Here is a 121,896-nt window from a genome sequence, read left to right as displayed (position 1 = left end):
ACCGAGGCCTTCAGTTTCTGCATCTGCTGGAACAGTGAGCTGCAGGAGAGGAGGCAACACAGGTTAACGTGGCAGCTGAACCAAGCTCTGCACCCTCACCTCCCCCCACCACCTTCACAGCCAGGGAAAGACCACAATCCCAAGAGGAGGAACAACCTTCCCCACCACATCTCCTCTCATGTCCAACAATGAGAAACTCACGTGTTCCGCTTCCGCAACACCCGCACCTTCTTCTTCAACCTGCGGTTCTGAGACACGGAGGCTGACAACCTTCCCAGGAAAAATGACCAGCACAGGGAAAGAACAAAAAAAAAGAGAAGGAGAGAGGGAGGATTTTCTTAGTCAGCTAAGGAGACTTCACTGGAGTGTATCCTCAGGTAATCATCTACCACCTCTGGGTGCCAGGGACAGTTAATACTACTCCTGGGGTCTACATAGCACCAGCTGGAGCAAAGCCCAGAGAATGACATCTTGCGTCAGGCTTGGGAAGGGGTGAGCTTCCAGCAGCACACCGGCCCTGCAGATCCACAATGTCAGGCTGCATTGCAAAGTAGCCTGACTTGGAGAACATGCTGGACCTAGCAGGCCATCTCCAAGCGTAAGAGAGCAGGGCAGGCTATGCCCTAGGCTTCTGAGCCCTGAGGAGAGCTGCTGTCCCACAGGATCACCCTCACTTTCTGCCCAGGGTGGAAAGATACCAGCAGCATTACAGCACAGCTGCTTGTGACCGTTCCCCCCACCATTCTCTGTGACCAAGCAGGTCATGTATTTGTTGCCTTCCCCTTGTTATCAGGCCCTGAAGGTCTTGTGCTCCAAGCAGACAAGCCAAACAGATTTCTTGTTTCCCCCTGTACCAGACTCAAGGTTTATGGGGCAACTGGCTGGTTAATCTCTTCCTCACTAGCCTTGAAGTTCCCAGGCACTCAGCCAGCCCAATACTGTTGATGACCCTGCCACAGAATAGGGCAGCATAACATCACAAACAGTACTGTCCATGGAATCAAGCAGCTAGAAGTCCTAAGGGGGAACCCAGACCGCAGCTGACACTGGACAGCGAGTGGCAGAGTCCTCACCAGGGACACCTCCACCATCATGTTTCTTCCCATGAACAAGCAGTGCCTCGTATTCCTTTGTATAATTTTTTACTCTAGAATATTATCATTATATTGAAACGGTAAACTATGTATCAAAATCTCACCCACTCCACAGGGGGTCCAGGTGATTAGAAATTTTAAGTTAAATTGTATTAGGATCAAGGTGATTAGAAGTTTAAAGTTAACTTGTAGTACAAATTCTGCATTATGGTGCTTATAGATTGTACTACATTGATTCTGTCTGCAGACATCATATGCAATGCTAATTATAAATTCTGTGTTGTATTAGTCATAAGGAAATAAAGCTTTAATTGAAACTACAACTCAGTGGCATCATCATTCTGCCAAGGCTCCTTAGAAGAACGTGTCCCCTCAGCACTGTGTGCCTGTACCTGTGTTCCAGGTCTTCCATGTAGCTCTTCTTCCTGCGACGTCTCTTCTGGGCTGACTGCTCGTTTTGGATCTTCTGGCACGCTGTCTTCACACGCTGGTGTTCAGCCTGCAAGGGTCACTTCCCATTAGCAGCAACCTTGGGGCACTGGCAAGCTCATGAATCTCTGTGCCCAGCCCATGTGCTGCTGTCCCCTGTCCCTCCCGCATGAGCCGCAGGAACTGGAAGGCAAACTCTGGCCGGCTGATGCAGCCAGCTACTTCCCTACTGAGAGATACCGAGGGGAGACAACAAACACACAGCTCACAAGGCACAAGGCAAGTGAGAAAGGATAGTTTGCAGTCAGAAGTGCATCGACTTGCAGCAGCCAGGTCTTACGGCTTTTCAGAGCTTGGTAAAACAGCGGCTGCTGCACCCGTGGGCACTCCACAAGCCTTGAAAGGAGAGAGACACCAATAGCCCTGCTGCATGCTGCTCTGAAGACAGCACCCAGGCAATAATGCTCTCACCAAGGCACCATCCTGGATTTTTGAACACCTGCTCTGGCTGAAGCATTCCAGTGGTCCAGGTACACTTGGGAGTGACAGGCCGCAGTGAGGATTCATATTCATCAGTGGCTGACAGGCTGGTAGCAAAGTACCAACTTTCCCCAGGAGCTGCCTCTCCTCTGATAGCCCTGGGAAGCCAGGCTAGAAAACAACAACAAAATACATGGGAAGAGTGGAAACTAAAGGGGAGAGCAGATATTGCTATTCAGAAAGCATGTAGAACTGCGTAGCGCTCCCAAAGCAGCATCTTGCTTCTTGAGAGATATCCCTAACTGGAGCCAAGCCAGGAGAGAAGGGGAGATAGAACCAGAAGCATAATGGTCAGTACCTGCACAGTGGCTCCAGGCAAAAGCAGAGGGTTGGCACCCACAGCAACAGGAAAAACAGGGTTCAGTTCAAGTGCCTTGCTTCTGTCTTCCAAAACCATCCCTGTACCTGGGGAGGGAAAAGGGAGTCAAGCTCTTGGCAACAGTGAGGCAGCACCTGAACAGCCAACTTCAAGCACGAAACCACAACTTTTGGGCAGCAGAAAGCCAGTAAATTTGGCTCTCTCCAGCCAGTTGCTGCCTGGCACCCACACAAAACACCTCAATGTGAGACTGCTTTTCTGCCTATACCCAGGACAGAAAGAGCCCACACGCATCACTCACCAAGGTCAGTGAAAACATGTCCCATTGCCATTTCAGACCTCATGTTTTCCATCTCAAAACAATTCTGATGGAGGGAATAGTTGTGATCAATCTGCACGATGTTAGAGCTCTGCTGGCTGCTGACCAAGGCGCTGACAGGGCTAGGGTACAGATGCTGATATTCAGAAATGCTGCTGTCACTGGTAGGAAGCGAATAATCCTGCAGCATGCCTGGTTTGTCTTCAAAGGGTTCCAACAGGGAGTTGATGAAGTCATCTACGTCCTTGTCCAGGAGCTGCAGGGAAAAAGCTTTTACTCAGCAGGGAGCCAAATCTGAACCACATCCCAGCAGTGATTCCTCCCGAAGAACTCACTTCAAACTCCGGTAGGTCCACGCTTTCCAGCACGGTGTTCTCCTCCCTTAGGATTGCAGGGCAAGGAACATCATCCCTCAGAAGGAAGTCAATCAGGTCCTGATCTGTCAGAAAAGCCTGTTCCCCTGGGGACCACATCGGAGCAGGACAGGTACCAGGGTGGGAACTAGTGGTCCTGCGAGATGTCCCTCTGCTGCTACACACAAAGTCTCCCTGTGCAACAGCTGCCAGGACCCTGCAGCAACAATCCATCCATGAGCACTCACCAGCACAGGCAAGCCCACCATACCAATCCCCTCTCCTGACCACCAACACCCAGCCACAGGAACCATACACCACCCATAACATGAAAGCTGCAGGAAGGAGAAGGAAAGTGGGAAGACTGCAGACTTTCTGCCATGGAGAGCATGCAAAATCCAGCCTTTCCACTGGAGCCAAAAGGTGCTTGTACCCAGGACAGTACCGTACACTCCTGGAGTGCATCCAGCAGGGCTGGTCTCCTGTCCTCCTGCCTGAATTACTAAAAGCAATCATTGTTGTGGGGCTAACTAAAAAGGTTTTATTAATCACCAACGATCAAGTGAAAATTGACAGCTGAATGAAAATGAAATGGTAACGAAATGACAAGTGGTAATTGAGTGGCAAACAATGATTTGAAAGTTATTTAAGCAATTAATTTAGGCAGTGGTTGTTCTCTCACCACACTTCCAACAGTTAAGCTATAGCTGGACATACATAAATATACACACACATACACATGATCACAAACACACAATATACTTCTAGGCTGAATGTAAAGTGTTACTTTACCTTGCCATAGATGTCAGATACCAGCCAAAGGGTGCCTTCAGCCTTAAGCAGCAGCTTTGAGAGGAGCCTTTCTTCCAGGTGGAATCACAGCTGAGTGGGAAGCTCAGGAGGGAGGCTACAGGCATTTATACCCTGAGCTGGTGCAGTTGTAGTCCAGCCCTGCTTCGATGTTTGTGTGATTGTGGTCGTTATGGTTTTGTCTATGCTTAGGCCTGGCTGGAGCTATTATCTACTGATATGGTGTGACCTAGACAGCTTCAGGCCTGAGAAGATGCAGCCTCGTTGTATGTTTTTCATGGCCACGTGCAGTCTGGGCTGCTTTTCAGTGGTGCCCAAGATAAAGCACTGCTCACTTGGATAGGGGGCATCCTTCATACCTCCCCATTAGGACTGTTAACCTTTTGCATCTTGTTGGCAGGTGCCATGGTCCAAAAAAACCACCAAAACCAAACCAAGCCAAACCAAACCAAAACCAACCCCAAACATCCCCAAACCAAAAACCAACACGCCCACCCACCCAAAACCAGAAGGGCAGGGCAGGGCAGACCCCAGCCACCTGGCTGCTGTGCCAGCTGCCCGGGAGGAGGAAGCTGGTGCGCAGGGCAGCCCTGCCAGATGGCACAGCCATCAGTGGCACTGGCAGGTATCAGTGCAGGGAGAGGCAGGGAAGCCGGGCAGAGGCTGGGCTGTTGCTTCCGGGAGTGCTCAGGTATTCCTATCAAAGACGAGCGCGCCGGGCAGGCACATGGGAAGGCCGAGCACGCGGGAGGTGGAAGAAAGGGTGATGGGAGAACGCAGGGCAGGTACCGCTGCCCTGCCTGGACACCCACCCACTCACCCACCTGAGAGGCCTCTCACAACATCAGCCGTGTGGCTGGCCCACTGGCAAGCACAGTGTGCCGCTGCCTAGGGCACAGCAGCAGCAGCCTGTGGGCAGCCAGTCCTGGCTGGGCATCACAGCCCAAGCCGGGCATCACAGCCCAAGGCCATGCAGTGTAGCCCAAGCCGGGCATCACAGGCCAAGGCTGGGCGTTACAGCCCGAGACCATGCAGTGCAGCCCAAGCCGGGCATCGCAGCCCAAGGCAGGGCGTTACAGCCCGAGGCCATGCAGTGCAGCCCAAGCCGGCTTGCAGCCCCGAGCTGAGCGGGAGAAGAGACACGGCCTCAGCCCACCGGCGTGGCTGCCAGCGCCGGGCAGCCCCGGGGCTGCTACCTTCCCTGGCAGGTCAGTGCCCGGCCCGGCCGCCCCGCACCCCGGAGGGGAGTGTGGCGGTCCCGAAGCCCCTGTCCCGCATCCTCCTCCTCCCCCCCCCCCCTCACCTCAGCACCACACACACCACCCAGCCCTGCGGGCGTCCCCCACACCAGCGATGTCAACCCGCCCCCCGGCTAGCCCCAAGCGCTCGGCGGCCCCGGCCCGCGGAGGGAGTTGGCCGGCGAGAGCGCTGCCCGAGGCGGGGGGGACGGGGCTAGAGTGGGCAGGGGGCAGAGTGGGCGCCCGTGCTCGCTGCAGGACGGGTGCTGGGCCGGGGCGGGACGCGCCGGGCAGAGACCGGATCGTACGAGAGGTGCCGGGCAGAGCCCCGAGCGTACGAGAGGTGCCCGGAGTCGGGGCGCGGGGCTGGGTTGGGCGGCGCGGGGTGCGGGGTCCGGGGGCGCGGGGGGTCGCGGGGTCGCGGGGGTGGGGGGGGCGCGGGGTGGGGGGTGGGGGAAACACATGCTGGGCAGCGGGAAGCGGCTGCTGCCGAACGGGGGCGCATCGCGGCGCATGCGCGGCGGGGGGCGACGGGGCGGAAAGCGGGCGGTGCTGCCCCGCTCCGAACAGCCTCGGCGGGGCCGACGCGCTGCTGCTGCTCGCGGGCAGGTACGGGCGAGACGCGGGGTCTCGGTAAGCGGGGGGAGCCGGGCCGGGGCGCGGGGTTTTTGGGGGGCCGGCAGCGCCCTGGCTCCCGGGGGGCTGCCGGAAACGGATGTCCCGGGGGGGAGGTGTCCCTTCCACACCAACCCCCCCCCCCCCCGCTACCGGGGAGGGGGGGGGGGGGGGCGCGGAGTCCCTCACCGGGGCCTCCCTGCGCCCCCCGAGGCGTCTCCCCCGGGCTGCGTTGGCGCGGGGGCTTCCGGGGGTCGGGCGCGCCCTGGTGTGGGTCTGGGGCGCGCCCTATCGGCCCCGGGACTGGCGGCTCCCGAGCACCGCCGGGGCAGCGGGCAGGGGCGGGCGCGGCTCGGACGGGCCCGGCTCCGTTAATCCCGGCCCTGCTCTCTCTGCCCTTCTCTAAAGTAGCCGCTAGCGCCGCGGGCCTGGGCCCGGAGTCTCTGCTCTCTGGGCCCGGGCCGGCATCGCCGCCTCGGGGTTCCCCGGGGATCGGGCGGGAGAGGCCTGCCCGCGGCCTCGGGGCGAGGAGCGGGGCGGGGGGGGGGGACGACACACACGAGCTTCGGTGCCGGCGGCAAAGCTTCCCCTCCCGCCCTTCCTGCCCACCCTGGCTGTACGTGTGGGGAAGCGGCTGGGAAGGGTGTCTCCAGCCTGCGGCGCGGTTTTGGGTGGGGATGCTGGAGGGACGTGTTCCCCATGGCCACGCCGCGGGCGCCGGGGATCAGCCCTGAGTTCCCGTCGGGACGGGGTGCTGGGGAGCCATCCGTGGGTTGGGGGGGTGCCGTGGGGTAGGGCTGGCTCCCGCCGGGGAGAGGCACGGATTCCCCAGCGTGACCCGGCTAGGGCAGCTAACCAAGCAAGGGAAACTCTGTGCCGCCCTCTGCCAGCTCCCTGCCCAGCCCCACTCCCTGCTGGATCCTGCCTGCGCCCCTGCGAGCTCCCGTTCCTTTGAATCTGCCGGCAGTATGTCTACATGCTTCTGCCGTGGCTTCATCGCTAGCTGTTAGACCCATATTTGGTAGCAATAATTGTTTACTCCCTTCTCCTCTCTCCCTGTGCCTCACTGCTGCGGAGGGGACATATTTTTGGGATCTTTATCTTTGCCAGAAACTATGGATTGCCCAATAAAGGTTTCAACCCACCCCCTAGTCGTGTCGTTCTCCCCCCTCCCCCAGACAATGGGGTGAACCCCCCAAAAGTGCGAAATGCTGGTGGTGTGTGATGAGTACCAGCCAAGCATCCGGCTTGCTCAGCAGACAGCAGTAGCAGCACTGGGTGCATCCCAAAGTGGCACGTCCTGGCAGCTTTGGGGATGGGCAGTGGTCAGGAAAGAGGGCACAGGGACATGTAGGGCACCCTCCTTTCTGGAGCTGAGCTTTGCTGACTGCTGGGATGGAGAAGTTCCCCCCCCCCAAAACCCAGCCATGTTCTTCTCTTGCTTTCCCCTTTCTGCCTGGCAAGCAGCATAGTGGTGAGTGAGTTGCTTACCCTTGCAAGCATGGGTTCCCCATTTGGGCACCTGGTGGTCTCTAGAGACTGTGAGGGCACCCACTGCACCCTGAGTGCTGCTTTTGGGGTGAGTGTTGGAGGGCTGGCTTGCTAAGGATGCAGGAGAGGCTGTGGATGGAGACCTGCCCTTGCTCACCCCCATGTCTGCCTTGGCAGTGGACAGCCCAGGGGTTTTACCCTTTGTGCCCCCTTCCTTTGGAGGACAGGTGATGCGGGCAGGCCTGGGGATATGGAGGAGATGCTGGCAGTTAATAGCCAGAGCTGCTTTGGCTCAGCACAGGTGAGCAGGCAGTCTGCAGCTGTGATCCTCCAGCCCTGCAGCCTGTCTTCTGCCCGCTTCCCATGCCAGGCAGGGCTGCCCTCCCTGCGGGGGGGAGTGGGTATCCCTGCCCCAGGCGTAGTAAAAGCTCTCTGGTCACAGGTGTGCCATGGGGCTGAGCTTCCTGGCCACTTGTGCTTCCTGGGAGCAAGCTCAGCCTCAAGCTGGGAGAAACCATCTTCCCATCTGACGTGGACGTGCAGCTGGGAAAGAGGAAGCAGACTGAATGGGCTCAGTCAGGGCTGCTGGCTCAGCCTTGCCATGGGCATGAGGCTGAGCCACCCATGCCCCTGGTGCCTGCCGTGGCTGTGTACGCAGGTCACATGTTGGAGAGCCCCATCACCCTGGTTCAGCTTCTCACCACGCTGATTTTTGCCCTGGTTCACTGTGCCATCGTGCAAATGCTGGCATGCTGACAAAGCCAGCTCTGGCAGGCATGGTGGTGACCTGGTACCTGCCTGGCTGTGCTGCTGGCCATGCTGGCAGCCCCATCCTCCTGGAAAACCCTGACAGTGGGGCAGTCTGCAGCTGATAAAGCTTCCTGCAGACAGCTCCCATACCAGGGGTGGTCCAGAGCGGGCTCTTTCCCAAGTGAAATTTGGCATTGTCATTAAAAAACCCCCTCCACCAAACAACAAACCTAAACCTCATCCGGAGCCTCTCTGAAAAAAAAAAAAAGGCTGTTAGAAGTGGCAGAACTGGTGTATGGGAAGATTTGCAGCTTCTTCTGCAACTGCCCCCCCCCAGGCTGCTGTGGAGCTTTGTTGGGGGTGCTGGGGGGGGGGAGTGGGAAGAAAGAAGAGGGGGCACAGGGCGGGGGGGGTGAAGGTGTTTATTCGGATTTCTTTTTTATTTTTAAGGTATAAAACCCTCCTGTGTGACTGTCCTGGCAGCACCAAACTGTGGCGATACAAATATAGCGGTTACGTCACGTGACGGAAAACTGGCTCTCGGTGGTCCCGGCAGTGACGCCGTGGCTCCCCGGGGCCAGCGGTGGCTCCCCGGGGCCAGCAGTGGCTCCCCGGGGCTGGCAGTGTCTCCCCGCGGCTGGCGGTGGCTCCCGGGGTCCGGCGGTGGCTCCCCGGGCGGGCGGTGGCTCCCCGGGGCTGCCGATGGCTCCCCAGGTCTGGCGATGGCTCCCGGGGATGGCAATGGCTCCCTGGGCGGGTGGTGGCTCCCCGGGGCTGGCAATGGCTCCCCGGGCCTGGTGGTGGCTCCTGGGGTCCGGCGATGGATCCCGGGGTCCGGTGGTGGCTCCCCGGGGCCGGCAATGGAGCCCCGGGGCCGGCGGTGGCTCCCCGGGGCCGGCAATGGAGCCCCGGGGCCGGCGGTGGCTCCCCGGGGCCGGCAATGGAGCCCTGGGCCCGGCGGTGGCTCCCGGGCCCGGCGGTGGCTCCCCGGGGCTGCTGATGGCTCCCCAGGTCCGGCGATGGCTCCCGGGGATGGCAATGGCTCCCAGGGTGGGTGGTGGCTCCCGGGGGCCGGCGATGGCTCCCCGGGGGCCTGCGATGGCTCCCAGGGTCTGGCGGTGGCTCCCCGGGTCCGACAATGGAGCCCTGGGCTCGGCGGTGGCTCCTGGGGGCCGGCAATGGCTCCCCAGGCCCGGCGGTGGCTCCCGGGGTCCGGCGGTGGCTCCCCAGGTCCGGCGGTGGCTCCCCGGGGCCAGCAATGGAGCCCTGGGCTCGGCGGTGGCTCCCGGGGGCCGGGAATGGCTGCCAGGGGCTGGCGGTGGCTCCCTGGGGCTGTCACGGCCCTGCTGCCATCCCGGCACACACCACCCCCTCCCTTAAAACACAGCCTGGCCACGACCGCTGCCCCGACCACCCTGCTGCGGGGGTCCTGCTCACCTAGTGTAAGGTGAGATGGAGGCAGCTGGGATGGCTGCAGGGAGGGGTGGGAGCCCCTTTAAGAGACATACACACCACCACCACCACCACCCCCCCCGTCCCCTCAATTTTAGGATCTGGTGAGGAGCGTGCTGACGGCCCCGGGGGCTGCACGCAGCTCGCTATAAAATGCAGAAGTGTGTTAATCTGGCTGCTGGCTGGTTCTCTGCTCTGGTGCCCTGTCAGCCTGTGCATACTGACAGCCGATTGAGAAGGGGCTTGCTTGCTCTGGAGGCAGGCCAGTGCAGAAATTTGGTGTGTGTTCGTTGAGACTTGGTTTGTTTGGGTTGTTGTTTTGGGTTTTTTTTTTCTCCTTCCCAGAGGTACAGCTTGAGTTTTGCTGTCCTCTGCTTTTTATTTTTCTGGTTTGCAGCTCCTGGCAGTGTTTCAATCTGCTACCTCTGGTCCTTCCCCACATGGCACCCAGAGGTCTGCTGGTGCCCGTGCACGAGGCAGCAGATTGGCACAACCCGTGTGATTAGCTGTTGTATTTGCTGACAAATGTTTCTGGGGTTTGAGGAGGTGTATGTACTTCTTGTACATAGAGAAAGCGTTTCTGCCTCAGATGTCGATGTCAGCAAAGTCTGGCTGCTGGAGCCTGAGCCGTTTCTGTAGAATATGGGAATTAAAATGAACTGTCACCCTTCCCTCTGAGGGCTTCCTTGCTGTCATGAGTGCCTGACCTGCGGAGCTCTGTCATTTTCACAGGGGCTGGTGGGGAGTGGGGAGGCTTGAGCAGTCGTCCTGGGGGGTCTTGGAAAGCGTGATTGCCTCCATAAAGGCTGTGCTAAGGGATGGGCTCCAGCACAGCGCCTGCTTTTAGGGTGGCTTTGTGAGGGCAAGAGGAGGCTGTAGAAATGTCTGGCCATGATCTGACTCCTCTCGGTTCCGCTCTGCCGTCCGGCATCCTCCCCTCCCCTTCCTCCATGGTCTCTGACCTTGTCCTGGTAGTGGCATGTTCTCTTTTTCCTGTGGGGAGACGGAAAGCAGCTTTGCAGTCAACTCAAGAATATTTTTAGATAGAAGACAGCCTGGCGAGCACAGCAGCATCCCCCTCCTTCCCCTCCCCTTCCCTCCTCCCCCCCCCACCCCCCGCCCCCGGCCCCCCTCCTAAAATACTTTCTGTAGCAGGGTGTTTCTTGTCCCCTTGGCTCCGTGGCTTTGCTGGTGCTTCCGCATGGGCAGCAATGGCACAGGCAGGGCACTGCCTCTGCCACTGCCTTCCCGCTGCCGCCGGGCTCCCTCGCTCTGGACCTGAAATGCATTTTATTCCTTGTCAGTGGAGCCAGTGGGGGCTGTGGGCCTCCACAGAAACATTGCCGAACGGCTCAGGAATGCAGAGCTGGAGTTGCTCCATGTGCTGGCGGAGGCGGCACGCTCCTCCATCCCTGCCTCTCTCCCCGCACCCTCAGTATGGCTTTATGGCTCTGTGGGAGCAGGACCCCCGCCCTCTGGCTTGCTCCTGGCCAAAAATGGATGTAGGAGCTTTCTATCCTACACAGATCCTGCTCCTTGCCGACTCAGGTCCATGGCTGGGAGCAGCCCACACTGATGGGCCCCCTTCCGTGGGGAACCCGAGCTGGCAGTGCCAGGCAGGGATGCACAGGCCTGCTGTGTGCCACTGCGGTGCAGGGCAGACCGCCAGCAAGCCTTGCCCAGGAACCTTCCCAGGCCAGGCTGAGGATGCACATGGCCAGTAACCTTTCCTTGGCAGCCATAACAGGAGGCCTGGTAGGAGAAAATCAATCTAAAAGAGAATAAGCAGATGTGGTGCATCCCACTTGTGCTCTTGCATCCTCCTACCAGCTGGGGTTTAAGGACAAGGGAGCCTGGGTCATGCAAAGGGCTCTTTCCCCATGAGCAAGCTCTTGGGGAGAGCAAAAAGGGTGTCTGTCACTGCTGGGGACTGCTGGGTTAGGGCTGTCTGGGGGCTAGGGAAGCTGACCCTTCAAACTGGACCCGGCTCGGGACCTGTTTCAGGTGATGTTTCAGGCTCTTGCATACCCCTGCAGCAAGAGCTGCAGTGGCTGGGTGCCTGTCCCTCCAGCACATCACCTCCCACATGGGTTCCCCTGCTCTCTGCTGTAGGTGCAGTACTTTGCACGGGTGGTGCATTCCCCAGGTAATTAACAGGCAGGTTTTGGACGTGGTGCCTTTACTTTGCCTGCCTGAGTGGCTCTGGGCTTCTTCATACCTTTGGGTCCCTCTGTACTCAAGCTGCCAGCTCAGCACTGCCCACTGGTGACGGGGTGGGGGGGAGTGTGGAGGAGGGTGCTGATAGCTGGTGACCAGCACTGGGCTGGAGTTTGGTTTTCCTCTTGTGGCTTCTGTGTCACAGCAGGTTTAATTATAACCCCTTCTGTTGTGCTGTCCCAGCTTATCTCTCGTGCTCCTATGTGTTCACTTCCTCCTTGCTGGCAGCATCGCTGCCGGGTACCAGCTGCTGTCACTCCTGCAGGCAAGCTGAGTCGGTTTCGGGACAAGGAGACAGCGATCCCAAAGCTGGAAAGAGAGCCTGGGGCTGGAAAGGGAGACCTCCCCCCCTTGCAGGCTAGCCAGCGCTGGGTGCAACCCTTGTTTGCTGCTTGAAGCTGTGTCCCTTTTTCTGGGGAGCAGGGGTGCCGCTGGGCGGGAGGAGGAAGGACCCCGTGCTGGCAGCTAGCGCTAACCCCTCTGTCCCCTCCGGCAGGTGACGCGGGAGTGGGGACAGCCCAGCCGCCGCCATGGTTGCCCTCTCGCTGAAGATCAGCATCGGGAGCGTGGTGAAGACGATGCAGTTCGAGCCTTCCACCATGGTGTACGACGCTTGCCGGATGATCCGGGAGCGGGTACCCGAGGCCCAGACGGGACAGCGTAAGTCCGCGGTGGGGCTGGCTGCGAGGTGGGGCCGCCCTGGCTTATCTCCTGGCATTCCACTGGCCTTCCTTTCCTTTCTAGTCTCTGTGCCTATCTGGGGGGGCATGAGGGGAGCAAGGTCCAAGTCCTGCCCATTTGAGGTGGAGGGATGGGCTCCTTGGGCTCCCTTTTCAACACCCCAGAAAAAATCTGAGGGTTTGGGAGCAAGGCAAACACATTTGGAAGTAAAATAACTCATTGAGCTCTTTGAGCCTACTGCCCTTTCTGTCTGCTCCTCTCTACTTGCACCTATCACCAGTGGCCCGGACTAGGTGGGTCTAAACAGTTGCAGGGGTTGTAGCAAGTGTTAATAGATGATCTAAGTTGACTTTTAATTTCTTGGGGGTTGTATAATCCTCTTTCACATCTTTCCCTGCCCCAGCAGCGCTCTTCTGGGTCCCTGCTGGTGCTCTGTTACCTTGCTAAACTTTCTCAGCTCTTACATCTCTGTGCTGCTGCCAGACTCAAAGTTAAACTTACAGCTCAAGAGTTCATGATGTGACTCACACCCACACGGATGTGGCTTGTCCCCGGCGTGGGTGAGGGGGCTGGAGCACTAGAACATCGTCTGGTGGGCTCTCCTGGGTCCCTGCCGCCTCCAAAAGCAGCTGTGCCACAGGGGAGAGGCAGCAAGCAGGAGGTCAGGAGTCGTGGGAAGAGGAGGGGGAGCACAGAGGAGGGGGAGTACAGCGACATCTGGGAGCTGCAGATTCCTGGGGGATGAGAGGAAATGCCTTCTCATGTTGTGCCCCGCTGGCCAGCGGTCCGGCAGGCCGGCTTTCGGTTTCGGAGAGGGACTGGCTGTTTTAGTGGACTCAGGGCTGTAGCCTTGCTGGAGGGAGCGTTGTTTCCTGCTGCTGGGCGTGAGCCAGCCTGCTCATAAAAAAAAAAGGGAAGGGGAAAGCCTTGAAGGGAACTGCTTATTCCCAAGTTCCTTTTCAGTTACTCATAGCTCTTCTTTTCCTATCAGTTCCCTGCAGCTTTTGTTTCTATTTGCTCTTCTTACCCAGTGGCACTCAGAGATCCCTTTTTGAGCTGCCCTGCATTTTGTCACCTTCAGGCTAGGAGCTTTGGTGTAGTTTCCAGCTCTGCTCTCTTGCTGTGTCTCGGGAAGCACCTCTCCCTGCCCAAGTTAATGGATCTAGGGCAAGCTGCTCAGTTTTCAGCGCTTCAGAGTTATCCTCTTGGAATCTGCACTGAAAATAGTTGGGGTTTTTTGTTGTTGTTGAGGTTGTTGTTTTTTTTTTTTAAATAAAATGGCGAGTCCCTGCGATTTTTCTTCTCCCTGTTTAGTAGGATCCTAATAGCAGTGTTAGCCAGGCAGGAGCGGGTGACTCAGGAATTTGTCCCTCCCCGCGGAGAGCTGCCAACGAGATGACTCCTTATAAACTCAGCAGCCAGCCAAGACAGCCTGCGGCGCAGAGTTGTTGGAACAGTGGAGAAGGATCTTTCCCAGGGCAAGCCAGGTGTGGTCCTGGCCTCTTGCATCAGGAAAACAGGGCTAGCCCTGTGGGTCCAAACTGGGGTGCCGCTGCCTGGTGTTCAGCAGTGCCACTGGGTGCCCCAGGGGTGCAGGATTTGGTGAACAGCCCTTAATACCTTTGAGACCTCCTAAGCCTTTCTGCCATTCTTCAGCCTTCTGCTCCCTGAACACAAGGAGTCCCAGCTCCTTTAGTCCCTCATACACAGGTTCCATCATTGAAGTTTCTCCTCTCTTTATCTTTTCAAACTCTGCCACGTCCTCTGGGGAGGTGTAGACTGTGCCAGCACAGGGTACTCAAAGTGTGGATGTGCTTAGGTTTTACAGACCAGCTCCCATTGCCCTTCCTGGTGATGCCCAGTGTTTTACTACCTTGTTTTGGCAGCTGCTGTGTGTTACACCAAAGATTCTGGAGAGCTGTCAACCACAACTCCAACCTCTTCCTTCTGTTGTGACTGTCAGTTCCAAGTTCAGCGTTGCGTAGGCATGTCTAAGATGATTTTTTCCGTAGATAACTGTGGTAAAACATGTACCTCAAAGCTTGCTTGCCAGCTTTTTGCCCACTCACTAGGTTTAGACTGCAGTGCTCACAGTGCTACTGTGCTTCACAAGTTGGGCTCCACTGATGAACGTCCCTGGGTGTAGGCTGATGTCTTTGTGGCGCTGTCCTGCTTAGGATTACTTTACCTGTTTTTCAGCCAATGATTTTGGGCTGTTCCTCTCGGATGAAGACCCAAAGAAGGGGATCTGGCTGGAAGCTGGGAAGGCTCTGGACTACTACATGCTTCGCAATGGGGTGAGCATCCATCCCACGTCCCTTCAGCCTTGGCTCTGAGGTCGGATGTGCCCGCAGCGTGGAGGTGGAGTGGGTGTCAGCCCTGCTGCTTTGCATTGGGCCCCAGAGCACCCCATGTCCCCCACACAAGTGTACTGGGGAGAGGCAGCCGTTGGCGGGTTGTGGGCACTCTGCGCCAGTGCCGCTGTGGGTAGCTGTGCCCTGCTGTGCCCACAGGATACCATGGAGTACAAGAAGAAGCAGCGGCCCCTGAAGATCCGCATGTTGGATGGGACAGTAAAAACAGTGATGGTGGATGACTCCAAAACTGTCACAGACATGCTCATGACAATCTGCGCCCGGATCGGTGAGAGGAGGGGGCAGCAACCATGGGGAGGAAGGGTCATGGGGAGAGGTGGCAGTGTCTGGTGGGGGTACTGGGGGGGACAGCAGCAGCTCTGCACTGGATGGCCTAGCAGCAGGGATGTCTCAAGGATTGCATGATGCTGGGGAGGGGGGACTCTGCTCTGCACCCCTGGCTCTGTATTTGGCAGCAGTGCCCTACTGAGCTTGGTCCTTGGCTCTGCTGCAGGCATCACCAACTATGATGAGTACTCGCTGGTTCGGGAGATTATGGAAGAGAAGAAGGAGGAGGTTACTGGCACCCTCAAGAAAGACAAGACCCTGCTGAGAGATGAGAAGAAGATGGAGAAGCTCAAGCAGAAGTTGCACACAGATGATGAGTGTACGTGCCTGCATGTGCTGGGGATGGGGTCACCCTATGCCGAGGGCCACAGGGAGGGGAAGAGCTGACACAGGGGAGCATAGGTGACAGTGGAGAGCACTGCTACAAGGGGATATGTGTCCACGCTGGAGTCTCTCCTGCCTGGGCGCCCAGAGCAGAGGGATGAGAGCTGGGGTGCACCAGGTGGACATCTGCTTCTCACTTTGCGTGGGCAGGCCTGGGGCTGGGATCAGCCCTGGGTCCTGGGTGCCCATCCCTGCTCATGCCCTGGCATTGTCTGCAGTGAACTGGCTGGACCACGGCCGGACCCTGCGCGAACAAGGCATCGACGACAATGAAACGCTGCTGCTGCGGCGCAAGTTCTTCTACTCTGACCAGAACGTGGACTCCAGAGATCCTGTGCAGCTCAACCTGCTCTACGTGCAGGTACAGCTCCCCAGAGCTCCTGGCTCTGCTGCATCATACCAGCCCCCTACCAGGGCTGGTGGCTGAGGTTTTGGCCAGGAGCCACCACGGGGGGCATTTCAGGATGCCCAGTTACATCCTGGGTAAGAGCCAACACTGGCAATCCCAGCCCTCTGCCCTGTCTACTCCAGAACTCCCCCAGGAGATCCTGTGTCTCCTCTGCCCAGTAGGAGCCATCCTGAAGTCCTGCTGCTGTTCCCCTCCCAGGCATGGTGATGGTCCCTGTAGGGAACAGCCTGCCACATGATCCTCCTCTTTTTCATGGCCACTTCTTTTCTGTCTGGAAAGCAGGTCCTGCTGGGTGTGGAGAGGAGCAGTGGCAGATCTGCATGGCTGCCCAGCCCACCGCAGTGTCTTCTCTTCCCATGCAGGCTCGTGATGACATTCTGAACGGTTCCCACCCTGTCTCCTTTGACAAAGCTTGCGAGTTTGCTGGCTACCAGTGCCAGATCCAGTTTGGGCCACACAATGAGCAGAAGCACAAGCCAGGCTTTCTGGAGTGAGTGTCCTGGGGAGCCCCAGGTGGCTGGAGCGGCTCTAGTCCCCAGCACTGCGCTGGCATGTGGGGCTTTGGGGCAGAGGTGTCTCTGCTGTGACCCCTCTCCTTACTGCAGCACAGTACCCATATTGGGGTGTTCGTGCAGGCTACAAGGGGTGCTGGCCCTCCGTCCTGCTCCCTCTGGCACACCTTATAACATGCAGCTAACTCTGTTGGGGGAACCCGAGCCCACCATATGGTGTCTGCTGATGATGTGCACAGGGGTTGCATCCTCAGCACCTCCACCCCACTCTCAGCTGGGGCCACTTTCATTACTGCAACAACCTCTCTCATATCCTTCCTGCTCCCAAAGTTTCCTAGCCTGTGCCCTGGCAGGGGTTTGTCCAAGACTCTGGGTTGGGCCTCTCTGTGACTGAAGACAAATGCTGGCTTCAGGTTCTGCTGCTAACGGCTGGCTTGTCTGTCTCTTGGCAGACTCAAGGATTTCCTGCCCAAGGAATACATCAAGCAGAAAGGGGAGCGCAAGATCTTCATGGTATGTGCAGGGCGGGTGTTGAGACCTGGGCTGCTTCCTCCTCCTTGCCAAATATTGAGGCTGCTCTTGTCTCTGCTGGTGGGTGAGAAACAGTAGCAGGAAGATGTATTTGGGTAGGCAAGGAGCTCCTGAGGTCCCAGAGGTCAGAGGTGTGCCGTGGTGGGGACTGGATGCCAGTGTGGCAGGAGATAAGGAAGAGCTGTGGCAGGGCACAGCCAAGGGACCATGGTGCTAGTGGGATGTTCTGTCTTTGCTCAGGCCCACAAGAACTGCGGGAACATGAGTGAGATCGAAGCCAAAGTTCGCTACGTGAAACTTGCCCGTTCCCTCAAGACCTATGGAGTGTCCTTCTTCCTGGTCAAGGTAAAGCAGCAGTACTCCACTGGCCAAAATTCCCCTTTTCCAGCATCTCTCTGTGTTGTCTATCCAGCTACCCCTCAACCCACATAGCTCTGGTGTCCCCTGTCCTTGCCTTTCCCTGTGTGCTGCCTTCCCATTTCTGGCTTCTCTGTGGTTGTTTTGAAGCCCCATGCCATAGCTGTCACCACCTGAAAGTGTGAGGGGATGTTTGGTACCCAAGGGAGGGTTTGGAGGTCTGTGCCTGGATGGGTCCATCCTGGGGGCAGCCCACAACTCTTCCATTGGGGCCTGCAGGAGAAGATGAAGGGGAAGAACAAGCTGGTGCCGCGGCTGCTGGGGATCACGAAGGAGTGCGTCATGAGGGTGGACGAGAAGACCAAAGAAGTGATTCAGGAGTGGAGCCTGACCAACATCAAGCGATGGGCAGCCTCACCCAAGAGCTTCACCCTGGTAGGGACCACCCCCTCTCTGCAGCGGCGCCCCCTCAGGGGTGCTGCTCACACGCCAAACACCCTCTTGGGTTTTGGCTCATGGTGGGACAGCCTTGCCCGTCTCTGGTGCCTTTTCTGGCTGCTGGTTTGGAGGCTGGCACTGGGTGCTTAGTGCATACCAGACAGGCTCAGGATGGCCGCCAGTGCCTTGCTCCAGTGCTACCCTGTGCCCTGCTGTTGCAGGATTTTGGGGATTACCAGGATGGTTACTACTCAGTGCAGACGACAGAGGGGGAGCAGATCGCCCAGCTGATTGCTGGCTACATTGACATCATCCTCAAAAAGGTGAGGCTGTGCTGGGAAGTGCAGTGGTAAATATCTCCTCTCCAGACAGTTGTTGGCACGCAGTGCTGCTGGGGAACATGGGCCAGGGGACTCTGGTGGCCCTGTGCAGTGGCTGGGCTGGAGGAGGAGGGGAAGCCTGGGAGGTATGTGATGACTGACATGTTTTCTCTTCTCGTCTGCAGAAAAAGAGCAAAGACCACTTTGGACTGGAAGGGGATGAGGAGTCCACGATGCTGGAAGACTCTGTGTCTCCAAAGAAGTAAGTCCTCCAGAAGCCAGGTACCTGCTAAGCCAAAGTTGGAGAGCAGGCTTCAGCAAAGGGTGCAGCACAGCATGTCTGGAGGAAGAGCTGCCAGTCCTTCAGCAGCAGCACTCCTGCAGAGCCTGGTGCCAGGGCTGTGGCCATCCCCTGACCTGGTCTTTCTCCCCGTTTCAGGTCAACCGTCCTGCAGCAGCAGTTTAACCGTGTAGGCAAGGCAGAACTTGGCTCAGTGGCCTTGCCAGCCATCATGAGGACAGGGGCTGGAGGGCCAGAAAACTTCCAGGTGGGCACGATGCCGCAGCCTCAACTGCAAATCACCAGTGGCCAGATGCACCGCGGGCACATGCCTCCCCTGGTAAGCTCTCCCTGCACTCACCACAGGGAACAGACTCGAGAAGGTGCGCCTTGGGCTTGTGTAGACGCATCCATTTGGGTCTGTGGCCAGGCATTGGCTTGCTCTGAAGAGCAGTGGCTCTGTGCTGCTGTCCTCATGTGCTTGCTGGCGTAGTTCAGCTGATGTCCTCCCACACCCAGTCTGCAAATTCGAGCTACACCCTGGCATTTTCTCCTGGTCGGTGGTTACAGCTTCTCCTTAAGGTTGAGCTGCTCTGAGCTGCTGTGCCTGGCCAGGCCCACTGGTACCATGGTTTGCAGCTCATGCTTGTGCCTGCCTTTGGTGCCCCCCATGCCCTCTGCAGCTGGAGAGGCGCTTAGAAAAGGCCACAAGGAGATTGTTTTCTTTGGCCCTCCTCAGCCTGCTGTGGGGCTCGCTATTAAAAGCCTTGCGGGATCCCACTGCACCTGCTCCCCATTCCCCCAGAGCGGGTTAACTAAGAAACTCACTTGTACCCATGGTGGGACAGGGCATTTGCCAAGTGGGAGGTGCAGAGGGGAGACTCCTTTTTTTTGCTAAGCGCACCCTGCTTCGTGGAGCTGCCTACCTGCACCACTGTCATCCATAGCACATTGCACCCTGATGCGGGGTGGGGAAGTGTGAGCCAAATATTGAAGCCTAAACCTCAAGTTTCCAGCATACCTCCATCTGTCCATGTGTTGCAGACTTCAGCCCAGCAAGCCCTGACTGGCACCATCAACTCCAGCATGCAGGCTGTGCACGCAGCCCAGGCCACGCTAGATGACTTTGAGACCTTGCCACCCCTTGGACAGGATGCTGTGAGTGCTGGGTGAAGACAGGGTCCTGGGGGGAGGAAAACCTGGCTGGAGGTTGTTGTCTGGGCTGGGTAAGGCTGGCTGCATTCCCAGGTACCAGCAGCTCCTGGGAAGATGTGCTGCTTGCAGAGAGGTGGGGTTGTATCACACCACAAGGGCAGGAACGGAGGGGATGCTTGGTCGTGTTGCTTGATCAGGATGGTCTGGGGAGTTTTGGGTGGTCATGGCACTTCCTTCCTTCTTTCTTGTCCCCTCTTTCCTGTGTCTCTCTGTGTTGAGCATGGGTACAGCTCCCCACCACCTCCATCACTGCCTGCTGACCCTGTTCTTTCTGTTCCAGGCATCCAAAGCTTGGCGCAAAAATAAGATGGATGAGTCCAAGCATGAGATCCACTCCCAGGTGGATGCTATCACTGCAGGCACAGCCTCAGTGGTAAATCTCACTGCAGGTACGTGGAAGATCGAGAGGGGTATGCTCCATCTCTGGAGAAGGCCTTTTCTCTTGTCTGGCTGAAAGTTGCTGTTCCTTCCCTCCATCAGAGACTGGAGGAGCCATCCTGCCCCAGCTAGAGCTAACTCAGCCCTGACTGCACATGACCTGCCTATAGAGCTGGCTGTGCCCCTGCAACTTGCCCTGCCTTTAAATCCCTGCCTGTGTCCAGCCCAGTCCTTGGCTGTCCTACCATCCTCTGGAGCAGGACCATGTTGTCTGGTCTCTGCCACAGCTCCAGGCACAGCCATGGCAGAGTGCAGTTCTCTTTAACCAGGCTCTCCTGCCCAAACTCAACTGATGTCTTCAGCTTTCAGGCTTAGGAGACAGAAGGTCTCTGTCCCTACACCCAGGAAGGAGAACCACACTGGATACAGGCACAGGGGATACTCTTGGAGCGTCAGTTGAAGTGTGTCCCATCTTGACTTGTCTCGTCCTTGTGCAGGGGATCCAGCAGACACAGACTACACTGCAGTGGGCTGTGCTGTCACCACCATCTCCTCCAACCTGACGGAGATGTCCAAGGGGGTGAAGCTGCTGGCTGCACTGATGGAGGACGAAGGAGGGAACGGGCGGCAGCTTCTGCAGGCAGCCAAGAACCTGGCGAGCGCTGTGTCAGACCTGCTGAAGACGGCACAGCCTGCCAGTGCTGAGGTGGGCCGTGGGGTTGAGAGGAGGGTGGAAGCCAGAGACAGCCACCAGGTGAGGTTTTGGGGCTTTGCTCACAAGTCTGGTGTTGCTTTTGCTTCATCCCTTGCAGCCTCGCCAGAATCTTCTGCAGGCTGCTGGCCTGGTGGGCCAGACCAGTGGGGAGCTGCTGCAGCAGATTGGGGAGAGCGACACCGACCCTCGGTTCCAGGTGAGTGCACTCGGCAGCACCCAGAGACACCTGCCCTGTAACACTACTGTTCTTTGCACAGGACTGGCAGGAGGGCTCTGGGCCAAAGCTTGGCCAGTCCCTGGTGGTGACTTTGCTGAGGGAGGGGACAGGCCTTTGTCCATCTCTGTCCCTAGAGTCGCAGTGATATAACGCCTCTTATCTTGTGGATTCCCATGTAGATCCCAGAAAGCCGGTGTGCTTGGAGCCTACCTGCCTCTGACCTAAAGACGGTAAAAGGGGGCTGTAGGCATTGCTTGGTGGTCCCTGCCCTCTCCAGCTTGAGGGCTGCTCCTCCGGGGACTATCACCTGAACTCTTTGGAGAAGGGCTCTCATTCAACATCTGCTTTTTCTGGTGGTTGGCTCTCAGAAGTCCATGCACTCGGGTCGCTGCTGGGGTGAGTGCTGCCCTGGGAGTCCTCCCTTGCAGCTGCCTCAGCTCCTGCCTGCTGCTCCCTGCCTGTGAGAGCTGCCTGCCTGCCCCCATCAGAGACGCAGGGTTGCTGGAGCCTTGTGGGGTGCTTTGTGTTGGCTGAGCTGACTTCCAGACAGCTTGGTTTCCTGTGGCTGCCCCTTCCATCACAAGGGAGGCAGCATGCTGTGCTGGGGAGAAGAATCTAGCTGTAGTATAGACCAAAACAGACTCCAGGAAGAAGGGGTTTCTGTTCATGGTGGCCACACAGCCTCAACACAAACAAAAAGGCCTGGACAGGTAACAAAGGGGAGCAGACAAGCTAGCACTGCGGCAGGGAACTGTGCATGGCCAGGCAGCAGTCCCAAGGGGCAGATTTCAGACCCAGGAGACAAATTTGCACATGTGCATTGGGAGGCTCTGCCCCACGGCTGGCAGACTCGAGTGTATTTACTTCCTTTCTTGGGCTCAGGTGCTGCGGTCTGGGGGCTCTGGAGCTGGGTGCATGCGCTCTCCAGTCTGTCCTCCTGCCTGGAAAGGTGGTGGATTGTGGTGGCAGTAGTCTTGGCTTGCAGGAGGCGAGGGGAGCTGGGACACTTCTGGCTTGGTGTCAGAAGGTGTGGGGCTGCTTGCTGTGAGCACACACGTGGTAGGAGCATTTGCAGGCGCAGCAGAAGGGAGTGTTGCCCTGCGTGCCACGGTCCTTGTCCCGAGCATTTGCTGCCTATTGCTGGTGCTGCTGGTTTTCACTGTCAGCATGCCATGAGAGCTAATTCCTGAAGGCTGTGGCATGCTGATGCACCACAGCGATGCCCCACTGAGACTGTGCCCTGGTCACTTCCTATTGTGTGCTGGCAGGGTAGCCCCATGCCTTCCCTGGAAGGGAAGAAGGTGGGAGAAGAGGCTGGTTGCTGTCTCGTGCCTCTCCTTTAGCTCTAGGAGAGTCAGCAGGGATGTAGCCCATCGTTAAGCTGGAAAGCAGCTGGCATGCCTGCAGTATGGGTGACCAGTGTGGGCAGCCCTGCTCAGCCTCTTGCCAGTGGGGAGAACTTGTGGGCAGGCCGCTGCCTGTGGTGTGACTGTGTCTGCTGTTTCTGGAGGGGTTTGTCCTGGGTTTTGCTGTTTGGTGATGGTGGTGCCTTGCATCAGGGTGTTGCTGTGTTACAATCAGGGACTTGATGAGGTTGTTGCCTGGGGAGTGGGCAGTGAGGTCGTGGGTGCTGGGGTGTGATGCTAAGCATTGTCTGAGTTCTGAGCTGTGTTGGTGGCAGTGCCACAATGCAGGTTGTGGCTCTGGGCCGGGCTACACCCTCACCGATGACTGTAGCGCGCCGTAGAGATGGGTCAGGGTGTTGCTAGCCACTCCAGGTGTAGCGTGCCGCCGCTGCTGGGCCAGAGTGGATGAGGGGCCCCTGAGATCTCATGTTTCCCTGCTGAATATTTCACGAGAGCCCCGCGGGCGGCTGCGGGCGCTCCCGGTGCGGGTGCTGTGGTGCTGACCCTCTCAGTCCCTCCCCAGGACATGCTGATGCAACTGGCCAAGGCGGTGGCGAGCGCTGCTGCGGCGCTGGTGCTTAAGGCCAAGAACGTGGCCCAGAAAACAGAAGACACAGCACTGCAGAACCAGGTGATTGCTGCTGCCACCCAGTGTGCCCTCTCCACCTCCCAGCTGGTGGCCTGCACCAAGGTAAGCAGCTAGGTTAACCTTTGCCTCAGTGTGGCTGTTGGCAGCTCCGTGATGGGGTTGTGGATGTGCCAGAACAGCATGTCCTTGGGCAGGACATTAAGGGTCTGGCGCCAGGACCTGCCGCAGGCTGGGGTCCCTGGCACTGTGCCCAAATGTTGAATATCCTCTTTGGAGAACCAGAAGTTGGGGACAGCTGTCCCTGTGTGACTTCTGTGAGGAGCCCACCACACTTGCTACCCAGCCTCCCTCTTCCCTTCCAGGTAGTGGCTCCCACAATCAGCTCCCCAGTGTGCCAGGAGCAGCTGATCGAGGCTGGCAAGTTGGTGGCCAAATCAGCAGAGGGCTGTGTGGAGGCCTCCAAGGCGGCCACCAATGATGACCAGCTCCTGAAGCAGGTGGGGGTGGCAGCCACAGCTGTCACCCAGGCCCTGAACGACCTGCTGCAGCACATCAAGCAGCACGCTTTGGGTGGGCAGCCCATCGGGCGCTACGACCAGGCCACTGACACCATCCTCAACGTCACCGAGAACATATTCAGCTCTATGGGCGATGCTGGTGAGAGCAGCTGACGTCACCCTGGGTAGAGCCCGGTGTATGGGGAGGTATTAGGGAGCCTATGGAACTTGTTAACAGGCCCCTCTTCCTTTCTGTCCCAGGGGAAATGGTGCGGCAGGCTCGTATTCTGGCTCAGGCCACCTCTGACCTCGTCAATGCCATCAAAGCTGATGCAGAGGGAGAAACGGACCTGGAGAACTCACGCAAGCTGCTGAGTGCAGCCAAGATCCTGGCTGATGCTACTGCCAAGATGGTGGAGGCTGCAAAGGTCAGTGGTGTGGGGGAGGGTGGATGGGTGCTGGCTTTGGTTCCCAGTCCCATCAGCTCAGTCGTGCAGAGGGAATGATCAGCCCTTGGGTGGGGGAGCTGTGGACCTGTGTGGGTGGGGGAGCTGTGGACCTGTGTGGTGGAGTGGGACTCCTCCTGGAGCTGTGGGTGGCAGCTGTTAAATCTGCCACTGAGCTCTCCCAGGTAGGCTTTGGGCATCTCCCCAGCATCCCAGGCAGACAAGCAGCATGCTTTGGGTGGGCAGCCTGTCGGGCACTAGGACCAGGCCGCTGACACCATCCTCAAGGTCACCAAGAACTGCTCAGCTCAGGCTGCCTGGTGGTGCTCCCCAGTGTCAGGCCAAAGCACAGCTGCTGTATTGGGAGCACAAGGCAGCTAGTGGACCCTGCATGGTGTGATTGGTTTCCTCTCTCTCCAGGGAGCTGCAGCCCACCCAGACAGTGAGGAGCAGCAGCAGCGGCTGCGCGAGGCGGCGGAAGGGCTCCGCATGGCGACCAATGCTGCTGCCCAGAATGCCATCAAGAAGAAGCTTGTGCACAAGCTGGAGGTGAGGCAGGGGGACACAGAGGACAAGCAGGCGTGGTCAGCGAGTGAGACCTGGCCAGGAGCTTCCACATCCCTGCAGAGGGATAAAGTCCATGTGGTGTCTGTGCTGCATCCTGCAGGGACTTCCCCTTTCCCCTTCCCTCTGTTGCCTGGGGAAGCTGGACACCAGAGGGTGCTGGGGATGTTCCCGTGTCACAGATGGAGGCATGGGAGGAGAATTTATGGGGAGCTGGGTCCTGGTGTGTGGCAGGGGGTGGGGGCTCTGTATAGGATTCCCTGCCACTGATGCTAACCCATGCCTTTCCCCACCAGCACGCAGCCAAACAAGCTGCTGCCTCTGCCACCCAGACCATCGCTGCCGCGCAGCATGCTGCCTCCTCCAACAAGAATCCTGCTGCACAGCAGCAGCTGGCGCAGAGCTGCAAGGTAAGGGTCCTGGGCCTGACCTTGGCACCTCTGGTGCTGCCTCTCCCCATCCCTTCTCCCGTAGTTCATGCTGGGGTTCCATGTTCAGCTGCGGCAGGCAGGTGGGACTTGGGGGCACAGCTCCCCTGGGGCTTGATTTTTTTGGTCACTGGTCCTGGATTAGACCCATCTCCTGAGTGATCCTCTCCAGTGACGCTCTTCTCTGGCAGGTGGTGGCAGACCAGATCCCGATGCTGGTGCAGGGTGTCCGAGGAAGCCAGTCCCAGCCAGACAGCCCCAGTGCGCAGTTGGCTCTCATTGCTGCCAGCCAGAACTTCCTGCAGGTACCTGTGCTGCCTGGAGCCTTCCTAATGCCAAAGCTCTGGCATTACATCTTTCCCACTGTGCTTGACCCTCTTAAGATTACTGGGAAACTGGTTGCAATCTCTGTGTGCCACAGAGAGACGCTGTGTGTTTGTCCCCTTCACTAAGCTTTTCCTTTTGTCTGGCAGCCTGGTGGGAAGATGGTAGCTGCAGCCAAGGCCACTGTCCCCACCATCACAGACCAAGCCTCTGCGATGCAACTCAGCCAGTGTGCCAAGAACCTGGCTGCAGCTCTGGCTGAGCTCCGCACAGCTGCCCAGAAGGTGAGAGGATCAGCTCTGACCCAGGGTGGGACCCTGGCTGTGCAGAGCAGGGAGGAGGAGGGGGGTGGCAGGAACAGGCTGGTGACAGGTCATGGTCTCTGCTGCAGCAGGGTGGGCTCAGTGGTCACCATGCTTACCCTCCCTTCTCCCCCATCACAGGCTCAGGAGGCGTGTGGACCCCTGGAGATAGACTCTGCACTGGGTCTGGTGCAGAGCCTGGAGAGGGACTTGCAAGAAGCCAAGGCAGCTGCCCGCGATGGCAAGCTCAAGCCTCTACCAGGAGAGACGGTGAGGGCATGGGGAAGGGCAGTGTGGGGTGATGTGGTGCAGACACAGGGGTGGGGGAACTACAGGGGTGGAATACTGGAGGTGCAGGCCAGCAGAACCTTCCCACTTCTTCCCCTGCAGATGGAGAAGTGTGCCCAGGACCTGGGGAACAGCACGAAAGCCGTCAGCTCCGCTATTGCTCACCTCCTGGGAGAGGTGGCCCAGGGCAACGAGAACTACACAGGTACCAGCCTCCGTGCTGGGTCTGGGCACGGGGAGGGGACGGTGCCAGCTGTGGCTGACTCTCAGTTTCCCCAGGGATCGCTGCTCGGGAGGTGGCCCAGGCCCTGCGCTCGCTCAGCCAGGCCGCCCGCGGCGTGGCAGCCAGCACCCCGGACCCGCAGGCACAGAGCGCCATGCTGGAGTGCGCCAGCGACGTCATGGACAAAGCCAACAATCTCATTGAGGAGGCGCGGAAAGCGGTTGCCAAGCCCGGTGACCCGGAAAGCCAGCAGCGCCTGGCCCAGGTAGGGGCAGTGTGACCCCCCCCTTGTCGTCCCCCCCCAGCCCACAGGAAAGACAAGGGGCTGGCTGGGGGACAGTGACCACTCTTTGCTTCTCTGCAGGTGGCCAAGGCAGTGTCGCAGGCCCTGAGCCGCTGTGTCAACTGCCTGCCAGGGCAGCGGGACGTGGATGCTGCCATTCGCATGGTTGGAGAGGCCAGCAAGAGGCTGCTTGCAGATTCGGTGAGCTGAGCAGGGGCAGGAGGGGAGAAGCCTTATAGGGGTGGGACCCGGTTCATCCACCTGAGGCTTCTCTGCAATGTATTCCCATGCATGTGCCAGGCCCTCATTTGCAATCTCTATCCTCCTCCCTGCTTCTCCTGATCCCTCTCTCTGCCTCCAGTTCCCTCCCAGCACCAAGAGCTTCCAGGAGGCCCAGAGCCAGCTGAACCGAGCAGCTGCTGGGCTCAACCAGTCCGCCAACGAGCTGGTGCAGGCATCGCGTGGCACCCCTCAAGACCTGGCCAAGTCCTCTGGCAAATTTGGGCAGGACTTCAATGAGTTCCTGCAGGCAGGAGTGGAGATGGCAAGCCAGTCTCCGGTGAGAATGAACACCCATTGGGGGGGATTGTGGGTACGGTAAGAGGTTTGGGGTGCATGGGAAGGTGGTTCAGCATAGACAGGGTGGCTGGGCAGTGGTGGTTAGAGTGGTGTTGGCCAGCACAACTGCTTGGGATGAGGTCTGGGGCTGTGCAAACCTGCAGCAATGGTGGCAAAGTGTTCTGCGAAGGTTTGTTCAGTGAGCGTTGCCATTGTATCCTTGGTTTTGGAGGATGAGTTAGATAAAGGGAACTAGCTCAGCTTGAAAACTGCCAGAGAAGACCCAGGGTGGGCTTGGAGCTTGGGAATGTGCTGCAGGTAACTTCATGGCTTCTTACAGAATAAGGAAGATCAGGCACAAGTGGTGTCGAACTTGAAGAGCATCTCCATGTCCTCCAGCAAGTTGCTTCTGGCTGCAAAGGCACTCTCTGCTGATCCTACAGCCCCCAACCTCAAGAATCAACTGGCAGCAGCAGCACGGTAGGAGAACTGCTCCCTGTGAGCTGTTTGCTGTAGCACCAGGTCCAGATGGCAGAGCTGGTGTTGATCTGTGGGTCTTTCTCCCCTGTCCCTGTCAGGGCTGTGACTGACAGCATTAACCAGCTGATCACCATGTGCACCCAGCAGGCACCAGGCCAGAAGGAATGTGACAACGCCCTGAGGGAGCTGGAGGTTAGGAGCCACATCTTGCCCAGGCAGCAAAGGGGTTGGGACAGATGGGTGCTGAGATGGTGGGGAACTGGGAGCTTGCACCTTGCTGGGAGGGAGCAAAGAGGAGGTGCAAGTGGAGGGCGTGGACCCTTCCCTCAGATGTGACACACATGTCCCTACAGACCGTGAAGGAGTTGCTGGAGAACCCTACCCAGACTGTCAACGACATGTCTTACTTCAATTGCCTTGACAGTGTCATGGAGAACTCCAAGGTGAGCCCTGGGCTGGAGGTGGAGGTTTGGGGAAGGAAGTGGAGGTTTCAGAAGGATGTGGGGACAAAGGGAAAGGTGGTTCCTCTGCTGCTGATGGAGCACAGTGAGCTCTGAGCCTGGGAGCGTGGTGCAGGTGTGGGAGGTGGACTCTAACCAGTGTGTGGTGTGCTTCAGGTGCTGGGTGAGTCCATGGCTGGTATCTCCCAGAACGCCAAGAACAGCAAACTGCCCGAGTTCGGCGACTCCATCAGTGCCGCCTCCAAGGCTCTCTGTGGGCTGACAGAGGCAGCTGCTCAGGTGAGACAAGCTCTGTCCCAGCCCTGAGAGTTACCCCTGGTGCATCGCTGCTGCAGGGGTACCTCTCCCCTGCCCCTCTGAATCTGGCCCTGTGGTGTGTGGCTGGCAGCCTCCTCCACAGCCCCTGCTTGCTCTGAGCCTCTGCCCTGTATACGAGTTCTCTCTCTCATGCTCCTAGGCTGCCTACCTCGTGGGGGTCTCGGACCCCAACAGCCAGGCTGGACAGCAGGGCTTGGTAGACCCCACTCAGTTTGCCAGAGCTAACCAGGCCATCCAGATGGCCTGCCAGAACCTGGTGGACCCTGCCTGCACCCAGTCCCAGGTGAGTATGAGCTGGGGCACCACAGCAGGCATTTTCTTGCACCCTGCTTAATGGACAAGGGGAAGGCTGTGGATGTGGTCTGCCTGGACTTCAGTAAAGCCTTTGACACGGTTTCTCACAGCATTCTGAGTGAGAAACTGGCTGCCACTGGCCTGGACAGGTGGACCCTCAGCTGGGTGAAAAACTGGCTGGATGGCCAGGCCCAAAGGGTGGTCGTGAATGGAACAAAATCCAGCTGGAGGCCGGTCACGAGTGGCGACCCCCAGGGCTCAGTCCTGGGTCCAGTTTTGTTCAACATCTTTATCAATGACCTGGATGAAGGGATGGAATGCTCCCTCAGTAAGTTTGCAGATGACACTAAACTAGGAGGAAGTGTTGATCTGCCTGAGGGTAGGGAAGCTCTTCAGAGGGATCTGAACAGACTGGACCAATGGGCTGAGACCAGTGGGATGAAGTTTAACAAGGCCAACTGTAGAGTGCTGCACATGGGACATAACAACCCCATGCAGAACTGTAGACTTGGGGGAAACCGGCTGGAGAGCTGTCGGGCAGAGAAGGACCTGGGAGTGTTGGTTGACTGCAGGCTGAATATGATCCAGCAGTGTGCCCAGGCAGCCAAGAAGGCCAATGGCATCTTGGCTTGTATCAAAAATAGTGTGGCCAGTAGATCTAGGGAAGTAATTGTGCCCCTGTACTGGGCATTGGTGAGGCTGCACCTCGAGTACTGTGTCCAGTTCTGGGCTCCTCACCATGAGGAGGACATTGAGGTCCTGGAGCGAGTCTGGAGAAGGGCAACCAGGCTGGTGAAGGGGCTGGAGGGCAGATCCTATGAGGAGCGTCTGAGGGAGCTGGGACTGTTTATCTTGGAGAAGAGGAGGCTGAGGGGAGACCTTATCACCACCTGCAAGTACCTGAAGGGAGGTTGTAGAGAGGTGGGTGATGGTCTTTTTTCAACCAGGTGACAGGAGAGAGGACAAGGGGAAACGGCACAGAACTGCCCCAGGGAAGGGTCAGATCAGGTGTTAGGAAAAAGCTCTTCACTGAAAGAATTGTCAGGGCCTGGAACAGGCTGCCCAGGGAGGGGGTTGAGTCACCACCTGGATGAGTTTAAGAAAGGGTAGATGAGATACTCAGGGACATGGTTTAGCATAGGACAGGAACCGTTGGACTTGATGATCTTAAAGGTCTTTTCCAAGCTTGTGATTCTGTGAAAGGGAGTGTGAAGCTAGTTGCAAGAGATGCATCCCAAGAGCTGGGAGCCAGATGGCAGCTTTGGTGCAATGGTGACAGTCCAGACGGGGACTGTATAGTTATGCTGGATCTTGTCAATAGTTCTGGAGTCCCAGGAGGGATGTCTGTGCTCACTGGTGCCCCGTGTGGGTCTGTCGGGAAGGCAGAGCTGTGAGGATGGGGAGTCATCGTGGGTCCTGCCTCACTCTGCTCCTCTCTGCAGGTGCTGTCAGCAGCCACCATTGTAGCCAAGCACACCTCAGCCCTGTGCAACACGTGTCGCCTGGCCTCCTCCCGCACTGCCAACCCTGTGGCTAAGCGCCAGTTCGTCCAGTCGGCCAAAGAGGTGGCCAACAGCACAGCCAACCTGGTGAAGACCATCAAGGTGCACCCCCTCTGCCAGGGCATCGTGGTGGGGGTGGGATTTGGGGGATGGTAGGGGTTGGATAACTGCTCTGGTGTCTCCACGCCAGGCCCTGGATGGTGAGTTCAACGAAGAGAATCGGGAGCGGTGCCGCGCTGCCACCGCGCCTCTCATTGAGGCTGTGGATAACCTGACAGCCTTTGCCTCCAACCCGGAGTTTGCCACCGTTCCGGCCCAGATCAGCCCAGAGGTGAGTTGCTGCAGGGTTAAGGAGGATGTGGCCTGGCTGTAATATGGGGACTGCCAAAGGATGGGCAGGAACTGTTCCTCTTCCTGAGCTTGGGATGGAGCCCCAGTGTGGGGCTGGTGCCTTGGGAGGGCATGATGGGAAGGTAGTGGCAAGCGTTGGGCTTCAAGGGATGACTCCAAGGGGACTGTAATGGGAGTTGGAGTAACTTCCCAGGCACTGACCTATTGTCTCCTCATGCAGGGGCGCAGAGCCATGGAGCCCATCGTCTCTTCTGCCAAGACCATGCTGGAGAGCTCTGCTGGTCTCATCCAGACTGCTCGTTCTCTGGCTGTCAACCCCAAGGACCCCCCGCAGTGGTCGGTGCTGGCTGGACACTCTCGCACTGTCTCAGACTCCATCAAGAAGCTGATCACCAACATGAGGTGAGGCAAGTCATGCCTGCTCGGCCAAGTCTGGCAGGTACTGCTGCTCTGAGCAAGCATTCCTGAGGATGTTTTGGCACACTTTCTGGGCTGCTGCTGGTGCAGGGAGGCAAGGGATGGGATGGGATGGGATGGGATGGGATGGGATGGGATGGGATGGGATGGGATGGGATGGGATGGGATGGGATGGAGGATGCAGTGTCTCTTGTCTTGTGCGGGAGCTGCTCCTCCAGCCCTGACGTGGGTTGGTGGTAACACATGCCAGCATGCTTGGGCTCTATGAGAGTTGCCCCAAAGCCTATGAGGGTCCTGCCCCTCGCTGGCACTAGCCAAGGCTGGGGGCGAAGGGGTGGCATAGCACCTGGCAGCGCTGGGCTGAGCCATCTGTTATGCAGGGACAAAGCTCCAGGACAGCGGGAGTGTGACGAGGCCATCGAGGTCCTGAACAGATGCATGCGGGAGGTGGACCAGGCCTCCCTCGCTGCCATCAGCCAGCAGCTGGCTCCCCGAGAAGATATCTCCCAAGAGGTGGGTCAGGGACATACTGCTGCAAGCTTAAAAGGGGGAGACATCCTTCCCCCCACCCCCAGCACGGTGTCACGTGGTGACCCCAGCCCTGCTGCTGCCTCACACAACACCCTCTCTTTGCAACAGGCTTTGCACAACCAGATGATCACAGCTGTCCAGGAGATCAGCAACCTGATCGAGCCCGTAGCCAGTGCGGCACGGGCTGAAGCCTCGCAGCTGGGGCACAAGGTAATGTGGGGATGGGGAGCTGCTGGTGAGATGCTTGGTGCTCATGGAGGAGCTCACAGCAAGAGGAGGCACGCAGGGCAGCTGGGACTGGAAGCTGCTGGTGCTGATGCTGCTTTTCCCTAGGTGTCCCAGATGGCTCAGTACTTTGAGCCGCTCATTATGGCGGCTATCGGTGCTGCCTCCAAAACACCCAACCACCAGCAGCAGATGAACCTTCTGGACCAGACCAAAACACTGGCTGAGTCAGCACTGCAGATGCTGTACACAGCCAAGGAGGCTGGTGGGAACCCCAAGGTGAGCAGGAGGGGCACGTGTCAGCAACGTGCTTCCCATTGCGTGTGGGAGCACATGTGTGTACTGGACACAGGAACCTGGGGTTCCCTGTCCCCTCACTCTGGCTTGTTCTTGCAGCAAGCTGCCCACACCCAGGAAGCTCTGGAGGAGGCTGTGCAGATGATGAAGGAAGCAGTGGAGGACCTGACCACCACCTTGAACGAGGCAGCCAGTGCTGCAGGTGTTGTAGGGGGCATGGTGGATTCCATCACCCAGGCCATCAACCAGGTGAGGTGACCATGGAGTGGACCTGGCCAGGGAAGGGGATGGGAAAAAGGAGGAGTTAGCATCAAACTCTACAAGATTTTTGGGCTGGACTTGGAGCCAAAATCTCTTGGTGATCTCTTGCAGCTGGATGAGGGACCAATGGGCGAGCCAGAGGGGAGCTTTGTGGACTACCAGACAACGATGGTGAAGACCGCCAAGGCCATAGCAGTGACTGTACAGGAGATGGTGGGTGGAAGCAAGTCTGTCACTGCAGAAAGCACTGCCTGCCACCAAGGCAGGGTGACTGGCTCCTTGCTTGCCCAGCTCAGGGCCCCTCCAACTCCTGCTCCTCTTCCTTTGGCAGGTCACCAAATCCACCACCAACCCAGATGAGCTGGGCACACTGGCCAACCAGCTCACCAACGAGTACGGGCAGCTGGCGCAAGAGGCTAAGCCCGCTGCGCTCACCGCTGAGAATGAGGAGGTGGGGGAGCATGCCGTGGGGCAGAGCAGGGTCTGGTGAAGAGTGAGAAGAGAGGATGGGGGCATGAACCTCCTGTTGGAGCTGGGGGCAGGCAGCATTCACACCTTCCCTGTGAAGCAAAGCCTTTTTCCCCCTCCTGAGTGGCAGGAGGGAGGAGTTGGGTGGGGTTGGCTGCTGTTTCCTAGCTGGTGTGGGGCTTAGCTCCTTGCTGGCTTTCTCATGTGCATTTTCCCCTCTAGATTGGCTCCCACATCAAGCGCCGGGTGCAGGAGCTGGGTCATGGCTGCGCTGCCCTAGTCACCAAGGCTGGAGCCCTGCAGTGCAGCCCCAGCGATGCCTACACCAAGAAGGAGCTGATAGAGAGTGCACGCAAGGTTTCTGAAAAGGTGAGTAGCCCAGAGGAGGTGGGGAATGGTGTGGTGAGGTGAGAGGGGTGCTGGATTGAGCCCTGTGCCCTTGGAGCTGCCACTCTAGGTGCTCCCAGGGTCCCTTTGGGCTCTCCTGGCTCACTCAGCCATGCTCGCCCTGCCCAGCTGACAGGGTGCAGGTTGGATCCTGCTCTCCAGCCATGATAACAGCAGCTGGTGCTGTGATGGGTGAGTGTGATGTCCAGGTGCTGCCTGCTGATGTTCTGCCAGGGAAAACTGATCCACACACTGGTGGCAGCCCAGTGCTCTCCGGGCAGCTCTTGCAGTTGTGGGCAGCGTTGTGTCTCTGGGCCAAGCTTGCAGCTTGTGCTGAGCGATTTATCTCTCCCTCACCTGTTACTGGCTTGGTGGAAAGTGTCCTGTTCAGCAATCTAAAGAGCACACTTGTGAATAACAGATGAGAAACAAGGCTAAAAGGCTACTTGGTAACAGCAGAATGGTGGTGCTTGTAAGCAAACAGGCACTTGTTCATCGTGCCTGGTACATGCCTGCATGCTCAGCACCTCCTGCAGGTCTTTCCAAGATTGCATTCCTTCAGGAAGCTTGTTCTATGAGTCCTTTCCCAAGTACAGATAATGGTTTAGCAGCTAAAGGAGGAATGAGTTGTGATGTTCTGATGCCTGTCATTCAAACCTTATTCATTTGGAAACTACCAGTGTCCAGTTATGTCCTGGACCCCAAGTGTTACCGGTACAAGGTAAAAATAAGTAACTGGAAGCTCAGAAAGGGTGTCTGGACCACATGATTTGCAGTTACTCTCCTTGGCCTGCAGCAGCTTTGTCCGTGGAGGTGTTGGAGAAGGTGTATGTGGTGGGGGTTGCCTGAACTGTCTCTGCTCCTCCAGTCACCCTACAGGTGTCTCATGTGCTACTTACACCCCACAGGTGTCTCATGTGCTGGCAGCTCTTCAGGCTGGGAATCGTGGGACACAAGCCTGCATCACCGCAGCCAGCGCTGTCTCTGGCATCATCGCTGACCTGGACACCACCATCATGTTTGCCACGGCTGGAACCCTCAACCGCGAGAACTCGGAGACCTTCGCTGACCACAGGTACCCCGGCGCCTTGTCCAGCCTCTGCTCGGCCACAGGGGTCAGGCTCTGCCCTGTGGGCTCCTGTCTGTCTGAGCTGTGGACCAGCCCCAAGGAGAGCTGCGAGTTCAGGTCACGCTGACTCTGTTTCTCCTTGAAGGCAAGGTCCACAGTCTCGCTACGCTCCAAGGACCACGTGAGCATGCAGAAGGCTGTGTCCTTTCTGACTCCCTTCTTATCTCCAGGGAGGGCATCTTGAAAACCGCCAAGGCACTGGTGGAGGACACCAAAGTATTGGTGCAGAACGCCACGGCCAGCCAGGAGAAGCTAGCCCAGGCTGCTCAGTCCTCCGTTACCACCATCACCCGCCTGGCAGAGGTGGTGAAGCTGGGTGCTGCCAGCCTGGGATCTGAAGACCCGGAGACTCAGGTGGGAGGGGGTGTATAGGGTGAACAGAGGCTGCTCATACCTTGCTTGAAGGGGTTGAGGGTTGGGGGTGTCATGCAGTGCTGTGGGCTGGATCACGCATGTTGTGGAGGTGGTTGTCTGGGCTTTGATTGGTGCTGGCTGAGCTGAACTCTTGAGTGCTCTGGGGGTGCCCAGATTTCTTGCTGCTGGGACACAACACATGAGTGTGACCCTAGCCAAGCCATTGCCCTGGTCTGTTCTTCCTCAGGTGGTCCTGATCAATGCTGTGAAGGATGTGGCCAAGGCACTTGGAGACCTGATTGGTGCCACCAAGGCAGCTGCTGGCAAAGCTGGGGATGACCCTGCTGTGTACCAGCTGAAGAACTCTGCCAAGGTCTGAGCTGGACACAGTGGGAAGGAGGGAATGGGGCAGGGGAGGCTGGAGAAAGAGCACAGGGGATGCTTCTCCACTTGTCAAGGGACGGGAGGACAACAGAGGTGCAGTTAGGACAAGAAGGGAGGAAGGGACACACAAACGGTGAGGCACAGCGTGCAGAGGAGTGAGAGAGCAGTGAGAGAGAGTGGTCTGAGTGAGCTAGGGGGGCAGGGCTGTTTTGGGCCATACTGTGAAGGGAGGGAGAGGTGCTGGCAGCAGCCCAGAGCATGCGAGGGGCTTCACCTGTCTGTCTCTGCCCTTCCACAGGTGATGGTGACAAATGTCACTTCCTTGCTGAAGACGGTGAAGGCTGTTGAGGATGAGGCCACGAAGGGGACACGGGCTCTGGAGGCCACGATAGAGCACATACGCCAGGAGCTGGCAGTGAGTACAGCCATGATGCTGAGCTCTCTGCCCCACTGGCCCACTCCCCACCGCCCCCCCCCCCCCCCTCACTGCCGCTTCTTGCCTTGCAGGTCTTCTCCTCCCCTGTGCCTCCAGCCAAGGTCTCCACCCCCGAGGACTTCATCCGCATGACAAAGGGCATCACCATGGCCACGGCCAAAGCCGTGGCTGCCGGCAACTCCTGTCGGCAGGAGGATGTCATCGCCACGGCGAACCTGAGCCGCCGTGCCATTGCAGACATGCTGCGCTCCTGCAAGGTGGGACAGGCAGGAGATCTGGGTCTGGCAGAGTTGGGTGGGGGCTGTAGATGCCAGCAGGGATGGTGCTGGATGTGAACGGGGGCTTCCCTTTCTCTCGGCTTCAGGAAGCTGCCTACCACCCCGAGGTGAGCGGGGACGTGCGGCAGCGGGCGCTGCGCTTTGGCAAGGAGTGTGCTGATGGCTACCTGGAGCTGCTGGAGCACGTGCTGGTGGTGAGTGTCCCCGACTCGGTTCTCAGGGCAGGCAGAGGCCGCCCGTGGATACCAGGGTGCGCCCTAAATCCCCAGGGCCCTCTGGGCACTGCATCTCCCACTGAGGTCCTTACACCACCCCCTCCACTGCCTGTGTCGGCACAGCATGTGGCCCAGCCCGGCTGTGGAAGCAGATACCCGGGACACAAAACAGGCTCTGAAGAAAGGTATTTGGCTAACAACACACAGAGATTAACTGGCTGTAAACAAATGGAGGCTGGAAATTTGACAACACGGGAGCAAAATCCCAAAGTGGCTTCCAGTAAAAGTGGTAGGAGTAAGGGACTTGGGGCATTGTGAAGACAGAGCTTGTTAGGCTCACAGCAGAGTGGGAGACAGGCAGTGCCTGTGATAGCAGAGGTGATGACTGCAAGCGTCAGCTGCACCCTTTTGATCTTGTCTTCCTCTGTCTGACTCCTCAGCTGCCTGCTTTAATTAGCTGTCCTTACAAGAGCAGTGTAGTAGTTACAAGACACAAACTAAGACCGTAGAGTGGTAGAAAGGATCCAGTGAGATCCTTCCAGAGATCTGAATTCTCTGTGAGATAACTGGAGTTGAGGGTGCTGGAGAGCTGCACAGACCCAGCCTGGGGAGTTGGGAGAGTCCTGAGACTGCAGCTGGAACAAAGACCGAGGGAAAGCAAGCTCTGGCAGGGCTTCGCTGAGCTGGGCAGAAGGGGCTTGGTGGGAGCGTGCCACTCAGGTTCACCAGATCAAAGGCAGTCTAGCTCAAGCTGTGGTTTCCTGCAGGGAAAGCCCCTTTAGACAGAGGATAACCAGTGTTTGGCAGCACAGAAAGGAGGAGGGTGAGAATCTGTGGCTAGAAATCGAAACTGGGCTGAGGGCACATGAAAGGGTGGGTTTATCTTTATCTGAAGGAGGTAACCACTGGGGTGCAGCTCCAAGGGGAGCAGTGAGTTTTCTGCCCTCTGCATTTAGATCAGATGTCTGTCTGGAAGATGCTTCAGCGACACGTAAGTTATGGCAGCCAAGGCCGGAGTGCTGAGGAGAAATTCTCTGGCTGACCTGTTGTTAACAGATGGTTGGGCTCATGACTTAGTGCCCAAGGTCAGCCTGCTCGCTGTCCCCCCACATGTGGTGAGTGTGACCATCCAGCTGCACTATACATCCTCTGAGGTCACCACTGGAGGTGCACCTTAGTAAGCTCATGGGCTTCAGGGTGCCTTCTGCTCCAGACAGAGACCATTTAGCAGTTTCAAACATGTTGTCAGAGCACAGAGCAGACTCAAAAATGTGGCATTTAGCCTGGATGCACTTGTGAGAGCAAACCAGGCATCACTCTGTGCCATTAGCCTGGGGACTCCGAGCCACATGCAGCTCTGGTGGCTTTGCTGGGATGACCCCACATGAGTCCAGGATAAAGTGATGAGCCCTGCTCCAGCCAGCGCAGTATTTTGGTCTGTGAAGGCAGGAACAAAGCACACGGGTCACATTTATCAGAGGGCAGCAGGTTCCTGGAGAGCCACAAGCAGGAAGGATGTTGGGAAATGGGAGGGGAGATGGCAGATAGGATGCTGTGTGCTGGGTCACCATGGGAATCGTCTCCTCACAGGGAGGGAGTGTGAACAAGTGTGGTTAGAGCTCAACAAAGAGGGTTGGTCTGACTCGGGGTGGAAAACGTGGCTCCTGGCAGAGGAGTGGTAAAGCCTGCATATTTCACTGGGGAGGGAAAGGAATTTGAAGCTCTGCGGGGATCTGGTATTTGGTAACCATAGGTCTCTCCTTCCAAAAGCAGAGAGGTCTGGTGGCTGAAAAATGCCGGGGAGAAATTCAGGCTGGGGAGAAATAAGGTGTAAGAGGGGTGAGGAGGACAGTGGCTGCTCTGGGTGTAGGTGGCTCCTCCAGCCATGGGAACCTCATCCCGGTGCCCCAGCTGCCCCTGGCCCTGCAAGGCTGAAGTATGAGCTAATGATGGCAGCACAGCTCCCCACCCGGGACCTCTGATCCTCGGTTCCCACCACTCCTCTTGGCTGCCTTTCCCCCCTCACAGGAGAGCACCCACCTTCCCCTGCCCTCCCTTGTGCTTGCCTGCGTGCCCCGGACAGGGCGTTCACTGCTTTCTTCTCTCTCTCCTCCCTCCCTCCCTGTCAGCCGGTGAGTAAGGCAACATTGGGCTGCCTGCTGCTGTCTAACCTTAGCATGAGCCTTGCTCACGGTGTGTCTGCGTGCCCAGCCTGGTGCTGGGGTGGCACTCAGCGTGTGTCTGCAGGGCCCCCAGGGTCTGTGTGTGTGTATGTGTGTGTGTGTGCATGTGTACTCACACCTGCCCTAGCTGACCAGCAGCTGCCACCACCGCGGTGAGAGTCAGGCCAGCGGTGAGCTCTGCTTGTGCATACGGACCCTGCGTGTGTGCACACGTGTGCTGTGGTGTGTGCATGTGGTGCCCTCCCACCCCATCCAAAGGAAGGATCCTCATGGCTTTTCCTGCCACCTCATCTCGGCACAGCCAGTGCTGCTGGTCTGGGATGTGGTCCCAGGGTGCCTGCCCTGTTGTCCCAAAAGCAGGGCCAGTACTCGGTGTGCAGGGTGCCCGTGCACACGCAGAGCAGAGGTGCTGCATTGTCTCTGCCTGCACAGAGGGGTGCTGGGTGCTCATTCTGCACTCCTCCTGTCACAGGATTAGACCCCCCCTGAATTTACACTAATGGCTTGGTAATTGCTGCATCATCTACTATTGGTCAAGTGCATTCCAGTTAGCATGTGTGCTCCTTTAGGGTGTGTGTGGGGTCATTTGTACAGTCCTTTAATTGGGTTGGTGGTCTGAACTCCTCCTGCCAGCTTTCCCCCAGTTACTGGGGAACCTCAGACCTCTCTGGCAGTGTCCCAGCTCTGACACCTGCTGGGGCAGGAGGAGTCCCTCTTACCAGTCCTTACCAGCTCCTATTCAAAACTACTTCTTAGCAAATCAGGGCTCTACATTTTATTTCAATTAAACCCGAACACTGCCCCTGGGATCTGGGAACTTCTGCTTTCTAGGTAACACTCCCTTTGCCCAAGTTGTGTTTACAGACAAATTTCCAAAACAGGGCAAAACCTTTGGGAACTTGAAATGCGTTGGGGGGGGGGGGGGGGGAGAAGTCGTGGACCAGGGAGCTGCTGGGTGCAGGAAAGCTTTTGCTGTCTGTGAGATGTCCCAGAAGCTGTGAATGCAGAAGGCCTTAAGGAGAAGCTCACCCCATCCTCGGGCAGGAGACCAGCCAGGGTCTCTCTCAAAAGCATCACAGGCGCCTGATGTGTACCTGTGTGAGGGAGCTGGGGGATCCCACCCTCCTTCCCTGCGGGCTGCACTCCAAACGGACCCGTGAGGCCCCCCTTTTCCAGGTGCTGACCCCTGCTCCTTCCCCGCAGATCCTGCAGAAGCCGACTCACGAGCTGAAGCAGCAGCTGGCAGGCTACTCCAAGCGCGTGGCCAGCTCTGTCACTGAGCTCATCCAGGCAGCCGAGGCCATGAAAGGTAATGAAGGGTCCCGCTCAGAGAGGCAGGGCTGCGGGCTGGGATTGGGGTGGAGGACTCAGCAGCTCATGGAGGACGTGGGGTGAGTCAGAAATGAAGCTGGCTGGAGGTTTTAAGCTGCCTTGCTTCCGGGTTTCTCTAGGGACCGAGTGGGTTGACCCAGAAGACCCTACCGTCATTGCCGAGAATGAGCTGCTGGGGGCAGCAGCTGCCATCGAGGCTGCAGCCAAGAAGCTGGAGCAGCTGAAGCCAAGGGCCAAGCCCAAGGTAGTGCTCAGCTTGAGGTGGGCTGGGACTTTCCTGCTTGTGCTTCAGCCGGGTGTAACGTCCCATCTGAGAGCCGGTGTACTCTTCCTGTGCTCCCACTGCTTCCCACATCCCCAGCCAGACCTTCCTTGGGCATCCTGTGCCCTTCTGCACCCCAGAGCCCTTGATTCAGCTTTATATGTGCCCGCTCACCCCCCTGCACCCATCATCCTGCTCTGCTCCATCTGTCCCAGCATGCCTGTCTGGGACTCACCCTGCTTTTGCCTACAGCAAGCAGATGAGAGCCTGGACTTCGAGGAGCAGATCCTGGAAGCTGCCAAATCCATTGCTGCAGCCACAAGTGCCCTGGTGAAGGCAGCCTCAGCAGCCCAACGAGAATTGGTGGCTCAGGGGAAGGTAAGGCTGGAAGAGGGAATGAAATAAGAAAGGGGTGTAGTGGGTTCTGCCTTCTCCCAGGGCTGCTTGTAGCCCTTGTGCCCCATGAGAAGGGGTGCACAGGGCAGTGAGCCTCACTCCAGTCCTTCCTCTTCTTCCTCGCAGGTGGGTGCCATCCCCGCCAACGCAGTGGATGATGGACAGTGGTCCCAGGGACTCATTTCAGCTGTGAGTATCAGGGTCATGCTCGGGGGATGTTGGGGACCCTTCTCTTGACTCCTGCCACAGAGATGAGGATGCTCTGCCCTTGCACTTCTCAGTGACAGAAGCCGCTGTGCTTCTTTCTCCCTCTACCACCCTGTGCCCCACACATCCTCCTTGGAGCCTGTTAGGCTGTGGAAAGCTCCTGTACCTCCCCTGACAGCCTCTCTTGCCGCAGGCACGCATGGTGGCTGCTGCCACCAACAACCTGTGCGAAGCCGCCAATGCAGCAGTGCAGGGCCACGCCAGCGAAGAGAAGCTCATCTCCTCTGCCAAGCAGGTGGCTGCCTCCACAGCACAGCTCCTGGTGGCTTGCAAGGTGAAGGCTGACCACGACTCAGAGGCCATGAGGCGTCTCCAGGTGAGTCCCAGGCTGCACTACAGCCCCAGCTGTCCCCTTTTGACTGCTCGGGGCATGGGGTGAAGGCACATGGGTGCTTCCCAGGGCTCATGCTCCCTGCCTGCATGCCATCATCACGCAGCTCATTGCAGCATGAGCTCCAGGTTACTTGGACTTTGCTGGTGGCTGCATGCCAGCCATGGGCTGACGAGACTGGCAGCGTTTGAGGATGATGAACTGGCACAGGAATGTCTGAAATGTGTGCACTGCATCACTGGTGTTAGAGAGGTTAATGTTTGGGAGGTGTGTTCTGTAGCACCTTTAATCCTCAGAGGCCACGGCACACAAGAGGTTAATGTCTGTGGGTTGGGAGATTAACACGGGGTCGCAGGGATTAACATAGGGTCTCAGCTCCAGTCCCTTAGGGACCAAGGGCTGGGGATGGGCAGCAGAGCTGCCCCTCAGTCCCTGCCCCACTGCTCAGACAGGAGCCAGAGCCCGTCAGGGAGCAGCAGCGCCTGAAATGGTCATGAGCGGGTGGCAAGGCAGCAAGCCATGTAAAGGAATCCCTGCCTGCAGCTCCCAGCACGCCTGGCTGCCTGGCCTGCCTGCCAGTCTGGCCTGGGGCAGGGGTTGTCCCTGGCTTGCCCCCCATCCCCACAGGCAGCTGTGGTCCTCGGGGCTGTGAATTACTGCTGCTCCCTTCCTTCCTTGCTGTAGGCTGCTGGCAATGCGGTCAAGAGAGCGTCAGACAATCTGGTGAAGGCAGCGCAGAAGGCAGCTGCCTTCCAGGACCATGACGAAACGGTGGTGGTGAAGGAGAAGATGGTCGGGGGGATTGCACAGGTGAGGAGCAGGGGCTGCTCTGATGGGACAGGGGTGGCTCTGGCTGCCACCACAACCTGCGTGTGCCTAAGGAGCACGTCCCACTGCCCACCAGCACAGGGCGTGTCTCCAGAGGTGCTGTGGGTGCATCCCATGCCCCTGAGTGCCAAACACTGTGGCTTCACCCTTGTCCTACCACATGTAGCAGTGGGCACAGCTGGTGAAGGCACATGCTGCCAGGAGTGTAGTGCCCTGGCTTCTCGGTGCAGTGCTGACACCATCCCAGTGTCTGCGACACATGTGAAGGGCAGAGGGTTGGGAAAGGGGTGAGAGCTGCATGCTGTGGGGAGCCACAGCTCCCAGTGCTGCCTCCTGGCCACAGGCTCGCAGCTGAGACTCTCTACAGAGTGTGTAGGGCTGAGCCCCAGGTGCAGGGCTGCTCCCTCTTACCTCCAGAGTACTGTGGGACCGTAGTCCCACCACAGGGATAAGATCTCCCACGCTTAGGGCCTGTGAAGCTGCGATGGGGGAAGCAGCTGCCAGGTGGGGGACGCAGCTGCCAGAGAGCCCGGCTCTGGGCTCAGTGCTGCGGCAGAGGCTCGGGCCATCCATGTCGAGGGGCAGCTGTGACCCCAGGGCTGTCTCCTGGCAGATCATTGCCGCCCAGGAGGAGATGCTGCGCAAGGAGCGGGAGCTGGAGGAGGCCCGTAAGAAGCTGGCCATGATCCGACAGCAGCAGTACAAGTTCCTGCCCTCGGAGCTGCGGGACGAGGAGCAGAACTGAGCCCCGCGCCCGCCCCCGCCTCGCTGCACAGACTGCCACCCGCCCGCTCCTATTTAAGACAACCCGCCTCAAGCCAAGGGCTGCCTGGGCTTAGACCAGAGCCCTGCCCGCAGCCAGAGTGCCGGGACTAACCCAGCTGCCACTCCAAACCGGTGCCGCACCAGCAACTCCGCTTTGCCTCCCAGCCCACCTTCCCGCACGCACACACAACAATGGCCAGAGTGCCTGGAGAGACCCGGCTGGGGTGGGCTGCACTAGCTCAGCACCCACCCGCCAGCCCCAGGGTATGGGGCCGGGCACCTCTCCGCTAAAAGGGGATTTTTCTGTGTGCCTTTGTCCTTCCTCCCTGTGCTCCTGTCTTTTCTCTCTCCTCCCAGTGGGAGGGGGAGAGGTGGGCGGCTTGCCCCCTCCTGTGTGAGGGGGGTGCAGAGAGCAGCGTGGTTCCCTCGCTGAGCTGCCTTTCACCTCCCATGCCTTACTGCTGGCTGAATCATCCTCCTTCTCCTCTTCCTCCAAATCTTCTTCAGCCTGGGCCCCACCGGGGAGCAACAGGGCTGGAAGCAACAGTGCCTCCACTCGGGGAAGAGGAGAGTGGGGGGGGGGAAGTGATGGGTTCAGCCCCAGAGCTTCTCTTTGCCTTCCAGCAGGGCTCCCACATGTCTGCAGCCCAAGCCAGCTCTGCTCTCCTCCTCCTTCCCAAGTGCCTGCAATCATTTTCCAAGATCTGTAGTATTTTTTAACTTCAGTTCCTCTAGTAGTGAGCCTACAGCTTTCAAAGTTCATTTATACCCCCCTTCCCCTGCAACACCCCCCCCCCCACCCTCAATGGGGTCCCGCAGCCCAGCATCCCACCCCCCCTCAATGGGGTCCCGCAGCCCAGCATCCCACCCCTGCTTGGCTCCAGGACACCCCTCCCTCTCCCTTTGCACTTGCTGAGGCTTGTCTCACTATTTTGATACTTTAAGCATCCCATATAAAACATTGAAGGAAAACAGCTTCTCCCTAAAACTCTGGGGTGGGGTAGGGGATGCCAATGTCTCCTGGAAAGACACACGTACATCAATAAAACTGGTTTTCCTGCAAGGTAAGGCTGGTGGGCAGGGGGGCTGTGGGCATCTGCCTTCCCAGCAGAGGCGGGGAGGGGGTTTTAGCGCTGGTGCTTATACAGCATGGAAAATATTTGAGGCACGTCCAGCTCCAGGCACCCAGCAGGCTGGACCCCCGCTGCCAGCCATGTGCCGTCCCTCACAGGTGCTGCTGGGAGGGAAGGGGGGGCACCGCTGCGGGAGGGGACCCTGGGGATTTTGTTGCTGGGGGATTTGGGCTTCAGGGGAGGAGGGGCAGCTGGGCTGCTGGCCCCATTCCTGCTGCCAGCTGAAAATATCCCTGGGGAGGTTGCTACAGGGAGTGGGTGGGGGGCTCCCTGCTAGCCCACCGGTGGGGAAGGGGCAGCCCTTGGTGGGTTGTGGGTCTGGGAATGTGGCTTGAGCCCTCCCGGCTGCCGGGGCTGAGCTCACGCCCCGAAATAGCCCCCCGGGTCCGACCTGAGCAGGCAGCAGCTGCCTGAGTGTCCCCCCACCTGTTCCCACCCTGTCACTCAGCAGGGGTTCAGGGGACCTGAGTGGCAGCGGGGCAGGCAGGGATGCTGCAGGGTGGAGCGGGGACATGGGTGGGCTGACACAGGTCCCCTGCCTCCAGGACCCCTCCCCAGCACCGTGAGCGATGAGCATCATGCGCAGCGAGGGCAGCGTCGGGCAGCGTCCTGCAGCATCCCGGCTGCCAGCCCCTGTCCGCATGTGGGCACGTCCCTGGGCATGTCCCCGGCCGCACGAAGGGGTCGTCTCCCCTGGGATGCTCGCCCCTGGCCAGGCTCCAGGGTGGATTTGTGGCTCTCACAGGCATCCCAGTCCTCCCAGCTGTCCCCTGACAATCTCTGCTGGCCTGACCCAGCACCAGGCTCTCACCCAGGTACTGGCTCGGGGTGGTCAGCAAGGACGGCGAGCAGGCAGGGTGGGGGGACGGGGGCCCAGGGAACTCCACGTGTATCCCTGTGTTTCCCACGTGGGCCGAGCCCATGGAGTTGCTCTGGGATGAAGCATCTCAAGGAAGAACGACACGTTCTCATCCAGGAAAAATGGGAGATGCATTTCCCCCCTACCCTGCCCCTCAGCAGCCACGTGCCGGCGGTTACTGATGCTCCTTGTCCAAATATGTGCCTAATTCGTCAGTATTAATAGTTGCTCTCTGGAGTCCAGCAGCAACTCTGCTGCTGCTTTCCCCGTGGTGCCAGTGGCCTCTCGGTCCTTGGTTGCTCCTGCCCCTCTTACATCCCCCTGGGGCTGGTGGGTCCTAGAAAGCCACTTCCTCCATCTCAAAAATGTTTTGCTCCTCTCTACTGGTAGCCCTGGTGCCAAAACACTGCGGCATGCAAGGGCTGGATGCTGCCCTGGGACGATGGGGTGGGGGAGCCCACACACCCCTCCTTCCCCTGTCCCATCTCAACGTCCCCACGTGCTGCACGGCTCCCACGGCCCCTCTGCCAGCTCCTTCCAGCACCCCCAGCCCCGGAGCCCACCCTGCAGCTGGGAATGTGCCAGAAGCATTTACGAGCGTTTTTAAAGCACGGGTTATTTTCGGAGGAGTCAGGATCTGAAGGGTTTGCATTTTTTTGCCTGTTGAATACAGTTTATTTAAAGGAGAAGGATGGAGAGGGGCAGCGGGGCTGCCCACACACACCCCATGTCGCCCTGAAGTGCCACCCTAGGAGCTGTGCATGTGCTGGCTGTCCCCACAGGTACTGGGGATGGTGGCACCAGGGTGTGAGGTGCCAGGATGGTGGCACCAGGGGTGGGTGCCAGGGAGCCTGCACAGAGTTGGGGCACTTCTGCCTCACCCACAGGGGCTGGATGGGGAGGTCAGGGGCTTGGTCACTTCTGTCCCAGGGGGTTTTCCCCATGTGGGCAGTGCCAGGCTGTGGTGCAGCCACGGCCTGTGGGTGTCCCTGCGTGTAGCCACAGCCTCTGAGCATCAATGCAGTGACGGCCTGTGATGTCTCGAATCGCAGTTGGAGCTTATGGGTGGCCCCAGCCACAGTCACAGCCTATGGGCATCCCTGAGTACAATCGTGGTGTCCCCAAGACTTTGGTGCCAGCCCATGGGTGTCCCTAAGTGCTGTGCCAGCATCTGAGGTGCCCCCAAGCCAGTCCCTCAGGTCTCAGGGTGCAGTGACAGGACATGGGGTGCCCTCAGGGCAGTGTCAGACATGCCCTCTGGCCAGAGCAGGGGCAGGTCTCAAGTCCTGGGGGTGGGTGGCTGGTGGTGTACCTGGGGCACAGCGAGGGCACGCTGCCAGCCCAGGCAGTGCCCAGGCACAGGGCCCCACACACCCTGTTCCCCACCATGGTGAGAAACCACAGGGTATGTCCCCCAGCCCAGGGCCGGGCCCAGAAAGGCCCCTTCCATCGTGCTCCAGGGTGTGCCCAGCACAGTGCGAGGGGGCATCCCCAGTGCAGTACCCCTGGGGTGTCCCTAGCACGGTGCTCTGGGGTGTCTTTTTGTGCAGTATTCCTACAGTGTCCCCCAGTGCAGAGCCACCAGTGGCGCAGGTACAGTGCTGATAGGCTCTCCCTAGTCCAGTGCCTCCAGGGTACCCCTACTGCAGTACCACCAGGGTACCCCTTTGTCCTGGTTTTAGTCAGGATGGGGTTAACTTCATTTGTAGCAGCGGATGGAATGCTGTGTTTGGGTGTTAAAATGAAAGCCGTGCTGATAACACCCTGATGGTTTTAGTTGCTGTCAGACAGTCAAGGAGTTTCCCAGCTCTGCCACCAAGGGATCCCTAACACAGTGCCCTGGGTTGGCTGTAGCACAGTGATCCCAGGGTACCACTAATACATTCGCCTGGGATGTCCCTTGCCCTGTGCCACCGGGATGTCCCTCGTCCATCGCACGAGGGTACACCTAGCACTGTGCCCCACAAGGTCCCCTGGCAGCACCCCGGGATGACCCTCACCCAATGCCACCGGGGTACACCTAGCACTGTGCCCCACAAGGTCCCCTGGCTGTACTCTGGGATGTCCCTCACCCATTGCCACTGGGGTACACCTAGCGCTGTGCCCCACAAGGTCCCCTGGCAGCACCCCGGGATGTCCCTCACCCAATGCCACCGGGGTACACCTAGCGCTGTGCCCCGCAAGGTCCCCTGGTTGTACTCCGGGATGTCCCTCACCCAGAGCCACCGGGGTACACCTAGCACTGTGCCCCGCAAGGTCCCCTGGCAGCACCCCGGGATGTCCCTTGCCCAATGCCACCGCGGTACACCTAGCGCTGTGCCCCGCAAGGTCCCCTGGTTGTACTCCGGGATGTCCCTCGCCCAGAGCCACCGGGGTACACCTAGCGCTGTGCCCCACAGGGTCCCCTGGCTGTACCCCGGGATGTCCCTCACCCAATGCCACCGGGGTACACCTAGCGCTGTGCCCCACAGGGTCCCCTGGCTGTACCCCGGGATGTCCCTTGCCCAATGCCACCGGGGTACACCTAGCGCTGTGCCCCACAAGGTCCCCTGGCTGTACCCCGGGATGTCCCTCACCCAGAGCCACCGGGGTACACCTAGCGCTGTGCCCCACAAGGTCCCCTGGCAGCACCCCGGGATGTCCCCCTGCCCGCCTGGGTGCCCGACGCCGGGGCTACGGCGGTGCCCACCGGGGGTGCCGCTCCCCCCGTCCCGCTCGGTGCCGCGGCCGGTGGCGAGCCTATCCCTAAAAGGTATTGGCAGGCGGCGGGGGCGGTACCAGGCCGGTCCCCGCCTGGCCGGTCCCCTCCCCGGCTTTTAAGCGGCGCGGCGGGGCAGGGGTCGCAGTACTGGTGGTTTCGCCTCTCCAGTACTCTCGCTGCCCCCGGTGCTCCGCGCCCCACCGCTGCTCCGCGCCCCGCTGCCTGCCCCACCGCCACCATGGAAGCCATCAAGAAGAAGATGCAGATGCTGAAACTGGACAAGGAGAACGCCATCGATCGCGCCGAGCAAGCGGAGGCCGACAAGAAGCAGGCAGAGGACCGCTGCAAGCAGGTGAGTGTCCCACAGACTTCCCTGGAGTTGCCCTGGGACCCTCCTCAAAGGTTTCTAGCCCTGGGGGATTTCGTTGTGCTGGGTGCCTGGCCCCAGGGACCTCCCCACGCTGGGGGTCCAGCCTGCGGATCCAGCCCCTGTCCCGGGGGTGCGCTGTGCCCCACTCGGTGTCCTGCCTGTGGATCCCAGCTCTGGTGATGCCTGTCCCTTGAGACCTCACCCCGATGGATGCCTGTTCCCAGGGTCCAGCACTCCAGCCCACTGCCACATCGCAGTGCCACCTACCGATCTCTCTGCTGGAGAAACTGCTGGGGACGGTATACTCCTGCCTTAGCCACACAGCGATGGGGAACTTTTTAGTGGCCCCCAAAAGCTATGTCCTCAAGACAGGACTCCTCCAGTCCCCTACACAGGACAGCCTACCATCCCTTTACCCCTGCAGGGCTCAGGGATGCTGGAGGCTCCCTTGGCCCCAGGGACCAACAGCTCCTGGAGGTCCTGTGGACTCAAAGTTGGCAGAGGGAGCATGTCTGTGTGGCTCCTGCACTGCCCCAGCCTGCGTGTCCCCAGAAAGGTGATGGCTGCTCCCCCCACAGCCTTGTGGGCACCTCCATCCCCCCTGACCCCTGCCCTCTGTCCCTTCCCCAGCTGGAGGAGGAACAGCAAGGCCTGCAAAAGAAACTGAAGGGGACAGAGGATGAGGTGGAGAAGTACTCGGAGTCCGTCAAGGAGGCCCAGGAGAAGCTGGAGCAGGCGGAGAAGAAAGCTACAGACGTATGTAGCCATTCCGGCAACTCCTCCCCTGTGCGGGAGCCGGACCTCGGGGGGAAAGGGGAGGGGGGGTGAGGGAAGACGGGGGCCTTATATGGAAAGTGTCCGTGGGGAAGACTGTCAGGATCCCATTCCTGTGACGCTGAACCAGGCTGAGATTCGGGACAGGGACCAGGCAGATCCTGCTTGGTGTGCAGGGGCCAGGCCAGCTGTGGCAGGCACCACTTGGGTCGCTGGTTCCCCCCTGGAGCTTTGCAGGCAGCCCCATGTCCAATCCCCAAAGCTAGCAGGGATGAGTGTCCCAAGGTGTGTCACCCGGCACACACCTCTGCAACGCTTGTAGGAAAAACCCCATGGCACTTGCTAAACTGTGGCAGGAAAAAAGAGAAATGTCTCCTGTCTGTGGGCAGCTGCTGAGTGCTGGCTGCAAGAAAGGATGCTTGGGGGGGTAGGGAGGGGGGGAGGGGGGGGAACTCGGTCATTTTGGGGTCCGGTGTGCCACCCTGTGCCCTGGGAAGGGCATGCTAGGAAGAGTTTTATTTAGTGCCATGACTGATGTTCCTCCTGGGAAATGGATCCGCCTGGGGAGATGTTAGGAAGGTGTTGAAATTGGCTTGTGCCTGGCCAGGGTGAAGGGTGGAACAGCTGTGTGTGGCCATGCAGCCACTCGGGAACAGGGTATAACGACCCGTGGTGCCACACAGGGTATTTGACACCCTATAAATAAATCCTCCTTTTGATAGCCAGTCCTTCTTTGATGTAAACCAACCCTGGAAATTGGAGGAGAAGCTAAAGGGGAGCCGGCTGGAGCACAGCCAGCAGGGCACGGACAGGCTTTTTAGGATTGGGAACAAAAAATTCAATCCCAGCTGGTTTATGGAGCTAAATGGAGGAGATGCGTCAAATCTCTGAGGTGGCTGCCAAGGACAGGGGTGAGCAGACAAGGACGAGCAACAGCAGCCCAAGTCCCTGGGGCAGTCCAAAGTGCCCAGGGAGCGGCCAGAGGGGCTTCCCAGTCTTGTTTGCTGACCCCATGGACCTGCCCTGGTTTAGGGAGATACTAAACCAAGTAGTAAAAGCATTGAAAATCCCCTGGAAGAACACATTTATCCTGGCGTGGGACAGGTGTGTCGAGGCAGGCAGGGTGGCTGCTGTGTGTATCGGGGTTCAAAACAGTCTGACTGGATCCATGCTGGGGCAGGACAGGGGAAACTCAGTGTGGGGTCCGGCTGAGCATGGACAGGGGACATCCTCGGTGCAGGGCTCTGAGGAAGGGGCAAGTGGTGGCACTGGGCAGCCTTGGGGTGCAGAGTGGTTTGCTGCTGGCAGCAGGCTGTGCGATGCTGCCCTGAGCAGGAAGGGTGTGTGTCCTGGCTCTTGGTCCACAGTGGCTTGAGTGGTCTGTGGGGTGGCAGATACATGTTGGGCAGGAGCCACCGGCCTCTCCAGGGAAGGGCTGTGGAGGGAGACATGGTGAAGAAGCAGCATCGGGGATGCCAGGCAGGGCTGGGAGCCCATCACCAGCACAGCCAGGCCAGGTCCATGCTGAAGCTGCACCATGCGCGGGGCTCTGGGAGTCACCAGGTCCCAGTGACAGGGACCTGAATGTGCTGACAGCACTAAGTGCCAGCGCTGGCGTCACCCGCTCTGTGGGGAGAGACGCAGGGCAGCTCCTGGCTCCAGCGCAGGAAGTGCAGGGTAGACCCCCTGAGCCCCCCTGCCTGCCTCCCTCCCTCCTCAGGGACCCCCATACCCTCCTTGGCTGCCGGGGGGGGGGCAGTTCCTGTGAGCACTGAGCACCCCCATTCCTCAGCCAGCTCAGGGCCTGTCTCAGAGACCCGTGCGGGCTCCTGCTCTCACAGCAGCGTCAACTAACACCTTAAAGGACGTAACGTTCCCCAGCTCCAGCACTGCCCTTCTCCCCACACAGCATGGCAGTGCCCAGAGCGCACGGGCACCGCACCGAGCCGGGTAAATGTGGCGCATTATCCCCTGGCATTTGGAGGGCAACCAGACAGTGGCACAGGCCAGGAAGCACCTGACCCCTGACCAGCAGCTCTCCGGGGACGCCATGGCCTCGGCATCCCCCGGGTACAGCTGGCAGTGCCATGTTGGGGTGTGGGGTGGGGGCTGCTGGGTACACCACAGCCAGGACAGCAGGTTTAGCCCCAGCAGTCCCCTCCAGCCCTCCATGTCCCCAGCGGGTAACCTGTCCCTGGCCACCCCAGCGGGGCCCAGCCAAACTCCACCATTCCCAGGCCAGGATCCCAAAAGTTTCCCCCCCCTCCCGAGTTCCCGCCCTGGTTGCTCTCCCCGGCGGAGACTTTGCTCTTATTTGGCGATTCCCCGAGCCGGTGGGAGGGAACGGGTCTCTGCTGGGAAGTGACTGCATCCCTGGGTGGGGCCAGAGCAGGAGGCACCCAGCCTGCCTGATGTGGGACCCCGTGCGGCTTCCCCCAGCCACTCCTCCCACCTGCCCCCCCACCTGCCCACAGCCGGCGCTCCCCAGCCCCACTGCTGCCGGGGACCTCCTTTTCTGCTCGGGACCCCGGGTGTTGGCTTGGGAGCACTTTTGGCACCCAGGTATTGGGCTGGGAGCAAGGCAGCATCGTCCAGGCTAGAGACCAAGCCCAAGGCCATGTGTTCCTGGGCGACCCGCAGCACCGTCTCTTCCAGGGCCGCTTGTCAGGGGGACATCAGGGCTGCAGGGCTCTGCTGGTGGTGTGGCCGGTCCCCTCTGCAGGACCCCTGGCTCTGGAGCTGAGGGCAGCCAGCGGGGTCAGCCTGGGAACTGGCATCCCTGGAGTCAGGTGTGAAGTGCGGCTGGGGCTGCCCAGGAGCTGTCAGAGCTCCTTAAGGGAGGATTGAGTGCCACCAGCACCAGTTTCTGATGGATCAAGGCATGTGTGACCCGGCTGGGATGCAGAGGACTGGCCTCTTCCATAGGGCAGCACCCTCAGGGCAGCTGGGGCGTGCAGGGGTTTCTGTGGGTCCCATGGATCTCTGCGTGGCTGCCGGCCACGTCCTCATTTGTGGGAGTGGATGCCAAGACACTCTGCAGGATTGCTGCTGGGGACCCGGCTGTGGCCCAGGGCCCCAGTACCAGGTACTCTGTGAGGGCACCCAGGAGCAGGCTCTGCCCTGTGCCTCTCATTCACTTCTTATGACCCCTATGAAGCAAAAGCCCATGACCCACCCCCTGCCCCAGGTCCGTAGCAGGGGGTGTGGGGGGCAGAGCATGGGGAGCACCCATGGGTACACCGCTCCTGTGCACATGAGGGCTCACAGAGACCAGGCTCTGGCACTTCCAGACTCCCAGGGACCCTTGTTTTTCCCAGGGAAATGGACTCCCTGTGCTCCCCTCCATCGCTCTGGGGGATTTTGGTGGGACTGCACCCTTGCCTGGGTGCACCATGCATCCTGCCCAGGGAGGGGACTATGTGCCCTGCCTTGGGAGTGGGGTGGCCGACTGTGTCCTGTATCTTGAGGGGCACTGTGTGCCCTGTCCGGGGGTACTATGTGCCCTGCCGGTGGGGGCTGGGGGATGTTACTCGCCCTGCCCGGGTGGGATGACAGTGTGCCCTGACCAGGAGCCACTTGCACCTTGGGGTGGGGCGCGGGTAGGGACCGTGACCCCTGTCTGTGGAGGAGCGTGCATCCTGCCCAGGGGGGGCACTCTGTGTCCTTTTGGGGGGGAGGGTCCGGGCGGGCGCCACTGTGCACATTTCCCCCCCCCCGGTGCGAGGACTGTCCCCTGCCGGGGGTGGGCACCGCGCACCCTGCCCGGGGGTCCGTGTAGGCTGCCCGGGGAGGGGGCAGCGGCGCAGGTCGGCCGGTGGCGGCAGGAGGAGGAGGAGGAGCAGGAAGGGATAAGAGGCAGGGCGGGCGGCGGGAGCGGCCGCTGCCTGAGCGCTTCCTGCCCGAGCCGGGCGGATCCCACAAAAGCCTTGGCGGCGCGGCCTCCCCGCCGGCAGCCCCCAGCCATGGCCGGCAGCAGCTCCATTGACGCCGTCAAGAGGAAGATCCAGAGCCTGCAGCAGGTGGCCGAGGAGGCGGAGGAGCGCGCCGAGCACCTGCAGCGGGAGGCCGATGCCGAGCGGCAGGCCCGGGAGCGGGTAAGGGCCGCCGGGAGGGGGTGGGGAACGGCGCGGTGGGGCGGGGGGAGGCGGGGGGGGGGGCGTCCCGGTAGCTCCTCAGGACGCCCCACCGGCTCCGGCCCCGCCGCCGGTATCCTTCCCCTCGGGTTAGGCCCGGCGGTGTGTCCCCCTCCGCCCCCCCCCCAACTCCACCTCGCCCTCCCACCCCGCCCCGCTCCCCGTAGCCGGGCCCGCTGCCCCCGGGGCGGAGCGCCGAGGTGCCCCTCGGGGACTTGGCATCGACGTGCCGCGGCAGTTGGAGACCCTCCGGGGGCAGGGGCTCCGGGCATCGCCGCCGGCTTCGGGCTGCCTTCTCCATGGGTCTTGCGAGGGATGCGCTGTGCGGTGGGGCTCCCTCCGGCATCCCGGCTGGAGGGGCGCGGGGCAGCGGGCAGCTCAGCCTTGGTTCTACGTGGGGACGGGCAGATCTGGGAAGGGATCCCCTCCCTCGGGGGCCGACCGTCAGCACGGCTAAAAATCCCACACCCAGGCTGCCAGGCGGGCTCCGCGGTCTGGGCCGCAGCAGGGACAGAGCCGCCGGCTCCCCAGCATGTCCCTTCGTGGGGACGGGGCACTCCCCTTCACGCTGCCACGGGACAGAATTTCCACTCGGGCAGCGGGACGGCGTTTCCAAGCTGCAGCTTTGTTCCTGGTTTGGCTCTTTTATTGTTGTTGGTGCCTGGTTTGGGGTTTTGTTTTGCGGTGGGTGTTTTTTCTTTCTCTTTCCTATGCCCGCTCCTTTAACATCCTCATCATATCAGGAGCGGCAGAGCTGGGTGCGGTACCCGGGCTGTTGTCACTCGGGCTGTGTGCGGAGGAAATGGCCCCTTCCTGCAGCTGCAGATCGGATTCCCCGGTCACTGGGAGCTGTAGGAGAGCTTATGTTCCCAAGTGCCCATCCCAGCAGCTCTGACCCACTTTGGGGGTGTTTCCCTGGGGGGAAAAAATGCTCCACGTGAGGTGAGGCAACTGCCACAGGCAGAGTATCACCCCGTGGGGACCATCCCCGGCACCCATTTTGCTGTCTGCCTGGGGGACAGGCTCTGGGTGAGCCCGGAAAAGGGGTGTTCACAGGGCAGAGGTGGCTGTTGTGCCAGCCCAGCCATGGGGGCTGGCCGCCCGCCTGGCATCCTGCTGGGCTGCCCCGTTCAGAGGGGTGTGCCTGACCCCATCCTGCTGGCTTGCCATGGGGCGCTCAGCAGGGCTGTGCAGGGTGATGGACCCTTGCTGCTCCCACCGTCCTCCAGCTTGGCCAGTGTCTCCTGGGGCATTCCCCAGGAGCATGAGGCCAGACAGAGCTGGGCCCCACAGCCAGCCAGGCCTGCCCCAGCCTGTGAATAAGCAGGAGACAGTATTCCTTGGGGTGGTACGTGCTTCCCTGCATCCTGGTGCGCTGGTCTGCTCCCTGCCATGAGCTCTCATTGCCTGCCATCCCTTCACTGGGCTTGTCTCCCAGCGGGGGTGGGAGGCACCATAGCAGCCTTTTCCCATGCTGGCGATGGAGCAGGAGGCCTTTCCCAGTGTAAAGAGACAGGAGGTGTCAGGGGCTGGAGCGGAGATGGAGTGTGGAGGGAGCACACCACTCTTGGCCAAGGCTAGTCCCACTTGTAGGGAGCCTGGGAAAGCGGAGTGCCCCACTCCCATGGGCCCAGTGGCTGCAGCTCGGCCAGGTTCCAGCCCGCCAAGGGTGACTCCATTGCCCTTGTCTCAGTGCTGTGCATCATCATGGTGGGAGGGGGCCGGGAGGGGAGCCGTGCTGGGCTTCGGGCTGCCTCATTGCACAGAGCCGGGGGGGTTCCCGCAGGAGAGGCTCCCAGCTTGCTCTGCCTCCTCCTCCGTAAACAGGAAATCCACAAGCAGCTCCGATCTCCTTTTCGGGAGCGAAGCTGCACGGGGCATTCCTCCCCCTTTACTCACTGCTCTCCAAACCCCAAATACCGTCCCCGTGACGGCATGGCTGCTCTGGCCACCCTAGCCTGGGGAACACATCTCGTTCCTCTCGGGCTGGAGCTGGAGGTGTGAGGACATGGTGGAGGAGCTGCACGTGCCAGGCTCTGGTTGTATGGGTGGGAGGAGCCAGTATCTAACAGGGTGCAAGGAATGGAGAAAAACCTGTTGTCCCTCTGGAAAAGCGAGGGGGTGCGTGGTTGGGCATCCCATTCCAGTGAGTGCTGCCTTGTTGCATGGTGCCAAAGGGTGCTCTGGATAGGAAATGCAGAAGTAACCACTGAAAATGCTTTATATATATATATATATATTTATTGTGTGTGTATACATGAGACATGTGGTGATCAAGGGTTTTCTGCTTCCCCAGGCTGAGGCTGAAGTGGCTTCTCTGAACCGCCGTATCCAGCTGGTTGAGGAGGAGCTGGACCGAGCCCAGGAGCGCCTGGCCACTGCCCTGCAGAAGCTGGAGGAGGCTGAGAAGGCGGCTGATGAGAGTGAAAGGTGTGACGGGAAGTGATGGTGGGAGTGGTGTCAGGTCACCCTTGATTGCAGGGAGCCCCCTTGGTTTCACCAGGAGGCCCCTCTGATGTGACCTTACGGGCTCTGCGTTGGCTTCCCTGCAGATCCTGAAGTGAGAATGCAAAGCTGTAAGGCAGATGAGTTGCTCAGATACAAGTGTTCTTAAAAAGGCTTTGACAGTTTCAGGGCACCCATAAAATCCTGGAAAGGTTTGTCTGGTGATGGTACAAATACTGTAGGAAGCCAGAGGGTCCTTAGAGCCTGCGTTCTGCCCCAATGAGCCCCCTCTGCCAAAGGGATGAACAGTAGCACAAGAGGGAACATCTCGTCTTTTGAGAACACACCAGCCTCGTGCAATAAAGCAGTCCTGCAAATGGTGTTGCCCCATCCTTGCAGCAAGCAGGTTTCCCAGGCAGGAGCCATACAGGCAAAGGCACTGGGGTTGTGCAGGACTGCCCAGGCATGTCACAGTGTTCCTGGCGGTTGTGTGAGCTCTTCCTTCCAGTGGCCAATGCCAGTTTGTGCAACAGCATCTGAGCAAGGGGAGGATGGTCTCCAGGAGTCCCTACTGTGGGGCTTCAGTGGCCCCCTGCTTAAAAGCATCAGCCCTGAATGGGGAAAGGCTTTGCCGTGGGATGTTTCCTAGCATTTTGTAAAGGTTGCTGGCTGCTTTTGCAACCTTCTGGAGGTTGCAGCAGTCTCATCCTGCACTGCATGCATTTTACCCCAAAATGATGGATTCAGAACCTGCCTGTCAGAGAAGCACTGCAGACAGAATCACAGCATGTTAGGGGTTGGAAGGGACCTGGAAAGGTCATCTAGTCACATACCACCTCACTGGAACGTGGCCCTGGGGCCAGCTCAACTGCTTTAATCGTGCTCAGGAGCACTCCTGGGGTACTAGTGTGTGGGGTGGCCAGTGATGGTCATGTGTCTTTCCAGCTGGTGGATAGATAGAGCAAGCAGGCAGGAGGTGTAGGTGCCACCTTGACCCGTGTCATTAACATCTTCTGGCTTGGGCTTTCCTCAGAGGCATGAAGGTCATCGAAAACAGGGCCATGAAGGATGAGGAGAAGATGGAGCTCCAGGAGATGCAGCTGAAGGAGGCGAAGCACATAGCAGAGGAGGCTGACCGCAAATATGAGGAGGTGTGTGTCCACACCCACACGCACCCTTCCCCCAGTACCTGGAGCCCCCTCCTCGCAGCCCCGTGCCCCTGGCTGGGGCAAGCATGGGGCTGATATGTGCCCCTTGCTGCTGGCTACAGGTGGCCCGCAAACTGGTCGTCCTTGAGGGAGAGCTGGAGCGCTCAGAGGAGAGAGCAGAGGTGGCAGAGAGGTGAGTGGGGCTCCTGGTGGACAGCGTGGGGGGGTCCTATGCAGCCCTTGCCCCAAATCCCTGGCAACCTTGGGGGTGGGGATGTCCCTTCCCGGGAGCAGCAGAGTCTGCTGTCAGGGTGGTCCCTGGGCTTGCAGGCTGGGGACAAGGGGGATGCTCGCCCACCGGCAGCACATATTTGACCCTGTTCTCTGCTGTCCCCCTGCACTGGGGTACCCCTCTTCCACCCCAGCCGAGTGAGACAATTGGAAGAAGAGCTGCGGACCATGGACCAGGCTCTCAAATCCCTCATTGCCTCAGAGGAAGAGGTACTGGGGCAGGGGTGTGGGGCAGTGTGCAGCAGCCCCCTCTTTCTGTTGCTGTCTTTCGAACCGTGCAAGCCACCTCTCTCCTCTCTGCACTGCTGCCTCCATCACTGACCCCCCCTTGCCTCTCCCTCCGGTGGGCACAGGCTGGGCACGTTCCTCCATCCCTCCGTGCCTGCTCTCCTTGCCAAGGCCAGTGGGAGCCTGGCCAGCAGCACTGCACGGGGTGTCCGTGCACAGGAACACAAGGACTGGATGAACGGATGCGTCCCAGCAGCTCCCGCTCACAGCGGCTCTGCTCCTTCTCCACCTGTGCTGAGTTTTCTCCTCTCTCAACTTGTTTTCTCTCTTTCTTTCCTCCTTTCCCGCACCTGCTCTCTGTGCTCCCCACTTTCTCCTGCCCCCCTGGTCCCACCCCCCTTCCTGGTGGCCCCTGCTTGGGATGTAGTAAATGTGGTGACCTAGAGGAGGAGCTGAAAATTGTCACCAACAACTTGAAGTCCCTGGAAGCCCAGGCTGACAAGGTAGGACCTGGTGTGGCTGCTAGGGCTGGGCAGAGTGCATGGGGTCTGGGGGTGCTGGGGTCTCCTGCTGGGGTGGAGGACGGCTGGAGGTGTCCCTTGGGGCTCACGGGTGCTTGTCTCTCTCTGCAGTATTCCACCAAGGAGGACAAATACGAGGAAGAAATCAAACTGCTAGGGGAAAAACTGAAGGAGGTAAGGAGTCGGGGGCCAGCACTGCTTCAGTGCAGGCACGAGTTTGCCGTCCTGTGTGGGTTCTGCCCATGTCCTCTCACTGTTCCCCAAGCTGCAGTCCTGCAGCATGGCAGGTACCCACGTCTGGGATGCACTCCCCATCAGCTTGATCTGGTTTAGGGTACGGGGGTCCATGGGGCCCTTGTCCCTTACCTTTTACAGGGGTGATTCCAAGGAGAAGGGTACCAGAAATGCAGGAGGGGCAGATTTGGGCTGCATTGCAGCCTGCACCATCCCCATCATGCTCCACAGCTCACACTCTCCCCGCTGTGCTCCCACAGGCTGAGACCCGGGCGGAGTTTGCAGAAAGGTCTGTGGCGAAGCTGGAGAAAACCATTGATGATCTGGAAGGTAAAATGTCCCCATTGGCCTCACGTCCCTCTTTCCTGGCAGCACTGGCCACAGTGAGCCCCTGGTGGGGTTTGGCCAGGGCTTGGCCAGGGTGAGGGGACGGGCAGGGGTTCTGGGAAGGGGTAAGATGGATGCAGCGTTGCCTGGCATTGAAGCACAGAGATTCTGGGGTCTGGCTTGGGTGGGGAATAGGTTTGCATCCATTCCACCAGTGCCCGCATGCTCCTGCTGCCCTCAGCTCCCTGCTCACAACCACTCTCTCTCTCCACCCCCTGCCCTGTGCCACTGTCTGCCCTCCACCGGCACCCCACCTGCAGATGAAGTGTATGCGCAGAAGATGAAGTACAAAGCCATCAGCGAGGAGCTGGACAATGCACTTAATGACATCACCTCCCTCTGAGTGGCCCACCGGGCACCAGCACTGCACCCCCTTGCCTGCCTTACCCCTACCCAGCTTGTCCACTTGCCTGCCTAGCCACCACACCGCTTTCCCTGGACGGTGTGTCCTCCTCTACCCTTCTTAGCCCATGCCTATCCATCAGCTTCTTTGGGACAGGAGTTGGCCTGGGATGTTCCTGTAATAATGCTTTCTTCTGTAGGGAGAGATGAGGTGTAGGTGCGTTGCAGTATTGGGCAGGACACAGCAGCAACCCCTGGGATCTCCAAAAGCTAGGCTCTGTGCAGTAGCATTTCCTAGTGGGGAATAGGGCTGTGCCCATGAGCCTGTTACTCCAGCAGCTCCATCCTCAGCTCCCCAGCAGCACAAGCACCGGGGACCCTCAGTTCTAGGGCCAGATGGCCACCAGACCCACCACGTCCCTGCAGCAAGGCACCCCTGGTGCTCTTTGTTTGGCCCAGGGTGGGGAGGACCCGTATAGGGAAAGCGTTACCTCCACTGCCAAAGCTCAGGCCCAGGGGATTGAAGATCGGGTCTGGCAGAATGTGCAGCCCTTTCCCAGGCAGGCAGGCAGGTATCCCCCAGCCCCCTGGCTCCTCCTTTCTGTCCTTTGCACATTGCTCTTCAGTTTGCATTTCATGACTTTTATGTTCTGTCCTTCTGAGTTACTGAGTTCGTCTGAATAAAGTTTTCTTTTATTGGTTTCTCTGTTTTCGTCATGCCGCTCTGTCCCTCATCTCCAGCTTGTCTCACCCAGCAGCAGGGTGGTGGGGGGTGGGTGCAGGCAGCTCACACCCGTGGGACCTCTGAGCTGGCTGTGGCTGAGAGCCTTGCCAGGCTGAGCAGGACAGGTCTCTCTGTGCCTTGTTCCTGGGGATGACCCCTGCCACCCCTTGTTGGTTTCATACACAGCTTTCCTCATCTCATGACATCTTCTCCATGATTATTTTGGCCTGAAATCGCAAGAGTTCAACCTGGTCCTGCCTATTCCCCATCCCCACCAGGCATGACCTGCAAGCAGTCATCTCAGCCATGGCACCTCTTGTGCGTCATCCTTCCCCTGATGAAGGGGCTGACCCTACCCTTCAGCAGCGATCCCTAAATGGGTCCTGATCCTCCTTCCTTGGCATCCTACCTTGCCCCAGAACCAGTTCCCAAAACGATGAGCCTTCAGCCCCGTCCCTGTCCCTGGGGTCAGCTGCCTCCTCCATTCGGTCCTCTCCGCCGCTGCTGGCTGGGTGGCTGCGGGGTTTCCAGCGGGGAACGCTGCCTCTCTTCGCTAACGAGCCTTTCTCTCTTTCCTCCTCCTGCTGCCCTGATGTCTCCGTTTACTCTAGAGCGCTCCCGGCAGGAGGCCGAGAAAAACCGCGTTCTCACTAACGAGCTGCGGGTCATCCTTACCGAGCTTAACAACTGAGCTGCCCGGAGCCGCCGGCCCCAGCCCAGCCTCCCGCTCCTCGGCCGCTGTCGGCCCCTCTCCCTGCCCTGTTTCGGTCAGGTTGGCTCGGGGCTGGGAGCCCCTGCCTGCTCCCCACCGGGGCGAGGTGGGGTGCGGAGCAGGGTGTAACCACCGTGCTCGGGGAAGGGGTGGGGGGGGACAGGCAGGCGCTCTGCAGCTGATCTTTCTTTTCGTTGAGAGGGGAGTGGGTGTGTTTTTTTGTGATACCCCGGGGTGACGGCTGTTAGCTGGTGTCAGCCCGGCCCCGCCGGGGAAGGATGCTGTGGTTTGTATCGCTGCCTGCCTCGTCCCAGGGGTCAGAGGTCAGCCGCTCCCTTCTCACTCGGATCACCCCAAACTCTGCAGGGAGGGTCCCCTTGGAGTGGAGCCTCTGCAGAGTGATGGGGGGGGGGGGGGGGGCTGGGAGAGGAGCTGGCAACACCCGCTGCCCCAAATTTGGGATAAGGAAGAGCCCAGCAGGGAGTGCTGGGAGATGGAGGAGGGTGGGCAGAGCTCTTGTCCTGTCCCGGTATCTAGAGTTAAGGAGAATGCCCCTTGAAAGTGAGCACCAGAGGAGGCTGCCTCTGTAATGGGCTTGTCCCTGGTTAGTTCTGCTCCTTCTCTCTCTGCCATCCTCTCTCCTCACTTTCCTGGGTTGCTGTCTGTCTCCTCTTCATGGGGCACTGCTGTGTCATGCAGCAAGCACTGGCTCTCCTCTTTCACTGGCCAAGTTTGTGCATGTGCTAGCTGGCCAGTGGCGATGCCCTGGGCTGGAGATGCTGGAGGCTGGCCAGGGAACAGTATCTGCCAGGGGTACCTGCGCTGCAGGAGGCCTGGCTGTGTGCAGTGAGATGGCAGGTGAGGATGGAAATGCCGCTGAGTGGGGGCTGCCTGCCCCCAGGGACGAGCCTCTCTGGCAGGACCTGCAGCAGCTGGGTTCATCCTTGCCAGCAGTGAGCCCGTTTCTGTAGACTCTGCTCAGCAGGGGTGTCCTGCTCAGCTGGAGGCTGGCACCACACTGAAATGTTTGTCTGTGTGTGTGTGTCTGTGCTTGGTGTGCGGTGTGTGTGGTTCTGGCTGCTCCTGGGCACCCTTGGGCTATGTCTGCGTGTGTGGCTGGGTGTATCTTGTATTCACAGAGAATCTGGCCAGTGCCAAAGAGGAGAACGTGGGCATCCACCAGGTCCTGGACCAGACCTTGTTGGAGCTGAACAACCTCTGAGCTGTTCTGGGGATCCCCCATCCCTCCTCCCTACCCCCCACGTGCACCTCACTGGCACGCTCAGGATGTCATCAGCTGAACTGCGCCTTGGCCAAATCCACATATCCATTGAGAAGGGAAGCCCTGCAGCCTTACACCGTGGCTCGGGGGCATCTTGTCTGTGCACAGCCTGACTGGCTCTGTCCTGTCTTCATGTCCAAATATTAAAGCAGTTTGACAAGATGAGTGAGTGTTCAGTCCTTGTGGGCGGGTGCAGGCACGGGGAGATGTGGTGGGGGCCTCCATGTCCAGTCAATGTGAAGAGTTTCTGCTGGGGCTTGGGTCTAGGGTGGGTATGGACAGTGTAAGGATGTCCTCTGCAGCTGTGGGAGCAATAATGCACATGGACACAGATCGGGCTTCATTCCCTTGTCTCCACTTGGGACACATGGGAAACCTCCTTGTCTCAAGCTCAGCCCAAACTCACCATCCTCTGCAGATGCACCAGCGGTGAGTCCCACAGCCAGCACGTCACCTACCTGGGGAGGCCACAAGGCCTTAGACTTCTCCACGGAACCTGCTTCACAGTTCATGTGGCTACCTGAGGACACGTACAAGCGCGTGACTGTGTGTGCACACAGTTACTGGGGTCTTCTCCAGGCCTCGGGTTACCCACTTACCCTGGGTACTAGTTGCATTTTCTACTGCTAGGCAGTTGTGGTTTTACCCCAGCTGAGAGCTGAGCACCACACAGTAGTTTGTTCTTTAAAAGTGTGAGGCGGGGGGGGGGAGGTGGAATGTTGGGGGAGTGAGAGAGTGAAGGGAAAGGGGGGAAAAAAAAACCAATACCAAAGAACCAAAACCTCACGGGCTGGGATAAATGTAGTTCACTAGAATAGCAGAAAGACAGATATAAGCGATGATAACAGGCCTTTACAGCAAAACACATGAAACTGGTGCTAAACAATGAAGTTTCTCACTGAACCACACAACTCAGGCCATGCAGCTCAGAGCTGTCCCAAAACACTGCACTGGCCCCAGAACTGCGCCAGTTTGGGTCACCCATCCTGGCTGTGTCCCCTCCTTTCTCATTAGTAGGGAAATGTGAACAACTGAAAAAGTCTTTGATTGCTTGGCTACAACTAGAAACATCAGGGTGTTATCAGTGCTCTCATCCTGATTCCCAAACACAGCATTCCATCCACTATTAGAAAATAAATTAACTCCATCCTAGCCAAAACCAGGACATCGGTGAATGCCTGCCTGGGGGACAGCTGTATAAACTAGCAAATATTAATGCAGCAGGCAGCCACTTCCCAAACCCTTCAGGAAGCTTGCTGCTGGCTTGCTGTGTTTTCTCCACCAGAAAGAGAAGAGCAGCAGGATGTGCCTCATCGCTGTCACCAAAATGGCCTGGATTCCCCGGGGATGCCCAAAGTCATGCTCTGGGCCTGCCCTTCAGTCCAGGCCCCTCGTGATGTGCGCCAGTCCCAGCTGTCCCACGGTACCTGGCGGATGTCCCTCCAAAAGCCAAGCCTCACACTGGCAGGAAACATCATTCACGCTGACCCCTCGCTGAGCTGGGCCATCGCCCCAGCGAGCAGCCAGCGGGGATCGCTTTCATTATCTGCTTTCCTTCATTAGCAGCGAGTCTCAGCCCCGGAAAGGAGAGGGGTGATACTGTGTCTCTCTCTTTCCTGCCCAGCTGCTGCCAGACTCCTGCCCTACCCCTGGCCCTGCACCTCTGGTCTGTGGTTCAGAGACTTTGTCCTACAGGGAGAAGGACCCCCCACCCCCCACCCCCCCCTTGGTTCTCTGCCTGGCTGTGAGACCTGCCAGGATTCATCGCCTCCCTCCCTGGGGAAGGACAGCATGGTGTCCTGCACTGAGGGCTGGATGGGGCTTCTCCTTGGGTCCCACTTGCTTTTCCCCAGCACCCCAACTAAGTCATTCCACCGTCTGGCCAAAGGGCCTTCCAGGCCGGGGCTGTCTGGCTTCAAAAGGAACAAGAGTGCAAAACCACCTCCCCTGCGGGAGCCGTCACCCAGCACTTGCAAACAAGCCTGCCCTGCGCCTCTATCGCTGGGTGGGTCCCCTGCCTCTGGGCACCCTTCACCTTCCTGCTGGGACAAAGAGCCCTTTCACACCCAGTGTTCCTCCCCATTAGCTGCGGCCGCCTCCTGGTTTGGACCAGTCCATTTAACTGTTCACAGGCCGCGGGAAGGGCCTTTCCTTCCCTCCGAACCCTCTGTGGTTTGGCAGAGAGATCGCGGCTGCTGATCCTGGGTGATGCTCTGCCCTGATTACGTGAGTCTTTCTTTCCTGGATTAGCAACACTTTGCATTTTCCCCATCCTCCCACCCACCCCCTTCACCACATGGCCCTGCAGGCACACTCAGGCCAGGGGAAGCTCTGGGAGGCCGGGGCACTGCAGACCTGCTGGGAGGGAAGCTCAACCTTGGAGGCACGTCTGGCCGCACGCATCACACAGGCCCATGCTGAGGACTGCAGCGTCTGTACCCTCCTCCCTCCCCCTGAACCTCGCCCGTTGAATTTCAACCTTTGGATTTGTTTGTCTTGGCCTGACAGTCCAAAGCTCTCCCTGAAGAGCTTTCAGCCCTGGCCTGGGCTGCCACCCCATTGACAAACCACGGCATGAACCTCCGGCAGCCTTTCACCTCCGCTCTCTTCTCCAGTTTTCCCATAGCTCTTGTGCCTCATCTCCAAATGCTGCCTGTTCAAGGAGCCACACGCTGGTGGGGAAGAACCACACAAAGAGCATGGCAGGGACTTTTTGATGAGACACTTTTACCCATGTGCACCACCCCCACCACCTCCCCCCCGCATTTAGAGGGGGGAAGAGCAGTGCTGCTCCTGTTACTGTCCAAATCAGTATTCCTGATCCCAGCAGAGGACGAGGCGGCTGGAGGAAGACACAGATGCCCATAACGACACAGCACTGTCTTGCTTCTGTACAAGTACTCTCTGCACGCAGCAAGCAGCACACTGCACCCCACATCAGGGCTTTGCTGCCCGCGCTGCGAGAGCGGGGTGTGCAGAACAGGAGTGTGTGTCCCACACTCCACACGCTTGGGGACTGTGGGGGGGGGGCAGGGAGCAGTGCTGGAGCCCCCCAGCAGCAATGCAGGCCCTGGGGGTGACAGGCTGCAGGGGATGCCAGGGACAGCCAGCAGTGCTGGAGCACTCCTGCAGTAGGGCAGGCCTGGGGGGGGGGGGGGCGGGGCTGACAGGCAGCAGGGGACTCCAGGACCACCAGCAGTGCTGGAGACCCCTGCAGCAGGGCAGTCCTGGGGGGGTGACAGGCAGCAGGAGATGCCAGGGACAGCCAGCAGTGCTGGAGCCCCCCTGCAGCAGGGCAGGCCTGGGGGTGTGACAGGCAGCGGGGGACCCTCGGGACCACCAGCAGTACTGGAATCCCCCTGAAGCAGGGCAAGCCTGGGGGGGGGGCTGACAGGCAGCGGGGGACCCCAGGGATGACCAGCACGGCGCATTCAACCCCCCGCACCCCCGGCCGACACCGGCCCTGGGCGCAGCACGAAGCCACCTCCGCGGGCGACCCTCTGAGGACACCGGCCACAGGGGCCCCGGCACAGCACCGGGTCCCACCCCGCAGGCTGTGCCCCCCCGGCGTGGGGAGCACCCACCCGCCACAGGACCGGCGACCCCCTCCCGACCCCCCCCCCCAGCGCGGGCGGTGGAGACCCCTCCCCGCCCCCAGGGGCCACAGCCCCGCCCCCACACAGCGTGACCGCGCCCCGCACGGGCGACAGTCCCGCCCACAGCGGCTAAAACCCCTCCCCAGCCGCCATAGCCCCGCCCTCACGCCCCAGCCCCGCCCCATACGCCCCAGCCCCGCCCCTCACCCGGGCTCCGGCTTCCGGCGGCGGCGGCGCGCGCAGGCAGCGCGTGACGTCATCCATCCCCGGAAGGGCGGGGGAAGGGGAAGGGGCCGCCGGGCCGGGCCGGGCCGTTCGGAGCAGCCGGGTCCCGTCCCCCGGTCCCGCCGCCATGACGCTCGCCGTCTTCTTCGGGTGCACCTTCATCGCCTTCGGGCCGGCGCTCGGCCTCTTCCTCTTCACCATCGCCCGCGACCCGCTCCGCATCATCATCCTCATCGCCGGGTCAGTCACCGGCACCGGGGCGGGGGGAGGCACCGCGGTGCCGGTGTGGGCGTGGCGCCGGCATCGGCATCGGCACTGGTGTGGTACCGGCGGGGGTACCGGTGCCGGAGTGGGCGTGGGGGGTGTGATGGGGATATGGGGGTGTGATGGGGGTATGGGGGTGTAATGGGTGTGTGGGGGGGCGTGATGGGGGTGTGTGGGGGGTGATGGGGGACATGGGGGGTGTGATGGGATATGGGGGTGTGATGGGGATATGGGGTGTGATGGGGGTATGGGGGTGTGATGGGTGTGTGTGTGGGGGTGATGGGGGGGTGTGATGGGGCTGATGGGGGGCGTGGGGGGTGTGATGTGATATGGGGGTGTGATGGGGATATGGGGGTGTGATGGGATATGGGGGTGTGATGGGACATGGGGGTGTGATGGGGGTGTGTGGGGGGTGATGGGGGGCGTGGGGGGTTTGATGGGATATGGGGTGTGATGGGATATGGGGGTGTGATGGGATATGGGGGTGTGATGGGTGCGTGTGTGTGGGGGTGATGGGGGGGTGTGATGGGGCTGATGGGGGGGGGTGGGGGGTGTGGTGGGGGTGTGTGAGGTGCCGGTATCCGTGCCGGTGCTCCTTGTGGTACGGGGTGCTGGTAGCAGTGCCAGTTCCTGGTACCAGTATGGGCCCAGCACAGGTATGACTGGAACGCGAGTGGTGCAGCCGCAGGCACAGTGGGACCGGTGCCGGTAGGGGTGTGACGGGGGCACTGGAGTGGGACGGGGGCAGCGGGACCAGTACTGGTACTGACGCTGTGGCTGCGTGCCAGGGTACCAGTGCTGCCGCTCCTGCTGGTGCAGCCACGGTGCCTTAGGGACACCAGTACTCGTGCTGGTGGTCGGGGTCATGGCAGGAGCACCAGTACTGGTGCTCATACCCTGGTGAGTGTGACAGGTCCACCAGTGTCCATTCTTCTACTGGTACCATAGCAGGCACAGCAGGGGCCTGGTACCGGTACCAGTGTGGGCACAACAGGGGCACTGGTACTTGTGCTGGTGCCATTCTTTGCACAGCAGGGGCACCAGTGCTGATGCGATACTGGTACCATTGTGGTCACTGCATGACACGGGTGCGGTAGGGAGAACACCAGTGCCAGCAATGGCATGGGGCTGATGGAGCTGGAACCAGTACCAGTGCAGGGGTGCCAATGGCACTGGTGTCTGCACTGATGCCAGTACTGCTATGGGATCAGCAGGGTATGGTAGTGGAACTGGTACCGGCATCGGTATGAGCTTGGTGCTGGTACTGGTGTGGGCACAATGGGGGCACTGGTGCCAGTTCTGGTTACCAGTGGAGGAAGAGTGCAGGCCCAGCAGCAGTACTGGTACAGGCAGCGCCTGCCTGTGCTGGGACCAGAATATGCTGGTGCTGGCAGGAGGGTGGCAAGGCCGGGGTACTGCTGCCTGTGCCGGTACCACCAGAGGGGTGTGGGCATAGTGCCGATGGCATGGGCATGGCACCGGTACTGGCACTGGTCCCAGCTCAGCACCAGTCCCAGCGGGATGCTGTCTCTTTTTCAGGGCTTTCTTCTGGCTGGTGTCACTGCTGCTCTCCTCCCTCATCTGGTTTATTGCGGTTAAAGCCAGCGACCCCCACGATGAGCCGCTGCAGAAGGGGCTCTTGATATTTGGGGTGATGTTCTCTGTGTTGCTGCAGGAGGCATTCCGATTCCTCTACTATAAGCTCCTCAGGTAAGGGCATCTCCCACCCTGCCCCAGCACTGCTGAGTGGTCCTCCCAGCGATGGCAGGTGCCAGATTTCAGCGGGGAGCTCCTGGGCTGGGGGGGATGCTAAGTGGGGCACCAAGCCCCCTTGTTCCTTGTTGGGAGTGTGCAGGTGGTACTGTATCAGTCAGTTTTAGGTGGTGGAGCAGAACAGCCCTAAGGTCTGGAGGAACCAGGGCTGAGGTGGCTGGTAGCATTTCCCTGTGTTGGGGGCAGGAAGGCTGTGGGTTTGGGCTGCGACAGGACGTGTCTCCTCCTCTCTGCTGTGGTGACTAGAGTCAGTGGTGCTCCTGCAGCTTAGTGGGATGCTGGCAGGACACCAGGCACCAGGAAATTCCTGCCTTGCTATGTGGGGAGCAGAGGAAGGATAGGGATCTGCCCCCGCCTCCTGGCATGTCTTGGTCCTTTCCCAGGGATGGTTTTGTGGGAGCAGGGACAGTCTGAAGGTGGTTTTGGGTCTCTCTGGGGTGGCACATCACTGCCAGCCTCATGCTCAGTGCCCTAGCCAGCCTGGGGCAAAATCTCGGCGCAGCCTCAGCAGCTCCTGGCCTCTCTGATGTTGTGGGGGCTTCTGCTGCCTGCCAGTTGAGCACAGGCAGCGCCCTGTCCTGCACTTGGACAGAGAGACACTGAGCTGGGGCTGGGCAGAGGGGCAAGGGGGGGTGATGCAGGTGGGGTTGGCATCTCCTGTACACCCCAGCCTTCCCAGCTGGCTGGGTGCTGGGGGAAGGCAGGGAGGGGGGGCTGGGTACGCAGGCTTGCCCTGCTTCCTGAGGCAGGGCACTGCCAGCGGCAGGCAGGCAGCAGAGAGCAGAGATCCATGGAGTGGGCTCTCTGCTCCTCAGCGTCCCCTTTGCCCTGTGGATCTCCGAGCGCTGCTGTTCTCCCCTGGCTGTGGAGCTGCTGGCATCCTAGGCACCCACCACACCTCTAGATGAGAAAAATCACACAGCCTTGCTGCCCCCAGTTTCTCTTCCCCAGAGAATTTTTCTTGCCCTTTGGGTTCTTCCCTGCACCCCCCTCTGTTTTGGGGTTGGGTATTTTTCCCAATACCTAAGAGTATAACCACGGAGATCAGGCACACCCCTGGCACACCCCTCCCTGGCACACACACCCCTCCCACTCCTGCACTGGGGCTGGTTTCCATGTGAGGGTGCTGCTTGCCTTGTACTTGCTGGGCTGTTCTGGCTGGCCCTGCTCTGTGGGGCTGGGCTGACACTCTGTTTCCTCTCTGGAAAACCTTTTGTGTGGCTTTCTGTGGTTTCCAGGCACGTGGTTTGTCTGGTGGTTCAGGGCGGTCAGGCGGATGCTCTGGGCGGCGGGTGGTGCGGCTCGGTGATGGGGAGGTTACCCAGGAGGGTGGGGGGGGTGTGCAGAGTGACACCCCATCCCGCCTGCTCCATGCCTTGGGAAGTGGGCGGGCTGTGCCAGGCTCCAGCATGCTCTCACCCCACAGGAAGGCCATCGAGGGGCTGGTGGCCCTCAGCGAGGATGGCTGCTCCCCCATCTCCATCCAGCAAATGGCGTATGGTGAGTGCCGCGCAGAGCAGGGCGGCCTGTTTCGGGGGCTGGGCACGGTGCTGGGGGTGGGGAGAGAGATGTCCCATGCCAGAGCTGGCTGGGGGTGCCTGAGGGGGGCTTGTGCCTGAGGGTGTTTGTCCCGGCAGTGGCTGGTGTGGGCTTCGGACTCATGAGTGGCGCCTTCTCCATGATCAATCTCCTGGCAGACGCCTTAGGGCCGGGCACTGTGGGCATCCATGGGGACTCACAGCTCTATTTCCTGACCTCAGGTGAGCGACCAGCACCCTTCACTCATGTCTCTGCCCTGCCACACAGGTGGCAGACCTGGTGGGGGGGGTGGGGAGCGGGCTGGAGTCTCTCCTCGGTGCTGCATCCTGTACCCACCTGAGCCCCTTACAGTCCCTGGTCACCTATGTCTGTGCCAAACCCTTCCTTCTGTCCCCTCTGACTGCCCTGCTCCTCTCCCCCATTCCTCCCCCTCTTGCAGTGTGCCCCAGAATCTCCCAGTCTGGCCCAGTAGTTCCCCTACTCCCCTCTCTTGGCTCCTTTCTGTCCCTCCCCACCTGTAAGCCAGATCAGGGCAGGTGGTGCCGTGGTGACACCCTTCTGATGATCCCTGCAGCTTTTATGACCATGGTGCTGATTTTCCTTCACACCTTCTGGGGGATCCTCTTCTTTCATGGCTGTGAGCATCGGCACTGGTGGGAGATCATGGCAGTCGTTGTCATGCACCTTGCTGTTTCGGGGTCGGTGAGTAACTGGGAGGAATGCTCTGTGGTGGGACCTATATTTGGGGATGGCACTGGTCCCTGTGCAGGGTCAGGAGAAGAGCCCTGGGGACTAGTGATGCACTTGTGTTTGGGGTACTTTCATCTGGCCCATCACAAACCAAAGTCTAGAGCTGGTGTCGCAGGAGAGTGGCAGCGATGCTGCCACCCACCCTGTCCCTGCCCTCTTCTGCCTGCTCACTCCTCTCCTGCCTCTCTCCCCAGACGTTTTGCAACCCCCTGTATGTGGGCAGTCTGGTGCCCTCCTACCTGCTGATGGCCACTGCTGCTGCCTGGGCTTACGTGCTCTCAGGGGGATCTGCCCAGAACCTGCGGCGCTTCCTGCTCTGTAAGTCCTGCTCCATGACAGGGATGAGGGACCTTATAGGTCCCTCTAGGAACCAGAGCAAACTCTGGGAGGGCGAAGAAGGTGCCCCAAGGGCTGGAACAAGGGTGTCATCCCCTGGCTGCCAGACTGGCGACACTGGGTTTTGGGGCTGCAGTTGCCTCTCTTGGGGGAAGTGGATGGGATAAGGAGGCTGGTGAAAACTGACCTTCCATCCCCTCTGTGTTCCTGCAGGTCTACGGAGCGGAGCCAGCCCCCAGCTCGGATCCTGAAGCCCCAGAAGGTGTTCCTGTCCCTAGCCACCCCTGCCCTTCCTTCCATCCTGGTGGCAAGAGTAGCCATCACCTGCTCCGCAATATGTCTTATCCTGGACTTTGGGACCCCTGCCAGCCCTGGGCGTGCAGGCACTGGGAGTCAGCTGTGGCAGCCAGCCAGAGCCCCTGGAGGACAGCTCTGTTTGGGGGAACCTGGCTTTGCTGACCCCACTGTGAGCAAAGCCCCAGTTAGCCTGCTCAAAGGATGCTAACTTGGACTGCCAGAGGCCTGAGCCCAAAGAAACTCATCGCTTCTCCCCCTGCCGCAGAAGATACACCGTCCCCTGTGCCAAGGGGGGGGTCCTGCATCGCCCCCTCGCCCCAGGGTGGAGGAAAGTGACTGACCCCTGTGGCCCTGCTTGCTTCTCACCCCCTTTGCCCAGCCTTGCTGCCCTGGGTGCTGCAGCCCCATCCCTGGCCTGGCAGTAGCTGTAGTGAGCTGCCACCCTGGTGCAGGGAGGCACGGTGCTGGGGGGCCCAAGGGGACTGACAGCACCCAGGGCGGGAGGGGATGGGGAAAAGATGGTACCCAAAGGGCCCAGGGGATACGGAGGGTGGTGGAATGCTGAGGAGGTACAGCCTTGCAGCTGGTGCTGGCTCAGCTTGGAGAGAGGGGGTGCATGGGGCCATTCCTGGGGATCACTGCCCCCTCCTGCACTTGGGAGGGGGATTTTCAGGCCCTCATGCACCACAGAGGTGGGAGGGAGAAGCGCATTGGGTTCAGGGCTGATAATGCCGTTTTATCCACAGCAGGCTTTTGTACCAATAAACAGAAATACCAGAGAGATGTGGGGCTGTGTGGGGCCAGGGGTGCTGCCTTTGTGGGGAGGGTGCAGGGAGCACCCTGCAGCAGACCTGGCACTGGCTTGCGCTGGGATGAGAGGGTCAGGGAGTTGCAGACCCCAGGTGACTGGAAGTCTTGCTCCTCTAGGCTCCTCCTAACTGACAGAGTCCAGCTTTTCTGCTTTGGGGTGGAGGCTGCCAGGGCTGAGGAGGCACATGTTCCTCTCTCCTCCTGAACCTACCCGACTCCTCTTGGTTTTGGTCTGGCAGTAGAGCTCCCTGGGGCTTTGCTGCAGCTGCACTGGAGCTACCAGGAAAAGTGGGAGGCAGCTGGAATCTGGGACCACTCCAGCTACAGTGGAGCTGGGGGGGAGCTAGGTGGGAGCTGACCAGGAGGGAAGTGGTGGCTCAGCCACCTTTAGCTCTGCCTTTCTCCAGCCCCACTGAGCTGTGGCTGTTTTTCCAACACTGCACAAATAATAGGAGGAAGAAGTCCCAGAGCGATGGAGGGCAGGGCTGGGCTGTGCAAGGAGCTCGGTGGTGCTTGCTCTGGAGCTCTGCCCGGGGTACAGAGGCTGATGCTGTCTCAGCTGGTCAGGAAGGGGTCCCTGCACACCCCTCTCAGTTGTGTGTCTGGCTCCACAGTGCCCTTTTCTGCCCCCCAGCTTCACACAAGGACAGCTGAGAGGGCTGACACCCTGGAGGTTTTCAGGTTTTTACTATTTTTTCTTTTTAAATACATTTTTACCTTTTTTTGTAACAAAAATATCTGTTGGTGCCAGATGCTGCCCCAGGCAAACAGTCTGTGTGGACAGCCCGGGCAGCTGAGGGATGCTGGAGCACTGGCACTCCGGGGTGGGAGTGGGGGGGAGTCGGGGTGGCAAGCTGACCAGCTGGTGGGCCTTCCACAGAGGCACAGGGCTCATGCAGTGTTCTCAGTGGTGGCTGCCGTGTAGATTACCTTGGACTTGGTTGGGGAGTCCAGCCTGGTGAGGGAGGAAGGGGCAGTGTTAAACAGGGAGGTTAACTCATTTTTACTGCCCCAAAAACCACTTGTAAGCCACTTTCTCCTGCCCCATTCCCATGCTGCCTGCCCAGGCCACCTGCCCAGGCCCCTCTTGCAGTTCCCCATCACTCACCGTGTGTTCTGGCTGCGGTGCTTGTAGATGTACAGCAGGAAGGCCAGTGCTGTGACAGCAAAGAGCACCCCGAAAAGCACAGCCAGCACATCCCCTGCAAGCCAAGCACAAGCATGTTACAACGGGGATGGTCCTGGCTGCCACCTTCTGAGGAAGAAGAGGCAAGGCTGGAGCACTCCAGTAGCCTGAAGGCTGAGGGGAGGTGAAGGCAGCAGCTGCAGCTGAGCATCCTTACCTGCGTGAAATGAAGAGCTGGAGTGTCCTTCTGCAGAGGAGACAAAAAAATGAGAAGAGCCAGCTACATGGATGCCATGGCAAACCCATGGCAGCTGCCCACTGTCCAGCTCAGCACATGGCTGCAATGACCCCCTTCCCAGGGGGGAGCACTCCCCAGATCCCTTCCCCTCCTTCAGGCCAGCCCCTTGCTTACCTGCTGCTGGAGAGCCATCGCTACCTGGAAGAGAGAGAGAGCACAGTCAAGAGGTTGCTGTAGGTGTCTGGGGAGGGAAGGGCATGCAGGGCTGTAGGCTGTGCTAGCAGAGCAGGGCTGCCTGCAAGACTCCCCATCACCCATGAGCAAGCAGGAGAGTGCTGCCTGCAGAGCCCCAGCAGCTCGTGGCATCTTGCTACAGGAAACCTAGCCCCAGCATCCCACCAGAGGCATTTGAGGGAAGGAAGGATCCTGAACCACAGCCCACACAAAACCCTCATGGAGCCCAGCCAGAAGCATCACTGCTGCCACCACCTGGGAAGCAGGCAGGCAGGGTGCTGAGCACTGCAGCACCCCATGATGGCACTAAACCCCACAGGAGACTCACCAGAGAGGGGTACAGGGTGATCCCAGCAAGGCAGGGACCTTGGGGACTGTTACCTGCAGTGAGATGGTGAACAGCTGCCCAGGAGAAGGCAGCCACCGTTGTCAGCTGGGCCCCCCACAAACAGGGATGGCTCAGTGGCCCTGCGTGCTGGGTGAAAGCTGTGCTGGGCAAATATTTACCCAGTGTGACATCACGGCTTTTAAGCAGCTGCATTATCATCTGTACATGGCTCGGGTATCGTGCACAGAGTGGCACTATCTGCAGGCTGTATCCAGCTGCGTGCCTGCTGCGGGGAAGCAGCCGCCTTCACCCAGCACCCCGGGGCAGGAGCCGCTCTCCTGAACTGGGGGTGACTGGGGTAAGATCAACAAGCGTGGGCACGGGAGGTGCAGCTGCAAGCAAAGCAAGACGTGACCCCACAGCACTCCCTCTTGGCACTCAGCAGCTCCAGGCCTAAACCAAGCACTTATCAGCACTGACGTGGGGAGAAAACCCCAACAACCCCCAACATGCAAGGCAGGGAACCAGTAACCTCATCTAGGAGTAGTGGGACGGTGCCCTGGCACTCCAGGTACACGGGCTTTGCTGCTTTGCTAAAGTGGGGGTTGTTGGATAGAAATAGCAAATAAAGAAGGGGGGGGAGGGGGGGAGAAGTGAGCTGGGCAATTCCCCCCTCAGCCTTGGTGGCTGGAGGCTTTGGAACAGTTCTGCAAGAAAGTGCTAAAGAGAAAGGCTTGGAGGTAAATGGAAAATATGATAAAGTATCTAACAGGTTTACCAAAGATAGAGCATGCCAGCCTAACCCGATATACTTCTTTGATAAGTGATATTCCAGACAAAGAAAATGCGGTAGATTTTATCTCTCCCGACTTCAGTGAAGCATTTGATGCAGTGCCACATGGGAAACTGCTGGCCAGGCTGAAGCCCACAGCCATTACAAGCCTGCAGCCATTGGTGAGGCAGCTGCAGGTGGGAAGGGGAAGGGAAGTGCCTTGCACCGCAGTGTGTGGTTACAGCCCCAGGGCTGGGGACCAGCTATTAGTCACCTTGACACAAGGTGTAGGAAACGCCATCAAAGCAGAAAAGGAACAGGATGTTGGACAGAAAAACCCCGGTGACCTCAAAAAAGCAGCAACAGGCAAGAACTCAGCGATGCAGAGCGATAGTCACGCCTGGGGGTTAACAGGAATTTCTACTGGAAACCACCAATGCAGGAGAGGCCTTTGAGGACAGACTGAGGACGGGCTAACAGGGATGCCTCAGGTGTGGCTGGCTGCACAGCCACACTGGCAGAGCACAGCCTTCAGCAGGGGTTCCCTGTGCTGCCCTTCCCACAGAGTTTGGCAGCGGGGTGCTCCCTGCAAGCCTGTGCCTCTGCAGCTCCTACTCAGCTTAGCTCTTGCATCTGGGATGAAGCGGCTAGTTGGGATGCAAGGACCTGGCTGCTTGCCCTCGACCATGCATCCCTTATTCCTGCTACTGTTACTTCTGCAAGACCAAGGATAAAACAGGGCACTGATGTTCCCTGGGCAGGGTGAGAGAAGGGCAGAAATGTTGAGGGGGACACAGAACCCCAAAACCTGTGCACCTCCCAATTCACCTCCCTGGCAGGGATAACCCATGCAAACACTGTACTTCTGGAAGAGCCATGAAGCCTTGACACCTGCTCCTTGCCCCATCTCTGCATCCCCACAGCTGGGCACAGCCTTGGCACGCTCATACGCTCCTCACCAGAAGGCATCTGCCTTGTCAAAGAGGGGGTGGTCGGGAAGCTTGCCAGCACCCGTCGCCCGTGCAGGTCCTGCACCAGCCGGTAGTTGTTCTGCAGAGGTTTGTTGTCATCATTTCTCAGGGTCATCACCAGCATTGCCATCTGGAAGGAGAAGGGGATAAGCAGAGCAGGGTGTATTGTCTTTGTGCAGGGGAGGGGGGCTGGGTGGGGCCCGGCACGGAGCTCGTTGCCCTGACAGACCTGGTCCCGGGAGAGCAGCATGGTTTGGTTGAAGACTGTCCACTTCACCGACTGGTAGCAGGGGGGAGTGGTCAGGGAGCCGTTGTAATGAAAGTAGAATTTCAGGTTGGCAGGCAGCAGACCTGCAATGTTGAATCCAGGCACCAAGACTTCCTCGCCTGGGAGAAGGAACACCACGGGGGTGAGACCAGACAGCAGGCAGGACCAGTGTGGAGATCGTGGGCAACCAGGCACTGCATATGCCCAGGTCCACCACTGCTGCCACTGGTGTGCTTGAGCTCGTGTGAGCAGAGGGCACTTTGGAGAGCTGTATCTGTGCAAGCTGTGCAACACTCCCCTTCTCACACACATACAGCAAACGCCTGCTGCAGCCTCTCTCTACTGTGCAGCACATTTCTCTGCAGGGCTGCAGCCCAAGACCAGCACCAGATGGGCCAGGGCCTTACCTTCTCCTTGGATTTTGTGCAGATGTTCAAGTATTTCCTGATAGTATGGATTCTCCCTTAGTCCAACCTGCAACACAAAGACCTCACAGTAATGACAAGGACAGGGGCCAGAGACCAGCCAGCAATGGCAGCATGATCCGGGAGGTATGGCTTCTCTCCCAGTGACCCCTTCCTCCTGTCAGGGCTGCTGTGCACTCTGGACTAACCTCCACTCCACCCCTTCCCAGGAACTTCTGCACCTTCACCCTCCTCCAAAACTGTGCCTGATACTGCCCGCCCCAGTCTCACCCAGGGCAGACCTATGGGACTCACCTCCAGGAAGGCTCCCAGTACAGCCAGGCCATCTGGGTGGACCATTGCCTCCTTTAAGCTTTCATACTTGGTGTTGTAGTGGACCACGTGGATCTAGAAGGGAAACATGCAATCCTGATGTAGGATGGGCACTTCCACGAGGTGCTTCCTCCCACAGGGCTCCAGCCTGCTGGAGCAAGGGCTGAGAGAGACATGGCTCATGGATGAGCACCCTTCCTAGGAGGGGAATATACTGCTGGGGCCTAAAAACATGCTGCTGCAAAGCTGTAAGTGAGAAGGTCTGCCTGCAGGAACTTGTCAGGTCAGGGACACTCTGCCATTGATACGGGGGGGTTTCCTCCAGAGCCAGGCTCCGTTTGAGGACATCAGCTAGAGAAGGAGAGATGAAACCAGATGGAAGCTGGCAGAACAGGAGGATGGTGTGTACAGAGTAAACAGCCCCCCCAGCTCCCAAAGCAGGCTGCTGACAGCCACCTGGGGAGCTGGCTCCTCCAGCCCAGGGACGGCCACAGCTCCTGCTCCATCAGGCTCTGACCAGGCTGCACCATTCACACACAGCCAGCCCCATCCCACCTCTGGGCAGAGCATCCCGGAGGGTGGCCTCCTCCTCATCTCTGTACCACAGGCAGCAGCATGAGCCTGGCTCAGCACCAAAGTGTGGACTCCTACACAAAACACTTGCTGCTGCAGAGCTGCCCAGGGAGCAGGGATCCTGGCCAGGGGTTACAGCATTCTTCCCTTGACAGCCGGGGCCATGAGTTAGAAGGAAGACAGCACTCCAGAGCCTTCCCTGCCCAGAACTGGGCCAGAGAAGGATGCATCCACCACCACAAGAGCTCTTTACCTCTGCAGCAAAGCGGTGCCCATTGACAGTGTGCTCTGAGCCAGGTGCTGACAGGGATCCCCAGTGCAGGTGTAGCTGCACAGCTCGGTACTGCTGGGCATAGCCACCAGTGATGGCCAGTGACTCAGGCAGCTGGAGTTGAACTGCAGAGGCAGAAGGAAGAGGTCAGTCAGTAAAACACAAAGCCCAGGCCAACCCACAGGTACACAGAGGAGATGTCTCGAGGGAAGGAGTCACCCTGGGCTTGTGGAAATTGGTCACAACAAACTTGCTTTCCATCATTCATAAGGCAAGTCAGTATCCAGAGCTGTGCCAGTCAGGCAGGGTTCAACTTATGACTTCAATTTGTAGGACACCCCAGTAAATACTTCAAAAGTAGGCGCTATAAAGATGCTGGGAAGTGAAGTATAAAGATGCTGGGAAATGAAAAGCCCCTCTGCAGAGATTCCCAGGTGCCAGCTCCAAGTCAAATGTTTTTCCAACAATTTTTTCAGTAAGTGAGAATATTATAAAGAGACCATGGACAAAACTGATGGAGAAAGATATTGCCAGAGTGGTGAGTACCTGTGAGAGCAGGGCAGCTGGGCAGAGTGAGCTGCTAGTGTCTGACAGCGCTGGAGCTGGTGGCACAGAATTAACTCTTTCTAAAGCATTCAGGTCTATAGTTTTGCCTCTTTGTATATGGTAAATACATACTTGGTTTTGCCTTACTTTAATGTGGTTTAGCCGGCTGTCTTGGACTCATGTGGCAATGTAGCAAATCTAGAATCTGGGTTGTTTGGACATGCACCAAAACCACCAGGGGCATCCCTGGGCCCTGAGAGAGGCTGCCCTATGCTCCTAAGCACCTTTACTCGCTTTTAATATCAACCCTTCTCCTTCCTTCTTCTCTATAGGTGAAGTGTCCCTTAGTTACGCTGCCAAGCTAGGGCACAGATTTGGATTAACCACGTAACAGGGCTGTGATGAGTCATTCATCCTCTCCCGTGTTCCCTGCCACTGGGTTCAGAGATATAAAACTCAAATATGGGAACTGGGACACTGCTCCCTCCCTGTGAATTTATCTGCTTTTACACGTCCCCTGTATATCTAAATAACTGCATTCATTCTAATAGCTACCTGAGTAATGTTCAGCTGTTTGAGAAAGCTTATACAGCATGTACACTTTGTGTTACAAAAAAATGAGTAACTGTACAAATATCTTACTGGACTTGCAACTTTTTATTTATTTATGGCTTTTCATAAAGAACACTGGTAGTTGCCAGAAGAAAAAAAAAAAAGGGCATCTTATAAGGATGTGAGAAACTACTTTCTAACCCCCTCTGCCCCCCCCACTGAAAATGCTCCAACTGCTTTCCTAAACACCAAGCAACACCAGATGCCAGGGTGTCTAAAATAGCAACTACTGAGCTCAACTAGTTTTAACTCTGCAGGCATGCTAGGGCAGGAGGCCATAATATAAAGGTTTGTGCATGCACTGTGGGTCTGATCTGGCCATGCACAGTGAGTCTGGTCTGCTGGGTTTGCTGTACACACAGATCAGCTCCATCTCACTAGCTACCAGGGCAAGGAGGTGCCTTATCCCACCACCTTTTCTTAGCCTGTGGACTGGTAGACACCAGTGTGAACAAAATACTCAGCTTTCTCCCAGAAAAAGGTGGCAGGAACCAAACCCACCATTCCCAGTTGTGGGGTGGTGAGCAGGGAGATGTGTTTTTCTTCCTTATCTGGCACAGCAAGACTTACACTAGAATAATGTGAATAAGCTGTGTCCATACTTCCCAAAAACACATTTTAAAATTGGAGAAGGGAAACAAAAGGACCTGTAAAAAATTCTGAAGACCTTGGTATCACATTCTGAAGCACAGGTTTAAAGAAACTGGCCAATGTTGTGTCTTTCCAGTCGGTAAGAGACTGAGAAGATTGAGAAGTCACATGAGAGGCTGACTAGTCCTTTGAAAGCAAAATGAAGAGGAGAAACATGTGGCTGCAATCCTGCATTAGAAATACCAGGGATGCACTTTTAAAGGAAACATGGGTTTTAACATACTCCCAGAGCCAAAGGCAGCGAGTGGAGAGTTCACCATCCCCTGGTTTCTCCCCTCCAGCCAGGAAGGCACATGGATCTGCAAAGGCTCAACAGCCTGATGCTGCCCTTTTTGCCTTGAAGGCAGCATGGTTGCAGCCTTGCAGAGAACCCTCTTCCCAGAGCCCCAGGGGAAGGTCAGAGAAGCCTGCTCCATCCTGGAGAAGGTGTGCAGGCTCTGCTTGTGAGCCAGCCTCTGCCTTTGCACTCACCTGTGTGACCGTTGTTCCTCAGCTTGAGCTTCTCACTGGCAGGCAGGCTGTAGCCAGAGAGCTGGATTGGCCGCAGCTGGGGGCTGAAGATGGTATTGGCCACGTCAATGTTGATGGGTGACTGCATAGTGCCTCCACAGTCCGGGTAGTCCACACTCCAGTGGTCCCGGTCTGGTGTAAGGAGGAAGGGAGAGAGTCAGTGAGACCACCCAGGCAGTGAGCCCACCAGAAAGGAGGTCTGTTGGGTGGTGGGCAAGGGGATGGGCACTGGCCAGGGAATAAGCCCTGCATGTAAGGCTAGTTTCCATCAAGTTAACTCGGGAGCAGCTCCGTGCCACCATGTGACTGCACGCAGCTGTATCAGGAAAGGTCTCAGAGCATGGTGAGCTGCCAGGAAAGTCTATTTTTGGGGTGTTTGGGAAGAGTGTGAGAAGATCATTTACAAGTGGACTTGGCAAGCCAAGGGGCTGCTGCTCTGCAGCTCATCACATGCTTGCTGCCCTGCACAGCCTGGCTTGTGGCCGGTACTGAACGACCACTTTGCCCATGCTGCTACTCAGGTGAGGTACCAGAGTGCTGCTGGGATCACATGAACTCTCAGACACAGGTCAGATGGGTTCCTGGCTGTTAGCTGCACCAGTACAGCCCTGCAGAGGCCTGCTCACATGGCTGGGGTGGCTGCTTAAACTGCCACCTCTTCTCAGTGCCATAGCCGGAATGACCAGAGCTGATGCCCCAGAAGCCTCCCTTTGCACTGCAGGAGGCTGCTTCCAGCACAGCTTGTGCTGTCCCCAGCCCAGCCCCTCTCCCCTGTAAAGATGGAGCTGGGCATTAGCAGGTCCAAGTCAGCCCCTGGTCCTCAGTAGAGTGATGCTGCTGAGGCCTGGCCTACCTCTTCAGCTGGAAGGGGTGCAATTTTTGCTAGCACTGTCCATCGCAGGTACTGTGGAGAAGCTCTCCAGACCATGATGGGAGGGCAGGGCTAGGCAGGATGGGGAAGGTGGATGACCGAGGTGAGGACTCAAGCTAATCCCTGGTCAGGTCAAAGTCCCAGCATGGGCTGCAAGTCCCAATTGGAGAGGCCAGACTATTTCACTACTTGGCACCCATCAGGGGAGCTCCTGTTCAGGGAAAATCCCTGCCCCAGGGGCATCCCCCAACACCCAGGGGGCTGGGGAAAACCTTGTAGGATTTGCTGTTTCCTGTTCAAATCTGAGCAAGTCCTGGCTCTTCAACCCATCCATGCCCTGGTTCAGGTACTGCTGAAGTGTTGAGGTCAGGAAGGAGGGAAGGGCAAGCCATGGAGTGCACACAGGAGTTCTCTAATTATTAACCATGGCTGGCTCAGGCCCACGGTCTGCCAAGTGGTAGGAAGAAAGCAGGAGTAACTGCTGGGTATTTACCTTCATAGCTCCAATGACTGTGGCCAGGACCTTGGGAAAAAAAAAAAACACAAAACAGAAAAAAACCCACATGAATGGAAGGGAAAGGTTGGCAGTAAACACACCTCTACCAGGCAGTGCTCCCAGCCCTGGCAGCAGGTCTCTGGGCTTCTATTACCCTCAACCCCCCTCCCTTCCACCACTCCCCCACTCCTCCGCCTGCCTCAGCGAGGGGGGATGCTGTCAAAGGGCACTGCTTCCTTTGAGCAGGGCCAGTGCTCCTGATAAGTGTCAGCCAGAGGGAAGGAAAACCCCAGGGTTTGACACTTTGCTATCATCCTTATGATACAAAAATGAGAGATACTGGCTTCCCCCACAGAACAGCTGTACCAGCACTCTTCCAGCTACTTTGGAGCAGCCAAAACCTCCCACTGTCCCAAGCCAAAGCATGTAAGGAGGGAGGTCTGCAGGCTCCCTGGTTGAGCTATGTAATCAAGAGCAGCCAGGGAAGCAGCTGTCCTGGTGTCACTCCTGTGATGCTGAAGTGCTGGAAGAGGTGTTGGAAACAGTTTGGGCAGCAAGCTGCATTGCACTGCACAGATGCCCTCCTCCCAGCAGGGAAAGCCACCTTAGGACTTCACAGCAAGAAAGCACCAAACCTTGTCTTCCTCGACAGCAACTGCACCTTGCTATGGGGGCAGACAGCCACATGGAAACACGCCAGACCTAACAGATAGCTTCTGTCCCAACAGCCCTCTGCCTCAACTTACCCAAACACCAAATTCCCACACAGAGCTGCATGATGGTCCTACCATGGACAAACCCTTTCCTTAAGAAAAGCAGGGGAAGGACGGGGAAGCCCATGTCACCTATGAGGCACACAGCAGCCATAGCAGGGCTGGCAGGATGTGCCCTGGTGTGCCCTGAGCCTCCCACAGCTGTGAGTATCCCCAGTGTGAAGACCTGGAGGGAGCAAAGTCCTCCTGGGACAGGTCCTGTGGGTATAACAGGGCTCCACGCACCAGTCCTCACACGATCCTTCTCCTCCAGAGATGCCAGCAAAGCCTGGGCTCCTGTCATGTCACTGGAACTGGCTTTCAAGGTGCCCCAGAGCCTTTTCTAAGATGCTGCCAGCCAAACACCTTGGCTATCACCAGCCTTTCTGCATCCAACCAACTCCAGGCAAAGAGGTGCAGAGCTGGAATTTGCCCTAAACAGAGAAGCGCAGCCTATAAGAGTTACACCCCTGCCCTGACCAGCATGACAGGGAACTCATGGGCTTCTCCTCCATGTCCTTACCAGCATGCTTGTCATTGTGGGCAGGCTGCTGGCACATCCCAGCCCATGCGGGCAGGAGCGGAGGGTGCCAAGCTGGGACAGGCTCAGAGTGAAGGGGTGCACAGGCCCAGCACAAGCCCAGCATCTACCTCAATTCGGTCAGCTCCCCAGGGTGCAAGGACAAGAAGGAGTGTTTAGCAGGTGCAGTTCGGCCCTGCTACTGTCTCTGTCCTTTGCTAGGGTCAAATGCTGGGCAGCCTGGCCAGGGTGCAGGCGAGGCTCAGCAGGCCCTGCCTCCAGTCCCCGGCCCTGCTGCCGACAGCAGCTATTGACAGCCACACGCTATTAATAGGAGCAGATTCCAGCTCACGGGTGAGAAAGGAAGAGACACGCTTTCCCAGGCCCGAATGTCCTGTGCAAGGCCCCACGCGCAGCGGGATCCTTCCCTCCTCTCAGCAAGGATCTAGACATGGGCACTGTTTGGGGCCTTTGGTGCAGCTGCTGCCCTGGAGAGTGGGTGGCCACAGCAAAACCCAGCTGGGAAGAGCTGGAGGGTCCTTAAGGAGCACCAGGAGCTGCAGAGATGGGACCAGCACTCAGTGGTCCCTCCAGCATCTTCAGTGACTCATCTCTGCAGCACTTCTGATGCTCAGGAGCCACTTGCCCAGGGCACTCCCAAAGGCATGTGAAGAAGGCAGCAGCAAGCAGAGGGCTGGGCAAGCCATGGCTGCCTGTGTCAGGCAGAAACATCTGTGCCTGGGGACAGGCTGCAGTGCCCTCTCCATTCCTGCTTGCGTGGCACTGCCCTGGAATGCAGCAAGCTGAGATTCATACTGCCCATTGTGCTCACACAAAGGTTGCGTGATGCCCAGACACTATACACTAAAATCCAGAGTACATGACGCTCCTCTGGAAACACGCTGTGTCTTCCCTGACCCTGTCCATACTTCCCCTGCCCTGTCTATCATCTGCATGAGGTGTTCATGGCTCATACATGAGAAATATGTTTGCTGAACACACCAGTACTCAAAGGAGACCTACAGGAAGGCTGCAAAAGGACTGCCTGTAAGGGCATAGAGTGATAGAACGAGGGGTAATGGTTTTAAACTAGATCAGGGCAAGTTTAGATTAGACATTAGGAAGCTCTCTGCTCTGAGGGTGGTGAGACACTGGAACAGGTTGCCCAGAACACTGGTGGAGGCCCCATTCCTGAAGACGAATGTTCAAGGTCAGGCTTGATGAAGCTCTGAGCAACATGATCTAGTTAGAGGTGTCCCTGCTCACTACAGGGGATTGAACTACATGGCCTTTAAAGGTTCCTTCCTGCCTAATGCAGTCTGGGATCCTATGCTGTTTGTGGGATTCCCTTCCCGCAGCATAAGTATGCCTATGAGCATGGGGAGCTCCCCTGAAGGGCACTGAATTTGGGGCAGTCATGGCACTGGTAAGGTACAGCAGCCCAGGGCTGGCACACAATGCCTTTGCTGCACATGCCTCAACCAGCACAGCCTGTCCTGGCACCCTGCTTTCTGCTCACCTCCAGGGACTCTGCCTTGACAGAAAGCAGCTCAACAACTCAGCATCGTATCGTAGATTGAGCAACAGCACCATGCTAGCACCTGCCCTGCTGTGTCAGCAGCGTGTCACCTACCCCAGACTCCCACATCACCCCACGCCTGTCTCTTCCCAGAGCCAAGGGGCCTCCAGACCCTCCTCCCAGTCTCCCACTGGCTCAGCTCAGCAGCTCTGAACACCCCAAAAGCTGCAGCTATACCTTGGAGTCTGACTGATCCATCCCAACAGAGACTTCCCTGGGGGTGCCTTAGCACCCAAGCCAAGAGCCATGAGCACCTATCCATGTACTGAAGCCACCTGAGCTGTTTCCCCATTCCGTGGATCTGGGTGCAGCTACAGCACAGACAGGCCACCCACTTGGGGAGACATCTCACAAGCCCAGTTGTGCAGGGTTGGGGCCCCTTGGCATGTGCACCAAGGACTGTAAAAGACCATCGAAGTGAGCCCGGCACGGATACTGGGTTGGGCTCTCAGCATCTGCCCTGTCCTTAGCATGGCTCAGAGGAGCCCTGCAGTACTCCGGTCCCTTCCACGTGGTGGCATTCGCAATCTCACAGCACTTTGCCATGAACATTAACCCACTGCCCTGCCCAAATGTCAATTTGCATAATTTCATCCTGCCTCCCACGCTCCCCGTCGAAGCACGTCTTCTCTCTCCGAAAGCTGCGTGGTGCCAGGTCTCTTCTGCTGAACTGCTGCCACACACCACAACAGACACGGCTGCACCTTAGCGGTGGGGGCTGCACCTCTCTGCACTCCCTGCCCTACATCTGAGCACTCGCAGCCCCAGTAGGGACTGCAAAGGGCTACTAAAATTGTGGGGGAGACAACCTTGCTGCTGTGATGAGCACGTGGCAGGTAACATGCATGAAGGAGGCACTTTGCAAGGGGTCCCAGCAGGAAAACGTAGCCGGGCACCAAGCAGAGCTGCCTGCAGGCAAAAAAAAGCCTCCATGTTACAGCCATGCAGAGCCCCTCACGTCCAGCTGAGGGCTAAACACCACCCCCTTTCCCCCAACAGCTTGTAATCCAGCCCCGTTTCCCCCTTTCACTCGCTCCCCCTTTCATGCTTCCCCCCCCTCCTGCTCACTCCCTCTCGGCCCTCCCATTTTGGGATACTGGCGGTGCCGCAAGCGCCAGCTCCCTTCCCTCCTTGACATCCAACACCATCCAACAACATTTTCCCGCTGAGTTCAGGCAGACGCTGCCATTACCAGCGTGCTGCTCGGCATGTCTTGCAGCCTGGGAGGAAGGGTAGGAAGCAGCTTTCGGCGGGGTGAGGAGCCAGCACAAACGTGGGCCACGGCTCATCACGTGTAGGAGAAGGACCAATGCAGCAGGCTGCTCCCAGGAGATCTCCCCACAGGCACAGACCATGCACCCAAAAGGCTTGGGATGATTTGCACAGTGCAAGAGGCACCCCTTGGCAGAGCTAGGCAACAAGGAAGGAGACCAGGGGGCTCTGCACAGTATGTCTGTCCCCTCCACCCTCAGCTATTCCCATCTGAGAGCGTACACAGACTGAATCTGTTGCAGACACCACTGAAATGTGTGCCATTCACAGCATGGATACTGCCTGGCAGTGAGACAGCCATGGGCGCTGCCTGCTTGTTTTGAACTCCAGCAGAAGTTTGATGGCTTGTGTGTGGCAGGCAGGGCAGTGGCATCACTTCTAGCATGGACATCCTGCTCTCTTATCAGCTGGGCACATGATGCCCTCTGCTCAGCCACAGGGCGTGCTGGGATCCTGCCAGAGCCTCCTCTCTCCCAGGGGACCCAGCCTTGAACCAAAGCCCTATGAGATGAAGCCAGTTCACAGAGAATGCCAGGGCAGGGCCACTTTGAAATGCCCCTCAGCAAGAAGATGACTTCAGATCAATCAGGCTGTGTGGGGGGACCAGTGGAGCTCATGTCCCAGAGAAGAGGGAAAGCAGTGTGTTATTCCCGATGCTTAGTGAGCGAGCAGAGATGGACAGAGCACAGGTCCCAAAACAGGGACCAGGCACAGCAGTTAGGTGCCAGCCTACAAAACACATCCAAGCATCACATCCCTCAAAAGCAACAACCTGATCACAGTACCCAGGCTGTGCCACAGTGCTCATGCTGCCCACAGCCAGCTCCCCAGGCCAGTCTATGGCATGCATGGCACAGGCACAGGCCCTGGGCAGTGGGGTGCACAACCTGAGCACCCTTCTGCCAAGCCCCATGAGGAGCCTCTGTATGAGAGGGCTGTGCCATTCCAGCCCTACCTCTGCCAGCGCAGCCCTGGTTTCTCCATCTGGACACGCACCCCTTGCAGCACCCATGTCCTTTCAGCCCAGGACACCAGCCCATGCAGGCACCCATCCTTCCCAAGCCCAGCTGCATTAAAGCCCCTTTGTGTTTATAAACTCTGACCCACTGCAAACCTTCGGGATCAGCCTTTAATCTGCCACTGGTAGTACAGGTCACTGCAAGGATTGTTCTTTGTGCTTCTGGGGGAGTACTGTTTGGGCTAGCTCACTCAAGAGGCCCAAGGTTTTGGGAGGAGGAAAACGTAGGGCAGGCTTTACTGCAGGACATATCCCTACTCCCAGTGAAACAAACTGCCCCAGCAGCTGCCAGAGAGAAACTATGGCAGCACACTGCAGAGAAAGGGCCATCCCAGCAAAAGGTATAAACATGGGGAAATCCCAGGGGACAGATCAGTGCTTGGAGCTGGAGAACAAGGTGAGTAAGGGATATGAGAAATAGGCTCAGCTGGAGGAAAAGGGCATGGGGAATGATCAAGAAGAGAACATGGAGAGCAGGACAGGTCTTAACAGGACGGAGAGAGGAAACAGGCTGCAGAGAGAAAGGGAGTTAAAAGTGTCTTTAGGAAACAGTAACACAAGACTCAGGTCTCAGGGCAAGGCAGAGGGTCCTCAGGGGGCAAGCCCTTGGCTTGTACTGAATGCCCAGGACAGGGGTCACCAGGCCTACTGCATGCATGAATCTCAAGAAGAGGGAACCAGCATATCACCAGGCAGGAGTGTAGAGACACACAGCTTCTAGGACCTGGCAGGAGCCTTGGTGGGTCCCAGCTGAAACCCACTCCCTCACAGAGCTCCAGCCAGACATTAATACTCTAACACAAGTACAGCTTGGGCCAGACTGCCTATTGCTTACCTACCATCTTGTTACCTCCCATCCCTCACCTCTTTTCCTATCTCTATCCTGGTCTCTCCACTTACCCATCCCAAACCCCACTCTGTGCCCAGACGCTTGCTGCCAGCACACCCCATCGGTATGCTGAATGCCTGACACCCTCCCACCCTGTGGCCTGGGTTACTTCATCTCTGTGGCAAGGACCATCTGCATCCCCATCTCCGTCCAGAGCTCAGCCCAGTAAGAGCAGCTCTCGTAAGAAACGTGATTCACTGCAATAACAAAAGCAGCTCCTGGCACCAAACAATTGCCAGTCCGTACCACAGGGCAGCCGTCCCGGCACAGGTCAGGCAACTCCTTACTGGAGGCAAAACCAAGGACACACTATGAGGCTAAACCCAGGAAACAAACCCGCAGGCAAAGCTGGGACACGGAGTGTAGCCAACGACAGGAATGTCCCGGTGCCGCGCTCAGCCCCAAGCGAACAAATGCATGGCACTGCCCCAAAATCCCTGCTGAGCACTGGCAGGGCCACAGTCCCCAGTCAGAAAAGGGACCAAGACCAAAGACCCAGGACTTTTTCCCCAAAAGAGTAACCCTGAAATTTGAAAGCCCCCGAGTTGCTAGCAGGATGGCTCTTGAGGTAGGTGGGCACAAAAGACCATCCACCCCTGAGCTTCAGCAAGTCGCCCATTGCCAGCTCTGGGGCAGACCCCCACCAAATCTGCAGCGGAGCCAGACCCCAGCCACACTGGTCTGTAGGGGGACGACATGGATGCAGGACCAGGCACGCAGACTCCATCAGGGAGAGACCACGCTGCAGGACAAAGGGGACCAGCTGCCGTCCCAATATGCCGGGGTCTGGGCTGGCCCTTCCAGGTGGTTCTAGCAAGCCACTACTCACTACACCTCCGATCAGCTGTGAGCCCCCGGTCTGGTGGGAGACGGGCTTAGTGAGGAAAATGGGCTGCATGCAAGGCGGAGGCTGCCGGCATTTGGGCAGGGGTCGGGCTGCACAGGAGTTGGCGGGAGCAGGGACAAAGGCAGGGACGTGCTGGGAGGGGGTAGCTCCCTCAGCTGGGCGAGCTCGGGGAACCAGAGCTCTGCAGAGGGACCCCACACTAGGGCACACTTGGGCCCCTAACAGGGGGGCAACCGGACACACAGCAGCTCCCCCCATGCCAAGCAAGGGGTGAGCTCCCCAGCATTGAGGGCACCCCTCCCCCCAAAACATTAGGCATCCCAAACCCAGCACCCAATCTCACCCCACGAGAGCCCCGTGCATCACGGATCCCGAACGCAGCCGGAGGAACCCCGTGCATCAGAGCACCCCAAGCATCAGGAACCCCAAACCCAGTATTGGGGTTCATCCATCAGGGTGCCTGGCCACCCCAAACCCAGCACCGGGGTGCTCCATGTCTCAGCGTGCCCCGCGCGCAGGGGACCCCAAACTCGGCAGCGGGGTACCCCGTGCATCAGGGAACCCCCGCTCACCTTTCTCCCGGGAGTGCGGGGGCTCTTCGCCGCCGTGCTCTTCTTCTTGGTCGTGCTCGCTGCTGGCAGCGGCGTGCCCCAGGGCGGCCAGGGCCAGGAGGGAGACCCGCAGCGCGGCGCGGATCATCTCCGGCAAGTGTGCGGGTGCGGGACGGCCGGCGGCGGCTCCGTGCCTGCCTGAGCGCCCGGCCGCGCGTACGTGAGAGCGGGCGGGAAGGAGGCGGTGGCTCTGACTCAACGCCGCCGTTACCTTTTATAGAGGCTGGAGGCAAAGTCTGCCGCCGCCCGGCCCGGCACGGCCCGGCCAGGTGAGCCGCCCGACGCGGGACTCGAACCTGCGATAGTACCGGGGGCTGTTCCTACCCCACCTCAGCCCCCCCCAGGAACGTGCCTGGAGTCCCTCAGCGGCGGGGGGAGGCCCGTCGGCTCCTCGGCCCCCTCAACCATGGGTACCCCCTCTCCTCAGCAGTGGGTGAGGGACCTCCCTCCTCAGGGATGGGTGAGGGACCTCTCAGCGCTGGGTGTCCCCTCTCCTCGGGGATGGGTGAGGGACCCCCAGTGCTAAGTGTCCCCTCTCCTTAGCAGTGGGTGAGGGACCTCTCAGCACTGGGTGCCCCCTCTCCTCAGCAGTGGGTGAGGGACCTCCCTCCTCAGGGATGGGTGAGGGACCTCTCAGCACTGGGTGTCCCCTCTCCTCGGGGATGGGTGAGGGACCCCTTAGTGGCTGGTGTCCCCTCTCATCAGCAATTGTCAAGGTACCCTTGAGCGATGGCTGTCCTCTGCCTCAGTGACAGGCAAGGGACCCCTCAGTGGTTGGTGTCCTCTCTTCTTACCCACGTACAGTTAACAAAAGCATTTATTTCTTTTGAAGCTATAGGCTGATTCAACCCGGCTCTGGGCAGAACCTTTGCCTTTCTGCTGCTCCTCAGAGGCGGTGGGAAGCGTGTGGGTGCAGCTCAGTGTACCTGGTTCCTAAAAGGCTTTGAACAAGCTCCTGCACCCAGCATCCTTAGTCCACCTCATGCCGTAAGGTGCCAGTCTACAGGCAGGTGGGCAACAACAGAAGGTAGGGTGGGAGGTCAGTTTTCAAGGGGGAGGGAGGTACCTCGTGTTTTTCAGTGCTTGTGCTCTTCAGTACCTTCATACACTGAAAACACACGTGAGCAGTGACAGGGCAGAACTAGTGGCAGCACAAACTGAGGACGCTGAAGGACTGAAGCTGCCTCGAAGAGTTCAAGGGGGGTGACAGTGGTGCTGAGTGACCCAGCAAACCAGCAGCAGATTGCAGACAATGCTGAGGCAAAGTGACGTGCAGGTGGTGTAATCAAGGATGCACAGCACGAGGGTGGACTTAATGCAAGAAGAGATCAGAGAGTCACGGTGATGTCAGCTCACCGCCTGCCAAGAAAAAAAAGTGAAGTAAACATCAGAGATTATCGAGAAAGAAACAAAGAGCAAACAAGAAAACTTGGTCTTGCTGTTGTATAAATCTTGGTTGAAACCTCCTCTCAGTTATTGCCCACAGTTTTGTTTCTCCCATCACAAAGGGGTCAGAGTCAGAAACACAGGGCACAGGGCCCCAGGGCTGTTTGGGGGCAGGGGTGGTTTCCAAGCCAGGAAGGAGTGAAGCAGGCATGCCTGCCCAGCCTGGTGGAGGGAAGGCTGTGCCTGAGGCATCCTGGCCTGTGCGGGGCTGGGGAGCAGGGAAGGAGCAGTTACTCTCCCAGGATAGCGGATTTACCGCACGATCCACTGAAATCATTGAGCAGGAAGTTTGAGTCCAACCAGCACAGTATTTTTTTCCTGTGGTGTAGAAGAGAACAGGGGAACTCCTTCCCCCAAACATGCAATCTGTGCACACACTCGGACAACTTAATGGACTCTTGCTCCACAGCACTGCCAGAGTCCCAAATCTGTGCCGTGCCCCATGAGCCCCACGCCTCTGCTAAACCAGTTTGCCCAGCTGTTTCCCAGCCCAAATCGCTGGTCACCCCAGCACCTTCCTTTATGAATGGGATCAACATAGCCCACGTGAATACATCCACAGCCACAGATGTGCCATCATCACTGCAAGAGGGCTTGAGACCTGTCAGGTGGTACAGAAGATCTTGCTGGGGCTGGATTTTGTGCCGAGCAGAAGGAACATGTCCCAAAAAGCTGGCAGCTGGGAACACAAGCTGCTGACCCTTGGCAATCTGGCACCAGGGGCTCCTGCCTCACACCTGGCCTCTCTGGAGAGCCTGTCAGTGACCTCCAGGTAGGATCCTGATTCACCTTGTTCCTTCCAACACCAGATAAACATGAGATAAGAAGACATTCATTTATCAAGGCTCAAGGAAGCAGAACTGTGGGGGGAAAAACAAACCATAAAACACAAATCCAGTGCTCCTTCTTTCTCTTGTTCCTGTGGTTTACCTTATTAGTGGTCTTTATCCTAAATGAAGAGGAAGAAGGCTGGTTATGGTGGAGGAAGGACAGGATCAGTCTATCCCTTTTTCAGGACAAACCCCCGGTGGTTCCCATCTCACCCCTGGGTCTGTCTCTTCTGTTTGCTTCCCTGGGGAGGTTACCCTGCGTTCCCTGCTTCGACTCTGCACAAGTGGAGTGATTGTGGAGGCATCCACAATTGTGGGGCGTTGGACTTGATGATCTCTTGAGGTGCCTTCCACCCCCTGCAATTCTGTGATTCAGCATCTCTGCTGCCCTGTCCTTCTTAGTGTTCATTGTCCTCCTTCTTCACTGTTCTGCGAGGCTGAGTGAATCATACCACAGAAGCTGTAATGGCACGTGCCCCTTCCCACCCATGATCTTCAATATTTCGTCAGCTTTTTGTAGGAATGACATGTGGCAGCTGGGGGATACTGTGAGAATGAGAGGTGACTCCATCACCAGGCCGCTTTGACAGGATGTACCTTCTGGGAATGCTGGGGGTTGTGGATCACAGCCCTGTCCCAGGAGGCCAAGTGGAAGAGCACAGCATTTGTCCTCCTGTGCAAGGTTCACACCAATGTAATATCCTCACCAGAAGACATCCCTGTGGCTTCTCTGGTAGACTTCAGTCAGGGGAGATCTGGTTGGTTGAAGTCAGGCCCCTGCAAGCAGCCCAGGCCTGTGCCTTTCTTTGCTATGAGGCGTCTTGAAACGCACAGTGCCAAACCTCTGCTCAGCTCAGCACCAACCCAGACTGAAGCACAAAGCTCCCACGTACTAGGGAGCTCCTCCGGTCCTCAGCAGCACAAGCTACTCTGGGCTGAGCTAGGGTGGATGTACTTTTGGAAACTTTGGCTGGTCTTGTTTTAGCTCCAGTGCTGTGGGGAGACATGATCTCTAAATGCTTGTAAAAGGATTTATTCTCAGGAAGAAGACATCATTCCCAGGAAAATTAACTCATGCTAAGGAGAGGCGGTGATGTCTAGAAGAATTCTGTGACTCTGGCCCTGGTTCAAATTTGTACCAGTAATCCTCTCCCACAAGACATAGTAATGAATTCCTGAGCTCTTTCACAGGCTTACTGTTGCTTACTTCCAATGGAACAGCATCGGTGCTGTTGCTGTGCCTGTTCGTGACTGAGTTCCCTGGATGGCTCCCAAGCTAAACCAGACTGATCTGTGCCACTCACCGAGGTGGATCTCAGGCGCTGGCACCTGCAGTTTGTATTTCGTTGATGAGGTTTGATTAGAATTGCGCAAACAATAATCTTTCCCCCAAGGTTATATCAGACTCCACAATTGCAAAACCTGCACAAAGCATCTCCTACCAGCTGGTTTTGGTTTTGCCTCCACAGCTGTATGTTCCTCGTGCTGGCACAGTTGGCCACCCAAGCTACCTGCCACCTCAGTTGCATAGCTTATCTCTGGTGAACAACCAGCTTGCAGTGCCTGAGGGTGGGATGGCGAGGCGTATTTTCAGGCAAGAGCACTGAACAGCTTGTTGCTGCCTCTTGTTTTTTCCAGGATAATAGCTCCTAATTTCAAGGTAACCCCAGTACCTGTGTTGTGGGGCTCTAGACCCAGCCTGACCAGATCCTGGTCTGCTCTTCTCCATAACCCAACTGTCGGAAGCTGGAGGAGCCAGTTGGCCTGGGAGCTCCTGCACCACATCCATCCCTGTGGTGTGGCAGTTGCTTTGGAGCTATGAATTCTAGCAGCTCTAGTAGGGATGGTTTTAAAATGTACACTTCTGTGTTTCTATATGCAATTACAATGTAGAATATTTACACATCCACTGGTACCAACGGGTAAAAAATAAAGTAAAAAAAAAATCCTGAGTAATGAGAAACTGAATTTAACAGATTTGCTTTCAAATCTGAATTTAAAAATATCAAAAAATCTGGAAGCTAAAAAATCTGACTTCAGGGGAGATCTACACAGGAGCCTCTGGATCCCCATGTCAGTCTGTTCCAGGTAGGCAAGCAACCTCCCCAGCAGCTGCTGGCAAAAACCAGCTATCGTGTTGTCCCAGCAGGATAAAAATGTGGAGACTCAGAGCTGGCAAACACTTGCAAGAGCACTGAGCTGCACCGCAGTCTCTCTCAAGCAGTGAATAAGTCGATCTTTCTAATTACAGCAAACAGAACAAGACTTTACCTATAGCTGTGTGCAAAACAGGGCAGACAGCACTTGCCCGGGCACTGAGTCTGATCCCATTTTGTTAAAGAGATGACTACATGTCCTCCCTCATGAAAGCAGTGGTCCTCCTCCTGCCCTTGGGCTTCCTTGGGCTTAGTATAAAACCTCAGTGTTTATGCATCTTTGATTTTTCCATTAAGCTGTGTTTGTTAGTCCCTATGAGAAGGCTGCCCTTTTGGTAGCATTTATTCCCTGATATATTTATAGGCAGCAACTCTATCCCTTCTCAAACCCAGTTTTGAAAGGTTAGGCAGAAGCCCGAAAGAACTCAGCTTATCAGAAAGCAAACCCCCTTTCTTCTCCCAATTGTGTTAACCCTCTGCGCCTCTTCAAGTTTTGATTTATCTTTTCTGAAGGTACACATGCTAAATTATACATTTAAATCTGCATGGAAAATACTTCTGCTGCATATGAAACTGCACATAGCAAGCACACCATCAGGTGTTTTTCCTGGTCTCCCTTTTCCTAGGCTGCTTTATACCAGGAGTTCTCATTAGCACCTCATCAGCCCTCAGGAATTGGTTTTGTGCCGCTGCAAAGAGTCTTCACAGCCCTGCTGCAATAGTCTGATCTTTCAACCACAAGGCAGTGCTTCCCAGCTGCATGTCAGTGGCTCGTTCTTGTGCTTTATAAAGGTCCCTCATGACATTGTTTATGAAAGTGGCTCCTAAAACCTGCTTCAGTGGGCTTCAGTAATACCTTCTTTACCATCCAGTGCCTCTTTTCTTGAGGTGAGCTGTTGTTTTCCCTGTTTTACTGAACCTTTACTTCTCGGTTCTTATCCTCTTCACTTTGATTAACACTTAATGCCTGAATTTACATGAAATAACTTACTGAAATCCTGGTAAAGTAACCCAGAAGACCTTTGTCCAGAGAGACACACTAGATTAGTTTGGTAGAAAATCACTGCAGTAAATATTTATCCCATCTTACTCTTCCTGCTTATTCTGTAACTTCCCTTCTTCTAAAAGAACCCCAGATCCCTTTTCTCCCCTGGAAGTGAGGTGAATTCATTATTCCCTCATGTGGCACCAACTCCAGCTGGACATCAGACCTGCAAGCTGATTGTTGCTTCTTTCAGCTCTCAACCTGTGAACTCCAAGCTGTTTGACCACCTTAATTTACACTTTATACTGGATGGGGTGGCCTGTCATTACACCTGGTTTTTGTGGGGTCCTATTCTTGTGTTCGTGTGTCTGGCAACATGGAGGCAGATGCTTGTTCAGTTGAGGAGTCACACCTAACATTTAATCTTGACCTAGGGACCACCTCCCCACTGATGTTACCTCCACCCCTGCTAAAAACCCTTTTGTGGAGTATCAAGAGTTTCTCTGCACTCAACTGGGAACAGTTCTCAGGTTTTCCATGTGCATCTTCACCTCCAAGCCACAGCATCCTTTCCTCATCCACTGCTTTTACTACTGCTAGCAGGTTCTTTGTTCCATTCTCAGTATGGCTGTAGTTATGCAATTACTGAGGACTGGAGTCACCTCCTAAAATATTTACACATCGTTCAGGATGCAAGTTGCAGACAGCTTTTGTACTGAGCAAATAACAAATTCTGTGCCACTCTATTCCGTGCCAAGTCCTCACGTTTCTCTTCCAGGTGACTTCATTAGCTAGTTTCTGTAATTTATTTCTCTAATTGCTGTCCTTGAAATTAAGAAACATGACCGTAAACATTTTTAACCTTCTAATTTATGTAATTAAAATTTTATCACTGAATATTAAGGTTATTTTCTGTAAACAGCTTGTACACAATAATTTCCCTGTATCTAAGAAACACAGTTAATGATCATCAATTCATGCTAGTTTCCTGGATGTTTAAATTGAGCAAGCAGTGGCTGCTGCAAGTGGCTTCTCTTAGAACTCTGAATTGAGTTCTAGTCACAGGAAACTTGCAAGGTACTCCCCCATCTCCTGCTGCCTTGTGAACTGGTGTTAGGGAAAGAGAAATGACATCTCAATGAATAAGAAATGAGCAGACGTGAGGATCTTGTTTGTAATTTACAGAAAGTTGTGAAATGCTTCCTGGTAAATATTTCCACAGAACTGCAAAGTCTAAACCCCTAGAAACAAACCAGAGAAAATATTTGTTGCTGGCTAGAGCTGCTCAAGACTGATCACTGGCATCAGGGGTGACTGTGTGATGACTGTTTCTTTCTTAAGGGCTTCTCCAAAAAGGGAAATGGACTAATGAAGCCGATGGTGGAGCCATAAGACCGCAAGCCAGATATCTAAAGGAAGGGGAATTCATGGGGCAGCAAGTTAAAAATAACCACTCTGAATTCCTTTGACAGTGTCTTACTGACCTAAAGCAGTTAAAACAAAATAGAAAGTACCTGGGAAAGGGGGGGGGGGGGGGGGGGAGGAGAGAGGGGTGGGTAGGATATGCCTGCAGCAGAACAAGCAGAGGAATTTGCAGTTACAGACTTACATCTGTGAAAAGACTCACTCTGCCTGGCTGTGCATCACCTTACCTAGTCACCCCTGTTTCTGCGACCAGTCGCTCGTGTGTGATTCAGTCTGCTGAGATACATGTGGTTTGATGAGAGACCTTCAAACAATGGAGCTCCAAAAACATGGGGGGGGGGGGGGCTTAGGAATCTTCTCCAATGGATGTTGGGATGCTTTGTGTCTGTTGTTCATCAGTCTGACTGTGCTGCTGGTTCTCCTTCTGTCCAGGATTCTGACCGCCCCTGCGTGTTCTCCTATATCCTACTCAAAGAAACTCTCAACAGCCACCTTGATGAGCTGACCAAACTAAGCCCTTTACATTTCTCTCTGGAGCGTGTTTTCCCAGTCCTAGAGCAGTCTGTTCCATTTTTCCATCAAAGTTCTCTCCAAGATGTGGACACCAGAACAGGGTGCTTTACAACAGACAGAGCCTCATCAAAACTGCTTCTGGAGGAAGAATCCTGTCCCTGTTCCCACTTACTGATCCAGAATCCTGGACTGGAAAACCATTAGCTCCTCCCAGCACAGCATACTGCTAGGAATTCATATCATTCTGATTGTAGGACCATTTCCCAGCACCCCTTCATCTCCTAAACCTGCCCTTCCCCCTGCCTGCATCTTTGGCTTTCCCCAGCCATGTTTTCAAAGAGATCCAGGCCACAGCAGGCCTCAAGGTTAATCCTCACTTTGCTGGCTTTTGAGCACAGCTGGGATTTTCCCAGAGGGTCCTTGTATTAACCTCCAAAACAGAGATTACCCCCACCTAAGCCAGCCTCCGCAGAAGTCCTGACAGTCAGCCTGGCAGGGAGCTTCACAGCGGGAGAGAACTTTTAAGGCTGTCAAACACTTCCAGATGCTGAGTGCTGGAGCTCAGGTGTCCTGAAGATCTCCGGTGCTGCTTGTGTGGAAGCCAGCAGACAAAATAAGAAGCTTCCTCAACACGTAGTAGGGCTGGGTACCGTGGGGTCGAGGGGGATCTGGTACACTCTTTCATCTCTGTTCTTAATCATCACCCTCTTCAGAAATGAGCTGGCAAAACAGGCTGAAGAAAAGGAAGTTGGATTCACAAATGACGCTTGCAGGGTTGTGACAGAGGAGAGCCAAGAGCAGAGTCAGACAGCCACACAGAAATCATGAGGCCTTCTGCCAAGCAGGCTTCCCCGCGGCAGCGTGCTGTGCGTCCCAGCACAGCGCCCAGGGTGCTCAGCTCCATCCTGCCAGCAGCCACCCTCCCTGGCACACGTGGCCCCAGGACAGAGGCTGCATCTTTCACACTGGTCAGATGCAGGGAGATGCAGCACACAGACCAAAGAACTTTTACTTATGGCCACGGGTGTTAACTGCCCAGATCAGGCTTATAACTAACGAGCAGGTCTCAAGTCCAGCCAGCACATGCTATAGCCTTGATCTTTTGCAGGCTGTGCCTGGGGCCAGGCCCTCCTGCATGCAGTGGCAAGCAGAAAGCAGGCAGGGATCTCAGAAAGGATCTGCAGCCAGAGCTCCCATTGGCAAGACTGGCTGCAATGCGATGGTTACTGGGTGAAGCCCACACCCATGACTGCTGCACAATAGTGCAAACATAAAAGAGCTATAGATCAAACAAGCCAAACGGCTCTGCCCAGCACAGCGGAGCTGCTGGGGCACAGCATGTCCCCCTTCACAATGGGATGGAACTTCATTCATCTTGCCAGATTCAGGGGTGAAGAGAAGGGGGGGGGAGGTGAGCCAGCTCATCATAACCACAAAGCATTGCTTTCTCCTGTGCAGCCCCAGCGTGGGCACCACGGGTCTGCCCTGCACAACATGCGTGGCCGGTGGCCATGCACACATCAGCTGGAAATAAAATCACCCTGGAGAAGGGCTGGGAAAGCGCTCCCAAAGCAGCCCCGGGGCCAGCCTTGCCTAATGAATGGGCTCTGTAACACTGCTGGGTGACAGAGGCAGCTGCGAGGGGTCCCCACAGAAACTGGTTTCTTAGAACACAGGCAGTAATACGGTCTCTTGGGCTGAAAGGACCAGTGCCTTGCTTTGCAATCACTGTACCCTTGCTCATTTCCTCTTTAGACCATTTGAGACTTTATAAACCCCTGGCCATACCTGGCCAAGTCCTGTGGCAGTCTTATAACAGCATGGAAAGATCCCAGATGCTTCTACTCTCTTGCTGGTTTCTGTCCGCTGCTAACTTCTGGCACAAGGCTGTGCATCACCTCTTGCCCAAAGAGATGCAGCACTTTAGGTGACAGAAGAACCCAGAAGCTTTGGACCAGAGGGGTCTGTGCAAACCCCCTCTCTCCTTCCCCCATACCCTGGACCCCCAGCCTGAAGGGTGCAGCTGATGTCTACCGGGAGCAGAGCAGGTAGCCCAGCACCTCTGGGGTGAAGCGCCCAGGGCAGGACTGCACAGCCAGACCGTGTCTGCATCAGTTGCGTGACACTGGGCCACTGTTTTAATTTAAAATGGATTAGGCTTTGTTTTCTTTTCAGCACAATAGCATTGCACGCATTGTTGGGCGATAAAACCCACAGATAACTGTGCCAGCGGGGTGTCAGGGTCGACGTGATCAGCAGCACAGTATGAGCCGAGATGGAGAAGAGTGTGGGGGGAAGCCTGTAGAAATGTGCTGCTGCTAGCAAAGACAGCAGCAGCTCCCGGGGTCACTTTTGCAGCTTCTGAATAGTTCCTTCCTGCAAGAGGGCAGAGGACCCGGAATCTGGGTAGCAGCTGGACCTGGACATGGGGTGCAAGACGGCGGGGATGCACGTGAGCCACCTACGCCTTGTGTCACTCCCACTCACAGCCATGCGACAGTGATGGCACCAGTGACTCCTGTGAGGACATTGAGAAGAGGAGGTGAGGGTGTCTCAATTTCCTACATCATCTATTAGTAAATTGCTGGTTTCCCCAAGCTGGTTCTGCCCCTCCCTGCCTGCCTTCCTCCCGATTGGCACTCTGTGCGTAGTGCTGGCATACGAGGGAAGCACAGACTGACCAAGGTGCTCTGGCAAAATCATTCTGTTTCCCAGGTTTCTTGGCAGGACCCTGGTATCACATGCACCAGGTTCCTTCGCTACCCTAATCCCTGCCTTTTGGCTGGCAGCAGTGCAAGGCAGAAGGGATGATGTTGCTCTGCAGCACTGACCTTGAGCTGCAGGAAGTACTCCTTGCACACGAGGGCTTTGGGGTGTCCTAGGGCCTCACAGTTCAGTTTGGGGATGCTTACCTATACCCCACTGCTCTGCTAGAGACCAGCCAGCACATTTCTGCCTCCTGCAGAATCAGAGGACTCCCTAACAAATCCTCCTACGGCCTCAATAGCTCACCGCAACCAGTGTTGTCACCAAGCTGGCCCTTGCAGGTCCCTGACCCAGTTGTGCCTGGATCTCCTCTTCAGTCACGTTGACTCCCATGATGAGGAAGCTGATGCTGCCAGCAAAGCGCAGTAAGAGCGCTCCCACAATGCTTATAGAGCAGCTGGGGACCTGACCCCATCCAGCTCGCTGCACAGCATTTTCCCAGCACTTTCCTACCTGAAACCCTTCATAATCTCCCACAGATTTTTTTTTTACAGCATCAGTCTTGCTGCTGACGTGCTCCACCGCAGGCACCCCTTGCTTCAAATACTGTCAGAAGGCACCAGGCACCAGTGCTCCTCATCAGCAGCAGCATGAGAAAACCCTCAGACCCCTACGACACCAGTGTCCACCTGCCCCCACATGCCAGGCAAATGGAAAAGACTGAAACATCAAGACTGTCAGGCTGCTCAGGTGCTGTGGCAATGTGTGCCCAGGAGAGACAGGTGCATGGGTGGCATCAGCAGGCAGCAACATGGTTGCAGCTGGCAGGAATAATGACTGCCCAGAGGAGCAGAAGTAGGGCAGATTCTCTGCCCAGTGCAGGCAGGAGCAACCAGTTCCCACTGCTGCTCAAGTGATGCCAGCACAGCCCAGAGCCTCCAGGAGATTGTCCCCATGTGGGGAGGTGGCCCAGGGCACTTGGCATTGGATGCTCCAACATTGTACCTGCAAATGGGCAGTCTGAGAAGGCAGAATAGAGTTGGCACAAGCCAAAGCCGACATGCACCCTGGGTCCACCTGAGACCTGGGAGGAAGCCTTATTAGATGTGAGGACTGCATGAAAGCCTGCCCCTGGGCCAACTGACAGGTCTGGCCAAGTGATCCTGTGGTCTCTTGTGGGCTTAATGCACTGTGAATTGACAAGTCCTTTCCTGATGGCAGTTTAAATAGACCTTTTTACGCAGAGACTCTTCCCTAGCAGGTATAATTACAGCAGGAATGCTGAGAGTACAGTTTTAGTTTCATCAGATGCTGGTAATTCCCTCCTCCCACAGTCTTCCAGCATTTTATTTATCTGACACATCAAATCCCATTTTCTTAGAGGGGAAAAGACTTAGCAAAACATTTAGCAATAACAAATTAAGTGTCATTAAGTCAGGCAATCAGAGAGCTGAGACTTAGTGCCCTAATTTATCTAGGTCTTCCTGCAGTATCTAGCTGTTGTTGCTGATGGACATTATATGCATGCAACACGTGAGAGCAACGGAGACCCTTTGCATTTGATCTGGGCTGACGTTGCCCCTTCCAAGAAGCTCCAAACATTTCAGCTCCACGCAGGACAGCAGAGGTAGGACTCTGCCAAGCCAAAGCTCATGCTACAAATTCAAATCTAAAGATGGTCCTCAGCTGCCAAAGAAAAAAAATCCTGCAAAGAGCAGATTCTTCTGTCCTACTCCAGCCCAACTGGATCAATGCCCTCCGTTGGCAGCAGCTCCTAAAGCAAGGGATCCAGTTTACACAAATGGGACAAATGAAGATCCACAGGGCTGTTTTGGACTGGGAAGAGGCAGGGAGGGACTTACTGAGGTGCTAATTGCTCTTGGACACAGTATAACAAAGCAGTGTGAATGCAGAGGGATGCTAAAATTGGATAAAAATGTTACTTACTGCAACTTAGAACACTGAGCCACATTAATATTTTACATACATACATACATACTTGTGCATACAGATGGGAAGGAGTAGGAAGGTCTGTAAAACGCATCAGCCTGGGTTTGGCCTGTACAGGCAGAACGTGCCGGGTGTTACTGCAAAGTCATCTGCTGAGAAACTGCGGCCATTTGTGATTAAAAACTGCAGCCCAGCCTCTTGCAGCAAGCCAGATCCTCTATGGGGGGGCCAAAAAAATCTGTCAGCGAGAAAAACTGAAGCCGTCGAACCGCAGGAAAGCAGCGAGGAAACCCCATCCCAGCACCGGGAATGCCGGGTCGGCAGCGCAGCCTCTGTGGCGTCGCTCTCCTTGCTCTGCTGCCAGGCTAAGGCCAGGGGACAGCTGTGGGGCCCACTGAGCCCTCAGCCCAGTGGAGACCCAGCCCTGGCCCCTCGGTCTGGAATCATGAGGGTGTAGCGGGATCAAAAGAGTGGTAACGAGCTCTGGGAACTTGTCAGACAAATGTGTTTCTAGCTGAATCCCGCATGAGCTGCTGAAGGAGAGCATTAGTGCTGTCACATGGAGCACATGATTTTGGAATTCATTAAGCCTTTGATGCAGGGTTAGCACCGTGGTCTCCTGCCCCAGCCCTTAGCCATCTGGTTGAAAAGTAGCCAAGTTTCCTTCACCCTGGGACTGGAGGAAAGGCCCGTGTTTGGAGCAGGTCGCAGAGGCAATGGGGCTAGAGGATGCCAGGCACAGGGCAAGCTGTTTGTGCTGGTCTTGAGAGAAGATGGCATGTCTTCTCTGTCGCCCTCAGCACAAATGTGCCACCGCCCATGTTCCTGTGAGATTTCTTCAGAGAAATGAGATGCTTCCAGAGAAGCTTCCTTCCTTCTTTATCTCAGATAGGTTACAGAGGAATGAAAAATTTAGCTACGGAAAAGTGGAACTAGAGCTGCAAGCCCTACTTTTAGTTACCAAGAACAAGAGCAGAAATGCTTTGATTTAGATGAAATCAGAACAGAACTGCAATTGAAAGCTAAAGGCAAAAGCTACTGCATGTTGTTGGCTACGGCACAAGGCACATGTTTTGCAGCGCTATCTGAAATACAAAGTCCCCTCCAAAACTCCAGCTCTCCCTTGTTTGAGGACAGTTTGTAGATTAACCATGCTGTGGATGTGAAGACACAAAACCAGCTCAATCCACAGCCAAGGAACAGTAAACACCTTTACAGCTTGCTTTCCAGGCTAGAAAAAGCTCACGACAAACTTTTCCACAAGAGCTGAAACAAGTATCAGTGCAGCTCCATCTCAAAACTCTGGGGTTGTGCACCTCTGTGCTGAGGCCATGTGGTGCCCCACACTCCTGGCCGATGCCACCAGCATGGTACAGAGCTGGTTTGGAGATGGAGCGGCACACATGCTAATACCCCCATGCCTGATACAGCTTTAGCACTAGGGAGCAGAGCAGGCATATAAAAACAGGAAACAGCTAGTGGTAGGCGTAGTTCCAGCTCCGGATCAGAGGCAACCATGCTGTTTGCCTCAGGTTGGCTTCTCTGGAGGCATTTCTGTGTCCTTGCACTGGCAAATACTTGCCATCTGGGGATGCACTCCCTTCACCCTCACCTCCTGTGGGGGGTAACAGCAAGCCTGCAGCCAGACAAATACACAAGCTGTCTCTTCACAACCTTATAAATAAAGTGGTAACTGCCTGCTCCTAATGGGGATCTGCATGGTGTCACAGCCTCCATTCCCCCAGGGCAGCCACCATGCTGTCCTTGGGCTGTGCAGAGCTCCCACAGTACCTTCCACTTTCCTCCTTGCTCTCCTTCCAGTGTAGTCCATGCAGCGGGATGAGGCTGGGGTGGCTGCAGCTTTGGCAGGCCTGTGCTGCGAGGCTGCTGCTGTTCTGGCCCAGGCAGTGTTTGGGTGAGGCTGCAGTGGGCTCAGGTGCTGGTCGACACCTCCAAGGCACAAAAGCAGCAGGAGGAACCCTTTGAAACACTCTCTCAGGTCTCCTGATGCTGTGAAGTGGTTTTTCTTCTTAATTTTCCAGCTTCCTAATTTGCCAAATGTTTTTGCTTGACTGGAAGCCAAGTACGGCTTTGGGAACAAAATCTGTGGTGCACCAGGGGTTCCCCTGGCTTTTAGCTGCCAGGGTGCCTGATGCTGACCCCAGACATAGCAAGCTCAATGCAGAGATCAAAACACAAGCTGGAAGCCCTCCATCTTGACCTGTCACAGCATGGTGGCTGTGAGTCACAGAAATGCTGTGCTTCTTCCAGGGACTCAGCTGTGAATGTGCCCCCACAGTCAGCAGCATCCCAAAACAAGATGGGAGTGGGGTCAGTCCAGCCCAGAACCTCACTGATGTGTGAATGGTCATAGCTTTGCTGCTGGACTCAGGTCCCTGGTGGTGCTACTTTGGGTTTTAATACTGTACCTTCTTTGGATGCCTCATGTCCCAACATCCTCCAAGGCAGCTCTAAAGGAGCTTGGGGTGAGCCTGTTGAAATCTGAAGCAGTGCATAATGTTGGCTGCAATGCATAGAAAGGTGGCCAATAGGATGTGATTTCCTAGTGGGTTTCCAGGGAACTCTAAATTCTGAAGAACCACATTAACATGCAAAAGGATAAATAAGACATATTGGAAGAGCTGACATGCCCCTTCTCATATCTCAGAACCTCCTGTGATTCTCTGAAGGAGTCTAACCAGAACAAATGGAATGGAGAACTCTGACAGAGTCCATTAGAATGATGAGTTGAAAAACTAAAAAAACCCAACAAACCCCAAACAACCCAAACCATCCCAAACCAAACAAACATAAAACCATTTTCACACTGAAAACTTGCCATGGAGTGAGCAGATAATAGAGGTGTGAAAGACTATTCAGAGAAGATAAGAGGCCCAGCAGAAAAGTGCAATCAATCTGCACCAGCAGAATGAAGGGAAATTCCTGCTGCAACCTCCTTTTGCAGGGATACATGAGGCAACCTGCTTCAAGTGAAAGCATCAGCAGGGTATGTTTCAAAAAGAACCCCCCCCAAACAGTAAATGACAGAGACAGCATTTATCCAAGAGCTCCAGAGGAACCCCACCAGTCTCAGATGTTATGAGGACAAGTGGTTGTTTAATTCAGCCTGAAAACAGAGAAATGACAGGAGGCAAGTGAAATTCCAGGGTTGGGCTTTTGGGGTTTTTTCTTTAAAGCTTTGGGTAAATGTGGGGACCTGTGACTTGTGAATCTGAGTTCTGCACTGGGAATTACAAATAGCATCCCTGGCATTAAAGAGGAAGAAACAGCACTCCAGCACAAAGAAGTCATGCTCACCCCTTAATGGGTCTGTTTGACGGATCTGGCTGGATAGGTGGGTGTACTTGGATGCCAAAACACTTTCAGGAAGGTCCCACGCCAAATGTCCTTAATTGCTCTTCTCCACAACATGTTTATCCCCATGGTTAATAACAAGGCAGAAATTAGTGAATGGAAAATGGTCAGTGTTTAAGATGAAGGAACAAACCAGTGCTGTCCCAGCAGGAACCGTGCTAGAGCTTGTGGTTTTATGCTGTATTCGGAAATGGTCTGGAAAGGGGTGTGAGCAGTGATGGGGCAGAGTTTGCTGGTGAGACTTAGGTCTGCAGAGCAGTGAAAATGAGCGCTCACTGCAGAATTCAAGAAAGATCTCACAATGAATGGCTGGATGATTAAATGACAAGGTCAGTAGAGGTAGTTTTACAGGCAGAAGCTCTACTTCCATAAAGAGAGAGTTCTGACAAGTCATCCTCACTCAGGGAAATGGCCTAGGGGTTAGGTCTGTGTCATCTCCCTTCCCTCTCAGAGAAGACAGTGGAATTAAGAAGAGGCAGAAAAGGGGAAAACTGAATTTCAGATGCACAGGATGGAGAAGACAGACAAGGGAGAGATAAAATCATGTGCAGTGAGCAAGGTGTTTAGGAAACAATTACTTGTGATGTCTTATAGTATAGAAACAAGGGCATATTGATTAAATAATGACCTAGTAGGTTAAAAAAAAAAAAACAATTTAAGTATTTTTTCACTATGCATCAGAAATCTGAGGAATTAATTGCTTAGGGTTGCTATGGAGGCAAAATAATGTAGAGTGGATCAAAAGCAATCAGATGCTTTTATGGAGAAACAACTCAGCAAGGACTGCTAGGCAGAAGGATACTTGGTCAGAATAAGGTTAAGATGAGTATTGCTCAAACGACATAGCAGAGGAACCATGGCTTTATGCCTACACTGCTCTTCAGTCTGCTCAAAGTGTAGCCCACTGGCCACCTTCATGGCCAGTATGCTGGGCTAGCTAACCTCTTCATTTCAGACAGTAGTTTCTATGCTGTTGTGATGCGCCAGGAAGAGCCAGTTGATAAAGCAAATCCCTAGTGTTGTAGTTTTACATGGCAGGGTTCTGTCAGAGAAGGGGGGCTCAGGGGTGGCTTCTGCAGGAAGCAGCCAGAAGCTCTCTGCAGGCCCCACAGAGCAAACACCAGCCGGACCTGCCACTGACCAAGGCCGAGCCCATCAGCAATGGTCACAGCGCCTCTGGGAGTCACATTTAGGAGAAAAAATCCACAAGCAGACACTTTTTACCCCCAGAGAAGAGAATGTAAGGAGCTGTGCAGACACCAAGGCCAGGGAAGAGGGGAGGAGGTGCCCCAGGAGAAACCCATGGTGGAGCGGGGGTCCCCCCCACAGTCCATGGAGAATGATGGGGAGCAGAGATCCCACCTGCTGCCTGTGCAGAGACTGGTTTTACCTCTCATTATCATACTCTGGTTCCAGTGTGTGAGAGTGTGGGATAAATTAATGTGGTTTTTTTCTATTCTGTATTGAGTTTGTGTCCTGGTTGAGGCCAGACCAGAGTTACCCTCCCCAAGCAGCCAGCCCAGGGGAGCTGAGTTACCCTGGGCTGTTTCCACACCACCTGACATTGCTCCCTCATAAAAGGTGCTGGTTGGGGATGGGTTCTCCTGGGTACTCCCAGGGCAGCCTGAGTGCAGTCTGGTGTTGGGTTGGCCCTTCCATTGTGCAGGACTCTACGTTATCATCAGGTCACTAATGCACCTCTGTGTTATCACCGGGTGTGAGTGGAATTTGCCACAAGCTGTTACTGTTCCCCTTTCATGGTACTTTTGTCAGTAAACTGTCCTTATCCGAACCCTGGGATAAGGCTCTGGCTGTTTCTCCTCTGGGCATGAGCAAGTGGTGTGTGGTGCTCAGACACCACTTGGGGTTGAACCACCAGTCTGCTTTCCTTGTGATGTTAATTACTGAACCATCTCTCCCTGTCCTTGACTCCTAGACCTCTCAATATGTATTTTCTTCCCTGTCCAGCTGAAAAGGAGAGTGATAGAGTGACTTTGGTGGGCATCTGGCCTACAGCCAGGGTGAAGGCACCACAGCTGGTCAAGTAGCCTGTCCTAAATAGTGCTGCAAAGCAATGTCATGTCATGCAAGTATTTGGTGCAGACAACAATGTTAATGGGAAGATAGGAAAGGCTGTATCTTGGAGATGCTGTTACAACACTCCACAGTCACTTGACATGGACTAGAGTGAGGCTGAGAGCAGTATGGAGAGCCTGGTCCGGGCTGAGGGCCAAGTAGATACTTAAAACACATTTGGGGAAGGAAAGATGTCAACATACACCATAGCATTGCCCCGGAAGAAAACAAACACCACGAGGGTTGACAGTTTTGTGAAAACATATTAAGAGCCATAATGGTCCTGGAGTCACGGGTTTGTGTTCCTAAACCTCATGTCTACATTAGAAGATGATGACCAGACTGAGGAGAGCTGAAAAAAAATGGGGAACAAGAAGGGTTGAGAAGGGAAGGAGAGAAGATCAAAAACGTGTGTTTTAGCCATCCTGATAGGACTTGCTACCCAGGTACCTCAAGGGCCAAAGGGAACCCAGAGCTTTAGTTTGGACAGAATGAGACTGATCTGAAGTAGGTCTTAGCCTAGAGATGATTAGCTGAAAAGTTTGCAGCCAAGACCATTCAGATGTAAAGCATGGAGGGAGACAAGCAAGGGACACAAAACCCTTCTGCAAAATTAAGTAGGCAGGTTAGGAATGCTCTCTTTTTACCTTCCTGAGAGCCAGCTCTGTCCAGCTCCCCACATCTGGGCTTCCTTCTCTTCCTAGCTTCCTCCCTGACCTCAGCTGAAGGCCCACAGGACATGAAATGCAGCGTTCAGGGCATGTGTGGGTTTTTGTGGGCTGCCAGGCCTTCTTCTAGCTGCTGCCGCTGCTCACACAGCCTGGTATGGGAGTATATCCCATTCGCTCATCACATGGCAGCTGAGCTGTAACATGATATAACATGAACAGCCTTCCCACTTTGGCTTACACAATCTGCACTTTGCTCTTTCTAAGACACAGCTTTCCAAGTGCCACAAGGCAAGCTGCTGCCATAGGAAATGAGGTAGGGTGGCTCACATAGCTGCACCTCTTCAGTGGAGAGCATCACTTTCTGGGAGAAGGGGAAAGAAACCCTTAGCCTAACTCGTGCTCTCACACAGAGCTTCAAGCTTGTGGCCAGAGGCCACACTGGAGATGTCAAATCTGCATTTTATTCTTTGGCAGCCTATTGTATTCCCAGCTCTTCTCTCAGCTTTTCCCCATTGTTGGCACATATTTCTTCCCACAACAGATCAGCACTAGCCAGACTGCTTTCCAGCACTTGGCTAGACCTTGCATATGGACACAGCCATCAAGTGTTTGCTAATGCTCCTGCAAACCACAGCCATGCAGACACCACAATGCCTCTGGTGCTGCATATCTTCCTCATCTTAGCAGCTTCTGACCCTTCTCTTACCTTGGTTTTCTCTCTCCATGCCACGGAAAAAACAGAAGTAAGCAGCCATGGAAGAAACCTGACCTGCCAGCCAGGACATGCTGCCCAGGTCTGTGCCAGGCTCCACACTGCAATTCTACTTCCCACCCACTGAATCAGGAGCAAAAGAAATCTATGATAGATCCACCCTGGTTTTGGGAAACGTGCCAGGAGGCGAGCCATGCACACCCACCAGAGGAGTGTCCTGACCCTCCCCTGACAGTCACCCCCAGAGTCACTCGGGACCTGTGCCTGCAGCAGCGCTGGAGGTGCTGGAGGCAGCTGGTGGGGGAAGGCTCTTCAGCACCTTCCTTGGTTTGGTGCTATCCCAGCCAGGCTACCGAAGCAGCGTTTTGCAGCTGGGTCTTGGCCCCGGGCTCACACCACGCTCTGTGGTGTGGTAACTAGGAAGGAATTACTGAGCAGCTCCGTTACTGAAATGCATTTCTCAGTTCCGTGCATTAGTGAGTTCTTAGAAATGTTTTGGCCATGAAGTGGCTCTACGTGCTACCCAGAAGGCAGGCTTTCCAGCTGCCCAGCAGCGCAGGAAGCCAAGAACCTTGGCACGGAGGCCAAGGCTGCCCTGCAAAACGCCCCTGGGCTTAGTCAGGAAGACTCTGCAAACAGCAGCCTCTGACTGCCTGGACTGGTTCTGTCCTGAACAACCTCGAACCCACTGCCAAAACCCAGCACCAGAAAGAGGGAAGGTGTGTTAGCGCTGCAAGGCAGAGCTGGGGAGAGCTGGGATGTCTGGCTGAAACAACCACTGCTTCCCAGCCTGGTCCCCAGCAGTGCTCCCTTGTGACCCCGCACAGTTCAGGTCCCTGGCAGTGCTCCCTTGTGACCCCGCACAGCTCAGGTCCCCAGCAGTGCTCCCTTGTGACCCCGCACAGCTCAGGTCCCCGGCAGTGCTCCCTTGCGACCCAGCACAGCTCAGGTCCCCGGCAGTGCTCCCTTGTGACCCCACACAGCTCAGGTCCCCGGCAGTGCTCCCTTGCGACCCAGCACAGCTCAGGTCCCCAGCAGTGCTCCCTTGTGACCCCGCACAGCTCAGGTCCCCAGCAGTGCTCCCTTGTGACCCCACACAGCTCAGGTCCCCGGCAGTGCTCCCTTGCGACCCAGCACAGCTCAGGTCCCCAGCAGTGCTCCCTTGTGACCCCGCACAGCTCAGGTCCCCAGCAGTGCTCCCCTGTGACCCCGCACAGCTCAGGTCCCCGGCAGTGCTCCCTTGTGACCCCACACAGCTCAGGTCCCCAGCAGTGCTCCCTTGTGACCCCGCACAGCTCAGGTCCCCGGCAGTGCTCCCTTGTGACCCCGCACAGCTCAGGTCCCCAGCAGTGCTCCCCTGTGACCCCGCACAGCTCAGGTCCCCGGCAGTGCTCCCTTGTGACCCCACACAGCTCAGGTCCCCAGCAGTGCTCCCTTGTGACCCCGCACAGCTCAGGTCCCCGGCAGTGCTCCCTTGCGACCCAGCACAGCTCAGCTGCAGAGTGCCAGGGAAGGAAAAGGAGACCATGGGCTTGCTGTCCGTGGCTAAAGGCAGCCCTGAGATGCTGCCACAAAGCATCTTTGTCCTGGAAGAAGCTTTTCTGGCCATAGCACCAGCCTATGCAACACTCATGCCTTCCAGGAAGGGGCGAAGGGGGTGTGCAGTGTGGCTGGCTTCCAGTGCAGAGGGGTCTGCCAGGGAAGCCCGGAGCCAGAGGGAGCTTGCTGCAGGCTGGAGAAGGGAGGTCTTGCCCACAGCACGCAGGGGGAGATGAGGTTGGTGTGGGAGGAGAACACCATTACAGGTGGCAGCTGTACACAGGGAGTACTGGCCCATCAGCCTCCAGCTTCTCCACTGAGACACTTCACTTGATCCTGTGCCAGAGGTGTTAGCCACCCTCCTCCCTATTCAGTCTGAGGTTGTGCTGTCTGCAGCTAACAGGAACAAAGAGAATGCTGAGCTTCTCCTTTTACGAAGTACAGAGGTTTATTTTAAAAGGTAGAAAATATCTAACAAGTAGTACAGTACTGTATGTTCTAAATCCTCTACCCACAGTGTAAAGTAGCATATTATCCAGCCTGGACACATTGTGAGTCCAAGCATGATGGAACAAGAGGGTTCCACCAGTGATCCCCTAACATGAGCTCTGGCTAAGGACTGGGGAGCAGCCTGCCAGCATGATGCAAGGGCAGGAAATTGCCTCTGCAGAAAGCTCTTCTTGTCCTTTGCCTCAGCTCCTGTTGAAGTGCTCCTGCACTCAACAGAAATGACACAGCAGTTTCATTCCTTACTTCCCAAGCCCAGCCTCCCTTGGCACCCAGAGCAGCAGGTACACAGAAGCAAAACGGTGACAGGAGTTGAAGAGGTAAGAAATCAGCACAGGTGTCTGCAAGAGAACACACTGTTGGCAGACAATCCAGTTTGTGACTATTAGTGCAAGGAGCGTCCAGGAAGGCTGAAGCATTGACACACAGACTGTTCCCTTCTTCTCCCCTCTGCCAGGATAAGGCTGGTGCAGACACTGCAGTCACAGACACTGAGGCCAGCTGAGTGCTGATGAACATTCAATTCTGCACCAGTCCTGTCTGAAGGCAAAGGGCCAGCACAGTGCAGCAAAAGGGAAAAAAAAAACCAAACCCAGGAAGAAAAAAGGCTGCTGTATGACTGGATGTGTTGACTCGGGTAGGCAGGGCCCAGCAGCACTGGAAGAGGATAGGGCTGAGCCACTCTGACCTGCAAGAAAGTCAAGAAACATGACTCAAGGGAGCACACAAATGGAGGGCTTCTTCCAGCAGTCCCAATATGACACGCTTGCAGGTACCTGTGCAGAGCCCCCGTGTTTTGGCTTTTTTCTCCTTAATTTCAGACAAGAAAAGTGTCCCCTGGGTACATCAATACACACATACAGGAGTGAAGCAATTGAGTCACACACTTCAGAGAGAGGATTTGCTCTGCCATCCAGCAAGAGGAAGACAAGACAAGCCCTAGCTGAAATGTTTTGCTCCAACAAGAATCCCTGGGAGCAGAACCATGCAGGGCACTCAGTAGTCCTGGTGCAGGGCACAAGCCCCACAGTGGGTCTGCAGCCAACAGCATGGTCCTTCTGAGCCCTCTCCACTCCCAGCTGACACAACTCCAGACTTTTCCAGAGGTGTACAGCAGCACCACCGTTGCTTCCTCCTGTCTTTCCCAACCGAAGGTGACAGGGATGTAGTCCCTGGGTGCAGTGGGGGCTGTGTATCCACTAGATGCTTCAGACAATGCATGGGACACAGCCAGCTGTCTCAAAAGGCCCTTCCTGGTCCAATCCATGGACACCTAAAACCACTCTGTGTGCTGCAGTTTCAGTAACCAGCTCTAGCTGCCGAGACTTTGTTTAGACTCCTTGAAGGCTGTTGCCTTTCCCCTTGGTCTCAACCTTGCCTTCAGCTTATTGCCTCACTACCCCCCATGGCTGTCTGCACAGCACCCGCTGCTGATACATGACCCTCTCCAAAACATTAAGCCACTGCAGAAGATTATTTTAGCACACAGATATGCCTTCTGATAGTAATCGTCCTTCATGCCCCTGGCCTCTACCAAACTGTGAGCTCCCTCCAGCAGCCTTGTTATTATACTGTAAGTACTGTGCACTGCAGATGCTGGGAACCCAACCGTATCCTGATTTTCCCCATTTTTTCCAGCCTTTTTACAATTCTGGAATGGAAGCTGTCTGCTGCCCTGGTTTTCCTTCTCTATTTCCAGATACTCAGTGGCCAAGAGATGCTTCAGGTGGAGCAGGAAGGGAAGAGGCCCTTTGCTAGACCATTTCCCGTGGGAGGTGGAGTTGCCACCTGCCATCCTTTGTGCTGCCTCCACTTACCGTGTCACTTGGCCTTTGCATCCTCAGTGCTGTGGGCTTGATAGCAGCTCCGTACAGAGGTGTTCAAGGGAGTGGAGGAGAACTGTAGTGAGAAGCAGAGAGACAGGATTAGGGGAGCACTGGATGGAATTCTGGTCATGTCACAGCCCCTTCTGTTGTGGACTTTTCTTTTTTAGACATGGCTGCAAGCCTCTTCCATGGTCTCCCCAGCCTCCAATGAACAGAGTCTTCATCACAAGACCACCAAATAAAAACAGTGACCCAGGAGCTAGTAAACCAAATGCTAATTGAGGAAGCCTCCTCTCTCCTGCCCCTGGGTGGGGCAGATCCATGAATCCCATGGTGGCCATGGGTGGCAAGGCTCAGCAGAGGATATGCTCACCTGCTGGATTTCCTGCATTGCCAGGTATATGGAAGAGTGGAGGCGAGGGAAGGCTTGTTCGCTGCCTTTCTTCTGGACTGAGCCTGCCTTTATCCAACTCTTGTCTGGACTCTCTTGCTTTTCGCAATTACTGGTCCTCCTGAACCACACGTGTTTGAGAACCGTGGCTGCTCCTGACTGCTGAGCAGGCCTGCTGGTAGAAGGCCTGGAGGGGCAGGGCTGCTCCTCTGGAGGGGTCTTCCCCTTGGCTGCTGGCAGATCCAGCCTGAGACATTTCAGATCTTCAGAATCCAAACTGTCACCACTTTTCTGAGGGAGGGAAGAGTGGATTCAGCAGTGGCTCACAGACTGTCCATACACCCCAAACAGCACAACAAAGAGGAATACTCAGCTGTGAGCACTGCTGACATTCAGGGGGCATGGGGGTGTCACCCAACCACCAGTGCCTCTCCCCCACCCCAGAACTCCTCAGTGCCCACCCAGTGCATGTAGAAGAGGCCAAGCTGCTTGGCCAGAATGGGTTCCTGCAATGGGAACACACAGAGATGCTGCCTCAGTGACTCTGTCCATTCAGGGCACAGCCTGCGCCCCATCACCTTTTCAGGCTGCAGATCCTCAAGACTCACCTGCCTGCAGGGAACAGTCAGTAACTCCATGAAGGGCTGGATGCCCACAGTCTGGTGATACTGGACCAGTTCGGTGAGCGAGGCGTGAGCCCGGTCTTCTCCCAGGATGACATAGCGTGCGTTGGGCTGCATCTCGATCATGTAGTGCCTGCAGCGGCCCTCGCCCCTGGGGAGATGGACAGAGGGAAATAGCCAGGGCATGGGGACACAGTGTCTCTCCAGGACCCAGTCATTGCTTTCTGCACTTGTCTCAAGAGGCCAGATGTGATCAGGAGCCACAATAACAAATGTCACAAGAGATGCAGTATGCTGGAGTGTCACATGCTATGACAGTAGGTGTTGGACGAGCAGCAGTTTCCCCAAAGTTCATGACAGGAGAACCCTGGCAGCCAGATCTGAACCCCAGCTGCCTCTGCTGCCTCCCATGCTGTTGTCCGTGTGAAATCTCTGCCCTACTCCTGCCTGAGGCTGTACAAAGCCCATGCCCTTGTAGCACTCTGCCTCTCCTCAGGGGCTCCTCTCAACTCACCTCCTCTGCGCCAGTCAGTGCTTCTTACAACATGGTTTGCCCACTCGGCCATACAGCACAGCCTAAGAAGGATGTGCACCCCACCCACAAATGCGCCTAGTGTTTGGCAAGAGCCAGACTCTGCAGTGTCCTGTCTGCTACTCCAAACTGCCCAGGGCACTCACAACACTGAGTTGTTGAGTGAGGCTGAGCATAATCCTCACTGGACTCCTCTGTGGAGGAGGTAAACTCCTCCAGCCATGCACTACTCAGTTTCGGATCTTCATTTTCTTTCCCTGCAAGGCTTGTTACCTACCTGTATGTCAGGGTGTAGCCCGGTCGGCTCTGGCTGATCCGAATAAGAAAGCATCCCAAAGGCTTGTCAATCAGCAAGTTTTCAGCTTCCCTGGAAGGAAGAAAGACTTCTTCAGCAGACAGTGAGCAGCTGCCACAGTGCAGCGATTGCCATCCTCTCATGCTGCCATGCTAGTGCTCCCAGCCCTCAGTGAGGCCAGCATCTACCCCACATGCTCCTAGCTAGAGGTTTCCAGGCTCCAGGTTGCTGGTACAGGACGGCACTAGCAGGATGAGGAGGCACAACACTCTTGGCCAAAGCCTCTCCAGCAGTCTGACCAGTGCAACAGAAGCAGCTGCCTTCCAGCACAGAGCACCTTACAAAGCATCACTGAGATGAGGGGGCTGTGCACATCTGCATTTCCTGCGCTCCAGGGCTGACAGAAGAATTTGGGATGCTAAAGGCAGTGGTGCTTAGCACAAGGTAAGCCTAGTGCCTTGGAAAAACACCAACTTGGATTATACCAGTCTAGCTCTCTAAACTTCCTGCTAGAAGAAGGTCTTGCCCCTCTCTGCCCAACAGACAAAGCGCTGCTTTGTGCTTGTCATGTGCCTTGCTCCAGGCTAAAGGTGACTGCAAATCACCACTGCAATTTGCGATTGCTCTGGCTGCTCTGTTACAAGAGGCTGAGCTTACACTGCTGTATGGAGACTTAAATTCAGCAACAGGAAGCGGCACTTCAAAAGCAGCTAACTGTTGGTGTCTTGGGGAAGGATCTGCTATGTCCTTCCTTGTGAAGTGTTCATGGCTAACCTATATTCAGTTTCAGACAATTTTGTCTGCCAGGCACTAGTTTCTCTTCTGCCTTCTTGGATCTGTGGGCAAAAGCTTTAATGCAGGTGGGGGCCTTGATAATTGTCTTAAAAAAAAAAAGCCACAAATTCTCACATCTACCTAACCCCACTGCACTGCTCCTACCTGATCACTGGCATCATCATCAGTTCTCCAACTATCACACTGCTTGGAAAGCAGTGCTTGGCTCAGCCAAGTGAGGTACGTGTGAGGCATACCTAGCAGCAAAACGTCAATCTGCTGGGTATGCCTCACACTTAACTCACTTGGTTGAGCTTTTATTTAAAATAAAGCTTTTCTCAAAAACACAACCCCAAAATCCTTTATAAGGCAGTCTTGTAAACAACTCCCTAAGTAGGCTGGACTTTGTGGATGCTTCTCCCAGCCTAAAGGGATGCAAATTCCACCAATGCTGCACTATCCTCAGATGGGAGGAGTTATGAACAAAAAGCTTTCCTTTTCCCCAGTCTGGGGGCTTTGAGGCAATCGTTCTGTTGGGTACTCACTAAAGCTCCTCTTAATACTTGCTAAAATAAATACACTGTGCATTCTGTATTCTCCTACTGTAAACTCTCCTCCTGACCTAAATTGAGAGATATGAGAACAGTCGTAATTAGTCAGACCAAAAGTCCATCTTCGTTCCGTATCACGCATCTGCAAGTGCTTCACAACAACGTAAACACGTGGACATTTCCCCTCCCTTCCCTGCACAGGATCTGTGCTGAGGAACCCACAGTGGGTGATTTCTGATGAGTTTCCACAGTCTTTCCTCGGATCCACATAAAGTTTAAGCATTTGCATCCTGCTTCCCTCTCAGGGTTTGAAGCGTACAGCCTAAACCTGAAAGGTTATGCAGGTCACTGCCATTCCTTAAGGAGGCAAATCCTGGCAAATCCAACCTACACAGTCATCCTAAGGACACAGCAGGTTCTGCCTGCCTGACACAGCCCCAGCTACAGCCTCTCTGTGTAGCATACCCACCTCCGGCTGATCATCCCGTGCAGCCAGCCTGGAAAGGCTCCATCATCCTGCATGACCTTCTGTGCCTGTGTCTCTTTGAACCAACGCAGGGTTGCTCCTCTCTGGAGCTTCCTCATTGCCTCTTCTCCAATCTGCTCCTCTGTCCTCAGAACAGGGCGAGGTGCAGAAGGATCCAGGAAGTTATCAAAAGGAGTGGACTGACAGTGGGGAGAGGAGGAAAGTGGGCATGCAATCAAGGCCAAAGGCAAGAGACCTTGGAGGGCATCACTTTAGTAGCGATGCCACTCCTGAGTCCCTTAGGACAAGACGAATCACAAGCTACCAACTGCTGCTCTCAGTTTCTCAAAGGTCCTGACCACACTTTTTTACTAACCACAGTAGGAAAGGACTCCCACTTCTAATAGTAATGACAATGTTCTCCTGGGGCCCCGTGCAGGAGATCATGTGCATGCAGAAGGTGGAGCGCACAGGGAACCAATACACCTGGCTAAGGAGCCCCAAGCAGAACCAGTATCGCTACCTCTGTTAGTTTGCTGCGTGGCCGTGGCACTGGTGGCTTATCAGGAAGATGGGCACCAGGCTGAGGGCGTCTCTTTCGTGGCATGGGGACTGGAAAGGAGATCTTTTCTGCAACAAAAGGAAAGAAATAGATGAAATTTAGGATCCAAGATCCTTGAGATCCATCTTCCACAGACCCAGGATAGGAACAGACTCTCCTGCATGGAGTGTGTGGGAAAGACACAGCTTTGGCACTCCTCCCAGTACAGCCTGGCAAATTACCTTCACTGTGCTGCTTCTGCTCCCCACAGAGAAAGCTGTACTTTGACACAGCAGAAGTATCAGCACCTCCCTGCCCTCCACACTGGTAGCGTCCCCAGCTGTGGGGACCACTTGAGGTGACTATGGGATCTTGGGAGTAGGAGCCACTCACTCTGGGCCTCTGCTTCCATCGCCAGCTGCCGGCTTCTTTCTCGCTCTGCTTCCTCCTGTAGCCGCTGTGCCTGAGCTCTCAGCTCAGCCACCAGTTTTAGGTAAATCTTCCTATATCTGAATCCCCTGAAAACTGTTCAGAGAAAGGCTGTGGTTATAAAAAAATTGCTTATTATTTCTTTGGGGAAGAACACTGGGCGATGTTTCTTCACCCAGTGCAAAGCTTCAACACTCATGACGTTCAAGTCCAAGTCCAAGGTTCTGCATTTGGGTCAGGGCAATCCTCATCATCAGTACAGGCTGGGAGATAATGTGATAGGGAACAGCCCTGCAGAGAAGGACATGGGGCTGCTGGTGGATGAGAAGCACAACATGAGCTGACACTGCGTGCTCACAGCCCAGAAGGCCAACTGTATTCTGGGTTGCACCAAAAGGAGCATGGCCAGCAGGTCTGGGGAAGCAATTCTGCCCCTCTACTCCACTCTGGTGAGACCCCACCTGGAATGCTGGGTCCAGTTCTGGTGTCCCTGGCATAAGAAGGACATGGAACTGTTGGAACAGGTCCAGAGGAGGCCACGAAGATGACTGGAGGGCTGGTGCACCTCTCCTATGAAAACAAGCTGAAAGAGTTGGGATTGTTCAGCCTGGAGGCTCTGGGGAGGTCTTTAAGCAGCCTTCCAGTACCTGAAGGGGCTACAGGAAAGCTGGGAGGGGACTTTTTAGAAGGGCATTTAGTGATAAGACAAGGGGAGATGGGTTTAAATTGGAAAGGGATATATTTACATTGGGTATTAGGAAGAAATTCTTCACTATGAAGGCAGTGAGGCCCTGGCACAAGCTGCCCAGAGAAGCTGTGGCTGCCCCCTCCCTGGTAGTGTTCAAGGCCAGGTTGGATGGGGCTTTGGGCAACCTGGTCTAGTGAGAAGTGTCCCTGTACATGGCAGAGGGATTGGAACCTGATGATCTTTTAGGTCCCTTCCAACCCAAACCATTCCATGATTCTATGATTTATAAAGGTCAATGCAAACTCTACCACAAGCAAGCAGTCAGAACCACGCAAGGCTGCCAGATCACGGATTAAAAGAGACACAATTACAGATCTAACTTACACCTCTAATGCCAACGCAGGGGATATTAAGAAACAATGTCTTACAGAAGGGCCTTTGTCAACCAGCTGTCTCCCAGGTACCCTTCAGACATGGTTAAAGAAACAGGATTTCCCTGGTGTCAGCCCAGGGGATAACCCTTCCCAGAAGCAGCCACCACAGACACTGCATTATCCCACCCACTCTGCCAGGTACCAAAGCACATGAGCTGCAGGCCGCACCCTCTCGTTTCACACTACCCACACATCTTCCCCATGGATGACAGCAAGGCACAGCATGTGACAGTCAGATGTTTTCATACTGTGTGGTGTGTAGCTGGAAGCTGTAGCAACCTGTACAGAAGTGTAACAGAGAGGGACCAAGCAGGGTGACAGCTGCACAGTCTTTGTGGAGCCTGTGTAGAGGGACTGCCTGCTCTGCAGAACAGGCTGCCAGAGCTGACACTAGCATGTAAGGAAAGAAAAACCCAACCCAACCCAAAATCTCATTCCCTTCTGCCTGTCTCTAAAAGTGGGAATGAGATATGCTTCACTTCTTTTCCCTCTCCTCAGTTGAACACTGCTCACAAACAAGCCCTCACACTAGAGGACAGGTATGTGCCCGCATCTCAGGGCACAGCCAAATCATACGCCAGCCCTCCTCAGAGCAGTTCTCTTGTTCACATTTTCTCTTTCCAAGGCTCACACTGCTTGATGGCTTTCCTTGACTGAGGATGAGCACTGAGGAGGTAGCCATCTACAACAATCATAGGGACTCCACAGGGCCTTGACAGGAAGATGGCACCTGGCCTGCCTTTCTGTCACCTGCAATGGTGCTATGGTGGAGCAGGGACTGGAGAAAAAGTTTTTCCCTGCCCTGGTCTCAGATCAGAGTCCAGGGACTCTCCTGACCCAGTGCTCACCTTTCTGTATGATAACTGCTGCTCTTTCCAGTCGCTCCACATACTTTTCCAGTTGCTCCTGGTGCCAATATTTAAAGAAAAGTCGTGACTTTCTGTGAAATCGGGGAGAGAAAGAAGCAGTGAGAAACACTGTCTAAGCTTGCATCCATCATCCTTTGGACAGGCCTTCCCTATAGCCATGAAGTTCCCTGAAGGGAACCAGTTAACAGACTATGTGTGTGAAGTCTCTGTGGTTCAGACCCCCCCCGCCATTCCCACCAACAGCAATCCACACCTACCCACTTATCCAGCCCGTCAGGTCTGTGCTTTGCAGTATCTCCAGGCAGCTGAAAGAGAGGAAAAGAGTGAAATAAATAATTTTCCACCCAAAGTGAACACCATGAGCCAGTGGTTTTAGATACATAGAGGGATAGAAAGTGCCTTGATGATCCTGCATAACATTCTCTGTCCCCTGACACCCAACCACATTCAGTGACTGGCTGTCAATCCATAGTGCTCCTTGAGGTGAGATAGGATCACATTTGGGAACAGCAGCAAAGAGGGTCCCTGTGGCAGAGTTCCTTCTCGACCCCCTGGAAGGAAATTCTGCAGAGCCTATTTTATTCTCAGAACTGTTTTCCCCAGTTTTTGTTTCCCAGCTCTCTGGAGCACCTGAGTTGCAAGGTTGGCAGGGCAATACTTTCTAATTCCAGTTTTATTTTGCAGGTTCCAGTGATAAAATTTAGGTCACTCAGAAAGATTCCCCAACACCTGGAACCGAACACACACAGAGAGAGTTTCCTCCTCCTGCCTGCAAATCCAACCACAGCAGTCCTTTTCACTAAAATCCCACATAGCAAAGCAGAAGTGGTTTTCCTTCTACCTCAGCCTACTTCTGCTGTGCCAGACTCTATATCCAAGGGGGTTTTTGTGGGTTTGTTTGGTTTGGTTTTTTTTCTCTCAAAAACATCCTATAATTTTTGTGTCTGAAAACACATCATGTTGCCTATCTGCCATCATCTTTCTCTCATCTATGAGCTTCTCTCTTGATTTGGGTCTCAGCTGGGACTGCAATTCTTACTAATTCAGTATCATCAGTAACTTCAAGGAAGCTCTGTGAAGGCTGGAGGAACTACTGCCAGGAGTGAATTTATCCGGGGGAGCATTAAAATCCTTTTTTTGAAGGACAAAAAGACCAACCAACCAACAACCCAAACCCATCAGCTGGCTTCATTTTCACTATCAGTCACAATTGATCATAGCAAGAAGGAGGGACTGGGAAAGCGGAAAAGAAGAGGTACAGAATAGCTGCCCAAGATGTAGGAAGTAGAAAGCTGGTGGGGTGAGACTGCAGAGCTAGAGGGTGATTTATGTGTGTAAGGGTCAGGTTCTGAACATGCTGGGGGTATATTATGCCTGTATACATAAAAAATGATCGGACCTGAAATATCCTCACTAGCCTGGGAGACATTCAGTGCTGGCTGCTTGCTCAACATTGTCTTTATTTTCTTCTTCTCCCATGAGACCATCAGGAAAAAGCCTGGAGAAGCACCTGGCAGCTGTGTTAAGCCCCTGCCATGCTGAGTTCAGTGGACACCCTTGACCATTGTTGTGACTCCCTAAATTGAGTACATTAGCTGTTTCTCATTCCATCATAGTAATTTAATTGAATTGCTAAATAGCAATTTGAGAAAGATTTAATTTTCCACCGTACCAAATGTTTTTTAAGCACCAACTGTCCTTACTAGATCGGTGCTCCTCACCACCACAAAAACCCATCCTCACTTTGTGCCCTTTACTCAGTTCACTGTGCTACTCAGAGCAAAATTCTCTGAAGAACAAACTGGATTGCACAAAACAAAGGAAGGGTTCCTACCTTTCTTTCGTGAGGGAAACATCTGCTTTAACTAGAAGAATTCCATATCTGTGAAAAACAAACCAATACAGCAAGGTAAAAGCCACATCCTTGATGTCCTGAGCTGTCACCCTTAAGAGTGAGCAGCGATAAATCAGTCTGTCCCACTCAGCCTCCCACAACAAACCACCCCATGATCTCAGGCATGCGAACTTTAAAGAGGCTGTTTCACTCCTTGCCCTGCCTGATTACCACACTCGCTTCCCTAGCAGTATCTAACAGAGAACATTCAGAGTTTTTAACAAACCTTTCAGCAAACTCCTCAAAGGAAGGTCTCCAGGAAAAGCCATCTCTTCGGATACGGATTGTCTCCAGCAGTCCATTGTACCGAAGCTGAAGCAGCACCACACAGAGGATCAGAGAAACAAACAGGGACAAGTCATTAGGACATCAGTTTGTTCCTCTGCAGCCAGATATGCCTTCATTCAGCCCTAAACATCTTTTCAAAATGAAAAAGTTTCTTTCTGAAAATGTTTCCTTGGTTAAAGACAATTTACCACATCCTGTGGTGATTAACCAGTGTCAGTTAAAAATTAGAAACCATAAAAACCATTGACTGAAGTACCTTTACTTCACCATGGTACTGGGTACTGCTGTGGGTACTGCTGTGCCTCTGTCCCTTAGAGGAGAGTCTTTTACTTGCAAATCTGGACACAGGAGCACCCTGGATTAACTTCCCCCATAATCCTACCCTTTCCTATATACATTATGCAGGCCACAGAACTTTTTGAACTCTTCTGAGCATTTCAGTATTCCTCAACATGTCTGGATCTCAGACCTCACACGATGTCCAATGACAGTCATGTCAGCACCTTTCAGTTCCTATCAAAGTGATCCCATCTTGGATCCTATTCAGAGTTGCCCTGGCTGATGGGTGAGAACAGTCTCCTCTGGGAAGCATAATTTTTTCTGGAGTACTGTCTGTACCAGTCGCAAAGATGAATCCTTATGCCTGATAAGTAGATCTCACTGCATTCATGAAAAAGAAATGGGAGAGACCTAAGACTGCAAAAGCTGGACCTAACAGTCTGTGTCACAAAACAACCAAGTACCCAGAACCTTTAAATGCATAAAATGCGTGCCTGCTCTTTCTTTTGCAAGGGGAAGCTCAAACCAGTCAGCTTCCAGCTATCTCCACCACCTTTTGGTGGGCTTTGCCCTCCCCACTGTGGTGGAAGTACCTGTAAAGGATACTGCTTCTTCTCACCTGCTGCAGCACCACCTGGCTGTCCACCACACCGGGCTCCTTCTGGCTGTTGGGCTTTATACAGCGCACAAAGTGAGGGTTGGCAGAATACATCCTCTCCATGAGCACCATCAGGGAATGCTGGTGAGGGCAGAGACAGATCAGCAGCCCAGCAAGCCAAAGCAATATCCTGCAATGAGAACTGCTTTCCCAGCCCACAGCAGCTTCCCAGGCTCTAATGACAACTAGGTCGCCCCCACCGTGATCAGCTGTGCTTGGCACACAGAAAACAGTCCCTGTCTACATGTTGGATGCATTAACTATGCTTGGCAGCCTGGAAGCTCTCAGGAAAATATCACTGTACTCATCTCAAGGGGCATTGCAGGGCAGCAGTACTTACCCGGAACTGAGCTCCAGCAGACTGCTTTCGTGTGCTGTTGAACTTGTCATCTGCTGCTAGTGGGACCTGAAAGCAGATCCAAACAAAAGGATAGCCCCTGGAAGGAGGGCTTGATTGCCACCCAAAGAGCTCTGCTGAAAGCAGATGGCAAAAGGGAGAGATAATGGATTTCAGGGAGGGGAAGACATGCTAAATCTATAAACAGAAGTAAGCAGAAAACTCAGTAAAAGCAAAGGAGGAATTGTCACAAGCAGATTGCTGTCTGCTCTCATTTTCAGACAGTTTCCCAAATAGTAAATATCAGGTAACTATGCCTTCATTTATCAATTGCCATATGGACCAGAAGTGCAATACCTTGGCTTTTACATGAGGCATCAGTGTCCCTGTCCTGGAGATGGTGGCTGGAAGAACAGAAATAAGAGTTCATTTTGTACCTTTTCTCCAAATCAACCACGCTTAAACATTCAAACCACACTTCACAGACAAGTCTCCCTACACATACTGAATCACAGACAGGGTATGAGGTTTCACACCATGGAAATACAGGGAAATAGAAGAGAGGGAGAAGAAAATGAAAATGTGTGAACATACAATGCAGCAAATTTATTCTCTGCTACTGAGAAGACAAAGCAATCAGATTACTGAACAATCCCAAGTGATCATCAAAAGAAATACCATCAACAGGCATCTAACAATGCAGAAACACATATCAAATGGGAAGCTGACCTACAAAGGTGAACATGGGAGTTAAAGTCAGATAGCTTGAAACTAATTCAGTGGCAAGATGAAAAATTCAGGGAAGCTGAATTTCGTGAAGGATGTTAGGATAGTCCTGCACAGCCCTGATGCAAACATTTCATGTGAATCACAGAGTGCTTTATGGTGGAAAGGACAGCAGAGCCACCTACAGGTCGTTCCCCAGAACTGAGAACAGGCTACCTCTGCTGGTTATGAACTTTGAGTTGGGACTAGACTAAGTATCTCCAGTAACAGTGCCGAAGTGATAACAAAGAAAGAGACACCTGAGCAGACGAGCTGAAAAGCACAGTTAAGAATAGGAATGAAATTCATTAGTTACTTGTACACCCCAGAAAGTGGCTTGGATTAAACAGGACTCCCCCCCCCCACCCCCCCCAAAAAAAAAAAAAAAAAAGAGTCTGGACCCAAAGCACAGTGTCCAGCCAAGCAAATTCCAAGGAAGCATCTGCCTGACATTTCTTTAAATGGTTAGAAGCCTTGGAGAAGCCTTGGATAAGCCTCAGAGGGTTTATCAGTAAAAAAAACAGGAGTGCAGCAGTGGAAGAGAAATAATGCATGACCTCAACTTTTTAACTTAAAATAAACCATGTTTGAAGAACATAACCTCGAAACTCACTGTTTTCAGTATGAACAGATAGAAGTTATGACGTTGTTCAGCTTTGCTTCTAGACAAAACTAGAATATATGGAGAGAGCCAGTGGAGACAGTTCTGCACTAGCCTTGAAGACCATGGGCCACCTGGTCTGAGGGAAGCCATCTGAGCAGTGGTTAATTCTCTGGGAGAGGACACAACCTGCCTTGCTTTTCAGACATGTTCAAACTTAAAGGTGCTAGCTAGAAATTCTACTGTGTAGATCCCAGGAAATCTTGCAGATGGAAAAAAATTAACACCTTGCTTCAGCAAAATGTCAGTAATTAACCCCAAACTGATCCCTGGAAAGGTCAGGCTCTGCTGTAGGTAGCATCTATAAAGAAGGTCAGGCTTGTGGTCAGAACTATGCCTATGCAGTGGCCTGTCAATTCCACTGGAGGAACATCTCTGAAGGCTACTCCTGACACCTACACACCAGGGGGAATGAACAGCTCACTCAGCTTCGTATGTAGTGTGCCAGCAGTCCCACTCGCGGATGCAGCCTTCCCAGGGTCTGTCCCTGGGGCTGCCAGCTGTGAAACACACTCATAGTACATGAGCCTTATCCTCACACTTAGCTCTTGCCATCCTGATTCCCGTGGGATGCCCTGTCACAGCAGAGAGACTTGCCTGTGAACAGCACACTGAGCAAGGGGGTGACACTGTTGATGAAGAGCCCACGGATGTTGGCTGGCAGGGTGTCTCTGTTCTTCTCCAGAAAGCCCCCAGCAGTATAGTGTACCTAGGGGAAAGGGCCACAGGTCACTAAGGCCAGCAGTGCTCACAGGCTTGCTGTGAAAGCCACCTCCACAGCTTGCCAGAAGCAACTGCTAAACTCAGCTTGCAGGTGAATTCAGAAAATGGGTAAGCATAAGATGTAAACCCTGAGGAACAGAACCCTGCAGATGGCACTGAGGCATTAGAACCACAGGAGAGGAGCACAACACTGAGACACCCACCTTTTCTTCTTTCCTTGATTATGAAGGAAATCTAATTCAATTTACTTTTGGTTTATGCTTCACTCTTTTCCTTTGTCTCCCCCTCTTCCCTTTGAATACACTTTCGCCCTGTTGTCATTTGTCTCCCTTGCTCCTTTCCTTTCTCAGTTCCAGCCTGCCCTTCTCCTTTCTGTGTTATTTTTTGTAATAAAGAATCTCACAAGTAAGAACTTAAGTCGAGGGTGGTCAGATTAGATTACTAAATTGCATATTACAGTGACCTGAATCATCATGTCTGCTCCTGGTCCAAAAATTACCTCAAATGAATTTAACATATTTGGGGCAATGCTTTCAAAACCAGTGGCAGTGAGTTTACAAGCAGTAATCCTAAACCCCAAACTGCCTAG

General features: G+C 56.2%; 5 protein-coding genes across 13 annotated transcripts; 3 read left to right on the top strand and 2 right to left on the bottom strand.

Moving 5' to 3' along the window:
* Positions 1–12,157: 12,157 nt before the first annotated feature.
* Positions 12,158–42,880, top strand: TLN1 (talin 1; the record flags this gene model as incomplete). Of its 2 annotated transcripts, none has more annotated exons than XM_084278947.1 (56): positions 12,158–12,287; positions 14,508–14,605; positions 14,822–14,951; positions 15,177–15,329; positions 15,613–15,755; positions 16,166–16,293; positions 16,768–16,828; positions 17,087–17,191; positions 17,483–17,638; positions 17,863–17,964; positions 18,147–18,223; positions 18,401–18,581; positions 19,286–19,399; positions 19,737–19,845; positions 20,332–20,540; positions 20,647–20,745; positions 22,696–22,863; positions 23,124–23,418; positions 23,520–23,686; positions 24,125–24,253; positions 24,565–24,678; positions 24,888–25,001; positions 25,170–25,304; positions 25,464–25,592; positions 25,713–25,815; positions 25,890–26,098; positions 26,198–26,317; positions 26,478–26,675; positions 27,015–27,154; positions 27,253–27,346; positions 27,508–27,597; positions 27,772–27,894; positions 28,073–28,216; positions 29,670–29,831; positions 29,920–30,060; positions 30,301–30,482; positions 30,878–31,010; positions 31,137–31,238; positions 31,362–31,532; positions 31,653–31,799; positions 31,923–32,024; positions 32,143–32,262; positions 32,502–32,648; positions 33,575–33,741; positions 33,966–34,149; positions 34,397–34,522; positions 34,832–34,948; positions 35,041–35,226; positions 35,334–35,441; positions 38,849–38,954; positions 39,097–39,221; positions 39,492–39,617; positions 39,762–39,824; positions 40,036–40,218; positions 40,918–41,043; positions 41,675–42,880. In XM_084278947.1, the coding sequence occupies 56 exons, from the start codon at positions 12,158–12,160 to the stop codon at positions 41,804–41,806; spliced, it is 7,623 nt and encodes a 2,540-aa protein (XP_084135073.1). In that variant the 3' UTR covers positions 41,807–42,880. The 2 variants fall into 2 exon arrangements, with proteins under 2 accessions (XP_084135073.1, XP_084135072.1); XM_084278946.1 differs by having other exon boundaries at positions 31,650–31,799.
* Positions 42,881–46,667: 3,787 nt separating this feature from the next.
* TPM2 (tropomyosin 2) lies at positions 46,668–60,272 on the top strand. 8 transcript variants are annotated; one of them, XM_084278876.1, is made up of 9 exons: positions 46,668–46,871; positions 47,520–47,645; positions 54,093–54,226; positions 55,275–55,392; positions 55,512–55,582; positions 56,336–56,411; positions 56,541–56,603; positions 56,924–56,993; positions 59,968–60,272. In XM_084278876.1, exons 1-9 carry the CDS (start codon positions 46,758–46,760, stop codon positions 60,048–60,050), a joined length of 855 nt encoding a protein of 284 aa, XP_084135002.1. In that variant the 5' UTR covers positions 46,668–46,757; the 3' UTR covers positions 60,051–60,272. The 8 variants fall into 8 exon arrangements, with proteins under 8 accessions (XP_084135002.1, XP_084135004.1, XP_084135001.1 ...); XM_084278878.1 differs by lacking the exon at positions 56,336–56,411 and adding an exon at positions 55,815–55,890; XM_084278875.1 differs by lacking the exon at positions 59,968–60,272 and adding an exon at positions 57,311–58,094.
* Positions 60,273–63,985: 3,713 nt separating this feature from the next.
* Positions 63,986–69,518, top strand: LOC311203432 (gamma-secretase subunit Aph-1b-like). Its single transcript, XM_084278129.1, has 7 exons — positions 63,986–64,171; positions 65,735–65,905; positions 67,395–67,468; positions 67,606–67,728; positions 68,082–68,209; positions 68,452–68,575; positions 68,807–69,518. Exons 1-7 carry the CDS (start codon positions 64,059–64,061, stop codon positions 68,842–68,844), a joined length of 771 nt encoding a protein of 256 aa, XP_084134255.1. The 5' UTR covers positions 63,986–64,058; the 3' UTR covers positions 68,845–69,518.
* An 850-nt stretch (positions 69,519–70,368) lies between these two features.
* On the bottom strand, positions 70,369–86,536 carry CA9 (carbonic anhydrase 9). The gene is made up of 12 exons (XM_084278014.1): positions 86,354–86,536; positions 78,902–78,931; positions 77,499–77,669; positions 75,201–75,343; positions 74,357–74,449; positions 74,045–74,111; positions 73,599–73,756; positions 73,358–73,499; positions 71,239–71,262; positions 71,044–71,073; positions 70,809–70,902; positions 70,369–70,655 (listed from the first exon to the last, which is right to left on the bottom strand). Exons 1-12 carry the CDS (start codon positions 86,478–86,480, stop codon positions 70,592–70,594), a joined length of 1,143 nt encoding a protein of 380 aa, XP_084134140.1. The 5' UTR covers positions 86,481–86,536; the 3' UTR covers positions 70,369–70,591.
* A 21,342-nt stretch (positions 86,537–107,878) lies between these two features.
* Positions 107,879–118,379, bottom strand: LOC311203763 (uncharacterized protein; the record flags this gene model as incomplete). Its single annotated transcript, XM_084278521.1, has 11 exons — positions 107,879–107,971; positions 109,101–109,182; positions 109,483–109,791; positions 110,109–110,274; positions 110,933–111,022; positions 112,745–112,941; positions 113,265–113,371; positions 113,676–113,807; positions 115,682–115,773; positions 117,823–117,908; positions 118,359–118,379. 10 exons carry the CDS (start codon positions 118,377–118,379, stop codon positions 109,105–109,107), a joined length of 1,278 nt encoding a protein of 425 aa, XP_084134647.1. The 3' UTR covers positions 107,879–107,971; positions 109,101–109,104.
* Positions 118,380–121,896: the final 3,517 nt, after the last annotated feature.

Source organism: Gallinula chloropus (assembly GCF_964237585.1).
Source record: "Gallinula chloropus genome assembly, chromosome: Z".
Taxonomy (NCBI): Eukaryota; Metazoa; Chordata; class Aves; order Gruiformes; family Rallidae; genus Gallinula; species Gallinula chloropus.
This window is presented reverse-complemented; position numbering and strand designations above follow the sequence as displayed.

Excerpts from the sequence above, each read along its gene's own strand:
- TPM2 (XM_084278876.1), top strand. The coding sequence starts at position 46,758 with ATGGAAGCCATCAAGAAGAAGATGCAGATGCTGAAACTGGACAAGGAG. Across the intron at positions 47,646-54,092 it reads CGGAGAAGAAAGCTACAGAC|GCTGAGGCTGAAGTGGCTTC; the intron begins GTATGTAGCCAT and ends CTGCTTCCCCAG. Across the intron at positions 56,412-56,540 it reads TGGAAGCCCAGGCTGACAAG|TATTCCACCAAGGAGGACAA; the intron begins GTAGGACCTGGT and ends CTCTCTCTGCAG.
- LOC311203432 (XM_084278129.1), top strand. The coding sequence starts at position 64,059 with ATGACGCTCGCCGTCTTCTTCGGGTGCACCTTCATCGCCTTCGGGCCG. Across the intron at positions 64,172-65,734 it reads ATCATCATCCTCATCGCCGG|GGCTTTCTTCTGGCTGGTGT; the intron begins GTCAGTCACCGG and ends TCTCTTTTTCAG. Across the intron at positions 67,729-68,081 it reads GCTCTATTTCCTGACCTCAG|CTTTTATGACCATGGTGCTG; the intron begins GTGAGCGACCAG and ends TGATCCCTGCAG.
- CA9 (XM_084278014.1), bottom strand. The coding sequence starts at position 86,480 with ATGATCCGCGCCGCGCTGCGGGTCTCCCTCCTGGCCCTGGCCGCCCTG. Across the intron at positions 73,757-74,044 it reads GCACAAAATCCAAGGAGAAG|GCGAGGAAGTCTTGGTGCCT; the intron begins GTAAGGCCCTGG and ends TCCTTCTCCCAG. Across the intron at positions 71,263-73,357 it reads GACAAGGCAGATGCCTTCTG|GTAGCGATGGCTCTCCAGCA; the intron begins GTGAGGAGCGTA and ends TCTCTCTTCCAG.